The sequence below is a fragment of the Macrotis lagotis genome, chromosome 1 (assembly GCF_037893015.1).
Source record: "Macrotis lagotis isolate mMagLag1 chromosome 1, bilby.v1.9.chrom.fasta, whole genome shotgun sequence".
Lineage (NCBI taxonomy): Eukaryota > Metazoa > Chordata > Mammalia > Peramelemorphia > Peramelidae > Macrotis > Macrotis lagotis.
This window is the reverse complement of record NC_133658.1, coordinates 863,817,428-863,961,606: the sequence shown is the minus strand read 5'-3', so window position 1 is coordinate 863,961,606 and position 144,179 is coordinate 863,817,428. Positions and strand designations below refer to the sequence as shown.

General features: G+C 39.7%; 1 protein-coding gene across 4 annotated transcripts; it reads left to right on the top strand.

The window, feature by feature from the left end:
• The first annotated feature begins 69,304 nt into the window (after positions 1-69,304).
• Positions 69,305-135,682, top strand: WDTC1 (WD and tetratricopeptide repeats 1). 4 transcript variants are annotated; one of them, XM_074217996.1, is made up of 17 exons: positions 69,305-69,472; positions 72,638-72,697; positions 79,396-79,546; positions 87,852-87,935; positions 112,243-112,289; positions 113,212-113,323; positions 115,521-115,708; positions 118,843-119,025; positions 119,986-120,080; positions 121,075-121,190; positions 122,717-122,792; positions 123,317-123,413; positions 125,750-125,923; positions 130,537-130,772; positions 131,696-131,861; positions 132,635-132,827; positions 133,744-135,682. In XM_074217996.1, the coding sequence occupies exons 3-17, from the start codon at positions 79,439-79,441 to the stop codon at positions 133,939-133,941; spliced, it is 2,073 nt and encodes a 690-aa protein (XP_074074097.1). In that variant the 5' UTR covers positions 69,305-69,472; positions 72,638-72,697; positions 79,396-79,438; the 3' UTR covers positions 133,942-135,682. The 4 variants fall into 4 exon arrangements, with proteins under 4 accessions (XP_074074097.1, XP_074074095.1, XP_074074098.1 ...); XM_074217994.1 differs by having other exon boundaries at positions 72,638-72,699; positions 79,399-79,546; XM_074217997.1 differs by lacking the exon at positions 72,638-72,697 and having other exon boundaries at positions 79,399-79,546.
• The last annotated feature ends 8,497 nt before the right edge of the window (positions 135,683-144,179 follow it).

The window sequence follows — 144,179 nt, the reverse complement described above, 5'->3', positions numbered from 1 at the left end:
GTCCATACAAGAGTAAATTGCTACATTCTTCCCCTATCAGCCAACTGGAAAGCTATATCGATTCAGAATAATAAAATTATATAATTCACTTTGGTCTGGGATTCCTGTCCTGGCTATTCCTCTGCAGGATGGGTCGGATGTTGGAAGTTAGATCCTACTCTGGATCTAAGATCGAGCCACATCATTCCTGCTTCTGTGGCTACTGATGTCTGAACTTCCTCCTTTCTTAATATACTACCAGAACCTCCCTAGCCAAAATGCCACTTCTCTGCAGCTGATCCCTTCCCAGTCTTATCTGAATCTGTGTAACAGAACTGGGTAGTGGGCAACAAAGTTACCACTTTATACTTGTTCCTATTTCAGTGCCCAAGTAATGATGTGGGGTACCCAAGTTTGGGTCTGGGACCTCTTCTTGTCCTGGTGAACAGTCTCTTCCTGGGCTCCTCCCTACAAAGCAAGCTTCAGTCTGATCCAATCACTGGTGTCCACAGACCTATCTGTCTCCCTATGCTGACCTGAGCTGGACAAATGATTCAGTGTGACTTTTCTGGATTTTTCCCATCAAGATTTGATCTGGTTTGTTTTCTAGATCTGTTTGGAGAAATTTGTGGTTTGGAATTCACTACACTGTTTCCTATCATGCCACCATCTTGACTTCATCCTGTTCCCATCTTTTCTCCAAAGTGAAGATTGGTCATTATAATTACATAATATTCAACTTGATTTTATTTTTCTTTTAGTTTACATCCTTGTGGGCATTAGGTATATTGGTTTTCCTTACTTCACTGCATCAGTTCATATAAGTCTTCTAATGCTTTACTGAATTCCCTATATTTCATTCTTCAATAATTTTGCAATAATATTCCAATACAGTCCTGGGTCACCTTTTTTTTTTTAGGTTTTTGCAAGGCAAATGGGGTTAAGTGGCTTGCCCAAGGCCACACAACTAGGTAATTATTAAGTGTCTGAGGCTGGATTTGAACTCAGGTACTCCTGACTCCAGGGCCAGTGCTCTATCACCTGCACCACCTAGCCACCCCATCACCTTTTTTTAACCATTCTCCAATCAGTGATTTTTTTACAAAAGAGCAGTTATGACTAGGATCATAACTTGAGTTGAAAGGAACTCTTGAATCTATCAACCCCAACATCATTATTTTACAGATGAGGAAATAGAGGCACAGAGAAGAAACTTGCCCGATGTCTTATAAGAGTATAAGATGGAATATGTACACATATATTTCTGACTCTAACTCCAGCACCCTATCCACCATGTCTAATTTGGTCTACAACCCTCATCTCTCTTTTTGCATAAATTATCTTAAGAAAGCCTCAACTTATTCACCTACATCCAGGTTAAAGTCATAGACCTTACAATTGGAAGGGTTATTGGAGATCCATCTAATCCCATTTCCTCACTTTATAGAGAAGAAAAATGAGATCCAAAGAGGTGAAATACATGCATTCATAGGGAGTAAACAACAATCTTTTAGCCACACAGTTAACTGATTATCCTATTAAGGCTATGCTAATTCTCTGGTAGCAAAAAGAACAAAAAAAAACCTTCATGGGTTCCACCACCCCATTGTCCACTGAAAAAGTTCTATCTCTTCACTCTGGCCTTCAAAATCTCTACAACATGGATTCACCATAGTTTTCCAGCCTTACTTCACACTACTCCCCTTCAATACTCTATGATCTAGTCACACATTTTCATTCTCTGTCCTCATCCTACCCTCAAGGATCAAATTCTGACTCTGTTACTTTCTAATTATGTGACCTTGAAAAAGTCACTTAACTTTTTTTGGATTATAATTTCTTTATTTGTCAAATGAAGAGGTTCACCCAAAGGATCTTTAAAGTTATTTCTAGTTATGATTTTACATTTCTTTCTTAGAATCTAAATTCATATTGTTCCTGATGCTTGGAATCCATGCCTTACTGCACCATTGTCCCCAGATCTTGTCTATTTAAGTTCCCCCTCAACACTTTCTTCAAGGCCGAAGTGCTATCTTCTCCATGAAGCCTCCTCTAACCTCCTGCTAGGACTATGTTCCCAGGTGAAGGTGATTTCTCACTCAACTTTCCCATAGCACTGAACCTGTATCTTCTTTCTTGTATCACATTCTACCCTATATCAGAGTAGCTACTACTTCTACTTATTCTATTATAGGCAATTGGAGAGCTAAGATCAGGTCACTTAAAAAAAAAAAGTCGGTATCCTCAGCAAAAAACACAGTATTTTCTATGTATTGTAAATATTAACTAGTTGAACACCTTCCCCAAGTCCTTTGGATTTGGTTATATCCTATGATCTCTTGCTTGACCTGCTTGACCTCTGTTATTCTCTTAGAAAAAAACTTGGACCATCCTCCTTTCCTCTACACTCCAGACCCTCCCCACCCCCTGCAAGACCTGATTCTTTTTTTTCTAAAAAGATTTTATTTTTTTTATTTTTTTGAGTTCTACAATTTTTGCCCTATTCTTGCTTTCCCCCCCACTCATAGAAGGCAGTCTGTTAGTTTTTACATTGTTTCCATGGGTATGCATTGATCTAAGTTGAATGTGATGAGAGAGAAATCATATCCTTAAAGAAGAAAAACAAAGTATAAGAAATAGCAAAATTACATAATGAGATAACAATTTTCTGAAATTGAAGGTAATAGTCTTTGGCAAGACCTGCCTTATAGGGCCACTATGGTGGATAGAAAGCCAGCTGCATAACCAGGAGAACATGGCTTCAGACCCTGCCACTGCTATCAACTGATTTTGTGATGCTGGGTAAACCACTTAAATCTCTCAGAACCCTAGGCAGTTTTCCAAGATTATAAATTACAAAGAAGGTGTCAGCCTGCACTAGCTGAAGGAATTTCCTAACCAAGGAATTCCTTATACTAATGGAATCACAGTTCCACTGACTGTCCCTATTCTTCCCCATTTTAGCAGGAAAACCCTTGGGTCACATGCTAAGTATATGAGAGGAAAGGTCACCAGCCTTCCTTAGCAATATTAAGGTTGGTTCCAAAATGACCAGCAAAGGATACTAGAATGATTATAGTCCTGAGCTCTGAGGAAGTCCCAAAACAGACCAATATCATATATCTATGTAGGTTGGAAGTAACAAACATCATATTTCATTAAACTCCAATCAACCAGGATCCTTTCAGAAACTCTGAGAGCCCCAGAGTTGGAATGAATTCAGAGATCCATAACTGGAATCTCTTCTCTGACTTTCCCCATAAGAAGTCATCCAGACTCCACTTGGACATTTCCATTCATGTTCCCTTCAGAGGTGATCCTGTCCCCTTTGATCAATTGTTAAGAAGTCTCCCTTTCCCTGAGCCTAACATTGCTGCTTGCTGAGATTTTCATAACAATGAGACTGTATAAAAGACTCCTTTTTGCCGTGTATGTAATATTTTCAATGACATTCTCTTTTGGGGGTACTATTACTAATCCATTTCTAACCATCCTTCCTCCTCAAAGAGAAAGAACCATTTTGGATGAGCATTTGGATTCATACCATTTTGGAGAGCAATTTGAAATTATGTCCAAGGGGCTACAAAACCACACATATTCTTTCACCAAGCAATACCACTACTAGGTGTATATCCCAAAAAAGATAAAAAACAAAAAGCAAAAGGACTTATGGGTACAAAAATATTTATAGTAACTTTTAGTGGAGGCAAAGAATTGGAAATTGAGAGGATGTTCATCAGTTGAGGAATGGCTAACAAGCTGTTGTATATGATTGTGCTTTAAGAAATGATGAGCAGGATGATCTCAGAAAAAGCTAGAAAGACAAACTATTGCAAAGTGAAATGAGCAGAACTAGGAGAATAGCAATAGTATATGATGATCTGTTATGAATAATTTAGCTATTCTCAGCAAAACAATGATTCAAGACATTTCTACAGGATTTATGATGAAATGTGCTTTTCATCTCCAGAGAGAGTACTTACTGGTAGAGATTGAACACAGATCAAAGATATTTTTCTTGAATTTTTTTGGTCTTTGTTATCTTTCACAGAATCAATTACTAGGAAATGTCTTTTGCATGACTTCACAATGATAACCTATTTCAAATTGCTTGCCCTCTCAACAAGGAAGGGATGGGAACAAAGAGAATTTGGAACTCAAAATTTGGGGGAAAAAAAATGATGAAATTGTTTTTACAAGGAATTGGAAAAAATAAAATATTAAGATGAAAAAAGGAAAGGGGTGAAAATAATTTGTAATAAGTAAGTTTAATCATGTTTTTTAAAAAATCCACACAGCATCATGTTCAAAAATGTAATTTTCTGCTGCTTATGCTCATTACCACTCTACCAAGAGGTGAGTAAGATGTTTCATCAATCCTTCAGTCATAATTATAGCAATAATACTATTTAGCATTTGTTTGGCACTTTAAGCTTCACAAAGTCCCTTACAAAAGTTATCTCATTTCATCCTCACATCAACCCTGGGATAGAGGTGCCCCACTTTTACAGGTGGGAAAACTGAGGCAAACAGAGTTAAGAGATTTGCTGAAGAATCACACCACTGCTAAGAATCTGAGGCCAGTTTGGAACTCATGTGTTCCTGACACAAGGTCTAGCACTCAATCCACTGTGCCACCTAATGTCTCGGTAATGTGACTGATCATTATTTTGATCGGTGTTCTTAGTTTTTCAAAGTTGTTTTTCTTCTCTAACACAATTCTACCTTTGTATAAATTTTTCTCCTGGTTCTGCTCCCTTCTGTCAATTCATACAACCTAAGATTCTCATAATCATCTTACGCCACAATAATATTCCATTACATTCATAAGCCATACATTTTTCAACCATTCTCTAATTATCTAAGAGGCAATCTAAAGCACCCCCATAGATTTTAATTCACTTTCCAGTATTATCCATTCTTTTCACCCCACCCCTTAATAGTGTATTTCCTTGTTGAGTTTGATGTGTTTCTGTAACAAATTCTCTATGTGTGTGGTTTTGAAGCAGGACACAGGGAAATGTTCATGTTGGACTTGAAGGTTCATGTCCTTTGGGACAGGAAAGACTAGTACAAAGAACATCATCCATACACAATGAGTACTGTCTTAGCCACTCCTTGGGGAGCTGCCCCTGAGGCATAATATTGGAAAATACCTGGAGCCGGTTGCTAAACCACTTCCCAAACACCACACTTGTCCAATCCTCTATTGAAAAGGAATTAAGGTCTTCTGGAGTAGAGCTCTTTTTCTCTCTTTTTTTTTTCTTTGCAGCATGGCCATTTTTCTCTCTCTAAGCTAGAACCACATACTCCTGGGCTGTGCCAGTGCAGTAAATATGGCCCTTAGCTCCATGTGGCCAGATTTATGTTGAATTAAGCTTTTCTTCTGTCCTCTCCTTGGCTCCCTGTCATTTCCTTCTCTCTTCTTTCCTTTAAGTTCTTTCCTAAGTTGTTTCTGGGCTTGTAACTAAATTCTTTCCTAGGCTTATGTTGTTTCTGTGAACTTTTCAGACTTATAAAATAGAATAAATCCTGAGCTTTTCCAACTCTTGTGTTAGTTATAAGTTTTTCTCTTTCAAAGAACTCTCATCTTTACAGTGGCACCACCAATTTCCCCAACATCACTTTCAACTCTCCTTTGTCCAATTCAGTTAAGAGTGAAGTTCAGGGGGCAGCTAGGTGGCATAGTGGATAGAGCAACAGCCCTGAAGTCAGGTAGACTTGAGTTCAAATATGACCTCAAATACTTAAAAATTACCTAGCTGTGTGACCTTGGGCAAGTCATTTAATCCCATTGCCTTCCAAAAAAACCCCAAAAAAACAAAAGAGTGAAGTTCATTGGATGTCCATGCCCTTATCTCTTCCTACATATTTGTATGTTCTCACACACCCCAATTTGAGAAATGGCAAGCTCTACATCTTTGTTCCTCTTTTCTACATTTGTGTATTCCCCCCTTTACCCTTTCTTCTCTTTTTTTTTCTTCTCAGACACTCAGAACACAGTCAAGGACACGCTGGGTCATCTATTTTTCTTTTTGATCTTGCATTTATATCTCATAGTTCTTATTCAACTGATCTTTTCATAAGGAATTCTTGAAAGTCTTCTATTCATGCTTCTTGTCTTCAGTTTTGTTGATGAACTGGGGTCTTGGGGGTTGGTTTTTTTCCCCCAACTAATGAGCATTTATTTTCTCTCTCATTTTCTCTTCTCCCCTCAATAATTATACTGTGAAAAAGAAAAAAAGAAAGATATAGAAAAAAAGAAAGAGGACTTTCTGGGCAGACAAGAGCAGATCCTGTCTTAGGCGCTCTCTCATAAAATTTATAAGCTAAGGACTTTAACTAAATTTTCGAGAGACGGAACCCACAGAAGGACCCAGTGAGGCAGTTCTCCTAACCTGGAAAAGGGCAGAAAGGCTCTGCTCCCCGGGGTCAGAGGGGCGGCCCACCGGAGGGGTGGCCCACCAGAGTGAAAGAACTTCAGCCTCCCGGAGGCAGCACCAGGGCACTGGGAGCCACTGGGCTCACAGCAGCAGGGGAGTTTCCTGAGCTACGCCCCAGGGAGCACCGGGCACAACCTGGGGGAACAGCTGGGAGAGGACCTCTGCCAGAGCGAGCACTTGAAGCCCAGCCCTCAGGGCACACAGCTAGCAGTGTAGCCAAGGCAGTCCAGATCCAGGAAACATAAGCAGGTGGAGCTGGTAAGCAGGAGCCCACAGGGCATGAGCCCATTGAGCTGAGGGAGGGGAGTGAAGAGAGAGACTGCAGAGCTCTGTCCTCTGCTCCTGGAACAAGACTCTGGGGTTCTGACCACATTCAGATCCTGATTGCAGTCTAGGCCCCCCCAGAACAGCAGGGCCCCCAGTACCTCAGCCCCCTGGCAGAGTGGGGCGCATATGGTTATTCACAGACCAGGAGGGAGAACAGAGCCTCACACACCGAGACCCTTGTGGGAATGTCCCAAAAGCTCAGGAAGCACCCCCAAAACAGGCTTGGGCTGGGAAAATGAGCAAGCAGAGAAACAAAAGAGGAACACCATTGAGAAATATTTTGCATATGAGCCCAAGAAGGATCAAAACACTCAGTCTGAAGATGAGGAAGCACAAGCTCCTGCATCTAAAGACTCAAAGAAAAGCAGAAATTGGGATAAGGCTATGACAGAATTCAAAAAAGACTTTGAAAATCAAATGAGGGAGTTAGAAGGAAAAACTGGGAAAAGAAATGAGAGAGGTGCAGGAAAAACATGAAAATGAATTCAGTAGCCTAGTCAAGGAAATCCAAAAAAATGCTGAAGAAAAGAGCATGCTAAAAACCAGCTTAGGTCAAATGGATAAAACAGTTAAAAAAGTTATTGAGGAGAAGAATGCTTTAAAAAGCAAAACTAGCTAGATGGAAAAAGAGATAAGAAAATTCTCTGAGGAAAACAAATCCTTCAGACAAAGAATAGAACTCATGAAGATTGATGAATTTACGAGAAATCAGGACTCATTACTTCAAAACCAAAAAAATGAAAAATTAGAAGAAAATGTGAAACATCTCATTGCAAAAGCAACTGATATGGAAAACAGATTTAGGAAAGATAATTTAAAAATTATTGGAATACCTGAAAGTCATGATCAGGAAAAGAGCCTTGACATCATTTTCAAAGCATTACTACAGGAAAATTGCCCTGATTTCCTAGAAGCAGAGGGCAAAATAGAAATGGAGAGAATCCACTGATCCCCCTGAGAAAGAGATCCCAAAAAACCAACCTCTAGGAACATTATAGCCAAGTTCCAGAACTCCCAAGTCAAAGAGAAAATATTACAAACAGCCAGAAGGACACTTCAAATATCATGGAGTTGCAGTCAGGATCACACAGGATTTAGCAGCAACTACAATGGAAGCTCATAGGGCTTGGAATATAATATACCAGAAGGCAAAAGAGCTTAGAATGCCTCCAAGAATCAACTACCCAGCAAGGCTGAATGTCCTCTTCCAGGGAAAAAGATGGACTTTCAATGAACCAGGGGAATTTCAAATGTTCCTGTTGGAATGGCCAGAGCTGAACAGAAGGTTTGATCTTCAAATACAGGACTCAGGTGAAGCATAGAGATTGGAGGAGAAGGGGAAAATATGAGGCACTTAATGATGATGAACTGCATGTATTACTGCATAGAAAAATGACACTGATAATACTCATATGAACCTTCTCAGTTAATAGAGCAGGTAGAGGGAGCTTTTATAGTTGAAGCACAGGAGAAAGCTGAATTCGAAGATAAAATGTGATGTAAAAATGGAGTCAATAGAAAAAAAGGGAAATGTAATGGGAGAAAGAAAAAGGAAAGGGGGAATAGACCCAGATATTTCATATAATAAGATTTTTCTTCATTACAATGAGCTATTGCAATTATATGGAAGGGGGGAAGGCAAGGGGGAATGAGGGAATCTTTGTTCTCATCATAGGTGGTTAGGAGAGGAAACAGCATATATACTCAATGGGTTATAGGCATCTGGAGTAAGAAGGAGAGAGGGGGGACAGGGGGAAGGGGTGGGGATATGAATGAAGGAGGAGAGGATGGACCATGGGGGAAGAATGGTCAGAAATAACATATTTTCTTTTTTACTTCTTGCAAGGGGCTGGGATTGGATGGCCTGTCTGGGACCATAGGGCCAGGTGGATGCTGAACCTAAGGGGTGGTAGGGGGGCTTGGGGCCTCTTCGCCCCCAGGACCAGGGATCTGTCTGCTGCCCCACTCAGCTACCCTACAGCAGAGTCAGAATGAAAGAAGAGAGAAAATATTGTACATGGTAGTGGAAAAATATGAAAGGAGGGAGTTGTGATCAGCAACGGCAACAGCGGAAAAATATGGAAGTAACTTTTGTGATGGACTTATAATAAAGAATATGATCCACCCGGTGGTGTTGGAACACAGACTGAAGCACATTTTTATTATTATTATTTTTGGGGGGGTGCAGAGCAAATGGGGCTGGGTGGCCTGCCTGGGGTTGCATAACAGGGTGATTGTTGGGTGTCTGAGGCCAGATTTGGACCCGGGTGCTCCCAGCTCAAGGGCCAAATGCTCTGTCTGCCACCCAGCCACCCCTACTATTATTACTATTTTATTTTATTTTGGGTCTTTTTTTCTTTTTCTTTTTTTTTTTTGGTTTTTGCAGGGCAGTGGGGCTGGGGTGGCTTGCATGTCACATGGCTCAGTGATTGTTGGGTGTATGGGGCTGGATATGGGCTCAGGTACTCCTGGCTCCAGGGCTGGTGCTCCATCCATTGCACCACCTGGCCATACCTACAATTATTACTATTATTATTTTTTTAATTTTAATTTTTTTCTCTCCCCTTTACTTTATCACTCAAGTGAGTCTATATTTTGGGGGGGAGGGGGTATTTTGTTTACTTTTAAACAAGAATATTTTATTAATGTATAAAAAAATCATTTGTAAAAAAAATGTGCATACCCTTTGATCCAGCATACCACTCCTCGGTCTATACCCTGAAGAGATGATGAAAAAGGGTAAAAACATCACTTGTACAAAAATATTCATAGCAGCCCTGTTTGTGCTGGCAAAGAATTGGAAATCAAGTAAATGTCCTTCAATTAGGGAGTGGTTTAACAAACTGTGGTATATGTATGGAACACTATTGTTCTATTAGAAACCAGGGGAGATGGGAATTCAGGGAAGCCTGAAGGGATTTGCATGAACTGATGCTGAGTGAGATGAGCAGAACCAGAAAAACACTGTACACCCTAACAGCAACATGGGGGCTATGATCAACCTTGATGGACTTGCTCATTCCATCAGTGCAACAATCAGGGACAATTTGGGACTGTCTGCAATGGAGAATGCCATCTGTGTCCAGAGAAAGAACTGCTGAGTTTGAACAAGGACCAAGGACTATTAGCTTAAATTTAGAAAAAAAAACCCTGATATCTTATTGTCTGATCTTGCTATCTCTTATACTTTATGTTTCTTCCTTAAGGATATCATTTCTCTCTTATCACACTCAGTTTGGATCAATGTTTACCATGGAAACCATGTAAAGACTGACAAACTGCCTTCTGTGGGGATGGGGGGTGGGGGGAGGGAAGTACAATTAGGGGAAAAATTGTAAAACTCAAAATAAATAAAATCTTCAATAAAAAAAATTTAAAAAAAGGAAAGAAAGGAAGATATGAAAGGAGGAAGGGAAGAAGGAAGAAAACCTTTATAAGAAATATATAGTCAATCCAGGGAAAAAACCCACATTGACCATGTCCAAAAAATGAAGATGTCATTCTGCATTTTAAGTTCATCACCCCTCTGGCAGGAGGTGAGTGGGTGTGTTTCATTTTAAGTCTTTTTGTCAGGGTTTATAATTGCATTAATTAGAATTCTAAAATCTTTCAAAAGTTTTCTTTATAATGTTATCATCATATAAATTGTTCTCTTACTTTTCACTTCACTCTGCATCAGTTCATAAAAGTGTGCAACATTTCAGAATGTTTTAGTGGGCCTGTTTTCATAATAGTGAACCTGTTTCATATAGTCCTTTCAAAAGTCATCATTTGTTATCTTTGCCCATATGATGAGTATGTAGCAGAAACTCCAAATGGCTTTGATCTGCATTTCTATAATTGTTAGTGATTTTTTAACATTTTAAAATGACATGTCTGTGGATAGCTTGGGTTTCTTCCTTTAAAAACTATTCATATTCCACTGATCAATCTATTTTTTTTAACCAACCCCAAACTGTTTTCTGTTTTGAGGATTGTTGTTTCATAATATAGTTTAAGCCTAAAATGGGGTTTTGTCCAAGGGTCGATCCCTTGCAGTGCTCTTTTTTTTTTTAGGGGCAGTGATAAACTCTGCTTAGTCCTTCTCTAGGTGTTCTTGGAGTGGGCGGTTGCCCTGGGTGCTGACCTGTACCTCCCAGCATTCAATCCCTTCCTTGCCTCTGATCTTTGAGATTCAGAGGGCTGGATTTTTAGGACTTTCTTGATATCTCAAGACAGAGTATTAGGGAACCCAGAGCCCCTGGGCCTTGATTTCATCTCTGAACTGATGAATAATCAGCTTAGTGCTGGTTGCTGTACTGCTGCCCCCTGCCTAGTCCCTTCTCTGGCTCCCAAAGCCTCCACCTTGGGCCATTCATAAGGGAGTCTTCAACTCTTGCTTTGGGACCCAGAGCTTAGAAGGTCATATTCCTCATCTTTCCAGTACTTGCTTTACTAAAGGAATTTCCTTTCCTATTGCCCATGGACTTCTTTTCTAGAGATTGTCACTCTTTGGTTTCTCATTGGAGTCCTTTTTTTTTTTAAGGTTTTTTTTTTGCAAGGCAATGGGGTTAAGTGGCTTGCCCAAGGTCACACAGCTAGGTAATTATTAAGTGTCTGAGGCCCGATTTGAACCCAATTACTCCTGACTCCAGAGCCGGTGCTCTATCCACTGCACCACCTAGCCACCCCCTCATTGGAGTTCTTGATCTTTATATCATCCAGGGTGAACTGAAGGACTATGTGGGAGCCAGGTCTCTGGGACCTTCCAGACTGTCATCTTGGAAGACCCATCCCCTTAGGGGACCCATCTTCCTCTCACAGGTTACTTCTCAACTTTCTCAGAGTTTCAAACCCTTAATATGTTATGATCAAACAGATTTTTAATAACAATAAAAATGCAAAAGAAATATATGAACTTTTCTGCCACATCTTTCCAGGTCGTTTGGAGTAGTTGAGAAAACTCCCAAGTATACTTATCAGCAACTTATGGAAATAAAAAAGAAGAGGGCATTCTTTCCCTCAAATTACTTGGGGAAGAAATGGAAGATGCATTTATATTGTTCCTCTCATGTCCCAGGCACTGGGCTAAATGTCTTTTAAATGTTATATCATTTGACCCTCAAAAAAAATCCACATTTTACAGGAGAGGAAACTGAAGCAGAGGAGAAATGACTTGCTCAAGGACTCACAGTTAATCGATGTCTGAGACCAATTGAACTCTGACTTTCCTAACTTCAGGCCCCCAGGCTCTATCTACTGCATCACCCAGTTGCTTCTGGAAGGATGGAAGCTGGTGTTTCCCCAGTTTACCATGCTGCAGATGCACAGGAGGCACTATGAATGCCAGATGCTAAGCAGCATTGACCATAATTTTAGTGTCAGCTGACCAAGTTCAGTTGAGAACTTGGGGTCCTGCTGGCCCTCTCTGCATGTACCTCTGCTGTGTCTATCCCAACTTCCAAAGCAGTTTCAAAGACAGAGGGACAAAGAAGAAAGAGCCAAGCTCAGTCATTGTCTTTTTAATTCTAGTACATCAGCTCCTCCTGTCATAAGAGAGAACATCATCACAATAACAGAGAGGAACATGATTCTTTCTGTGTGCCAGGATAATAAAAAATTGCTCTGCCAATCACTGTCTCCATGTATTATCTCCTCAGGCTCTGAAGAAAAGGATTCAGAGATAACTGGCAAGGCAAGAATATCAGAAATGGGAGGGCCCTTAGAACACAGAATGTCAGAGCTAGGGAAGGCCTTAAAGATAATCTAGTCTAAGATCCTCACTTAATACATGAAAACAAACCGAAGAAGAAAGTAATTTTGCCCAAAGTCACATGTCAAGTTAACAGCAGAGCCAGAAAGAGAGTCCAGGTCCCTTAATTCCTAGCCCCTTAATGCTCTTTGGACTAAAGCTATTAGACTCTCCCCAGACACTGGGAGAGTGAAAAAGTCTTTCCTTCCTTCTTTGGAATCTGATATAAACATTCATGAAAGCTGCTACTTCCCCCAGTATCTGGACATTACGGCAAGCCTCCTGAAAAAATACCAAAAGGGAAAACCTCTACTAATACCTCATTTGAAGGATAGATGATACAATCAGAAGGTATCCATCAAGTATTTGAAGGAATTATGAAGTCCTGGTCAAGACAAGGAATACCTTGAGCCCAGGCCAGGTTTTCACTATTGCTTTCTCTTAAAGAAGTCAGAACCTGCAAAAGTGAAAGACAAGCTTGAAAAGCAACCAATTGTGTAAGCAGATCTTGGTTGATAGTGGGATTTGGTGATCAGAGCTCTACAGGCTCTTTGTTGAAACTGGAGCATATCTAAGGAGGAGTGGTAAAAATGTATTTGTCTAAAATCTTCTAAATCTGATCAAGGGAACTTTACACTAAAAATGGAGAGAGAGAGAAAGAGAGAGAGAGAGAGAGAGAGAGAGAGAGAGAGAGAGAGAGAGAGAGAAAGGAAACTGTCTCTGCATGTAAAATACAAGACTCCTTCCCACATAGGCCTGAAGTCACTGTCCTGGTGGTTCTGAGGCATTCTGTGGGTCAGCATCAACTCAATGGAGCTCATAAGCCCATCAAACAATTACTAGTGAGTTAAAGAATCTATAGTTTTTGGGAGCAGCTAGGTAACTCAGTGGATAGAGCAGTGAGCCCTGGAGTCAGGAGTACCTGAGTTCAAATCTGGCCTCAGACACTTAGTAATTATCCAGCAGTGTGGCCTTGGGCAAGCCACTTAACCCCATTTGCCTTGCAAAAAACAAACAAACAAAAAAGAATCTACAGTTATACCTTCCACATCATGATTTTCCTCATGATGGTTCCAATATATCATAAGTCAGCATAAGAAATTAAATGGGAATTTCTTTTATTTATTCATTTTTTAAAATGAGAATTTTTGAGGAATTTTGTAGAAGTCACAGATGACATGTGAAAGACAGCAGATTATACAGAAACAGGTTAGAAACTCAGAAATGCATACTATATAGAGAGTATTATATAATATCAACATATTTTATTTTTAATACCATAATAATTCAGACTTCTTCTCTGGTATGAAGGGAAGGCCAAAAAATTTTACGCAGATTTTTCAGATCAGTCTATGCTGCCTAGACATATCTATAATAGGCAAAGAGCCATTAACATCCTCAGGGGATGACATCTTGCTGCTTTACCTGAGAGTCCCAGTCATCTTTACTTAGATTTATGTCTTAAAAAACAAAATGGAAAAACAGGAAAATGTACTGGATTGGGAGTAAGAGGGCCTCAGTTCAAATCCCAGCTCTGCTGCTTAGTATCCATGTGGCTCCCAGTCCTTTAGTCTCCGGGCCTCTGGGTAGTGTTTTGGCTGATTTCTGCTGCCACCTGCTGGTCATTCACTGTTCAGACAGTTCAGGACTTGGTCTCGTCACCCAGTCCCTCTACTCCCTCCATCTAATTCTCCTCAGAGTTGCAATCAGAAGTTCCTGTTAATTTGTGTAAAACCTCCTGGTCCTGACAAACACTCCAAGATCACGCCTGAGCAAACTGCAAAGGCGCTGGATAAATCTGCGATGGGAAAATAGTTCTCAGCAACAGTCCTCTCCCGCATTGTGCCTCTCCAGTTCCTTGAAAATCAAAAGCAAGAGGGGTGGCTAGGTGGTGCAGCGGATAGAGCACTGGCCCTGGAGTCAGGAGTATCTGAGTTCAAATCCGGCCTCAGACACTTAATAATTGCCTAGCTGTGTGGCCTTGGGCAAGCCACTTAACCCCACTTCCTTGCCAAAAAAAAAAAGAGAGGAGGAGAAAGAAAAAGAAAGAAAGAAAGAAAGAAAGGAAGGAAGGAAGGAAGAAAGAAAGAAAGAAAGAAAGAAAGAAAGAAAGAAAGAAAGAAAGAAAGAAAGAAAGAAAGGAGGGAGGGAGGAAGAGAAGGAAGGAAGAAAGAAAGGAAGGAAGGAAGGAGGCAGGAAAGAAAGAAAAGAAAATCATATGGCGCTGGATTGAGCAAAGAAAAGAAGTAGACTTCAGCATTGCCTTCCCCAATAAAAATCACCACCTTTTATTACTCACTCATTGAATTTTTTGTGCAATTTTGGCTAGCACAATATTACTATTCTCTCTCTATCAAACATCTATCTAACTCTGTCAAACCAGATTAGCACATGGTAAGAAATCCTTAAAAAGGGCCAGTAGACAATTCTGAGCTACTAGCCTATACCTAATGGATTCACTAATAGGACAGAAAGAGAAAATGACAAATGTTGGAAGGGATGTAGGGAAATTGAAACATTAATATGCTGTTGGAGGAGTTGTGAAAGGATTCAAAAATTCTGTAGAGCAATTTGGAGCTGTGCCCAAAGGGCTATAAAACCATGCCTACCCTTTGACCCAATAGTGCCACTACTAGATTTAAACTCCAGAAGACATGACAAACAGGAAAGAAAAGGACCTATATGTATGAGGAAATTTAGCTGGTGGCAAGGGGCTGGAAACTGGGAGGGGGGCATCAGTTGGGGAATGACTAAACAAATTGTGGTATATGATTAAGATGAAGTTATTATAAGAAATGATGAACAGGGGGCAACTAGATGGTACAGTGGATAGAGCACTGGCCCAGAAGTCAGGAGAACCTGAGTTCAAATTCATCTTCAGACGCTTGATGCTGGCTAGGTGATCTTGGCCAAGTCACTTAACTCCACTGCCCCACCAAAAAAAACCCAAATTTAAAAAAATAATAAGAAATGATGAATTGAATTCTCTCAATAACATTTACATGAGCAAATGCAATGGTAAATGTATACAAAGTAATAGAAATATTATAGGATGATCAGCTGTGAATGACTTACTTTTTCTCAGCAACATTGTGACTCAAGATAACTCGGAAGGATTTAGGATTAAGAATACATCCATCTCAAAGACAGAACTGACAGTGTCTGAATACAGATTGAAGCATACTTTTTTTAACTTTATTTTTCTTGAGATTTCTCTTTGGGGGGTTGTTTACTTTTACAACATGACTTGTAGTAATGTTTTTCATGACTACACATTTTTAATCTATATCAAATAACTTGCTTTCTCAATGAGGGAAATTGGGATGGAAGGAAGAGAGAGAATTCAGAACTCAAGATTTTAAAAGTGAATGTTGAAATTTGATTTTTCATGTAACCAGGGAAAAAATAATATAATATATCAAAAAAAATTTTTAAAAGGTCAGTAATTTACTGATAGCTCTATTCAAGAAGAGAGTTGGCAATAACAACTGTTACCTTGAATGGTTATATACAAATGTCCAAAATAAACAAGATAAGTATAGATCCTAAAACAAAAAGGGAAATCCAAGAATTAGTTGGATGTTACAATGTAGTCATAAAAAGACATACTTTATTCAAAAGAAAACCATATATCAAAGAATCAACTGATTTTAGAAGAAATAACCAAATGTAGAAAATCTTGAAATGGATTGGGGACACATGGAGAGAGTATTTTAAAAAGGATCAGTGGTTCTCCACCTATAGAGGTAATACTTGGATATAGACTACAGACCTCCTGACAAAAGGAGGAAATAGATAATTTGGGGAGCAGATCCCAACACCCCTGCAAAGTGCATATGACTATTGCTTCCTGTTATGTCCTCATCTTTAAGATAATACCAATTTAATTCTTCAAAAATCAGAGGGGAAGGGGCGGCTAGGTGGCGCAGTGGATAAAGCACCAGCCTGGAGTCAGGAGTACCTGGGTTCAAATCTGATCTCAAATACTTAATAATTACCTAGCTGTGTGGCCTTGGGAAAGCCACTTAACCCCATTTGCCTTGCAAAAAAAAAAACCCTAAAAAAAAGTCAGAGGGGAAAAAGAGGCAGAGGAAATATTAAGAGGTATAGTCATGTGGCCTGAAATTTATAAATGAAGTTGGATCAAGGAGAATAGGAAATACTTAAGAAGGAAATCTGACTAAAAAATAAATACTGATCAAGAAGAAAAGGAAAGGTTGTCTTAACAGACTGATCCTCCAACTAAAGTGAAGAAAACATGTGCATGAATGGCAATGCAGAGCAAGTAATAAAGTTCAGCATTGATTCGAAATCTTAGCTTACAAGCCCTACACTAATATTTTCTCTTAATAGACCAACCAGAGGACACATAAGTTTAAAACAAAAAAAATCTAATCAAAAATGAAGAACAAAAATAAATGACAAAAAATTTTCTTCCATATAGAGGGATGTATTCCCTTAAATAGTAATAATAGTTAGGATGTATATAAGACCTACCATGTCAAACACTATGCAAAACACTTATCTCATTTGATCATTCAAACAACCTTGGAAGATAAATGCTATTATTTACCATTGAAGAAACAGGCAGACAACAGTGTAGTGGCTTGCTCAGTCAGAATCTAGCCATCTCAGAATTACAGAGTCACAGAATTTGAGATCTGGAAAATGTCCTCAGTTGTCAACCAGCTCAACCTATGCACAAATGAAATCCCCATTATAACATACCTGACAAATGGTCTATCTTCCAGTTTCTATTTAAAAGTTCTTAAATAAAGGGGACAATACACCCTAACAGCAACATGGGGGTGATGATCAACCTTGATGGACATGCTTATTTCATCAGTGCAACAATCAGGGACAATTTAAGGCTGTCTGCAATGAAGAATACCATCTGTATCCAGATAAAGAACCGTGGAGTTTGAACAAAGTTCAAGGACTATTCCCTTTAATTTAGAAAAAAAAAAAACAGATATCTTATTGTCTTATCTTGTTATCGCCTTATACTTTTTGTTTTTTCCTTAAGGATATGATTTCTCTCTCATCACACTCAGTTTGGATCAATGTACAACATGGAAACAAAGTGAAGATTGATTGCTTTCTGTTGGGGGGGGTGGGAGAGAGAAGTAAGATTGGGGGAAAAATTGTAAAACTCAAAATAAATAAAATCTTTAATCTTTAATAAAAAAAAGGGGGGGGACAGTTAGGTGGCAGATTGGATAGAGAACTAGTTTTGAAGTCAGGAGGACCTGAGTTCAAATTTAACCTCAGCCTCTTGATACAAGATGTGCAACTGTGGGCAAGTCACATAACTCTAACTGCCTTGTGAAAAAATAAAATAAATTAAGCTCTCAAAGAAGAGGGAAGCTTCCAACTCTTTTTTTATTGTGCAAATCTTCTCATTTCCATTTTTCCAGATGAGGGAGTGAAAGCCCAGAGTAAGGTGATTAAGTAGAGTCACACAGGAATTTTGTCTATTATTGATGAACTGGGAGATGATGAACCCAATAACAACAAACAAACAACAACAAACAAGCAACAACCAACAACAAACCCGACAATTCTCCCAAGGCTGTTCACTTATTAGGAAACTCATCCTGTAAGAGCTCAGGTCTCAATTCTCTTCCTTGTCCTGAATTCAGTCTTGAGCCTGCCCTGTAAGACCAAAAGGAACAATCCTAATCTCTCTTCAAATGTTTGAGCAAAGTTATTATGTCCCCTCCCTTCCCCATACTCCTTTTCTCCAGGCTATCTATACCCAGGTCCTTCCACTGATTCTCTTATGTTAGGAGCTGAAGTTCCCCTCACCATTCTGGATGTACTCATCTGGATATTCTCCAGTTCATGAGACTTCTTACACCTAGAACTGAATGCACTACTCCAAATGAGATGTGATTACAGTACAATGCCATGGGACTCTTAGCCAGACTTCCTGGAAACTCTGACCCTCCTAATGCAACTCAAGATTCCATTAATTTTTTTCCTAGCGGCTCCATCACTGCTTTCTTATATTGGACTTCCTAGCCATAAGATCTTCATATCCTTTTCTTTTTTTAATATTTAATATTTATTTATTCTCATTTTGTAAAAATAATGTTTTTTATACATTAATAAAATATATTTGTTTAAGAGTAAACAAAATACCCCCTCCCCCCAAAAAATATAGACTCGCTTGAGTGATAAAGGGGAGAGAAAAAATTAAAATTAAAAAAATAATAGTAATAATTGTAGGTATGGCCAGGTGGCACAATGGATGGAGCACCAGCCCTGGAGCCAGGAGTACTTGAGCCCATATCTGGCCCCGTACACCCAAACAATCACCCAGCTGTGTGATATGCAAGCTACTCCAACCCCACTGCCCTGCAAAAACCAAAAACAAGGGAAAAAAAGACTTAAAATAGTAATAATAGTAGGGGTGGCTGGGTGACAGACAGAGCATTGGCCCTTGAGCCAGGAGCACCTGGGTCCAAATCCGGCCTTAGACACCCAACGATCACCCTGCTATGCGGCCCCAGGCAGGCCACCCAGCTCCATTTGCCCTGCACCCCCCCCCCAAAAAATAATAATAATAAAAAATGTGCTTCAGTCTCTGTTCCAACACCAACAACTCTGTCATGGGTGGATCACATTCTTTATGATAAGTCCATCACAAAAGTTACTTCCATATTTTTTCACTGTTGCCATTGCTGATCGCAACTCCCTCCTTTCGTATTTCTCCACTACCATGTACTATATTTTCTCTCTCCTTTCATTCTGACTCTGCTGTAGGGAAGCTGAGTGGGGCAGCAGACAGATCCCTGGTCCTGGGGCCAAGAGGCCCTGAGCCACCATACCACCCCTTAGGCCCAGCATCCACCCAGCCCTATGGTCCCGGACAGGCCATCCAATCCCAGCCCCTTGCAAGAAGTAAAAAAGAAAATGTGTTATATATGACTACTCTCCCACCAAGGTCCATCCTCTCCTCCATCACTCACATCCCCCCTTCCCTCTGTCCCCCCCTCTTTTCTTCTTACTCCAGATGTCTATATCCCATTGAGTATATATGCTGTTTCCTCTCCTAGCCACCTCTGATGAGGGTGAAGATTCCCTCATTCCTCCTTGCCTTCCCCCCCTTCCATATCATTGCAATAGCTCATTGTAATAAAGAAAAATCTTATATGAAATGTCTTGGCCTATTCCCCATCTCCTTTTTCTTTCTCCCATTACATTTCCCTTTTTCCTATTGACTCCATTTTTACACCATATTTTATCTTCAAATTCAGCTTTCTCCTGTGCTTCAACTATAAAAGCTCCTTTTACCTGCTCTATTGACTGAGAAGGTTCATATGAGTATTATCAGTGTCATTTTTCTATGCAGGAATACATGCAGTTCATCATCATTAAGTCCCTCATATTTTCCCCTTCTCCTCCAATCTCTATGCTTCACCTAAGTCCTGTATTTGAAGATCAAACCTTCTGTTCAGTTCTGGCCATTCCAACAGGAACATTTGAAATTCCCCTGGTTCATTGAAAATCTGTCTTTTTCCCTGGAAGAGGACATTCAGCCTTGCTGGGTAGTTGATTCTCGGTTGCATTCTAAGCTCTTTTGCCTTCTGGTATATTATATTCCAAGCCCTACAAGCTTTTAATGTAGTTGCTTCTAAGTCCTGTGTGATCCTGACTGCTGCTCCACGATATTTGAATTGAGTCCTTCTGGCTGCTTGTAATATTTTCTCTTTGACTTGGGAGTTCTGGAACTTGGCTATAATGTTCCTAGAGGTTGGTTTTTTTGGGATCTCTTTCTCAGGGGGATCAGTGGATTCTCTCCATTTCTATTTTGCCCTCTGCTTCTAGGATATCAGGGCAATTTTCCTGTAGTAATTCTTTGAAAATGATGTCAAGGCTCTTTTCCTGATCATGACTTTCAGGTATTCTAATAATTTTTAAATTATCTTTCCTAAATCTGTTTTCCACATCAGTTGTTTTTTTAATGAGATGTTTCACATTTTCTTCTAATTTTTTATTTTTTTGGTTTTGAAGTAATGAGTCCTGATTTCCCGTAAATTCATCAATCTCCCTGAGTTCTGTTCTTTGTCTGAAGGATTTATTTTCCGCAGAGCACTTTCTTATCTCTTTTTCCATCTGGCTAATTTTGCCTTTTAAAGCATTCTTCTCCTGAATAACTTTTTTTTAGGTGTTTTTTTTTTTGTAAGGCAAATGGGGTTAAGTGGCTTGCCAAAGGCCACACAGCTAGGTAATTATTAAGTATCTGAGACTGGATTTGAACCCATGTACTCCTGACTCCAAGGCCAGTGCTTTATCCACTACACCACCTAGCCGCCCCTCCTCAATAACTTTTTGAATTGTTTTATCCATTTGACCTAAGCTGCTTTTTAGCATGCTATTTTCTTCAGCATTTTTTTGGATTTCCTTTACTAGGCTGCTGACTTCATTTTCATGTTTTTCCTGCATCTCTCTCATTTCTTTTCCCAGTTTTTCTTCTAACTCCCTCATTTGATTTTCAAAGTCTTTTTTGAGCTCTGTCATAGCCTGATCCCAATTTCTGTTTTTTCTTGGAGGCTTTAGATGCAGGAGCTTGTGTTTCCTCATCTTCAGACTCAGTATATTGATCCTTCTTGGGATCATAGATAATGCATTTCTCAATGTTGTTCCTCTTTTTTCTCTGCTTGCTCATTTTCCCAGCCTAAGCCTGTTTTTTGGGGTGCTTCCTGAGCTTTTGGGACACTCCCACAAGGGTCTCAGTGTGTGAGGCTGTGTACTCCCTCCTGATCTGTGAATGATGATATATATGCTCCCCCCTCTGCCACGGGGCTGAGGTGGGGGGGCGCTGCTGTTCTATGGGGGGGCCTAGACTGCAATCAGGATCTGAATGTGGTCAGAGCCCCAGAGTCCTGTTCCAGGGGCAGAGCTTGGCAGTCTCTCTCTTCACTCCCCTCCCTAGGTTCATTAGGCTCATGCCCTGGGGGCTCCTGCTTACTGGCTCCACCTGCTTATGTTTCCTGGATCTGGAATGTAGTGGCCATACTGCTAGCTGTGTTCCCTGAGGGCTGGGCTTCAGGTGCTCACTCTGGCAGAGGTCCCCCACTGTTCCCCCAATTTGTGCCCGGTGCTCCCTGGGGGGTAGCTCAGGAAACTCCCTGGGCTGAGCAGCGCTCCCAGAGCCCTGGGGCTGCCTCCCGGAGGCTGAAGTTCTTTCGCTCTGGTGGGTCACCCCTCCGGCGGGCTGCCCCTCTGACCCCGGGGAGCAGAGCCTTTCTGCCCTTTTCCAGGTTACCTTGAGTAGGAGAACTGCCTCACTGGGTCCCTCTGTGGGTTCCGTCTCTTGAAAATTTAGTTAGAGTCCTTAGTTTCAAAGATTTATGAGAGAGCACCTAAGACAAGGTCCACTCTTGTCACCATCTTGGCTCCGCCCCTCCTTTATAGCCTTTTCAAAACAATTCAAAACCATACCTCCTCCGTTGTGGAGTTGATTTTTTTAAGTCCAAGAGTCTTTACATTTATCTCTACTGAATTCATCTTATGAAATCGAACCCAGGGACAACTACATGACACAGTGGATATAGCACTGGCCCTGGAGCTACAATGGATGTGAGTTCAAATTTGACCTCAGACATGTATTGGCTATGTGACCCTGGGCAACTCAATCTCAATTGCATAGGGAAAAAAAATCCACCCAATGCTACAGAGTGACACCTTCCCTTTGGATCCCAATTTTCTCATTCTCTGTATTAGCAATCACTGTGGCCTCTGCACATTCAGTGAGTATTCCTTCTATGTCTTTAGATAAGAATATTAAATCAGGGATGGGGCAGCTAGGTGGCCCAGTGGATAAGCACAGGCCCTGGAGTCAGAATTACCTGGGTTCAAATCCGGCCTCAGATACTTAATAATTACCTAGCTGTGTGGCCTTGGGCAAGCCACTTAACCCCAATGCCTTGCAAAAAAAAAACAACTAAAAAATATTAAATAAGGTCATATACAAATCCCTGGGGCATTCCCCTGGAAATCTTTTGCCACATTGACATGAACCCATCACAATTACTCCTTGAATCTCACTATCCAACTAGTTCCTAATCCATCTGATTATATTATCAACTAATCCATATCTTTTCCATCTTCTTTACAAGAATAGTAAAAACTACTTTACAAAACATTTGCTAAAATCTAGGGAAACTATATCTGCAACATTACCCTCACTTACTATTCTATTATTTCTGACAAAAAAAAAGTAATGAGTACAGTTTGACATGACTTATCTTCAGTGAAGCCATACTGGCCCTTTGCAATCACTGCTTCCTTTTTGTAGAGATTTTCTGTCCATCTCTTTCTTTGTTTCTTTGTTTCTTTGTTTCTTTGTTTCTTTCTTTCAATCTTTCTTTCTTTCTTTCTTTCTTTCTTTCTTTCTTTCTTTCTTTCTTTCTTTCTTTCCTTCTCATTCATTCATTTATTTTTGCCAAGGCAATTGGGTTTAAGTAACTCGCATAGGGTTAAACTGCTAGTAAGTATCAAGTGTCAGAGGTCTAATTTGAGCTCAAGTCCTTCTGACTCTAGGGCTGGTACAATATTCAATACATCATCTAAGTCACTTAACCCATTGTTTTGAACCTCCCAAAATATGTCACCTAATTACCCCTCCCAATTTCTTTTTGAGAATTTTTCCAGTAATCAAACTTGAGTTTGCTGACCTATAGTTGACAGGCTCTCTTTTTTTTTTTTCCTCTTTTCTTTAAATTTTGCTCTTCTCCAATCCTGTGGTTTGTGTCCCATTTTCCATGATCTTTCAAATATCATTGACAGTGACTCAGCAATCCTATTTGCTAGTTCTTTTGGGACTAAAGAAAGTGTTTCATCTAGGCCCAATAATTTGAATTTGTCAAGGACAGTCAAGTCCTCTCTTACTTTCTCCTTGCTTATCTGTAAAATTAATTCCCTTTCAGTCATTTTTGTTTTGTCATTTCCCTTTTGCAGGGAAAACAAACCACATCAGAATTGAGCAGCCTGGTCTTCTCTCTGGTGTCAGCCTTGCTCTAGTCATTCCAAGTATCTCTTTTCTCTCAATGGGGTTTTAAAAGCCCTTCTTATCATCCTTAACTTCCCTTAGCAGCCTCGGATCATTCTTAAAGTGTCTGATACAGAGTAGCCTTTTAATTAATATTGAAAATGAATTCTGAGCTTTACTCTTTTTAAAGAGTGATGTTACCTTCGTGTTCATATTCTGAAACTTGGTCTTGCTTCCATAATTTATTTTTGTTTGTTGTTCATTTTCAGTCATATCTGCCTCTTTATGACTCCATTTTCTGTCTTCTTGACAGATACTAGAATAATTGCCATTTCCTTCTTCAACTCATTTTACAGATGAGGAAAATTGAGGCAAAAAAGGGTTAAGTGGCTTTCCCATGATCACATAGCTAGAAACACTCTGAGGCTGAATTTGAATCCTGGTCTTCTGGATTCCAAGTCCTGGAACTCTATCCATTGTGCCATCTAGCTGCCATATTCTATCCATTTCTTCTTCAAATCTAAGTTTCTTGGTGAGTTTGCAATACAGGCAAGTCTATCTACTTAGATAACCTCTAATTTCCTCATCATAGGAATGTTTTCCCTTTGTGTCTTCAGATTATCTTTCTTGGGTATCTCCAATCCCTCTTGAGCTGGCTTCTAAAACAAGCTACTCCATGAGTGTCCTTTGTATATGTCCTTCTACAGATCTCCAGTGCATGTCAGACAAAGCCCAACTTCCCTCTCCTCCTTTTATCACAGATTCCAGAAGGGAGTCCTCATTTACCCCCAAGCTTCCCATCATTTCCCCCCAATATCCAGTTTCTCTTTCTTAGTAGATGAAATATAGAATTTTTCCTTTGTTGGTTCATTTACCTTTTGATGGATGAGATTATCACTAATACAAATAAAGAAATTAGCTATTCTGATTTTGAGAAACAAAAAGGCAGACAGAGAGAGATAAAGAGATGGAGGGAAGCGGGGGGGGGGAGAGAGAGAGAGAGAGTGTGTGTTTCTGTGGCAAATTTAAGATTTCTTTCCCAAACATCTTATCTCTTGCTTCTTACCACAACTGCAAAATGGACCTATGCAGGCAACATATATTATAAGGCAACATATGTAGTAGACATGTTTGCAGGGAATATTTGTGGCTTGCCCATGGAGGACCAGAGATGTAAGGAACACATGTGATCATGTTCACATATGGACAGAACCACTCAGAACTCCAACACTGCAGAGTCTCTGGGAATACCACGGAGTGGCCCCCTGCTGTTCTTTTTGTTAATGTAGTTCACTTCTTGTAGCCATAACCCCATTTGGGATGTCTTGGCAAAGATAATCAGGTAGCTAGCTAGCAGGTGTCTTAACCAAGCGACTGCTCTCTCTTCTGCCATCTGCTGGTCATCGTCACCTAGGACAAAGCACCTTCTCAGGAGGGAGTGAGGTCAAGTTCCCCTAATTCTTTAACCAAAAATCCCAGGGATTACTTTATCTTTTGGGGTTTAGTCAATATAGACAGAGTGCTTAAATGTCTATAAGCCTTTTGGGTATGTTTTTTAAACTACTTAGGACCCTTTTCAGTCTGAACTCCTATATGATATAAAATGTGAACAGTCCTTTCAACTCTTTTCTCCTCTTAGGAGTTCAGTCACAGTCTTTGGAAAATCAAAGGAGCTGGATAAAGAAGACTGAAGGAGAGTGATGACATTCATTTTGCTTACTAATTTTTCCTAGCAAAATATATATGGACATAGACACAGACAGGCACAGCTACAGACACAGACACTGACATAGGTATAGATGTTTGTTGTCCTCACTCTATCAAAATCTAGATAAACCGAATTTATAGCATTCTCCCAATTGATCCAATACCCTGTCACAAAAGGAAATAAAATTACTCTAGCATAGCTAAGCCTTGATGAAATCGTGCTTGAGATCTATGTTGACCACTCCTTCTCTAGATGTTTCCTAGCCTTTGCATTAATAATGCACTTTCATAAGTTTTCCAGGATCCAAAGAAAGAATAAACTGACCTGCAGCATGGAGCTTCTACCCTCTTTCCCCTTTCTGAAATCAGGATAGTTGGCCTTCTCCAATGCTGTAGCACCTCTTTTGTCCTCCATGATCTTTCTTTTTTTTTTTTACAAGGCAATGGCATTAAGTGGCTTGCCCAAGGCCACACAGCTACGTAATTATTAAGTGTCTGAGGTCAGATTTGAACTCAGGTCCTCCTGACTCCAGGGCCTGTGCTCTATCCACTGTGCCACCTAGCTGCCTCATGATCTTTTTTTAATTAAAATTTATTATTTTATTTTCCTCTAATTATATGTAAAAGCAATTTTTTTAAACCCTCCACAATCTTTTAAAGACTACTGACTATACTTCTGCAGTTATGTCTATCAGCTTTTTTTCCAGTACCCCAGAATGTCTCGGCATAGTTACTTGAGCCCATCAAGGGCATGTATATATAGATTCTCTGGGGTTAATGGGGCCCAGGTGCTACATTATTATGGAATCACAAACTTAGAGGTAGAAGGGACCTTAGGGATCATTTTAAAGATGAGAAAAATGAGGGGAAGTGATTTACCCCAGGTCCCACAGGTGACAGAGTTGGGATTTGAACCCTGACCCTCTTATTCCAATCACCAGAACTCTTTGCACAATACTAGACTGCTTCTCACAAGATCTTAATGCACTACATGCTCATTTCCTCTTTTTTTTTAAGAAGTAATTGGTATTGAATGACTTTGCCAGGGTCACCGAGCTTGTGTTGGAATTTGAACTTAAGTCCATACTGATTTCAGGGTCAGTGCTCTACTGAATCACCTAGATGTCCACAGCATTTTCTCTTGTCTTGTTTTCTTTTTAAGAGCTCAACATGGGAATCAACTCCTTATTTGCCATTTTTGTTCTGACCTTTCCAGGCCAAAGACTCTGGTCTGGAAGGTCATTCTCCTTAGAATGAGAAAACAGAAATAAAATAAAAGTTGAGAAACTCTACCTACTAATTATCTTTTACAGTTATTTTATGTATATCAAGTGGTGCTATTATCTCTTCTTGATTCTGTCTCTTAATTTAAGGTTTTTTTTTTTTAATATGCCAACCTTCTTGTTTCATTTTCTCACCAGCTTCAGCTCATTCGAAGATTTAACAATCTGGATACTTATCTTGCGGAATTCTAACATGATCATTTGGCAAACAGCACATACCTTAGGCAGATTCAGAAGTCTAAAGGGCTATGACGAGCATTTTCCCAGTAGCTTTCATAATTTTTTCCTAGGAAAAGAGCAGCATGATATCCTGGAGCAACATCTAGAATCATCAGTCAAAGAGAAACTGAAATAATAATAGCAATAAACTCACATTTCTGTAATACTTTAAAATGAACAAAGAACTTGCCTTACAAGGACATAGTGAGGTTGGTGGTACAAAAATTATTCCCATTTTGCAGATGAATGGAGAAAAAACACAACGAGATTGTCAGAGGCCATTAATGGTGTTATATATGTAAGTGTGTCCTGTCCTAATGTCTCTAAGTAATATCCTCCACAAACCTGACCAGGTCACTCATATTCCCTTAGAACATACCCTTTCATATATGTTCCCTGACCACTTGTGTGGTTTCTGCTTCAGGGTGCTCACTCACTGAATGTATGGTAATCTATGAAAGAGTATACATTCCTTAGGTATAAAAGGATCTTTTAGTCACCTAATCTGTGATGCTGTTTGATCAAATACTTTTTGCTTGAAAATAATGTGGTTTTTCACCAGGTGGCTAAGCGGTGCAGTAGATAGAGCAGCTGCCCTGGAATCAGGAGGACCTGAGTTCAATTCTGGCTTCAGACTTAATAATTGCCTAACTGTGTGGCCTTGGACAAGCCACTTAACCCCATTGCCTTACAAAAACCTAAAAAATAAAATAAAATAATGTGGTTTTTGGCTGAATAAGTAACAGTAAAGGCATCAATGGGGGCTTATCAAGCACAGTTTTTATTGAGTACTAATTCACAAAATGCTTGGAAAATTGGGGTATATTTCCCTGAAACTCACTTATGAGAGGAGTCCAAAAGTTGCATTTCTATAAGATCATAAAAAACCTATATTACTATAAGATCATAAAAATAGAAATTATGGATTTAAATTCCTTTTTGCATTCCTCAAAAATTAATTTCCAGGTCCTTATGGAAAAAAGCAGGGTGTGGCAGCCTCAGTTTCCCCATCTGTAAAATGGGGATCATAATACCTATAGTCTTTGTCTAATAGGGTCATCGTGAGAACAGAAGTAAAGTGATTTGAACTATTAAACTTAAAAGTCCCTGGAACTTATAGTAAAGAATACTATCCATCCCAAAGAAAAAATGGATGGTGTCTGAATACAGATCGATATATAATTGCGGGGGGGGGGGGGGGGGAAGGTTTCGAACTGTTTTTTCTTGTTCTTTCTTCTTTCTTTTTTTTTTTTTTTAGGTTTTTTTGCAAGGCAAGTGGGGTTAAGTGGCTTGCTCAAGGCCACACAGCTAAGTAACTATTAAGTGTCTGAGACCAGATTTGAACCCAGGTACTCCTGACTCCAGGGCTGGTGCTTTATACACTGCACCACCTAGGCACCCCTAAACTGTTTTTTCTTGAGGCTTCTCTTTTCTTGGGGGGGGTATGTTTACTCTTATAACATGATTATTGTGGTAATGTTTTTCATGATTACAGATACTAACTTATATCAAATAACTTGTTTTCTCAATGAGGGGGTTTGAGGTGGGAGGAAGGGAGAGAATTCAGAGCTCAAGATTTTAAAAGTGAATGTTGAAACTTGTTTCAGCATGTAACCAGGGAAAATAAAATTAAATTAAAAAGAAAAAGTGCTCTGAGAATTTCAGACATCTGTGTAAAGGCCAGTAACTTGATGTTACTATCTACTTTGTCTTTTCCCGGAGTCTTCTTTACCTTCTCCACATCCTTCTTAAAATGCATCTTGATCTCTCATGCTACTGGATATATTATCTCTACCTGGATATTGACCTTTCTCTAGACTTAGTTCTCCTTTGCTGATTCAAATATATCACATCCCAAACCCTAAGAGTTCTCCAAGGCTGGGGGCTGAACCTTCTTTTCTCTGTATATTCTAAGATTTCAGTGACCATCTCTATGTAGATAACTCCCACATCCATATTACTAGCCCCAGTCTTTTTCCCCAGACTCCAGGGGTTGTATTTTAATTACATAATTGACATTTCAAACTGGATGTCTAGAAAGTATCTCCAATCCAAAATGTCCAATCCTATACTTGTCTCTTTTCCAAATTTCCCTACTACAGTTCTTCTAGTCATCTGGGGCTCCCAACCTTGGTGTCAACCCCAACTCCTCATTCTCACTCAGTCCATGTCTCTAATCCATTGCCAAATTTCCTCTATCTCTAGGTCTCTCCTATGTTTTTTTCTTTCCTCTTACATCCCACCCTAGTTCAGATACTTCTTGTTTGTACACTGCAATAATCTCTTAATCTCCTTTCTACCCTCTCTCCAATCCATCCTCTACTTAGTTTCTTTCTTTCTTTTTTTTTGGGGGGCAAGGCAATGGGGTTAAGTGGCTTGCCCAAGGCCACACAGCTAGGTAAAGTGTCTGAGACTGGATTTGAACCCAGGTACTCCTGACTCCAGGACTGGTGCTTTATCCACTGCACCACCTAGCTGCTCCTCTACTTAGTTTCAAAAGTAGTTTTTCTAAAGCACAGGTCTGACCCCTACTCACTACTTGGAAAACTCCAGTGGCTCTCTCAGAGGCAGACACAGATTAAGTGACTGGCCCAGAGCTAATCAGTGTCTGAGAACAGATTTGAACTCAGCTCTTCCTGATTCTAGTATTCTAACTATTGCATCACCATCATCTGGCACAAAATGGACACATAATAAAATGATATCTTCATGATGATTGCAGAGACAATGCGTTTGCTATTGTGGAAAGAGCACTGAATTTGAATTCAAAGGACTCAGATTCAAATTCTGCTTCTTTTGTTTTCTACTCGTTTAACATGGATCTAGTCATTCAAACTTGGTGAGCCTTGGTTTCCTCATCTGTAAGGGAGGCAGTTATGCTAAAAAGATCTTGAAAATCCCTTCTACTTCTCAAACTCACTGAGTCCTGGGTTTGAATTCTGACTCTGCTATGTTACTGTGGAGATTTTAGGCAAATCAGTTTCCATCGTTGGGACTTCGTTTACTCATCTGTGAAATAAGGGAACTTTAAATCAGTGGTATCAAACTCAAATAGAAATTTATTGTTGTGGTTCAGGTGTGTCTGACTCTACCTGACCCTATTTGGGGGTTACCTTGGCAAAGATATCATAGTGGTTAGTCCTTTCCTTCTCCAACTCATTTTACAGTTAAAGAAAATGAGGCAAACAGGGGATTTGCCCAGGGTCACACAGCTAGTGTTTGAGGTCAGATTTGAACCCAGGTCTTTCTGCCCCCAGGTCCAGTGCCCTATTCACTATACCAACTAACTTCACCCCTCCTCTTTTTGTATACTCTAAAGTTTTTAATTGTATTAGTTGAAAATTAGTAAATTTTGCATAGTTTTGAGAGATTTTCCATCAAAACTATTCAATGAATTGTCTTAAATTTAATTTTTCAAGTATGAAGTACCCATTTTTCTTCCTCCCACCTGCCCCCATACCATCCACCACTCACTAAAAATGAATAAATAAATGAACAAATAAAAAATAAGCATAGTCTGCATACCCTTTGAACAGCAATATCATTACTAGGTCTGTATCCTAAAGAGATTGTGAGAAGGGGTTTAAAAAAAACCCTACATGGACAAAAATATTTTAGTAGCTCTTTTCATAGTAGCAAAGAATTAGAAATTGAAGGGATGCCCATCATTTAGGGAATGTCTGAATAAATTGTGGTATATAAGTGTGATGAAGTATTGTTGTTCTATAAGAAACTATGGTGAGGGGGCAGCTTGGTGGCACAGAGGATGGAGTACAAGCCCTGGAGTCAGGAGGAACTGAGTTCAAATCCAGCCTCAGACAGCCTCACACACCTAGCTGTGTGACCTTAGACAAGTCACTCAACACCATTGCCTTGCAAAAACAAAAAAGAAAAAAGAAACTATGAGGGACATCAATTCAGAATAGTATGGAAAGACTTTCACCAACTGATGCTGAGTAAAGTGAGCAGAACTAGAAGAACATTACCAGCAACATGGGGTGATGATCAACTATGATGGACTTGATCACTTCTGCAGTACAATAATCAAAGATATTTCAAAAATACTTGTGATGGAGAAAAACATACAAATCCAGAGAAGGAATTGTGGAGTTTAAAAGCTGACCAAAGTTTACTATCTTCAAATTTTTTTAAAAAATTGTCTTATGAACTGATATTTTTCTCTCTAATTTTTTTTTCTTCTGTTCAGATGCAATCCTTCTTTCACAACATGATTAATATGGACCTATGTATGGTATGGTCATAGATATAGAACCGATTTTTCATTGCTTTCTGTTAGGGGGAGGGAGGAAAGAAGGAATGGAGAGAGAAAAATGTAAAAAAAGGAAAATGATCATTAAAACTACTGATACATGTAGTTGGAAAAATAAAACTTAAAAAAAAACATAAGCATAGTCAACTAAAACAAATTTCTACCCTGTACAACTATTAATTCTTTTTCCAGATATCTCTTACATAACTGTCATTTCTTTCCTACTTCTTTATTGCTTTAATTTAATTTAAGAACATTTTAACTATTTTAAAAAAACATCAATTCTTCTAAGTAATAAACTTATATGTTTCTTTGAGGTTTTGTTTGTAGATATTTGAAAGTTATTCTCTCTCCTCTTCTGGGTTTGTGTTTGGAGTGTCACTAGAATCCAAATAGCACCTTCTGTTTTTGTGGCTTCCCCCTTCTTCCAAGGATCTGCTCTAAGCAAACCTGTGTTGCTGAACTGACTAGCTGAGATATCTGGGGGTTGAATCTTCAATTCAAACTTCTCTGGAAGTTTATCCTTCCACCCTCTCCATGCTTGTGGGCTGGGCAAAGGACTAAGTCTAGGATTTACTCAGGGCAGGTCAGCCACAGGCGCTAGGTATTTGAATCCATTCTTCTAGTCCCTCGGAAAGAGAGTCAAGCTTCTGTTCTGGGTCCAGGTCTGAGCCTCTGATCAGCATTAGGTATCCTTAGTTGATGGCCTAGATTAAAGATCTGATTATTTAGTTCATAACCCTGACCTCTAACTTTTTCCTGTACTTCCTGTCTTAGTTACTTGCTGTATTCAAATATGTGATTTTTGGCTTAAAAAGACGACCTACTATAGTTTGGCCTTGAATTTCCCTAACACAAAAATTCTTAGATTTTTGTTGGTGTAGTCATGGAAGGGAGCTAGACTGTATTGCTTCCACAATCTTGACTCAGTCTCCCCTAAGTGACCTTCCCAAGGATGCATATAGATAGGAAGTCCATGGCAAAGCCAGGATTCCAACCCTCTAATCTCAAGTCTACCATTTATTCAATTAAGCTATGCTGCCATTTTGGACTTTAGTGTTTTCATCCATAAATGTGAGAGTGGGGCTAGGTGATCCCCTAAGGCCCCCTTCAACTATAAACCTATGATCCTAAGATCAGAGCATCTGGGTAAACCAGTTTGGAATGTTTGGATGATAAGGATGCCATTCTCATTTGGAAGCTGAGAAGGAACAGTGTTAGTGTACTAGGGGCACCACACCAAGAGAGTATCATGAAAACCAAGCCAGCCTCAAGAGCCTGTAGATGGTGGTTCTTCATTTTTTAAGAGAATCAATGACATCATAGGGTAATGTCTTGAGTTGCTTGTGAACTGGATGTAAAAGAAGCAGAGTTGCCAAAAGTCATTGTCTACTCTCTCTTCCAGAGTCATCAAAGTTCCAGTAGTACACAAACTACTTTAGTGGTTTATCAAATCCAATAGACACTGGATAGAATCATTCATACATACTTCTTATTTCCATTCCTGGTGCATTATTTTTTTATTTTTATTTTTTTTAGGTTTTTGCAAGGCAAATGGGGTTAAGTGGCTTGCCCAAGGCCACACAGCTAGGTAATTATTAAGTGTCTGAGACCAGATTTGAACCCAGGTACTCCTGACTCCAAGGCCAGTGCTTTATCCACTACGCCACCTAGCCACACCATGGTGTATTATTTTTGAAGTGATAGAGAGTTCTGAATTGATAGAAAATGCCAGTCACAAAACCCGGACAAGCTACAGTTCAGGAAACTCAAAGGCCTTGTGGATTTTATTGTTGAACCACAGAGATCTTTAAAAAGAGAATATAGCTTCTGATTCTCAAAGGGAAAAGATGGATTCCTTCAATTTTGTGGGTTTGTCTTTTATTCCTGACAAATTAGGAAAAGGATGATCTCATTCTCCAATTGATAGTCAAAGGATATGAATAGACAGTTTTCAGATGAAGAAATTAATACTATCCATAATCATATTGAAAAAAATGTTCTAAATCATTATTGATTAGAGAAATGCAAATTAAAACAACTCTGAGGTACCACGTCACACCAATTAGATTGGCCAATATTACAAAGAAGGAAAATATTGGAGAGGATGTGGGAAAACTGGGACACTAGTGTATTGTTGCTAGAGTAATGAACTGATCCAACCATTCTGGAGAGCAATTTGTTACTACATCCAAAAGACAATAAAACTGTGTTCCTTTCCTTTTGACCAGCAATACTACTACTAGGTTTGTATCCCAAAGAGATCATTAAATAGGGAAAAAGACACAAATGTACAAAAATATTTATAGCAGCTGTCTTTCTAGTGGCAAAGAATTAGAAATTGAGGGGATGCTCATCAACTGGGGAATGTTTGAACAAATTGTGGCATGTGAATGTGATAGAATACTAAGAAATCATGATAGGGAGGGGCAGCTAGGCAGCACAATGGATAAAGCACTGGAGTCAGGATGACCTGAGTTCAAATCCGGTCTCAGACACTTAATAATTACCTAGCTGTATGAAATTGGGCAAGTCACTTAACCCCATTGCCTTGGCAAAAAAAAAAAAAAAAGAAAACAGAAATCATGAGTGGGTGGAGTTCAGAAAAGCCTGGAAAGACTTAAATGAATTGATGCTGAGTGAAATGGACTGAACCAGAAGAACATTGTACACATTAACAGTAACATGTGATAATCAAATATGGTGGATTTAGCTCTCTTCAGCAATATAATAACCAAAGACAATTCTAAAGGATTTGTGATGGAAAATACTTTATTTTCATTTAAAATTTTTGTTTTATCCTTTTTGTTTCTTCTTTTTATTCTCTCATGGTTTTCTTTTTGTTCCCTTTTGTTCTGATTTGTCTTTCACAACATGACTAATGAAAATATTTTTAACATAGTTATACATACATAACCTATATCAGATCATTCACTGCCAAGGGGTGAGAAGAGAGAGAAAAATGTAAAACTCAAAATCTTACCAAAAAAATAAATGTTAAAACTATTTTTGCATGAAGTAGGAATAATAAATTAAAAAAAAGGAAAAGGATGATCTGGGAGCACTTAGGAAAGAGATAATCAACAAGGGGTGCCAATAGGCATAAAACAAACATCAATTTACAAATCAGGAACAATCAATAGGATCCTCATTGCTTTTTTTAAAAATAGGGTTACAAAAATAGTAGGAAAGGAGCTTTTTTAGTAAGGCATTTTCCATAGTCTCTCATAGATTTGAGATAGGTGACAGCATATCTAATTGGCATCAGAGCTAGTTGAAACCATGAAGCCAAGGACTGAATGTGCCAGTGTCATCCAGGAGGGAGTGAACCAGGGATCTATCAAAGACCTTGTTCTTTCAACATTTTTATCAGTGATTTAGATGAGGGGTCTGCAAGCTACATCTTAAGATGTAAAAAAAAAAACAATCTTAGCGTGCAGGCTGTCCAAAAGCAGATAGTATGCTGAATTTGGCCCATAGGCCATCATTTGATGATCCCTGGCATAGATGAAGCAAAGATGATATACTTATATACTTCAAAATCAATAACTTTTTCCTGAGTAGTGGAAGGATAGAACCTTCCTTGCCTGGGAGGCAGAACAGTAGCTTTAGCACTGCTACTAACTCATTGTGAGACATTGGCATTATTTCCCCTTCTCTGGGCCCAAATCTCCTCATCTGTAAAATGAGATGAGTATTTTAAGTGGATTCCAAAAGAAGACAGCATGATATAGTGGAAAGAAAAGAAAAGAGGATTTAAAATCAGAAGACCTGTGCTTGAATCTCAGTTCTGCTGCTTATTGGCTGTATGACCTCAAGCAAAATCCCTCTAAGACCCAGTTTGCACATCAGTCAAATGAGGGAGTGTGATATAGTAAAAAGAACACTGAAGAAGTCAGAGGTCCTGAATTTGAAACTTATTGTTCTACTTCATGTTTGCATAATCTTGGGCAAGTTTCTTTACTTCCTTAGGCTACATAGTCAAAAAAAAACACTTGTTGGCTAAAAAAATTTCCATCATAGTAAAATTAGATAATTATGTTTGATATGATCCAAAGACCCTTTCAGACTATGACTAAAATGTTGAGAAATACTTATATTTGAGAACACTTTGAGATAACTTTTTTTAAAAATTAAAGGTAATAGGGGCAGCTAGGTGGCACTAGCCCTGAAGTCAGGAGTACCTGAGTTCAAATCCAGCCTCAGACACTTAATTACCTAGCTTTGTGGACTTGGGCAAGCCACTTAACCCCATTGCCTTGCAAAAATCTAAAAATAAAATAAAATAAAATAAAATAAAATAAAAAAATAAATTAAAGGTAATAGTCTTTGGTCTTTGTTCAAGCTCCACAGTTTGAGGTTTGAACATCTCCATTGCAGATACCCCAAAACTGTCCCTGATTGTTGTACTAATGGAATGAGCAAGTCCATTAAGGTTGACCATCACCCTCATGTGGCTGTTAGGGTGTACAATGTTTTTCTGGTTCTGCTCATCTCGCTCAGCATCGGTTCATGCAAGTCCTTCCAGGCTTCCCTGAATTTCCTATATTTGAGAACACTTTGATTATTAAAATCAAGTGAGACATATATCAGGGTTTGCTCATCAAAGGGGTTTGTTCATTTTCATGGAGCAGATATAGCATAGAATCCAAATAAAACAGGGATAGATGCCATCCCCATGCCCCTGGGTACAGATGACATTTCACTGATTGCCTCAAGCCCCAGATCATGGAAGCATTTTTTATTTCATTTGATTGTTGCAACAATCCTGGGAAGCAGTTGCTATCATTATCCACCTTTTACAAATGAGGAAAATGAGGTAAACTGAGGTTAAGTGGCTTGATCATTACAGACTAGTGGGCATCTGTGGCTGGATTGAACTCCCATCTTTCTAACTCTTGGCCCAGTACCCTATCCACTTTTCCACCTAATGACTTCAATGAACATTGCAAATGGACAAGGTATTGGGTCCAGAATTGACTAGAAGAAGTTTGGCAAAGCTGGATGGCCTTTCAGAAACTTTGGTGTCACATTAATGACCCCAAACTTCTCACTGAAACAAAGGTCCATTTCTTTCACCTTAAGACTAAATGATGCTATAAGACTCTAAGTCATGGCATTCTGCACTATTTGAAGAACTGAAGATGAAGATCCTCCAAAGGGCAGTAGTAGGTGGAAGCAGGATACAAACTAGTACAAATGACTAATCAGGCAGTAGAGGTGGGATAAAGGATAAATGATGGGGGGGAGGGAAAAAGATATTTGATTACTGATATTGAAAGACACATGCTTTTGACTGTATCCTGATTTACCTAATCAAAATAATAACTAATATTTATTTGTTTGCAAACTGTTTAACATATCCAGAGTTAGCTCTGTACATAAATAGTATTATTAACTTTAGTCTACACTAAGCCTTTTGGGACCTCTTGTATTTTCTCATCAAAACTTGGGGACATAGGCACTATGTTTATTCCCATTTTACAAAGAGAAAAATTGAGAATAAGAATAAGTGACTTGCCCAGGATCACATAACTAATAAATGTCTGAGGTCAGATTTGAACACAGGTTCCACTCTGCTCCACTCATTAAGCCACTTAGCTGCCCACATTAAAATATAGATTGGGGGTGTCTAGGTGGTGCAGTGGCCCTGCAGTCAGGAGTACCTGAGTTCAAATCTAGCCTCAGATACTTAATTACCAGCTTTGTGGACTTGGGCAAGCCACTTAACCCCACTGCCTTGCAAAAACCTAAAACAAAAAAGTATAGCTTGATTAAAGTCGGCAGTTCTATTCAACCTCTTAGAATTTCTCTATGCCCTGATCCTCTGCAACAGATCATTAGCACACAAGCTGCCATTATTTTTGTCATGGTCCATTTACAAATAATATAGAGAGCTTTGACATTTAAAATGATGAAATGTCCCCTGAAATGGTGTTTTTTTCTTGCTTTGGGACATAAGAGAAAAATAGCTCTGCCAACTCCTTATTTATTTGCCTCTCACAGAAGACAATCTGGGAGCCTGCCAATGAAGCCACAACTAAACTCATGTTTTTTCCACTGTAGCCCTGAACTTCAACTTATTCGCTTTAAAATAGAAATTGGTTTAGTTAATAGACACAAATAATATTCCTAATATCCTGCTTAAATGCCTTCCCTCTGAAATTATTTTACATTTATCCTGTATATAGCTTGTTGGTCTATAATTGTTTTCACATTGTTGTTAAAAGGAAAATTCTGTTTGGGCCTTCACCTTGTCAAAAGAGGCAAAAAGAGACACTTAAAAAGAGTTAATTTGGGGGCAGCTAGGTGGCCCAGTGGATAGAGCACCAACCCTGGAGTCAGGAGGACCTCAGTTCAAATCTGGCCTCAGACAATTAATAATTACCTAGCTGTGTGACCTTGGGCAAGTCACTTAACCCCATTGCCTTGCCAAAAAAACCCCAAAAAGAGTTAATTTTAAAAATACCAAGGCAATGAATTGGAAATTGAGGGGATGTCCAACAATTAGGAATGATTGAACAAGAGTTAGTATATGAATGTTATGGAGTACTCTTGTTCTATAATAAACCTTGAGTAGTCAGACTCTAGAGAAGCATGGAAAGAATTACATGAACTGTGCCGAGCAAAGGGACCACAACCAAGAGAGAATTACAACATTGTGAGATGATCAACTATGCAGTTCAAAGAGCAAACACAATCCTAAGGGACTTTTTAAAGATAATGTCATCCACATTAAGAGGAGGAAAAAACATACCACAGAATTTGAATGTATACCATGTTCACTTTTTAAAAATCTCTTGTTTTTTCTTCCTATTTCATGGTTTTCTTTCTTTTCCCTTAGTCCTAATTTCTCTTATATAAAATGACTAATATGAAAATATGCTAAATACAAATGTACATGCACAACTTTTTACCAGACTGTTTGCCACCAAGGGCAGGAGGAAGGGAAAAGAGAATGGTAGAAAATTGTGTAACATATAAATTCACAAATGGATAAAAGTTGAAAAACTACCATAGCATGAAATTGGAAAAATAAAATAAAATATTAATTTTTTTAAATATCAAGGCTGAAGAGTTTGGTGGGATGACTGAGAGGGAATCAGCTAGGGCCTCAACCCTCCAGCTACTTTTAAAGACAAGTTTTAATAATGTGAGTGACAAAGTCCTGAGAGGCACACAGCTGCAAAAGGAAGTGGGTCATTATGTCTCAGCTCCTCCCTGATTATTGAAATTGGGCAATCAAGGAGGACTAGTACCTCTGGTTTGAGAACTACTGAGCTTTTCTTAGGATTGCTTCTCCATCTTTGGTGTCTGCCTGCCATTCAACTCTTACCTAGGACTATGAGAAGCTGGAGCATGGACATTAGTCACATTCTGGTAAAATCCACCTCAACAAACAGGATAAACCAGATTGGGGGAGATTGACAGGTCTCAAATCTGTCTATGAGTTAGGGGGATGTCTACCTCAAGCGTGTAAAGACTTCCCTCCCAACAGAATGAGTGGATGAGAACAATTTGTTCCAATGGCCATAAAGGTGATTGAAGCAAGGCACTGTGGAGCTCTTAGAGTTTGCTCAGATCTCAAAGATGCCAAGGTCATACACTGCATCACTGCATTGCCAGTCCTCTTAACTTTAGTCTTGCCACTAGTCTTTAAAGAGCTTTAAATTTTTTTCAATTTTATTTAAGGCAATGGGGTTAAATGACTTGCCCAAGGTCACACAGCTAGGCAATTATAAAGTGCAGAATTTGAACTTAAATCCTCCTGACTACAGGGCCAGTGTTCTATCCACTGTACCACCTAGCTGCCCCCAAAGAGCTTTAAAAGAAAGAGTGAAACTAATGACTGTGCAACTCTGCCTCACTGAAATTCAATTCAAACAAGTCAAGACATCACCCTGTGATCATTAATCCTCCTCAAAAATGAAAGACAAACCACAATCAATCAGTTCACATTTCAAATAAAAAGACAGGTTAGTGAACATGCCTGGTAAATTAGCTGCTATTCTATACTCATATGAGGAGATAGGATTAGGACTAAGGAAACGCAAGCATCCTGTAGAACCGCCCTCCTCTGAGTCCTTCCTGCAGACTGGCCACATATTAGCCCAATCAAGCAAGGTTAAAAAAATGAAGTCAATTCCAAATGATTCTGCATTGACTCATTTCACACATTGCCTACCCCATTAGATAGTAAGTTTCTTGAGAGCAGGGCCAATCTTTGCCCTTTTTTTATTCCCCAGTGCTTGGCAAAGAAACCGGTACATAGTAGGTGCTTTATAGGTTTTTATTGATTTTACTGTTCCAGGAAACATTCTCCAATCACCAAACCTGAAATGATCTTTTCCTCTTCTGCAAAACCATAATTATGGATGGTTTACCCAAATATTGAAGTTTAGAGGGGGCTGATAGCATTTGTACTCCATGAGCAAGTTTGGACTTATTTCTTTTCCTAGTCCACACAAAGGATACATTTGTTCAAAGCAAAAGATATTTAATGTGAGAGCAGAGAAATATAAGTGACAAGAATTATTTCCCAATAACACAGTAGCACCTCTAGTCTAAGAATATCTTACCAATCAAGTCTTTATCCCTTTCCAGGATGAATTGCTGACTAATCTCCACAGCACTTTCTCTACAATTCCCCTTCAAAGAGGGTGTTCTTTTTCTGTCCCATCCCCTTTTATGTGTTATCTTTAGCCCATTTGAATGGAACCTCCTTAAAGGCAGAGGTTGTCTTCTTTTCTGCCAGAATTTGTAATCTCAGGATTTATCAGAGTGCCTGGCCCATAGGAGGTGCTTTTAAAATTCTTGTTTGCTAACATAGTAGGTGCTTTTTAAATGTTTGCTGACTTGACATAGGGACACATTTCCATGATTTATTTCTCTGTTGAGAAGAGGGAAATAGATTTATGCAGACAATACTATGTGATCAGAAAATATGCAGATGGGACAGCTAAGTTGCCCAGTGGATAGAGCACCAGCCCTGGAGTCAGGAGTACCTGAGTTCAAATCCAGCTTCAGACACTTAATAATTACCTAGCTGTATGGCCTTGGGCAAGCCACTTAAGCCCATTCCCTTGCAGGAAAAAAAAGAAAAAAAAGAAAATATGCAGAAGTTTGCAGAAAATAATATGAGAACCCATGTGGAGGGGCACATTTAAAAGAAGCACATGTGCCCAAGGAACATGGATAGATCAGGAATCTCTTGTCTCTAATGCTGCAGAGCTGCTGGTGTCCTCTGCGAGGTTCTCAGCTAGGTTGCTCCACTGAGAAGTTTGAGAAGTTCTCTACAATTTTCCAATTCCCCCTAAAGGTTCTACTGAGTTGCTGCTCTCTGCTGCCACCTGCTGGGTACGCAGTGAAAATGAAGCTTCTTTCTACTGAAGCTACTCTCTGCTGCCACCTGCTGGTATTTTGCTACAATGTAGTTTCTTCACCATGGAGGGAGGAGTTTCCCAGTTCTTTGGAATCCATCCCCCAAGGCTATCTCACTTCTGTGTCGCTGACTTCGGTGAGCTTTACCAATCCAATTAAAGATCTGCCCTTTCTGGTTCTTTTCTCTATTTCCTTATTCTTTCATTCTTAAATTGCACTTGACTTAGAGGAAGAAAATGCCTGTCAACCTTATTCCCCTCCCTTGAAATCAATTGTGGAGAGGGATTATTGTTGATGTCCATCACATCTGACACTTGGTGACCACATTTGGTATTTTCTTGGCAGAGATACTGATGCAATTTGACATTTCCTTCTCCAGCTCTTTTTATAGATAAGGAATTCAGGCAAACAGGTTAAATGACTTGCATAGGATCACTCAGGTAAGTCTCAGATTTGACATGAAAAAGATGAGATTTGACATGAAAAAGTCTTTTGGTTCTTAGTCCAGTGTTCTATTGACTGTACCACCTAGGTCCCCCATTTAACATATAGGAAATGCTTAATATATGATTGCTGATTGACTGCTATAAAATCTTTGCTACCCTTTGAAAAGCTGAAAGAACTCATAAACTTTGTCAATTAGCAAGACTTGAACTCCTTGTCAAGAGAAGGTGATCTGATGCAGTTTATCAGACTTGAAAATGACACAAAACTAGGAGGTGTAGACAACAAAATAGATGATACAGAGAGGATCCAAAAAATCCCTTGAAGTCAACTCTAGTAAGATGAAATTTAACATGGAAAAATGTAAAGTCTAACTTTTGAGTTCAAAGAATCATTTCCACAGTAGAAGATGAGATAGCTGATGATGACTATCTTCAACTTGCAGTGCTTAGTTTTAGTTTCCTTTTTATTTTATTCTATGTACAATAAACAATATGATCATAGCATAGCCTTTGAATCTATGGATGCTTTGGGAAGTAACCTGAGAAAGTATAATATTACATGGGGTAAGGATTCTTTCATCTGTAAATAGCAAATTTTATGTGTTTAATATATAGATTACTATTTCATTCTATCCCTTAAATTTAATACTAACCCAGGTAAAAATAGAGGACATGGTGATGGAGGGAATCATTTAGATGTTTAAAGAACTTGAGAACTTTTTATTGACCTGAGAAATATTGTAGCTCAAGGGTATCAGACTCATTGTTCATAGGTTTCATACTGCTGAATCAGATTAAAATGTAACTGGAAAATCCTTAAAATAAATAAAAATTCAGTACAACATAGATAATGTTAATTTGTGATTTTCTAAGTCATTGTGTAGCCTAGGATTTGTTTCTATTTGAGTTTGACACCACTACTATAGCCTCTGAAAAAGAGCTACCCTTGTGCCCATGTATCAAAGAGGGATTGGAAAATCTCAGTTAGTAATTCAAATACATTATGATTTGTGGCAGATTCAAAGATTTTGCTCATCAAATTGATGTAGGGGATTATGGGCATAGAGAAATACTGTAAATGGAAACAAATTTTGTAATCTCTTTTTGCATTTGAACTTTACTTTGACCCTGGCCTTGTGCTCACCAGTAGGTCAAGTTCAATGCTAGATTGCCACCCCCATAAATGTCACTTTAAACAAAGTAGGGCTCATCCTACAGCCATACCTCCTACAGCCCAAAATGCCACTCTCCCATGGATCCTGAAGGGTTCTTTAAGGAGGAACTGGAGTATTTCTCATTTCCTCTTAGTGCCTTACCTCTCTGACTTCTAATTGGCCTGCCTGGTGATGCTGCTGAGCTCAAAACCTCGTGGCCTTTAAAGTATTTTATTTCATAATCCTATGTATTTTAATATGATGAACTTTAACTCTCTCTTAATTTTATGGTCTCCATGAGCCCTGGAGTCAGAAGGACCTGAGTTCAAATCCAGCCTCAGACACTTAATAATTGCCTAGCTGTGTGACCTTGGGCAAGTCACTTAACCCCATTGTCTTAAATAAGTAAAAATGTTAAAAAAAAGTATGGTCTATAAACTCCTAATGCTCAAGTTAAATCAGTTGGCCTGCCTCGTTGAATTGCTATGCTCAAAACCATGTGGAACTCTTAATTATCTCTCACTTTCTTTTGTGTTGTAATGACTTTTTAATAAATCTGTGTTTTCTTTTGCAACTCCACTCTGGGGTAGGAGTCCTAAATTCTTCATAGAAAGCGAACAAATTCTCCTTTAACAAAATGAAACTCCCTAGTTGGATACTTAAAATGGCAATATAATGTCTTTCTTTGGGCCTAAAAAAGACAAAAATAACAAAGGCTCACAACAAAAAGTTCATACAAACAAAGCTGAATGACCATTTGGTATATTGTTAAAGGGGATTCCTATTTAAAGCCAGAGGACTAGGGAGACTTTGCATCTCTTCTAACACTGTGAACAATATTGATTTAGAATATAACATCATTTGGGGAAGCTAGGTGGCGCAATGGATAGAGCACCATCCCTGGAGTCAGGAGTACCTGGATTCAAATCCAGCCTCAGACACTTAGTAATGACCTAGCTGTGTGGCCTTGGGCAAGCCACTTAACCCGTTTGCCTTGCAAAATCCTAAAAAAAAATGTCATTTTCAAAGCATTATGGAGGAGGATCAGTGGTTATGTCACCCACAAAAAAGCGTGAATGAGAGGTGAAACACTCTTGGAAATAGCTTATATTGACCTTGATGCCATACCCAATCAAGCAGGGTCATCTTACTTGCAAGATCTTGGAAACTATAATGTCCACATTTTCAGGTTTTAAAGGTGAGCATTTATAGGTTAGTATGAAAGGAGGACAATAGAACAGATCTACCATTTTTTCTATAGTGATGCAGGCTTATTTATGTTGAAAATAGAGAAACAAAGGGGCAGCTAGGTGGATAAAGCACCAGCCCTGGAGTCAGGAGTACCTGGGTTCAAATCCGATCTCAGACACTTAATAATGACCTAGCTGTGTGGCCTTGGGCAAGCCACTTAACCCACGTTTGCCTTGCAAAAACCTAAAAAAAAAAATTAAGGAAAAAATCAGGTCAGAAATCAAATAGAAGAAATCAGTATTTCAGGCAAAACAATTTTGAAAGCACTCAAGAATTGATTTTTCAATATGACTGTAAAAGAGGGAAAGATTTCAAAAAAGTGGAAAAGATGATTGATGATGCATTTTTTAAATAACTAAAATAAGATATGACAAAAGGAACAGTTTCAAAGAGTCCTGGGCAGTCTTATATGAACTGGTACAAAGGGAAGCAAGCAGAACCAGGAAAACAATTTATGTAGTGATAACAACATGAAGAAAAACAACTCTTATTTTTAATTATTTAAAAACTTTGATCAATGCAATAACCAACAATTTGAGGACTGATAATGAAGCATGATATCTAATTAATGACTAAAATCATAGCCTCAAAGTGAAATAGAGGAAATGTTAAGAGAAATATTTCTATATTTTTATAGAATTGTATAATTAATTCTATAATTATCTATAATTAATTATATTCTATACAGTATATCTGTCCTATAATTAATCTGTTCCTTCTGAATTGACCATGTTCCCCAACCCTCCCTGCCCCATTCCATTGTTCAAGCTATCAGATTGATATGGAAGAAACTGGTGGTGCAATCATAAAGATGAAAGTCCTTGAAGTGAAAAACTCATGGGTAGCTCAAGATTTTTATTTCATAAGCCTACAAAATTCACAGATTAAAACTTTTTCTTGGAGAGATAGAAAATTGCTGGCAGACAGGGCAAGTAACAACATCTAGATGAGAGTTCCGAAGGGTAAGAGAGAAAGGAAAGCAGCCATAAGAGATGATTGGGCCGAAACTCCAGAGAGTCCAGCCACATGCAACAGAGGCCATAGTGCTCCAGCAGCATAAGTTAGAAGCACAGGGTTCTAGTTTAGAGAGAGAAAGTGGCCATCTTTCATTAAGGAGAGAGGAAAGAGAGAAGGGAGACAAAGAGAAACCTTGCTTAAATACATTTCCATAGAAGGTTGGACAACGGTAGTCCTTGGGGAGTAGTTTAGCACCTAGTTTCAGGTATTCTCCAATAGTATACTACAGGGGCAGCCCCTTAAGGAATGACCTTAAGGCAGTACTCATTGTATATGGGTGGCATTAGATGTACTAGTCTTTCCAGTCCCAAAGGGTGTGACCTTCAAGTCCAACATAGTCTTTTCCTATGCTAGGCTTCAAGATGAGGCCAATGAATTTTACTAAAGTACCTTGCCCTTCCCTGGCAAGGTCTCCAGGTAAATCCCTGCCCCCTGGCACAAAACAATCCCCTATCACAAAACAGTGGATCCTTGCTTTAGCCCTAAAGGAATTATATCTTTGACCTATCACCCCTCATCTACATATCTCTAATTACTTCATCTCTGTCTCTGAGTTACTGCCTTAATCCACTTGTACCTAATGACCTCATCTTCCTGCCCTTTTAAAAGTTCACTCATTCTAAAGTTGATTTGTTTAGCTTCCTTTGGAAGGCTAGTCTCTATGGGGGAGTGTGATTTCTCAGATAGCCTCTCATGCCCCCATGCCCCTCTTTACTACTTATTCCCTGAGGGCTTGTTTTTCTGGAGAAACTAGTCCACTCTTAGGAAGTGTGATCTCCCAGGTAACCTCACATGCTACTACGTCTTTTCTTAGTACTCACACTTTCATGGCAGCTTCTGTCTTTGATGTGACTGCTGCTACAGCAAATCCACATTAGGAGGATCTGTGATTTCCAACTGCTTTTACTCTTTCTCTCACTTTATTATCTTCTTAACTCACTTTCTTTACCCTATTGCCTTCCTAAAGAACTTTGTATCTTGTCACTTGTAACTTTTTATAGTAACTTGTGATTTAAAATGTAAGCCTTTTCCTACCCTCCTGAGTCAGACAGCCTTGTTATTTTTTTTTGAGGGTTTTTTTTTTTGCAAGGCAAATAGGGTTAAGTGGCTTGTCCAAGGCCACAGGGCTAGGTAATTATTAAGTATCTGAGGTCACATTTGAACTCGGGTACTCCTGACTCCAGGGCTCTTTCCTCTTCGCCACCTAGTGGCCCCCAGCCTTGTTATTTTTTTCACTGATAAAAAGAACCTCCATCAATTCTAGCAAGCCTCTCTCTGAGCCATTCTGATTTCAAAAGTACAAGAAGAAATTTGCACATTTTTTGACATGACTAAAGTGAAGATTTTTTTTTTGCATGATTCCCTTTGTTTGTTACAAGGGATATTTTTAATTCTGCAATAGAAACTTTTTGCAAAGGAATATTTACTTGAAAAAGTAAAATAAACAAATTAACTCCTCCCTTATACCTGGGAGGCATAATGCTTTTCTCCACATCCAGACCACCAACACTTTAGTGTCTGAGTAAGAGAAAAGAATTAATTCATATTTTACTTTATTTCTTGTAGAGCACAGTTGAAGTTCTAGGTCTAAAAATGCCCCCTGGGAGTTTATCATTCAGATTGCAATCCCAGCTCCAAGGTTGGCTTGGCCCATCAAGATCAACACCTGAACAGAAAACTTAAACAACACTCTCCACTCCCCAGGCCCAAGCCTTGAAATTTGGTAAAAGAGTCAAGTCTCGGGGCGACTAGGTGGTGCAGTGGATAAAGCACCAGCCCTGAAGTTAGGAGTACCTGGGTTCAAATCTGACCTCAGACACTTAATAATTACCTAGCTGTGTGGCCTTGGGCAAGCCACTTAACCCCATTGCCTTCTAAAAACCTAAAAAAAAGGTCAAGTCTCTAGTAGATGGGAGTCACTGGAGAGAACTCAGCAAGTTCCAGGTTGAACAGTCCTGGTGAAGTAGGGAAATATTGGACAGAGATATATATTTTGTAGTTATTAATCTGTACCCTATATACTGACCATGTAACTTCCCATCCCCACCCCCATCCATAGTCCAAACTATGAGAGAGGTCAAAGAACTTTTAGTAAAGTACCTTGCCCTTCCCAAGCAAAAGACAGGCCTCTATCAATAAAACAATAGATATCTGTCTTAGCCAGAAGGGATTAAATCTTTGAGTTACCATTCCTCATTAGCAGAATCTCTGCTCTTTTAGCTATTGCCCCTCATCAACATATCTCCCCCGCCTATCCTATGACCTCCTTAAAAGCTCAGCTCACTCCTCAGTTGAGTTGCTCCCCTTTCTTTGGAAAGCAATTTACATCTCCACACCCAGGGGAGCTTCATCCCCTAAACTCTCCTACCTCTTCACCCTTCTCTACTGCTTATCTTGTTCACTATTTATGGTGTTTTTCTTGCTATGAAGCTAGCACAATCTGGGGAAACATGATTCCCCAAACTCCCACACTCTCTTATTACTTCTATTGAAACTCATTACCTTGGGGTGTCTAGGTGGTGCAGTGGATAGAGCACCAGCCCTGGAGTCAGGAGTACCTGGGTTCAACTGCGACCTCAGACACTTAATAATTACCTAGCCTTGTGGCCTTGAGCAAACTACTTAACCCTATTGCCTTGAAAAATCTAAAAAAAACCTCATTACCTTGCTGCTTCTCCAAAAACCTGACCAGAGAACTTCCTATAGTAATTTGTAAACCATTTGAGCAACTTGTGAATGAAAATCTAAGCCTTTCTTACCATCCTGAGTCATTTTGGTGAATTCTTCACAAAATGATCTGATCATTGAGCCCCCTTTCCCAAAATTGCATTTTCTCCCATCTTCAGTGGTGGTGGAAGAGAAGGAAGAAGAGAGGACAGCTTTACACATACATATGTAATTTTTTTTTAGGTTTTTATAAGGCAAATGGGGTTAAGTGGCTTGCCCAAGGCCACACAGCTGGGTAATTATTAAGTGTCTGAGGTCGCATTTGAACCCAAGGTACTCCTGACTCCAGGGCCGGTGCTTTATCCACTATGCCACCTAGCTGCCCCTTTACATGTGTAATTTTTAAAAAATAAAATGAAGGTAAGAGATTTATAACCTCATAGATACCTCTTTTTCTTTTCTACTTTGTGGAAATGCTCTCTTTTTTGTAGCTGATGAAATTCAGAATTCAAAAATTCTCATTTAAAAAATGCAACTGAAGGGGCAGCTAGGTGGCATAGTGGATAAAGCACTGGCCCTGGAGTCAGGAGTACCTGGGTTCAAATCCAGTCTCACACACTTAATAATTGCCCAGCTGTGTGGCCTTGGGCAAGCCACTTAACCCCATTTGCCTTGCAAAAACCTAAAAAAATAAAAATAAAAATAAAAAATGCAACTGAGAAAGCATAAGCAACTACTGATTCAAATGTTACGTTTCCTATCTATGTAAAAGATTTATGAGAATGATTTTTGTACCCATTGAGGTTAAGTTTGATTGAAATATGAAAAGGAATCAGGTAGCTTTCAGTTTCTATAGCAGATCACAACTTCACAATGTGTAAACAGTTTTTAAAAAAATAACTTTTTAATAAAACAGTGTATATTAAGAAATAATATAGTACTTTTTTCAGATTACCAGGAAATGTTCCTTAAAAAGTTGTCAAAGACAAAAGGGCTTTCCTAAGGAAATTGGTTTAAAGTGATATAAAACCTTTTAACAAAAGTAACTTTCATCTTGTTTCCATTATTTCCTCCCTAAGTTAGCTGCTATAGTGGATAAGAGCACTGGCTTTGGAGTCAAGAGTTCAGGAGTTCTAATCTACTCAGACATTTGACACTTAATAGTTGTGTGACCTTGGGCAAATGTTTTTAATGGGAATGGAAGTTGTATTTTCAGGATTCATTGAGATTATCATATGATTCCTGTTAGTTTTTCTATTGGTATGGTCCATTAATGTTGATTGTTTTCCTCCCTATTTACCTGGTTTAAATCCTACCTGATCATGGTGTATTCTCCTATGCAGGGAGATGGTGTAGAGTATTATGAATGTAGCTTTAATGCTCTTAAATCTTGTTGAATGGGAGGAGGTTCCCCACTCTTGAGATGAAAACTGACCCCCTGTTGATTGTGTCCTGCCTATCTTGTCCCCATTTTCCCCTTCAATTGACTTTGACTTGGAAGCAGGCACAACAGGAAATGACATGTTGAACTTGGGGGGTTGAGCTCCTTGGGACAGGAAGGAAGGATCACTATGTAAAATAACTGGTCCAAGGTAAGACCATTCCCCAAGGGCCACCCTCCATCCAGCCTGCCATAGAGAGTGGTATTTAACAGGAAGCACTTTCTGTTGGCCTGGGTAATCCTAGCCTCATGGTTGCTTGCCCTTTCTCTCTCTCTCTCTCTCTCTCTCTCTCTCTCTCTCTCTCTCTCTCTCTCTCTCTCTCCTCTCCTTTTACTGAGACTTCACCTGGCCCGTCCTCAGGGTGCTTACTGCTTTTCGTACTAATTTTGGCCAGTGTATTTTATAACAATATTTTGCCATAATGAAATCTTTTTTTTTAGATTTTTTTTTTACAAGGCAAATGGGGTTAAGTGGCTTGCCCAAGGCCACACAGCTAGATAATTATTAAGTGTTGGAGGCCGAATTTGAACTCAGGTATTTCTGACTTCAGGGCCAGTGCTCTATCCATTGTGGCACCTAGCTGCCCCTCATAATAAAATCTTGAGCAGTTTTAACATCCTAGAGAGCTGGGAATTCCTTCACTTTTTCAGTGGCCTTAAATCTTCTATCTAAGATCTCTAAATCTTTAATAACTGGCAACAGTAATAACTTGTTATAATCTCTTTGCTAAAGTTTTATTTAAGACTTTTGCTTCAATGTTCATTAGGGAGATTGGTCTAAAATTTTATTTGCCAGTTTTGGCTCTTCCTGGTTTAGGTATCAGCACCATCTTGGTGCCATAAAAGGAATTTGGCAGAATTCCCTCTGATATTTTTTAAAAATAGTTCATATAGAATTGGAATTAATTGTTCCTTAAATGTTTGGTAGAATTCACTTGTAAAGTCATCTAGGCCTAGAGATCTTTTTTTCTTAGGAAGTTTATTGATGATTTCTTCAATTTCTTTTTCTGAAATGGGGATATTTAAGTATTTTATTTTCTCTTCTGTTAATCTGGGTAGCTTATATATTTTAAAAAATTTATTTATTTGTTTTTTCAAATACATGCAATGGTAATTTTACCAATCTTTTTTTTTACAAGCTTTTGAATTTTATATTTTTCTCCCTCTCTGTCTTCTCTTCTCTCTCCCCCCTAACAGAAAACAATCTGATATTTGCTCTACATTTGTAACCATGCTAACCTAGATCCATTTATCATGTTATGGGAGAGGAATCAAATCCAAATGGATTTACCCTGTTTTGTGGTCTCTTTGGGATAGAGACCTAGTAGTGGTATTGCTGAGACAAAAATGACATAATACATAAGACAACTTTTAAAAATTGAAGATAATAAACTTTGGTCTTTATTTAAACTCTACAGTTCCTTCCCTGGATATAGATGTATTTTCCATCACAAGTCTAAAATGATCAAGTCCAACATGGTTGATCATCACCCCATGTTGTTGTTACTATCATGTTGTTAGTATGTATGATGCTCTTCTGATTCTGCTCATTTTCATCTGCATAAATTTCTGCAATTCTTTCCAGGCTTTTCTGAAATCCTGCCCCTCATGATTTCTTTTTTCTTTTTCTTTTTTTTTTAGGTTTTCGCAAGGCAAATGGGGTTAAGTGGCTTGCCCAAGGCCACACAGCTAGGTAATTATTTAATGTCTGAGACTGGGTTTGAATCCAGGTACTCCTGACTCTAGGGCCAGTGCTCTATCCACTGTGCCACCTAGCCGCCCCCCCCTCATGATTTCTTATAGAACAATAGTGCTCCTTCACATACATATACCACAGTTTGTTCAGCCATTCCTCAATTGATAGGCATCTCCTCAATGTCCAATTCTTTGTACCACAGAAAGAGCTGCTTACTAGATTTTTACCCTTTTTCATGGTCTTTTCTAGATACAGATCCTGTAGTGCTATTGTTCAATTAAAGGATATGCACTTTTTAAATTGCTCTTTGGACATAATTCCAAATTGGGGAGCTTATGTTTTTATAAATATTCATCCCTTTTATTTAGATTATCAAATTTATTGGCATACAGTTGGACAAAATAGTTCTAAATTATCACTTTAATTTCCTCCTAATCAGTGATGAGTTTACCCTTTTCAATTTTTGATACTGGTAATTTGGTTTGCTTCTTTTTTTTTAAAATCAGATTAACTAAACTAAGTGATTGTATTTTACCAGTAAAATAAATAATATATTCACTTTTAAAAACTTCTCTTATGTTTTTCCTTCCTTTCTCCTAGTTTTGTTCTATCCCCTTAGTTCCAATTCCTCTTTCACAAAATGACTAATATGTAAATATGTTAAACAGGAATGTATATGTACAAATATTATCAGACTTTTTACCACCAAGGGGAGGGGGGGAGGGAAAGATGGACAGATAGAAAAATATGGAACTCATAAATTTGTAAATGTATGAATGTTGAAAAACTGACACTGCATGTAACTGGAAAATAAAATAAAAATTCCATTAAAAAAAGAATCTATCAAACAAAATTAAAAAACTGGAAAAATATTAGGAAATACATAATATCTCATAGGAATAGCAACCAACCTAGATTATAGATCCAGAAGAGATAATTTAAGAATAATTGGACTGGGGGTGGCTAGATAGCACAGTGGATAGAGCACCAGCCCTGGAGTCAGGAGTACCTGGGTTCAAATCCGGCCTCATACACTTAATAATTACTTAGTCCTGTGGCCTTGGGCAAACCACTTAACCCCATTTGTCTTGCGAAAAACCTAAAAAAAAATGAATAATTGAACTACCTGAAAGTCATGATCAAAACAAGAGTCTGAACAATATCTTTCAGGAAATTATCAAAGAAAACTGCCCTATTATCCTAGAATGAAAGGATAAAATAGTTTTTTAAAGAATCCACCAAGAGGAGCTGTGAACTGATTCAATTTTTCTGGAAAGCAATTTGGAATTATGCCCAAAGGGCAATAAAACTATGTATACCCTTTGACCCAGCAATACCACTACTAAGTCTCTATCCCAAAGAGATCACAAAATGGTAAAAAACCCCACATGTATAAAAATATTTATAACAGCTCTTTTCAAAGTAGCAAAGAATTGGAAATTGAAGATGTCCATCAATTGAGGAATGACTGAACAAATTGTGGCATATGAATGTGATGGAACACTATTGTTTTATAAAAAAACATGAGGAACAGAACTTCAGAATAGCATGGAAAGATGTGCTGAGTGAAGTGAGCAGAACCATATGAACATGCAGCAACATGGAGTGGTGATCAACTATGATGGACTTGATCATTTCTGCAGCACAATAGACGAAGACAATACTAAAAAAAGCTAAGCTAAAAAAAGACTTGTGATGGAGACTACCATCCATATCCAGAGAAGGAACTGTGGAATTTAAATTCAAACCAAAATTGACTATCCTCAATTTTTTAAAAAATTGTCTTATGAATTATGTACTTTTTTCTCTCTAATTTTTTCTTCCATTTGAATATGATTCTTCTTTCACAATATGATTAATATGGATCTATGCTTAGTTTGGTCATAGATATGGAACCAAAATGCATTGCTTTCTGTCAGGGGAAGGGAGGGGGAAGGAAGGTAGAGAGAAAAATATAAAAAAAATTTTGAAAACTACTATTATATGTAGTTGGGAAAATGGATAAATAAAGAAAAAATAAACTTAAAAAAAAGAATCCAAAATCACCTCCTGAAAGAGATCCCAAAATAAAAACTCCAAAGAATATTGTAGTCAAATTCCAGTCTTGTTAGCTCAAGAAGAAAATATTGCAAGAATCCAGAAAGAAATTATTAATATGTCAAGGAATCACAGCCAGGTGAACCTGAAAAGATTGCAGGGCTTGGAATATAATATTCAGGAGGTAAAGGATCTTGTTTACAACCAAGAATCAACATCCCTGCAAAATTGAACATAGTATTTCAGGGGAAAAGATGAGCATTTCATGAAACTGGGAACTTTCAAACTCCCCCCTCCAAAAAATACCAGAGTTGAACAGAAAATTCTATCTTCAAATATAAGATTGAAGAGATACATAGAAAGGTAAATGGAATATATTATTTCAAAAGATTAAACTGTTTACATCCCTACATGAGAAAATAATATGTGTAACTCTTGAGAACTGTATTTTTATTAGGACAATTAGGAGTGTACTTAGATAGAGGGTATGGGTATAAAATATTATTATATTAAAATGATTATACTGGAGGAAGAAGGGAGAAGCAACATAGGGTAAAGCAGATCACATCTAGAGGTACAAAGGACCTATTTATAAAAGATAAAAAGAAGGGAGAGAGTGAGCACTGATTGAATCTTACTCTCAACAGATAAAGAGGGAATAACAAAGACTCCCAATTGAATTTATGGGAAAGCAGGAGGGGTAAAGGCAAAGAAAAGAAAAAGAAGAACTGATAGAAGGTCAGAAATAGGAGGGGAAAGGGGGGAAAAAAGATGGGGGAATTGATAGAAGGGAGGACTGAGAGGAAAGTGCTGGTTAAAAGCAAAATACTGGTAAGGAACAAGAGGATAAAAGGTGAGAGAGAAAAATATAAATCGAGGAAAATAGGATGGAGGGAAATACAGAGTTAGTAATCATAGCCTGTGGATGTGAATGGGATGAACTTTTCCATAAAATGCAAGCAGATAGCAGAGTAGATTAAAAACCAGAATCCTATAAGGTGTTGTTTACAACAAACACATTTGAAACAGAGATACACACAAAATAAAGGTAAAAGTTTGGAGCTGAATATATTATGCTTCAGCTGAAGTAAAAAAAGGGTAGCAATTTTGATCTCAGACAAAACAAAAGCAAAAATAGATTTAATGAAAAGTGATAAGGAAGGAAACTACATCTTGCTAAAAAAAAATACTATAGAATGAATTACTATCAATACTAAACATATATGTACCAAGTGATACAGCATCCAGGTTCCTAGAGAAAAAGTTAAGTGAGCTACAGGAACAAATAGACAGCAAAATTATACTTGGGGGGACCTGAACTTCTATTTCTCAGAATTGGATAAATCTAACCACCAAATAAACAAGAAAGAAGTTGAGAAGAATTTTAGAAAAGATAGATATGATAGCCCTCTAGAGAAAATAGAATGGGGATAGCAAGTAATATATGGTACCTACACAAAAATTAATCATGTATTAGGGCATAAAAACCTCACAATAAAATGTAGAAAGGCAGAAATATTCAATGGATCTTTCTCAGACCATGATGCAATAATAAACCACAGAAAGTTAAGCTAAAAATTAATTGAAAGCTAAATAACCTAAACCTAAAGTATAAGTGGGTCAAACAACAAATTATAGAAACAACCAATAATTTCAACCAAGAAATGACAATAATGATAAAACAATTCAAAATTTATGGGATGTAGTCAAAGCAGTTCTTAGATGAAATTTTCTCTCTCTAAATGCTTATGTGAATAAAATAGGGAATTAGGGGATTGATTGAGCATTTTAACTAGAAAAATAAAAAAAACATTAAAAATCATCAATTAAATACCAAATTAGAAATCCTAAAAAATCAAAGGCAAAATTAATAAAACTGAATGTAAGAAAATTATTGAACTAGTAAATAGAACTAATATTTGTTTTTATAAAAATAATAAAATAAATGAATTTTTTTTTAGAAAGAAAACCAAATTTCTAGAATCAAAAATGAAAAGAATAAGTTCACCACCAATGAAGAAGAAATTAAAGTATTAATTTGGAGTTATTTGGCCCAACTGTATGCCAATAAATCTGACAAATCTAGTTCTTCTCAGCAATGCAGTGAGTCTAAGACAATTCTAAGACTTGTGATGGAAAATTCCATCCACATTCACAGTAAGAACTATTGAGTCTGAATACAAATTAAAGCATATTTCACTCTTTTATGCATTTTTTTGTTTTTTTTTCTCCTTGTGGTTTTTCCTTTTTGTTCTGATTCTTCCTTTACAGCATTATATGGATATATGTTTGACATGATTGTGCATGTATCAGCTATATCACATTACTTGCTGTTATCAATGGCTCATAAATACTTTGTCAAGAGTAATTAAAATGACTTTTATTAAGACATCTTAACAAAAGGACCACCTCTATCAAGGAAAGAGGGGTGCTGAATCATGGCAAGGCTGGGTCTTATATATAATTTGAAAGGCTTGTTCCTCCTTTTGCCAGTCATTGGCCAGGGTCACAATCTAATTGATACAATCACCACCTTATGTTTTCTCCACCCTGCTCATTATATTGAACATAGTGGGATAAACAGCAACCTCCTTGAGGAGGTGCAAAGAATAATAACACAGACCCTCATTCAACCTCTGCAAAGTTATTTGTTTTTATTTTTTAGGTTTTTGCAAGGCAAATGGGGTTAAGTCATAGCTAGGTAATTATTAAGTGTCTGAGATCTGATTTGAACCCAGGTACTCCTGACTCCAAGGCCAGTGCTTTCTACACTATGCCACCTAGCCGCCCCTAAAGTTATTTCTTTAATCACCTTTCCTTTTGTCTAACTTTCCCCTTCCTGTAATCAGGCTGGCACACAAAGATCAGACATCCTGTTTTTTGTGATGTATTATCCTCACAGACATCTGTGAGATTCTGGCAATACCCTCTCTCATTCTTGTGGAAACAAAACACTTGATTCTTTCCCACACTTGCTATCTTAGAACAGGGTAAGGAAAGGATGGAAGGTAGAAAACTTTACAAAGATGAATAAATTATCTTTACATATAACTGGGAAATTTCATTAATTAACTAAGATTTTGAAAAGAAAAAAGCTAGATGGGAAAGGTATAGGATTGCCTCCCAGTAAGATTTCAGCAAGAAATCTTGTGGTTTTCCTTTTTGTTCTGATTCTTCCTTTACAGCATGATATGGATACATGTTAACATGACTGTGCATGTATCAGCTATATCACATTACTTGCTGAATTAGACATTGAAAAGAAAAAGGTCTTCCGAATTCAAATAGATACTCCTCATCCTAGAAAGTGTAGGAGCCAGGAATACCTTAATTACCTTTGAAGAGGCCAGCTGGAAATGAAGTGCCTCCTGGGCACAGACTGAATTCACACCTTATCCCCAGATGCTCAACTGAATGGGATTCCCTAAGGAGTGGTGGTTCTGATCCTTCCATTTCAAAGAGGACTAGTGAATGAAATCATGAGATAATGTTCTAACTTGTGTGAAAATTTGATTGAAGTGAGGTAGAGTGTCACAGTCTTCAGCCTCACTCTTTCAAAGTCAATCAAAGTCCAGTTGCAAGCCTAAAGTCAGGAATGACCTAGGATGCAATGGGTGACCTTAGGGTCTTCAATGTCTGGCTAAGCTTTAAGTGCTCCATAGCACCTGCTTCAGTCACCTTCATGTCTGTTGGAACAAATGGTTCTTATATATCCATTCCGCTGGTTTAGTTCATTTGCCAAGCTAAGTTTGACTAGTTTTACTAGTTTTACTAGGGTGTGGCCCTGCTCCTGTCATAGCTTCAGGGAGTCACAGGTAAGAATCCAATGATTAGTTGAATACCAAAGGTGGATGAGCAGCCCTGAAAAGAGCTTGGCAAGCCCTCTATACCATAGGTACTACTCCTCTTGGAACACCTTATACACACCTCCCAAGGAATAGTAGAAGTTGAAAGGACTGAACAGAACAGAAACCACCTTCTTAAGGTGACATAGAGTACTTTATGAAGGGGAAGGGATTTGGAGCTAGAATGAGTGTGTCAAAAGAGACAAGCCTTCTCTCTTTTCTTCTTCTTCATCCTTGAGTGTCACCAAAAAGAATCTTTCAACCAAGTGGTCTGCTTGGTCCTGTCTGGCAACTGCTATTGAACAGCCACCTGATGGAGCACTATGGGCCAAGTAAAGTCAATTAAGTACTTATTATGTGCCAGGAACTATACTCAATGCTGGATATTGATGACCTTCATAAGCTTGGTCTTAATAAAAGATTGAACTAAACATGGTGTTAACTTCCAGAGTTTCTTCTAAGGGACAAATGTTAGCTTCCAGAGTTTGATTTCAAGAAAGAACCAAGGTTCTTAGGTTAACATTTATGTTCATTAGATTTCTCTAAGTTCATAGATTATACATGCATGTGTGGGGATCCAGTTAGAAAACTAGATCCAAAAATGGAGTTTTGTGGAGGAATTCTTAAACAATTTCACTATCAGAAGGTGGGATCTGATAAAACCACTTTCATGCTTGTTCACCAAGGGAACTACCCTCAATTTAGGATAAAGCTGGATCTCAGACATTCTATTAGCTTAGGAATGCTAGTTAGTAGTCCCCCCTATCAATTCAGGATCTTTGTGACTTAAAGGTTATGCTAAAGATCTTAGCAAAGCACAGGAATCTTTTCCTATCCAGTGACTTCAATACAATGGAGATATTCATATTCAATATAAAAGAGAGAAATGCAGACAAAATTTATATTTGTTTTTAGGTGACCATCAATATTTAACAGAGAACTCCCCCCCCCAAAAAAAAAATCCCCGATCTCAAGGATATCTTAGTGTAATGAGGGACACAACATCCAAATAGTTGTATAAACACGATATGTACAGGATAAATTTGAGATCATCTAAAAGAGAAATTGTTAAAGTTAAAGACTCCCAGTAGGGGCTTCTTACAGAAGGTAGACCTTAATTCAATGACAGTATGAATTATCCCTGAAAGATATAACATTTATCTCTCAAAGAACAGATTGAACTTTGAGTGCAGATTGAAGCATACGTTTTTCACTCATTTTATTTTACTTGCTTTTTTTTGGCAACATGGCTAATATGGATATATGTGTTGCACAACTTCACATGTAAACTGATATATTGCTTGTCTTCTCAATGGGCTAAAGAAAGGAAGAGAAATGAAAAGAGAAAAAATTTAAATAAATAGTAAAATAAAGTTTTAAAAAAACAGGAAAAAACGCATTTATTTCTCAAGCTGAATATGATAGATTATAGCTATAATGAAGGGAAAACAACAGATGAGACACCCAGTAGTTCATAGGAAATAAAATCCAAGAAAAGAGTCAGTAGTCTCTAAGATAGTGATGCTGGGAGAAAATGTAGCCAGCTAAAAGTTCAAGTAGTACATGAAAAAAAATTTTGTAAAAGATTGACTCTGATCTAAAAGAAAATTTAAGAACAAAAGGATTTATTTGAGTATTTGTATGGTTAGCAGAAGCTAAGGAAAAGAAAGAGTAAAGCAGTTGGAGGCCACTTATGTCCAAAGGGGTTAGCAGCAGCAGCTGTGTTAACAACATAAATTGCTGTGAGAGGATGAGCAAGAAGGAAAGGTATAGGAGTGAAGTAGGGAAAATATTGGACAGAGAAATATGTTTTATAGTTATTAATCTGTAGCCTCTATACTAATCATCTATCCCCCCACCCCAATCCTTCTATCCCATTGTCCAAGCTATGATATGGGGTCAATGAATTATTTTTGGCATGGGAATAGAGTTAAGTGACTTGTCTAAGGTCACATGGCTAGGTAATTATTAAGTGTCTGAGGTCAAATTTGAAGTCAAGTCCTCCTGACTCCAGGACCAGTGCTCCATCCATTGTGCCACCTAGCTTCCCCCTCAATGAATTTTTAATAAAGTATCCCTGGCTAGGACTCAGTAAATGCCTGTCCCCCCAGGTACAAAATAAGCCCCTATCAATAAAATAATAGATTCTTTTCTCAACCTGAAAATATTAAGCCTTTGACCTACCACCCCTCATCTACATAATTCTCATTACCTCTTCTGACTCTCTCTACTTACTGACCCTACTATACCTAAATTACCTCATCTCTGATCTACCCCCCCACCTCTTCCTAAGTCCTCCCTAAAAGGACTCCTTAGAAGTTCAGCTCACTCTGTTGAGTAGCTCCTCTGCCTTTGGAGGGTAGCCTGCTCTGGAGGAGGTCTTCTTTATTACTTATCCATACCCTGGTGGCTCCTCTTCCTGTGAAGGCAGCCTGCTCAGAGGAAATAACCTCTCACTTTTTCCTCCCTCTTAGCTGTCTTTGATGTTTTCACCAATTCAGCTTGTACCTGGTTTCTTCTTACTTAATTCCTCTACTTCTGTTGAAACTCACCATCTTGCTGCTTCTCCAAAGAACTTAACCTATGAACATTTTTGTAGCAAACTTTAATTTTTTGTAGTAATTTGTGGACTTTTGGAACAACTTGTGAATTAAAATTTAAACTTTCTCTTACCTCCCTGAAAAAAAATTAACTTGTAATCTTTTTCTACAACCTTTGAATTAAAGTCCAAGTCTTTCTTATCTCCCTGTGTCAGAAAGTTAGTGAATTCTTTACAAAATGAATCCACATAGATTGATCTTTAAGCCCCTTTTCCCCAAAGTCCATTTTGTCCCATATTCAAAAGCATGGGAGGTTACCTGGGGATCACACTCACCAAGAGCAGGTTAGCTTTACCTAAAGACAAGAAATCAGGGTACAAGCAGAAAGGAAGGGTATGGGGCAGGAGTTTATTCTGGGATTGATGATCCCCAAAAGCAGCTAGTTTTCCAAAGGAAGACCAGTAACTCAACTGAGGAGTGAATGAGCATTTAAAGGGGCAGGAAGATGAAGCAATTAGGTATATTGATGAGGCAATAACTCAGAGCAGAAATGAAGTAATTAGGGATTTTTAGATGAAGGGTGATAGCATAAAGACTTTCAGGCAAGGACAGGAATTCATTGTTTTGTTGATTAGGGCCTCTATTATGCTGGGAGGGATAAGGTATTTTAATAAAAGTTCAGAGACCTCATCTCAATAGTTTGGACAATGAGATGGGGGGGCAGTGTTAATGTAAGGTATATAGTGCAGAGGGACAGATTAATTATAGACTATATTTCTCTTAACATTTCTTCTACTTCAAAATGAGACATGATTGAAAATATGTATTCACAAATACCCAAAGTTTTGGTAATAAGACAAACCTGAAATCCAAATACCAGGAAAGTCAGGAAATCATACAGGAAAATTTCATAGAACTATTGCAAGCAGATAGCAAAGAAAGATGAAAGGAAACCACAAAACACCATTCACCCCAAACAGAAGAAAAGAACAAGTTTTATTCACCAAGAAATGATCTAGTCAAACTTCAAATTTGCAGCATCAAATAAATTACAGAAAAAAAGAACTTTCCAAGGATACAGGATTGCTCTTTGTTTATAAGAAATTAAAGGAGAAATTAAAATGTGATCATCTGAAAAGCATGATTAATTAGTATCCCCAAAATAACAGATTCTACAGACCTGAGGGTTCAGTATCAATGAAAATAATTGAATAATCAATCAAAGGGAAGAATTTCAGTTATTCTTTCTTAAGAAATGAAAAATAGGGCAGCTAGGTGGTGCAGTGGATAGAGCACTGGCCCTAGAGTCAGGAGGACCTGAGTTAAAATACAGCCTCAGACACTTAATAATTACATAGCTGTGTGGCCTTGGGCAGGCCACTTAACCTCATTGCCTTGCAAAAAAAATGAAAAATAAGCTGGATATTTGGTATATGATTTGACCCAACAAAACAAAGTTAAATATTTTTAGATAGCAATGAAAGACTAAGAAATGAAATGATTCTTTTTCTATGACATAGCTATGGATGGAGAGAAATTTTTAAACAAAATTTATCTAGACATCTTTCCCTCCCACCCCCATCCCCCCATCCCCTATGAGCAGGACCATTTAATATAGAATCAGAATTTTTTTCAATGTTTTGCTGATTTTTTTTCTTATAAAATTCCTTGTTATAACAGATGACTCTCTGTGGACCAGGGAGGAATTAAGATAATGTAAAAAGAAAACACATCAATGAGAATTTTGAAAATTTTTTCTTTAAAAAAACCATCTCACTTTATATGGGAGACATTGAGAAGGCAAAGAAAGCTCTAACTGATTAAAAAATCAAAGAAACAGGGTGGCTGGGTGGTACAGTGGATAGAACACCCACCCTGGAGTCAGGAGTACCTGAGTTCCAATCCAGCCTCAGACACTTAATAATTACCTAGCTGTGTGGCCTTGGGCAAGTCACTTAACCCCATTGCCTTGCAAAAAGACTAAAAAAAATAAAGAAAAGAAGAATCAAAGAAGCTAAAGATCTGTAGTAAAATCAGGAGGAAGAATGAAAGATCAATGGATTTGGAACTAGAGAGTTGGGTTCAAATCCCAGTCAGGTATAGTACTTACTGCTTATGTGACTTTGATCAAGTTCCTTTTCTTCTCCAGAACTCAGTTCCTTCATCTGAAAAAGGGAAAAGATTGGAAAGGATTCTAATCTCTTGATACAATTCTAAATCAACCTTGAGACCTGAAATGATAAGAAATTTAACAGTCAGTAAGCTTCATTGCCTACTTATACAAAGCTACCAAAAAAAAAGGTAAAAGACAGTTTCTGTTGTCAAGGAGCTCAGAATCTAATGGTTTTAAGGAATCTCTGCTACCCATGGGGGTAGGGACACTATATCCACTCACTCTCCCTAGAGGTCTCTTCTGCAGAATGAGGTACAACCAGATTTCAGTCCTAGGGATTCTTACTTCTTTTTTTTTTTAGTTTTTTTCAAGGCAAATAGGGTTAAGTGGCTTGCCCAAGGCCACACAGCTAGGTAATTAGTAAGTGTCTGAGGTTGAATTTGAACTCAGGTCTTCCTGACTCCAGGGTCGGTGCTCTATCCACTGTGCCACCCAGCCGCCCCTGGGAGTCTTACTTCTAATGAGAAGATTCAATTTCTTAAACTCCCATCCTAGTGTAAGTTTTAGTTCACATAAGCTCTCAAAGAGGAAGGGGAGTAAAAATGTCTTCAGGTATAGACTGGCATTTATTTCCTATGCAGAAAAGAAATGATACATAGAATTATGTTGAAACAATTTGAATAAGGTTTCAGTAACTCTATTGTTGCAATCTCTTGAGAGGCTGATAATTTAATCTCATCAGAACACAAAGCAATTTGTAGACCTAGCTAAAAGGAATTTCTCATTTCACCTTGGTTTTACATTGTATAAATAACTCTTGGTCCATGTCTTCTTCAAGTGTTCATTTTCTTAGATGTAAAATAAACCTCACTGATCTTTTAAACATTTATGTCCAAGTTTAGCTATATCCATTTGGACTGAAAAATAATGTTCAGTACTTAGAACAGAAAAAACAAGACAGAAAAGACAGTCAGGGGCCCTGACACAAGTTCAACCCATTTGGGAGTAGCCATGGGTTCTGGGAAAAGGACATAATTCATTCTCCCACTCCCCACCTTCTCATGGGAAGTCTATTGACATAGGACAGTAGTAAACAATCATCACTAAAAGTACTGACAGGGTTTGTTCTTGAAAGTTATTCACTCTAGAAATTTGTAAATATTATGTATGGGGCAATTATCTATTTCTTCTATCAAAAAAGAAATGCTTAATACCCTGGATACTCAAAATTTCTCAATAAAAAATGCTTAAAACATGAACCAGTAGCCTACCACCTTTATTATCCTTTCCCTAGGATATAAAAACTCCCAGAAGTCTTGTGGAAAATTCACTATAGGATTTTACTATCTGAATGACTGACAAATTCCTTAATTTTTTTTTGTCTTAGTGATATGTTTTTTTTCTAATTACATGTAAACATAGTAAATTCCTTCTATTTTAGCTTTTCAGGCATGACTTGGACTTTCTTAGTCCTTTCAACTGCAATACCCTCCTGGAAGAGGTCATCCTCTCCTCTGAGAAGGGCAAAGCTGCAGGAGGCAACTCTCTCTGAGCAGTTGAATCTGGATCAGTAAGCCTAGTTCTCTCAACCAAGTATAGGTACATTTCCCAGAACCCCATTTTAGTGATTTGTACTGAAAACAAGCAACACCAAGCAGAAGAGGTAGTCAGGGGCTTAGGGTCTTATCTCAGGTTCACCTTGGAACACACCTGTTGATTGCCATTGTAACTCACTGCAAGCTGTCCTTGGTGGGGTGCTCTTGGTGGAGATCAGTGAGAGGAAGAAAGGGAGAGAAATAATTTTTTCCCTTTGCTGGAATTCTAAAATTGAAGTGGTCTAAATGTGCCCCACAGGAACATCAGCTCATTCAGAGAGAAAGGCCAAGTTTCTTTTTTTATTATGTCATTTCCTTTTCTTTATTCCAATTACATGCAAAGATAGTTTTCAACATTCATCTTTTTGTTATCTTTTGAGTTTCACATTTTTCTATCACTTTCCCTTACTTCCCCCCACCCCATGGCAGTGAGTAATCTGATAGGTTGCACATGTACAATTGTGTTTATCATATTTCCATATTAGCTGTGTTGTATAAGAATTAGAAGGGGGAAAATGAGAAATATAAAACAAGTTTTAAAAAGTGAACATAGTATGTTTTGATCTGCATTCAGACTCCATAGTTTTGCTCTGAAGATGGATGGTATTTTCCATCACATCTTTTTAGGATTGTCCTTTATCACTGAACAGCTAAAAGGAACTCAGCCATCTACTGTTATTGTGTACAATGTTCTGGTTCTGCTTACTTCACTCAGCTTCAATTCATGTAATTTTCCAGGTCTTTCTGAAGTCCTCCTGCTCATGATTTCTTATAGAATAATAGTACTCCAATGCAATGCCTTCACATACCATAATTTGTTCAGCCATTCCCCAATTGATGGGCATCCTCTCAATTTCCAATTCTTTGCCATCACAATAAGGATGGCCATAAATATTTTTGTACATGTGAGTCTTTTTCCCTTTTTAGTGATCTCTTTGGAATATAGATCTAGCAGTGGTATTGTTGAATCAAAGGGCATGTCCAGTTTTATTGTCCTTTGGGCATAATTCCAAACTGTCCTCCAGAATGGTTAGGTCAGTTTACTACTCCTCCAGCAATGCATTAGTGTCTCAGTTTTCCCACATTCTCTCTAATATTGATAATTTTTTCTCATTTTAGTCAATCTTACAGAAATGAGGTGATATCTCAGAGTTGTTCTAACTTGTATTTCTCTAATCAATGATGATTTAGAGCATTTTTCATATGACCATAGATAATTTTAATATCTTCATCTGAAAACTGAAAGGCAGAATTTTTTTCTGGGAAATGTATTTTTACATTTTTTAAAACCTCTGTAAGCATAACTCCTCTCCCTTCACCCCCCGCCCCCCCCACATCTCAAGGTCCTAGAGGGCCTTGTGGGGGGGGGGAGAGGAGGAAAAAGCTAAAAGGTAGAATTTTTTCATAGCTCCTCTCTCTTTCTGGGATTTTAGCTCCTGAATCAGCTGCCAAACATCTTCAATGTAATCCATTCAGTCACAGGGACTCATGATATATATGAGGATCAATTGGAAGAAAATGGACAATCATGTCTGTCTTTTAGTAAAGGGGCCAGAGCACAGGTGCATCCACATACATGATGATGATCCACATATGATCTGATCAGGTGGGGAAATTGGAGCCCAGTAACTTGCCCAAGATCATACAGCTCCTTATTGTCAGAGGCAGGATTTGAACCTATATGCTCAGACTCTGGAGTCAATTTCTTTCATTCAACCAACCTGCCTTTTTCTTGTTTCCGTGGGTCTGTGGGTTCACTACTGTAGGCATTCACTTCAGTGTCTGACTCTATGTGACCACCATTAAGATTTTCTTTGCAGATACTGGAGTGGTTTGCTATTTTCTTCTCCAGTTCACTTTTTTTTTTAGGTTTTTGCAAGGCAAATAGGGTTAAGTGGCTTGCCCAAGGCCACACAGCTAGGTAATTTTTAAGTGTCTGAGATCCGATTTGAACTCAGGTACTCCTGACTCCAGGGCCAGTGCTTTATCCACTTCGTCACCTAGCCCCCCCCAGTTCAATTTTACAGATGGGGATACTAAGGACAAACAGGCTTAAGTGACTTGCCAAGAGACACACAGCTAATAAGAGTCTAAAGTCATATTTAAACTCAGATCTTTCTGACTCCAAGCCTGGTGCTCTTTCCACCTAGCTGCCCCTACTGTCTTCAAAAGCATAATCCCAAGATCCTCAGTAGAAAAAAATACATAAATTATTTTTTATAGAAGGAGAAACAAATAATAAGTTATAACTATACAAAAGAATGCAAATCCTAGGTTTCTGAGATACCCTGAAAAAAAGAGGCATAAAAATAAGAGAATTATTGAATAATCATTTTTTAAAAATGTATTAATATTTTTGTTTTTAATATCACCTAATTTAATATTTTCATTCCCCCTTACTGTTCCTTATAACAGAATAAAAAATAGGGGGAAAATCCAGTTCAGCAAAATTAACACATCAAAAAGTCCAGTATCTTTGCAAAGAAAACCTCAATGGGGGTCATATAGAGTCAGGCACTGAACAACAAGAAGTGAGTACCTACAGAAGTGAACTTACAGACCCACAGAAACAGGAAAAAAGCAGGTTGTTAAGAGTGAAAGAAATTGACTTCAGAGTCTGAGGATATGGGTTCAAATCTTGCCTCTGACAATAAGATGCTGTATGATCTTACAATCTATCTATATCATAGCTGCAAAGCCTGCTAAGAAGGGAGGTACTTTTTAGCTCCTTGCTTGTAGGAAACTTTTTATTTATTTATTATATTTGTCTGACAATTGCCTAGACAGTAACAATCAATCAATCAGTCAATCAACAAGCATTTATTAAGTGTCCACTATAAGCCAGATGCTAAGATCATTGTGAAAGATGTCTGTTCATTGAGTTGTTTCAGTCATCTTCAATTCTTTGGAACCCATTTAGGGTTTTCTTGGCAAAGCCACAGGAGCAGTTTGCCATTTCCTTTTGGATTAAAGTTATTTTAAAAAAAGGCAAAATTGTGGTACCTACCCTAAGGGAGCTCATAGTCTAAGGAAGAAAAGTAAACACGTGTTATTTTAGGAATTTTAATTTCAAAGCATTTAGTTTCTTTTTTTTTTTTAGATTTTTGCAAGGCAAATGGAGTTACATGGCTTGCCCAAGGCCACACAGCTAGGTAATTATTAAGTGTCTGAGACCGGATTTGAACCCAGGTACTCCTGACTCCAGGGCCGGTGCTCTATCCACTAAGCCACCTAGCTGCGGTCAAAGCATTCAGTTTCAATTGTTTCCTTGTTGTTCTATTTAGTAGTTATTTTCTTTTTTTTTTAGTCAGGTTATTTTTCTAGTCTGCTTATTTCACTTTCTATCAAGTTATATGACTTCCCAGCATTCTATGTATTTCCCATATTTGTCATTTCTTAAAGATAGTAGCATCTCATTATACTCATGTGCTACCTCTTAAACCATTCAACAACCTGAGCATAACTACTTTGTTTCCAAGTCTTTGTTACTACTAAGAATGCTATATAAGTATTTTGGAATCAATGAACATACATTTGGACAGACTTCAAGAGAAAGTGGAGAAATGAAGGACCTGGGGGGCTATGATGATCCATGAAGTCATGAAGAATCACACAACTGAACCACAACAATGACAAATGTTTATTGACTGATTGAAGAAATGTTGCCTATATTGAAGGACTTGGATTGAGTTTCCCCCAAATTCAAGGAACAAGTCTTCCCAACATCTCTGAATCTCTCTCAAGGAAGGGGTAGTCTCATAGGATCACAATTTAAGTAACTGAAAGGGACTTTAACAGTCATCTAGTCCATTTTCTTATTTCATAATGAACCAATCACAATCATTTATTTATTCTTGCTATGTTCCAGGTGACAGGGATACAAAGAAAAAACACTGGCAATCCCTGTTTTCAAGTGGTTTACATTCTATCAGAACAAGCAGACCAGAACCCAGAGAATTTTAAGTATCTTGTAATTAAGTTACACAAGTAAGAATTACTTGGTAATTAAGTTACAGATGTAAGAATTAAACCTATTACACTGACTCCAGATTCAGTATTTACCTCCTATAGGTGCTACCTGATTCTATTTCCCTCTCTATCATTCACTACAATGGCTTAAAGCTCAAATGAGATTATAGATGTACATTTCCCAAACTTTAAAGGATGATATATATATATATATATATATACACATATATATATATATAAGCTTTTATTATTATAATCATCATTAGGGATGGAGGGGCCTTATCTTTTTTTTAAGATTTTATTTATTTTGAGTTTTACAATTTTCCCCCTAATTTTACTTCCCTCTCCCCCACCCCTCACAGAAGGCGCTTTGCCAGTCCTTATATTGTTTCCATGGTACACACTGATACAAATTGAATGTGATGAGAGAGAAATCATATCCTTAAGGAAGAAACATACAGTATAGGAGATAGTAATATCATACAATATCAGTTTTTTTTCTGAATTAAAGGTAATAGCCCTTGGTTTTTGTTCAAACTCCACAGTTCTTTCTCTGGATACAGATGGTATTCTCCATTGCTGACAGTCCCAAATTGTCCCTGATTGTTGCACTGATGGAATGAGTGAGTCCATCAAGGTTGAACATTGGCCCCATGTTGCTGTTAGGATCTAAGGTGTTTTTCTGGTTCTGCTCATCTCACTCAGCATCAGTTCACTGCAAATCCTGGAGGGGCCTTATCTAATCCTGTCAATTTCCATTCTTTGTCACCACAAAAAAGAGCTGCTATATTTTTGTACATGTGGTTCTTTTTCTCCTTTTTTTAATGATCTCTTTGGGATACAGACCTAGTAGAGACATTGCTGGATCAAAGAGTATGTATAGTTTTATAGCCCTTTGGGAATAGTTCCAAATTGCTCTCCAGAATGTTTGGATCAGTTCACAATTCCACTAATAGTTCATTAGTGTCTCAGTTTTCCCACATTGCTTCCAACATTTATCATTTCCCTTTTCTGTCAAATTAGTCAATCTGATAATGTGAGGTGGTACCTTATTTAAATTTGCATTTCTCTAATCAATAGTGATTTAGAACTTTTTTTCTTGACTATAGTCAATTGAGGAATGGCTGAACAAGTTGTGGTATATGAATGTAAAGGAATACTATTATCCTACAAGAAATGATAAGTAGGTAGATTTCAGAAAGACCTGGCTTACATGAACCAGTTCTGAATGAAGTGAGCAGAACCAGCAGAACATTTTACACAGTGACAGCAGTACTGTGCAAAAGATCAACCATGACAGACTTAGCTGTTCTTAGAAATACAGTGATCCAGGACAATTTTAAAATTCTTGTGATGGGAAACACCATCCTCATTCAGAGACAGAACTATGGAGTCTGGATGCAAATCAAAGCAAACCATATTCACTTTTTAATTTTTTTCTTTCTTGTGGTTTTCTCTTTTGTTCTGATTCTTCTTTCACAGCATGAGTAACATGGAATTAACATGATTGAGCATGTATAACCGATATCAGATTACGTGCTGTTTTGGGGAAGGGGGAGGGAAAGGAGGGAGAGAGACAATTTTACAAAAATGAATGTTACAAACGATGTATACATGTAATCGAAAAAACTAATGGCTTAAAATTTGGGGAGTATTCTTTTCTTCTTCTTCTTCTCCTTCTTCTCCTTCTTCTTCTTCTTTCTTTTCCCTCTCTTTTCACTGTCCTTGTTAAAAGGGTGAGGAAAATTGTCTCAGCAGTCACCTGAAAAGCTGGAAGGGAATCCCGGATCTCCGGATCTCTCACCGATGGCTTTTAATCAATCCAATCCCTTTCTGAAAGATGATTCCTTCTACTTTGTTGTGGGTCACAATCGGTCATTGGAAACTTCATTGGAAACTTGCTTTGAGACCCTCCGGGAGCGGGAAATGCCTAGTCTTTCCCAAGACAGCCCAATCCTCATTCTTGTAGGTGCGATTTCCACCCATTACTCCCAATTCTGGCCAAGCAGGGCGAGTCTCCTTACTTTTTCCTTGAGTCCTTCAAGTTCAAAGTCCTGGGTTTGGCTTTTAAAGTCGCTTTCTACCTTTGCAGTCCACGTTGTCTGCCACCCGGTCTCTCCTCCGCCTTCCGACTCCAGGCGTTTTCAGCGACTGTCCTCCATGCTGGGAAGCCTCTCTCCCCGGGTCCGCCTCCTACCGTCTCTGGCTTCCCGGTTAACATTCCACCTTCTGCAGGAAGCCTTTGCCGCCCTCCTCTAGTTCCAGTGCCTCCCCTCCGTGGATCTCCCGTTTCTCTCGTTTGTTCTTCGTTTTCAGCACGTTGTACCCCGCATTAGACCGAGCTCCCCGAGAGCAGAGGCTGCTTAGTTTGATCTCCCCGCCAGAGTTTAGCACAGTGCTAGAAAGTGGCGCTTAATGAATGCACGCTGAAGCCGGTTTTCCTGCGGGCTCGGGGCGGCCCGGGCCCCCCCGGTAGTGAGAGGGCGGCACCCCGGCCGGGCGAGCCCTGGGCAGACACCCGGGAGGGAAGCGGGCCATGGGGAGAGCTCTGCTGGACACTTTGTATCTCTTGCAGCGCGCAGGGGCGCGCTGCGGCGCTCTAGAGACGCCGCTAGAGGCGCTAAGCCGAGCGCGTTGGCCCGTCCCTCGGGAGGCTCGGAGGGGGCGGACCCCTAGGTGTCGCTGTCACGCACGCGGAGGTGGCCCCCGAGCGCCGGGGAGGCGGGAGAACTACGAGTCCCGGCATGCCCTTCGGGCGCCCCCCGCTCCCCTCCCCTCCGCCCATGCCCATTGGCCGCGGCCCGGCCCGGCCGCTCCCTCCCACTGGCGGGTTCGGAGGCGCCCCCGGCGGACGTTGACCGGGGCGGGGGGCCTCCGCCATTCCGCGAGCGGCCGCCCGCTCCCCGCGTCGCGCAGACGCCGGTGAGGAAGCGCAGGGCGGGGGCCGGACGGCGTGGCGCAGGCGCGCTGCGCGGCTTCGCCCGGGTCCCCAGACAGCTGGCGGAGATAAACAGAGGAGGAGGGCAGGGGCGGGAGGCGGCGAGGAGCGGGGGGAGCGCGTGTGTGTGCGTGAGTGCGGGGCGGCCGGCCCGGCCCGCGCGTGTGCCCGCGCCCGTGTGTGAGGGCCACGGCCGCTGCGAGCGGGCGCTGGGCCGGGGCCCGCAGCCCCAGCCGGGCGGCCGCGGGGAGCATGGGGAGCGCCTGAGGCGGCGCGGCCACCGGGCGGGCGCACGCACGGGACACGGGCGGCCCGCTGCCGCCGGACCGGACCGGGCCGGCCCGGCCGCTGCCCCCGGCCCCGACATGGGCTCCTGAAGTTGCGCCGGCCGCTCGCTGCTGCGCCCCGGGACCAGGCCTGACAGGTGAGCCCGGCCCGGGCGGGACGGAGGCCTGGGGGCCGAGAGGACCCCGGCAGCCGGAGGCGGGGGTTTGGGGGGCCCAGAGGACCCCGGCAGCCGGAGGCGGGGGTTTGGGGGGCCAGAGAGCGCGCGCCTGCTCACCGGAGGGAGAACTTCGGGGAGCGCTCGGGGACCCTGGCAACTGGGACACTTTGGGGGAGCAGAGAGAGAGAGCACCTAGTAGCCAGAGGGAGAACTTTGGGGGAGATCCAGGGAACCTGAGAAAATGGAAGGGAGACTCTGAGGGAGCAGAGGAGGCCCTGGCAACCAGAGAGGGAACTTTGGGGGAACAGGGAGTGCCTGGACACCAGAGGAGGGGGGAGCTCCAGGGGACCTTAGTAACTAGGAGCAGAGAGGGCCCTGGCAACCAGAGGGGGGATTTGGGGGAAGCAGAGAGAGAGAGCGAGCACGCGTACCTGGCATTCAGAGGAAAACTTTGGGGGAACTGAGAGGGAACCTTAGCAACTAGAAGGGGCACTTTGGAGAGTACAGGGGAGACTTCGGGGGAGCAGAGGGGACCCTGGCAATCAGATGGAGGACTTTGGGAGAAGTGAGGGGTCATTGGGACCCAAAGTGGGAATTTGGGAAAGAAAAAAGACTTCTTGGAACCCAGAAAGAGGAGGGGTCACTGGGACCCAGATGGGAACTATAGGAAAGAAAGGGGATATTTGGGGGAAGGAAGAAATGAACTTGGTGGGTGAAAAAGGGAATGCTAGAACTGGGGGGAAGGGAGGACACTGGCTCCAAGAAGGGCACTTTTGAATGGAGAGCAGGCCTTAACCATGCTAGGCACCTAATAAAAGTTTATTGACCCTAGAAGGTTGAAGGGGAAATAGTAATTTTTAAAAAATTACTGTTCCCCCTGGTTTGACTGAACACAGACTTGCACAGAACCTGGGGGAACCATGGCTATGGCGTTTTGGAGACTCCCTTTGGGAGATTGGAGGAGACAGAACTGAGAATGGTGGAAATCCCTCTATCACGAGACTTTGGGCAGAGTTTCTGTTTGACATCTGATCTGGCGGAGAGCTCAGGAAGAGGGGGCAGGTGGAAATGCTGGGAGGGCTGCCACACTGACCTGACCCCTTCTGTTTCCTTTCTGTTCCGTGTGCATGTGTGTGTGTGTGCTCCCTCAAGTTCAACATAAGTTTCCCTTAGTTGTACTTCTGTGACCCTGAACTACATTCTGTCCAGGTATTCCCCCAGCTGATGCTGGCCAGTGACAAAGTCACCTTTTATGTGTGAATACATTATTTAGCCGTCAGTTAAAACAGTATGAGGGACAGTTACTTTCAGAGGGAGAGAGTCAGCCAGTTACAGTTCTTTTTATTGAAGCACCCTAATAGGATTCTCTTGCCTAACGCCCTGAATGGACTTGGGACGTTGCTGATACAGCCCTTGGCCTAGCTTACAGTTTTGCTTATCAAATCTGCACTTGTCTTCAACAACTTATAACTTACAATTTTACTCACCAAATCTGCACTTGTCTTCTAACAAGTTATAAGTACCTATGCCTGAGAGGTTTGGAGCTTGACTTGGAGGACTCTGTTTTCTTCAGAATATCTTTTACTTTGACCTACTGTACAGTGATTGGGATGGAGTTAAACTTGTTAAAACAAAAAGATGCTTTTTCAGTGTTAGAAGTTTGAAATGGTCTTGCCTGTTGGGAGTGGTAAATGTCTGCACCCAGTGAGATAGTCTGACAGGGTGGAACTAGAGAGATAGATTGGTCTCCTATGTCTACAAGGTCTGAAATCTAAAGCAAAGGAAAACATTGGTCAATGATTTCCACCTTGATCTGTAAAACTTTATAAAATTCTCTTGGGGATCTAGACATTCAAACAGGTAGAAAGAACCCTGTAACCCTAATCTAGTCACACCTTTCTTTCCTCTTTTGTTAACCTCTCTCTGCTGGCTAATCCAGTTAAGTCATTAAGATGATAGGGGAAGAATCTTTGTGATTACAAGTTCAACTATGTTGCCTCATTATCTGTGTGATTCCTAAAAATCACCCTATTTGAAGCCATCACAATTTTGGAGATCATCTAATCTCAACTCCTTAATTTTACCAAGGAGTGAAATACAAAGGGGGCAGTGGAGGGGGGGAGTAAGTTAGAAAAATCAAGATTAGATCCCAGGGCTCCTGATTTCTAATCAGTGCTAGTTCCATGACAACAGACTGTCTCTCATGTTGGACAGAGTTAAGATATAATTTTTGTATTTAATAGTAGATACTTTTTAATCAACCATGAATTAACTGTTTCATTTTAGACCCTTATTAATGTTAAATAGTGTAGAAGATTTGTAAGGAAAACAAGTCACCTTTTTTAGTGTTGTACACTTTGATCCTGGGGTTCTTTAAGAGTAAGCAATTTCATTTGACTTCTAAGAGCAGTAAGTTTAACCTGAGTTCATCTTATATAGAGCCGAACCTATAAAAACTTTAATAACTAAATCACTACATTTTTAGCATTGCTGTTTATCCTGTTGTCTAATAGCTTAGAATTGATTTGAGGTGATCCAGAAAGCCGAGCATATTGTATTTTAGCAATATGGTTTATTGAATAGGGTGGTGGACCTGGATTCAAATTCTGTCTCAAGTCCTTGTGATAGCGGGCAATTCATTTGTCACCTCTCAGCTCCAGTTTCTTCATCTATAAACTTAGGGAGCAGTTACTTGAATTACCTATTCCCTAAGATTATTTTGAAGAAAGTGGTTTTCAAACATTAAAGCAAAACATTCCATGAACTCTAGTTAGAGGTAATCTTATTATTGTGTTGATTATAAATGACTTTTAGCACCTCTGTTCCTAAACTTTACCATTTGACTGAATATAGTTCTAGAACTTGTGAGGTAAGTGAGAGTATCCCAAATGTATATAGTAGGGCCTAGGCAAAAAAAAAAACCCAACCATTTTTATTGCTAGTGGAAACTATTAGCAGGGTTCATTAAAAGTTGGACTGCTTTTGTGTAGAGGCCTTTCATGTAGAGGCAACTGGTAGTCATGTTTGAATCCCTCTGGGTCATACATACTTTGGGTATCCATTGACAAAAGCAAGTCCAAACTCAGAATTGGTGTTTAAATTCTAAATTATTGTTTTTCCTTTTCTTCTTTATAAACTTAAAAGTGACTCTATTGTTGAATAGAACATTGGAGAACAGAAACATCGTGCATCATCCGTGGGGCCAGGTAGGAAGAGTCTTAATGTCTAACTTTCCTCAAATATTGACCAATTGAATAGTTTGTCCCCATTCCTCTTGACTTCATTGCTTTCTCAAATCACCCCTGCTCCTTTAGGCTATTGCTTTTGATCACTTGAGAACTCTCAATTAGAATGTATTCTTATCTATTACCAATTTCTTCTGTATAATGTAGCCGCTCTGTTGCTACAAGATATCCAGCTACTGAATTTTAAAACTATTAAAAGAACATTTGCTACCTTTTAACTGAGTTACGAGTTTACTGATGTTTTGAGGGATGCTAGGTATAAAATGGAGACCCATTTAAGACAGGCAGGCTTGGCTAGAGAAGATTACTTATTGTTTTCATTCTCAATATTGCTTGGTTGGGGGAGGAGTGGGGGGGGCCACTCCTGATTTGTTCCATGTTTCAGAGTCCATTTTGTGCTATTAGTAATAGCTGTAAACTCTACTTTGGGCTTTGTGGCATTAGTGACTAATAGCTTAAAAACTTTAGGGCTGAATATAGTCCTAGAACATGTCAAGTAATAGGGAGTGTCCCCAATGAGTGTAGGAGGGCCTTTGCAAAGGAAATCCTTATTCTACTACTGTCTTGGAAGGACATATGTGAGGGGTTCCCTCCTGATCTTATCTCTTTATGTTTCTTTTAAAATAAAGAGCATAACTTTAACAGATTGATACAGTTTTCCTCAAAAGGGAAGTCAGAGATGATCTGAAGTGAATTCTACCTGGGGCAACTTCTTGTCCCAAGACCAAGAGAATCTCTTCTGAAGTACTGACAAAAAAAGCACCAGTGCAAAGAATAGTAGTGAACCAGGAATAAATCCACCTGGGAGATGGATTATCCCATTCTTCTATGGGGAGTGGGAGAGGAAACCTGAGGGCAGGGTTAGGCTGGATAAGGACTTTGCTGAGGTATTTGTCTTCCTTTGCTACTCTGTACTTCATCTTCTGATTCCATTTAAATACAGCTTTCTGCTAGGCTGCCAAGGAATGTAGCAAAGAGAAAACGCAGGCTTGTGAATGAACTGCTTTTCTGGTTGATACTGAGGTATTTAGGTGACCATTCTCTTTTGTCAGGGCTGCATTTGAAACCTACCCCTGTATAAAAGAAGGGTTTTCTGTTTGGTCTGCTTGATTTTCCCAAATCTTTCTGTCATCATGACTATATTTAGAGGATGAAACTTCAACTCTGGAACTTCCCAGGCACTTGTTTCAAAAGCTTCTATGAGTAGCACTTTAACCAGGATCATTCTAAATCCTTCCACAATGTAAGGCAAAATCCTAGAGCAGACAGTCTTAAATGTGAGGGGAAAAGATAAACATTATTAAATAAAAAATTTACTTCTCTCTATCACTTCCTCTTACCTCATGGTGAATAAGAGGTGAAGGAAATGGGGAAGACAGAGAAACTGCATGATAATTCAAAATCAAAATGCTGGGAAACTCAAGGAAAAATTCTTACAACAGGAAAGCACTATAAAAATCAAATAATTACAAAGAAAAATTTCAGGGCTAAGAACAACATTGATCAATTTTCATCAAAAATTCTTATGGAAGATAAAGTATCTCTTAGAATAGATGATTCCAAACAAGGAGAAAACTTGTCTAACTTATCATTGACTGAGATGGATTGATTGGTGGCCTTAAAGGTAGTGTGAAACCTCTTTCTCTGCAAATAGGATAGTCTCATGTAAAATGACAATCTCAAAATTGGAAGCAATATTCCAGGTCATTTAGCTTAACCTGTACCTGAACAAGAATAGTCCCTAAAATAATTCTTCTCCTCTCAATGATTATCAAGCCTCTTCTTGAAATAATCCATTATATTACACTTTTGCAAAGCCCCAATTATTGAAAATTTCTTCCTTTTATCAAGCCCAAATCTATGACATTCCATCTAGAATACTTTGTAAGGGAACTCTCTCATATCACCTTTGCATATTTTCTTCTCCAGGCTAGACATAACCAATTCCTTCTACCAACTCTCCTATGGCATGATTTGTAGGCATCTGACCTCCTGATTACTTCATCCAGAGGCCTCCTATTTTGTTAGTCATTCCCAAAATGGGACCTTCAGAGCACTGTATTACAGATATGGAATACCATTGTGCAAGGACTATTATCTGTTTTATCTTGGAAACAGTGCCTATAAATACAGCTTAAAATTGCGTTCGTATATCTGTACTTGGAATCTATCACAAATCTGTCATCTTTTACTTAGTTATCCATCTATGCTTCCTCTGTAGTTTGCCCAGAACTTGCTGGAACTTGATTCCTAGCCTATAAGTTCAGTTACCTTAGTAGCTATGTGCCACTTTCTTAAGCATGCCTTAAAACTAGATTACAGAATCTTAGTGCTAGAAGGGAACTTGGAGATCATATAGGCTATCTCCTTCATTTTGTTGATAGAAAAACTGAAAACTATAGAAGGAAGGTAACAAAATAAGGAGAATATTGTAGAAGTCAGAGATGCTTAGATTAACCTTGTGTATCTAGGCAGAGGATGGCCTTGTTTTGTACTTGTCTGTCACCATTGAGATAAAAGTTTGCCATTGATTACCTATTAAATGTGTTAATTATGCTTATTTTCAAGTAGTTGTAGACTGTCCCAAATTTCTCATTATAAATTCATTTCTTTGAGATTTTTAAACTAACAAATTAGCCACTCAGATTCTTCTTGTATGTACAAAGTTTTTTGTGTATATGAAAACAGATGTTAATCTTTAATAATTAATAAGAATTGACTTAACTCTTGATTTATTGATCTGTAATATCTGAGTTTGAGAAACTTAGAAAAAAAGAAACTAGTTATGTTACTTGGTAGATTTGGTATTCTCCCTCCTTACAGAGATTAAATGTGAACTGTGAGTCTCTAGATAGAAATATATCTAGATGTATTTTGTTTGCAGAACTTCAGGACTCATGAAAGCTTCTCTGTGATTGAACTCAAAGAATCCCAGCTCTGCTATTACTGAAGTAGTGACCTTGGGAAAGTCATTTACTCTTTCTGGGCTTCTTAACTGTGAAATGGAGATTGGATCAGATGGTTTTTGATTTGTTTTTGTAAGGCAGTGGGATTAAATGACTTGCCCAAGATCATACAGCTAGGTAAATATTAAGTATCTGAGACTGGATTTGAACTCCGATCCTCCTGACTCCATGGCTGGTACTCTTATCCACTGCACCACCTAGCTGCCCCCAGATGATTTTTTTTCCCAAGCTGATCTTTGTCTTGAGGAAAGTTGCCTAGTAAGTTGGAAGGTCTGGAGCATCTTGAAAAGATTATGAACAAATAAGCATTTATGAAGCTCCTACTATGAATAAGGCCTTAGGCTGGTGGAGGATTGGGTCAGTGAGTGAGCAGAGATAAAAGATTCATTGAATGAGATATGATTCTGAGTTGAGTTAGGTCTTGAAACATGCTTAGGAGGACAACAGGAGACATCATGGGGTTTGGCAACGAGCATTCTAGGCATAGAGAGTGGTATGAGAAAAGACATGAAATGTAAAGGTAAATTAGGAATGGCAGCTTCACTTGGAATCATAGACTAGGTGGGGAAAATAGGTGGGAAGGCAGAGGCTCTGTTCTAAGGTCTCCTGCCCCAGCTGGCTGTGGCCAGATCTTCTTATGTTTGACTTCAAGACTTCTCTCCTTTCTAGGCATACAACCACCACCCTAGTTCAGACCCCTCTCACCTAGAACACTTCTCATGAATCTCTTTATTTCAGATTTCTCCTCATTTCAGGTCAATCTCTATTGGTCTGCCACAAGAGCTCCAGTGGCTCTGTTATTTCAAAGATCAAATAAAAAAAATCTTGTTTTGCACTTAACATTCTTCACAGCCAGACCCCTTTCTACCTTTCCATTCTCCTTGAACTTGACTCTTCTCCATGTACATTATGATGCAGCTACACTGGCCTCCTCACTGATCTCAGAATATGATGCTCCTGACTCCATCCCTCTTCATCTCTCTGCCTTTTGGCTTACTTGCCTTTCTTTCTGTTTTTTTTTTTAGGTTTTTGCAAGGCAAATGGGGTTAAGTGGCTTGCCCAAGGCCACACAGCTAGGTAATTATTGTCTGAGATCGGATTCAAACCCAGGTACTCCTGACTCCAAGGCCTGTGCTCTCCTTCCATAGCATAGAGATCTGAGGTAGTTTGTTAGTGCCAAACCTCAGCAAATATTGCTGAAAACTGAACATTTACCTTGTTCCTGAAACAGTTTCTCCATTGAGTTTGGGTGATATTATAGATTTTTTGGGCTAATCATTTGAGTTGCCATTTTATTTTGAAATTTACACTCCAATCCTAGGAAGTTGGAAGCCTTGGAGCATCATTTTTTTTTTGTTCCTTCAGAGTTTGTGTTTGTAGATGGAGGGGAGGGCCATGAGAGACATGTTAGTGACTTTTTTAAAATCTTCATTGCACAGTGCCTGGCACATTGTGCATGTTGATGAATTCATGACAATGAAACTAGGGAAGAGACCTGAAGGGAACAGAGAATCCAACTCCTGAGCCCAGAGGGAAGGGCAGCAGCTGGCTCAAGGTTAGTTCTTCAGGGGCAGGAGGATGAAGGTGCAAGTATTTCAACTGCCATCCTCATGCTTTTTCTCTTACACCTCAGATTTCTTATTGGCTAACAGGTTATCCCTTCTGTGGCTTCCCAGGGTGCTTTACATAGGATAACGTGAGAACTATGTAGCACATGGAAAGGCAAAGGCCTCCTATGTGCATAAAATTGAGAAGAAATCTAGACTGTAGATGTAGAATTCATAACAAGTTTGGGGCCTAATGGCTACATACATACACTCTCTCTCTCTCTCTCTCTCTCTACTCAGTACACAAAAACTAGTAGGATGTAGAATCTGTCCACCTGTCCACCTTCCCACTGCCCTTCTTGAATAGTGATTGTCCCCTGGCATTATGTAGACCATCTTGGATCAACTCATAATTTAATTGTGAAAAATACATGTGACCTATACGCAAACACACATACTCACAGATTTCTGATTATATGACCCATAATTTGGGGGGGGGGAGTAGATATTTCTGCTCTCCAGGGGAAAAGAGCTAGAAAAATCTTTGTTTAGGCAGGGTTTGTTGATGCTGAGGAGTGGTATGGGAGTATGTTAATATGGCCTCCTGGTGTCTCAGAAGTGGCTATAGAGGGGGCAGCTAGGTGGCACAGTGGATAGAGCACTGGCCCTGGAGTCAGGAGTACCTGAGTTCAAATCCAGACTCAGACACTTAATAATTACCTAGCTGTGTGGCCTTGGGCAAGCCACTTAATGCCATTTTCTTGCAAAAAACCCCAAACAAACAAAAAAACCTTAAAAAAAAGTGGCTATGGAGCTAATTTGACTGGAGATAGAGAACCTTAGAGGACATGAGCTCAGGGGCAAATATTGGAGCTAACCATTGACTAGAATTCATTTATTTATTTAAAAGAATTTATTTATTTTGAGTTTTACAATTTTTCCCTTGATCTTACTTCCCTCCCCCCACCCCCCCCAGAAGGCAATTTGTCAGTCTTTGCATTGTTTCCATGGTATACATTGATCTCAATTGAATGTGATGAGAGGGAAATCATATCCTTAAGGAAGAAACATAAAGTATAAGAGATAGCAAGATCAGACAATAAGATATCAGGTTTTTTTTCTAAAATAAAGGTAATAGTACTTGGTCTTTGTTCAAACTCCACAATTCTTTCTCTGGATACAGATGGTATTCTCCATCTGCAGACAGCCCCAAATTGTCCCTGATTGTTGCACTGATGGGGAATGAGCAAGTCCATCAAGGTTGATCATCACCCCCATGTTGCTATTAGGGTGCACAGTGTTCTTCTGGTTCAGCTTATCTCACTCAGCATCAGTTCATGCAAATCCCTCCAGGCTTCTCTGAATTTCCATCCCTCCTAGTTTCTAATAGAACAATAGCGTTCCATGACATACATATACCACAGTTTGCTAAGCCATTCCCCAGTTGAAGGACATTTACTTGATTTCCAATTCTTTGCCACCACAAACAGGGCTGCTATGAATATTTTTGTACAAGTAATGTTTTTACCCTTTTTCATCTTTTCAGGGTATAGACCCAGTAGTGGTATTGCTGGATCAAAGTGTATGCACATTTTTGTTGCCCTTTGGGCATAGTTCCAAATTTCTCTCCAGAAAGGTTGGATGAGTTCACAGCTCCACCAACAGTGTAACAGTTCAACTAGAATTTATTAAGCATCCACTATGGACCAGGTATTATGCTAAGTACTAGAAATATGCTAAAAGCCACTCCCCCCCCCCGATTAAAAATAAAAACAACCCAGAACTAGAACCAGAGTTAGAAATTCAAGTTTAATAGCTTAAAACTACACTAAGACTTTTAGAATATCCTGTGAAATATTTTTTTTGTTGAAATGCATACAGCCCCTTTAGCATTTATCCTCTTTTCTAATAGAGTTAATTAGTCATTGCTTTCCACCCCCTACTCCTGAAGTTTTTCAGTAAACCTGGAATGGAACTCCTCCAACATATGAAGAGCAAAGCTCTACTTGGACAACCGGTCATTAGCTAAAGTGTGCTGTTTAAGGAAGAGAGAAGGATGCTGACACCCACACACAAGAACTCACTCCACAACAATATCCACATGCTTCTCCCCTGGCCAATATTTGATGATGTTTTTTTCTTTACAGGTAATTACATGTGTACCCCCTGGTTCTGGGCTTGGCTGGAATGCTTGGGGGGACAGAAGATCCTTCTAGAGCCTCCCTTTTCCTACCCCATTTTGAGAAGATGGCAAAAGTCAACATAACGAGAGACCTCATTCACAGGCAGATAAAGGTAAGCACCATAGGATCACTGGGTCTCAGGTGTGCGGCAATGCATCCAGTTCCCATAGAATATGGAATATTAGGGATAGATGACCCTTAGCAATCTTTTAGTTCAATCCTCTTTCAGAGATGAATAAATTGAAGCCTAGAGTAGTGACTCTTTGTTTAGTTTTTGCAAGACAATGGGGATAAGTGGTTTGTCCAAGGCCACACAGCTAGGTAATTATTAAGTGTCTGAGGCTGGATTTGAACTCAGGTACTCCTGACTCCAGGGCCCTTGCTCCATCTACTGCGCCACCTAGCCGCCCCTGTAGTGACTCTAACAGTGAGTTAGTATCAAAGCCAATTCTATCCCAAGACCCCAGATTTTTAGTGTTCCTTCCTCTGTGCTACACCCTCTCCCCTTCCCTTGAGGGTTTGATTTTATGGAACCCTTCACTGCTTGTGACTTTGCTGCTAAATAAAGGTACCAGCTGTTTGGTGAGATGGGGTCTCTGGGAGGCATGTGTGAAACTTAGCAGTGCCGGGATGCAGTAGATGATGTGACTGCCTCACCAAGCAGTCATGCAGGTGGAGGCTTCAGTCCTACTTCAGCCTCAGGAGGGTATATCTTATTTTTTCTTATTTTGGGGTTTTTTGGAGGAGGTATATCTTGATTGAATGGTTTTGTTCTCTTCAGAGCCTACCCTCAAAGAAATAGCTGAGAGGATAGGACAGAACCCATTATTCAGGTGACTTCCACTAAGTCTCTTGATATTACCTCTCTGGTACTTATTTTCCACATCTATAAAATTAAAAAGTAAATCTGATGACCTTTAGCTTTAAATCAGTGATCTTAAGGGGCTTCTTCAGTATTTGTACTGGGCGAGGCAGTATAGTGTTGTAAATCATGAACTGGGATTGAGGGACACCAGCTCTAGCGATTGACCCTTACTTCATTTCTCTGGCTCAAGTTTTACTTGAATGTAAAATGGGGTGCTTAATACCTATATTTAGAGACAGTGAGGTGGCTAGCTTGGAGAGTCAGGGAAACCTCAGTTCAAATCCATACTTCCTATCTGGATGACCCTGGGCAAGTCACTTGACTTATGTCTGCCTCAGTTTTCTCATTTGTAAAATGGAGATCATAAGGGGCAGCTAGGTGGTGCAGTGGATAGAGCACTGGTCCTAGAGTCAGGAGGACCTGAGTTCAAATCTGGCCTCAGACACTTAATAATTACCTAGCTGTGTGGCATTGGGCAAGCCACTTAACCCCATTGCCTTGTAAAAAAAATGAAGATCATAGTAGTGCCTACCTCTCAGGGTTTTAAGGAATTTAAAATGAAAAGATATTCATAAAATGCTTAGGTCAGTGCCTGAAGGTAGGACCTTAATAAATGCTTTTGTCCTTCCCTTTTTTTCTTTCTTTCTTTCCCCTCTAATACATCACAAGCTGTTTAAGACCCAAATGAAAGTGTATTGTAAAATTCTTTACAAAACTTTAAAAAACTGATTATTTTGATGTCTCAGATATCCAGTGATAGAGCAGCATTTAATTGTTGAACAGCCCTGCAAGACACCCTTTGGTCACTGATCCTGGAGGTGCCAAAGAGAACCTTGGCTAGAGGCAAGGGAGCCTGGGACTGGAAATTGTCTCCTGTTCTGATCCCAATCCTGCCACTAATTAGCTTTTTGACTTAGGTGACAGGAGGGACTAGTGTGGCATAGTAGAAACCCCAGTGCACTCACTGTCAAGAACTAGAACCAAATTCTGGTCTAGAACTTAGAACAGTCCTTCTGATGATGACCTCTTGGGATCTCAGTTTCCATATCTATAAATTGAGACAAAGGATAGGGTGTGGGATATATAGATTAAATGGCCTCTGAGCTCCCTTTCTAACTCTAAAACTATGATCCTCTAATTCAGGTCTGTCCAACCTTACTTTTCAAACCAACTCAACTTTTCAAAGTTTTTATTGAAACAATAGACAATATATTTTGATTTGCCATGTTAGTGAGAGTTCTGTGGTAGCTCAGCTTCATTTACTAAAGCATTTAGTAAATCCACAGGGGGGCCACAAAAATCTCAGTATGGGCAGCATGTGGCCTGCAGGCTGCATTTTTGACAGCCCTGCTCTAATATAATCTGAGTCGAAATCCCCTTTAAAGTGGCCATCTAGCTTTCACTTTTTGTTTTTGTACTTATAGCTTTATTTCTTCACTCCAGTGATGTGTTCTTATTTCACTTTTAGTTCAGTCATAATTTTTGGAAAACTTCTCTTAACCAGAATCTTCTCTAATGGCTCCATGTGGCCCTGGCTCTGCTCTCTGGCTCTAGCACTTTCTTCTACATGTTAATCTACTAGATCTCTGAAGAGAACTGCCCCCAAACACATCTTGACCATGTTCTCACAGCATCACTCAGCCCCTCAGAACCTCATCTGTTTGCTTCTCAGTCAAGTTGGGATCATTATTGTTAAGTTACTGTCTAGAATGAAAAGAGAAAGCATTTAAAAAATGGTAATGTGTCACATACATGCAATATGGGGGCATGCCTTTACCTTTGAGAGCTTCAGCTTCCTCATCTGTCAAGTGAGGACAATTCTCTGTTCTTACCACCTGACATCATTGTTAGAAATGAAATGTTGAAATATAAATTTAATATTTAGGATATGCCTTTTCCCCCCCTTGGCATGGGCCTCCTTAGGCTGTCTGGAATGGGCTGCGACAGGGAGGTAGTGAGGGAGCTCTCTCATTGATGACTAGAGGCTTTGGGATGGAGGCTGGCCGGCCACTTGTGGGTGAGGTGGTGGATGATGTCCTTCCCTGCCCTAAGATTCTGTGATTCCCTTGTCATAGTCACAGCCTTAGCATCTCAGGGTCAGAAAGGTACCTGAGAGGCTGAAACCCAGAGAGATGACTCAGGTACTTGGCCTGCAACTCTTTCCTGGTAGCTTTCAAGTAGGGTTGTTTTCCCATAAGTTCCTCAGAGGTTAGAATCTATCTTCTCATTCCCACAGTACTTATTACAGTGGCCCGAAAACAGTGGATTTAACTAGTCTCAAGTAGAAACTTTAAACTTATAAGTAAATATGCATTAGAATTACTTGTATTTTGCTATAAAGGAGTCAGTCTCTGCTGTAGGATTGTTTTATAACAAAGTAATTAAAAGCTAAGATATAGGTCCATATCACATGGAGTTCTGTGTTGTTATCAAATTATAGTGAGGCTCTGGTGTATTTGTATCACATATGGGGCAGAGATTTGTGAGGGTGTATTAGAGAATGGGAGAGAGTCTCCATAGGAGTTTTATGCCCAGACAGCTTGAATTGATAGGAATTCATTACATCTCCAGTGAATTAGTCTAAGGAAGACTGTATGGAAGAGACAAGATTTCAGGAGTGCTTTTAATGAAGGAGATGAGAGCTTAAGATGGATTAGCTAGGTATACTGAGGGCACAGGAGCTCCTTTGGAAAAGTCTCCAAGTAGGAGTGGTGCCTCCGGAGCAAGGGTGAGAGCAGCCATGTGCTGCTAGGGAAGTAGTCACGCTCGTAAATGTTCATTGATTTGAACAAGTTTGGCATCATTAAAAGATTCTGGAAACCTGAGTTCTGTAGTCCCAGAGGTGTGAAGTTGATGTACATGGTAGAGAGGCCCTTCCTGCTCTTCTCTACCCATCAGAAACCTTCATAGCCCAGCCTAGCCTCTTTTCTTCCTTTTCTAATACACTAGCCCACAGTGAGGAGGGTTATTTTTTATTTTAGGTGTTTTTTTTTTGCAAGGCAAATGGGGTTAAGTGGCTTGCCCAAGGCCACACAGCTAGGTAATTATTAAGTGTTTGAGACTGGATTTGAACCCAGGTACTCCTGACTCCAGGGCCCTTGTTCTATCCACTGTGCCACCTAGCCACCCCTTTTTTTTCATTTTAAAAAAGGTCTTTTTATGCTAGTCATTGTGCTTGTTGCTGAAAGAAGGAAAAAAGTATTTATGAAGCACATACTATGTGCAAAGCACAATACTAAGGACTGGGGAGACATCCATAAAAGTCAGCCATCCCCTCCTCAACCCCACAGACAGCAGGTGTCAGCTGCAGGTCAGATGGAAAGGGTCTATGTCGCAGGGTACAGAGGTAAAGCAGATGGCAAGATTTCTTCTTTAACCACAGCTTCTACTGATTAAGATCCTTTCCATTTCTGATGTTGAGCCATGTGACAGGCAAAAGGAAATGTGAAAATCTTTTCCATGTCGCTGTACCATAGGGCTTGTACCTTACTCCCTCTCCCTAAGCAGTTGCTAGGCTTTAGGGTTGTGTGGCCTTGCTTCCAAGGATGACAGTTCTGGGGACTGACTGGAAGCAGGATGTGGGGAAATGCACTCCAGTGGGGGGGATTTTATTCTTCCTAGCATTCTTGGAGATGCAAAGACGAAAAATGATAGTATCTTTGCTGTCATGGATATTCAAGTCATGTAGGGAAGTGAGACATATACACAAACAGGCTACCACAAATGAGAAAGCATTGGAAGACAATGTCAGGAAAGCACCTGACAACAGTGTCAATCACACAGTAAGCCGAAACTGACCCAGCACAGACCCACAGAATTAAGAGAGTGCACCTCCTTCTCTTCGTGGCAAAATGGGGATGAGGGGTTGAAGTGGGCATGAGATGTTTTGTTTGGCATTAGAGATAGTGTTGCTGGTGTCTGGTTTTGCTAAACCAATTCTTTTCTATTTCCTTGGAAAAAACAAAAAAAATACATTGCTGTCAATTCCCAATAATCAAGTGTCCCTCAATAGAAATCTCCCTTGTAATAAAGAAATTTGTTTAGTCATTTTCAGTCATGTCCAGCTCTTTACAATCTCCATTTGGGCTTTTCTTGACAAAGATCTTGAAATGGTTTGCCATTTTCCTTCTCTCAGCTCATTTTACAGATGAAAAAACAGGTAAATAAGGATGAAGTGACTTCTCTAAGGTCACATATCTTTTTTTTTATCTTTTATTTATATGTTTTTTATTTTTTTTATTTTTTTAATTTAAATTTATTTTTATTAAAGATATTATTTGAGTTTTACATTTTTCCCCAATCTTGCTTCCCCCCCGACAGAATGCACTCTGTCAGTCTTTACTTTGTTTCCTTGTTGTACCATGATTCAAATTGGGTGTGATGAGAGAGAAATCATATCCTTAAAGAGAAGTCTAAGAGGTAACAAGATCAGACAATAAGCTATCTGTTTTTTTTCTGAATTAAAGGGAATAGTCCTTGTACTTTGTTCAAACTCCACAGCTCCTTATCTGGATACAGATGGTACTCTCCTTTGCAGACAGCCCAAAATTGTTCCTGATTGTTGCATTGATAGAATGAGCAAGTCCTTCAAGGTTGAACATCACTCCCATGTTGCTGTTAGGGTGTACAGTGTTTTTCTGGTTCTGCTCATCTCACTCAGCATCAGTTCATGCAAGTCCCTCCAGGTTTCCCTGAAATCCTGTCCCTCCTGGTTTCTAATAGAACAATAGTGTTCCATGACATACATATACCACAGTTTGCTAAGCCATTCCCCAATTGAAGGACATTTACTTGATTTCTAATTCTTTGCCACCACAAACAGGGCTGCTATAAATATTTTTGTACAAGTGATGTTTTTACCCTTTTTCATCATCTCTTCAGGATATAGACCCAGTAGTGGTATTGCTGGGTCAAAGGGTATGTATATTTTTGTTGCCCTTTGGGCATAGTTCCAAATAGCTCTCCAGAAGGGTTGGATGAGTTCACAGCTCCACCAACAGTGTAATAGTGTCCCAGATTTCCCACGTCCCTTCCAACAATGATCATTATCTTTCCTGGTCACACTGGCCAATCTGAGAGGTATGAGGTGGTACCTCAGGGAAGCTTTAATTTGCATTTCTCTAATAATTAATGATTTAGAGCATTTTTTCATAGGGCTATGGATTACTTTGATCTCCTTATCTGTAAATTGCCTTTGCATATCCTTTGACCATTTGTCAATTGGGGAATGGCTTTTTGTTTTAAAAATATGACTCAGTTCTCTGTATATTTTAGAAATGAGTCCTTTGTCAGAATCATTAGTTGTAAAGATCATTTCCCAATTTACTACATTTCTTTTGATCTTGGTTACATTGGTTTTATCTGTGCAAAAGCTTTTTAATTTAATGTAATCGAAATCATCTAATTGGTTTTTGGTGATGTTCTCCAACTCTTCCTTAGTCATAAACTGTTCCCCTTTCCATAAATCTGACAGATAGACTAGTCCTTGGTCTTCTAATTTGCTTATAGTATTGTTTTTTATGTCTATGTCCTGTAACCATTTGGATCTTATCTTGGTAAAGGGTGTGAGGTGTTGGTCTAATTTAAGTTTCTTCCATACTAACTTCCAATTTTCCCAGCAATTTTTATCAAAGAGGGAGTTTTTATCCCAATGGCCAGACTCTTTGGGTTTAAGGTTACATATCTAATAAATGTTTGAGGCCAGATTTGCACTTAGGTCTTCCTGACTCCAGGCCTGGGAATCTATTCACTGCTCTATTTAGCTTTCCAATAAAGAAATATAGTTAAATGATCAATATGGATCTAGATTTAGCATGGTTATAAATGTGGAACCTATATCAGATTGCTTTCTCTCAGGGGGAGGGAGAAGAGAAGGGAGGGAGGGAGAAAAATGTAAACCTTAAAAGAAAAAGATTGGTTAAAAACTATTCTTTGCATGTATTTGGAAAAACAAAATATTTTTTAAAAAAGCAATGCCACACAGCTAGGTAATTATTAAGTGTCTGAGACCAGATTTGAACCCAGGTACTCCTGACTCTAGGCCTGGTGCTTTATCCACTGCGCCACCTAGCCACCCCCTATTCATCAGTTCTTTAGAGTCAAGAATGTTCATTGCAGCAATTTGATTTCCTTTTTCTTCTTTGTAACAGGGATAACTTGCTAGGTGATGGCAGGAGTAAAGAATCTATTTGGAAATGAACAGGATATAGCAGCAAAAGCTATCAATAAAACCATAATTTGTAAAAATAAAATTGTTTAAATGCAGATAAGAGGTTGGAAAAAATGGGAGGAATGATTTCTATCTGGGGGAAAAAGAGAGGAATCAGGAAAGGCTTAGTGGAAGACATGGAACCTGGACCTATTTCAGGCATAGGAGACAGAAAGTGAAACTGGAGAGACAGTATCATGAAGTAGTGATGAATTTTGGTTGGAGTTCTATGAACTAAAGCTAGAAAAATAATTTGAAAAGATTTTGGGGACCTTGATTATGAAGCTAAGATATGTGCATTTTATTTTGTCTCAGTAGAAAGTAACCATTGAAACTTTTTGGCAAGGGGAATAACTTGGTCAAAACATTTAAGGAAAATATACAAAGGATGAAGGAGATGATGGAAGAGATAGGAGACAGGGCTGCTGATTAGGAGGCTACGACAGTAGTTCCAGTGAGAGATGATGAGGTTCCCTAGAAGAGTGATATCCATGAAAGTGGAAGGAGGAAATGGATTAGAGAGAGTCTGTGAAAGTAGGAATGAAAACTACTTCTGAAGAAGAAAGAAGAGTCAGGAATGACTCTGGTAGTGTTATACTCAGAAAACTGGATGGGGGAGGGGTCAGGAGGAAGAATTGATTTGGGAATAAATGTGTTATTTTGGCCACTTTTATTCTCTTCTCCAGATACCAATAAAACTTATACTCAGTATCTGTTTCTGACCCTCAGTTTCTGTACATCCCAGTTTCCTAATTTGTAAACTGGGATATACAACCTTACCCCAGAGGTGCTATAGATAGAAATGTGAGCAGTTTTTTGTTTTGTTTTTATGATCACTTGAGTATATTATTTGACCTTTTTGTTTAAATTGATGTCTTTTGTTGTTGCATCATGTTGTTTCCAAATATATCCATTCCCTAATCCTTGGACAGCAGCATAAAAAGAAAGAGGGGGAGAAAAACAGCAAAACTAGCCAATGTTAGTTCATTCTGACCCTTTGATGCTGAAGCAGATAGCATTCCATACATGTAGTCTTCCTCTCTGCAAAGAAAAGAGGGAAATACATGATATTTTTTTAAAGCCTCTGAAAATCATTTTAAGAGGGAAATACATGAAATTTTTTTAAAGCTACTTAAAGTTCTTTTAAGCTTTTTTCTATTACTACTTGTAGCCTCTTAACAACCCTCTTCCCCTGTAGATTTTTTGAGATCCTTAGGGGCAATTCATTGTCTTCTTTTGTATATCTTGTTACTATTTAGCACCCTGCTGGATATTTAATAGATGCTCCAGGAAAGACTTGTTAAACTGAATTGATAAAACCTTAAATTTGTTTCTATTTTCTAGGAGCGGGGTGCATTGAGCTTTGAGCGGCATTACCATGTCACAGACCCTTTCATCCGGCGGCTAGGCCTAGAAGCTGAGCTGCAGGTAAGAGTTCAAACCAGTAACCTAATTGATAGATGGTCTACTCTTAGGGGATGGGAGGGAACCTATTTTGACTTCTTTACAACACCTTTTCATAACTGGACTCATTTTCCTTTTAATGTCAGTAACACTTCTACCTCACTCCTCCCCCACCCCAAATTAAACTAAAAAGACAAAGCTTTTACAAAATTCAAATGATTGCAGAAATCAAATAGAAATTATTTCTGCATTATCTGTGTTCCATATTCTTTTCAGTTAGCTGAGTGAAGGTCTTTTGACCACAGAACTCTTCTCTATTCTCTACCTAATCTTGAATTTGCCTGTTTTGTGGCTTTACATGACTCGACATATTTAGAATCACAGACCATTCAAGTTGATGAGCTAAGAATTCAGAATGTCAGGGTTAGGAGAGCTTTAGAAAGCATCCAATTCAATTCCTTAATTTCACAGAGATTTTAAATTTGATCCTAGAGGTAATAGTGAGCCACTGGAGTTTATTGAATGACATGAGGGTGAGCAGTGACATGATCAGACTTGTGCTTTGAAGGTTAGTTCAGCAGCTAAGTGGAGGGCAGATAGGAGTGGGGAAAGGCTTTAGGTAGGCAGAACCACCAGCAGGCTGGTTGACCTTCGGTGATGAGGACCTGTGCTAGGTGAATACCAATGTCAAGGGAAGTAGAATCGACCCAAGGAGCATAAACTGATTGAATCAAATTTATTATTTCAAGGCCAGAAAGAATACTGGACAAGGGACCAGTTAACTTTTCTGACTTCACTACCTATAAAACACAGTCATATACTTCCTTGTCTTGTATCTCAGGGTTTGTTGTGAGGCTCAGATGAGGTCATGGATATGAAAATGATGATGTAATGCATGGTTTCAAGGTATTCTTTCAAAAGCTGGTTGTTGTCCGGTAAAGTGAAAAAAATCTTTTGGGCACTGTATTTCTCTTCCTGTCCCCCTCCCCTTTTGCTGAGGCTTTAGAGACTTCTGCCATCCACAATCTTTTAAATCTTGAGCAGTGACTTATCATCAGGCTTTGATGTTTTATGTCTAACTCTTCAGATATTCTGTAGTCACTTTTATCCCTATTTTACTTTGGCCTTCCCACTTCTCACTTCTGTTTCTCATCTTAGTGATCCAATCACATTGATCTTTTTGCCTAAAAACAAGAAGATTGTGAAGAATATTCAAAGCACCCACCTTTTTTCCAGTTAGCTCTCCTCAGTTTCCTTTCCTTAGGGTCTGATGAAAATTTTTACTGGGTGAGAAGCAGTTTGTATATTATCAAAAAAGAGGTCTTTTAGGCAGAAGACCTGACTTCTTCCTCTTCACTGTTTCCCTGCCTTCTCCCCAGGGACACCCTCCCATGCCCCCCAGTCAATCTCAATGAATTTGGAAAGACAGTAGAAGCTCACTAGCTGGTAAATTCCATTGTTGCTCAGCACACAGCTTTGTTTGCTTTTTTTTCCTACCTAGGCCTTTCCATATGCAACCTAGAAGCCTTCCTTGTTGTGTCCCCCCGCCCCCACTCCCTACCCCAGTGGGCTCCACATATTAAGGCAATTTTAGTGCTGATAATCTGGTCAATTCTGACCCTCCTGGAGCTTGAGAGATGTGCCATCCTTAGCCTCCTTCTGCTTGTACCCCCTGGCCTGACCAAGAGACCTGATTTCTAATGGCAGCTCTTCTAGTCACATGACCTGGGCTAGGGTCAAGTTTGCTTCTCTCTGAGTTTGTGTCCCTTTTGTAAAATGGAAAATGGGAGACAGTCATGGTTTTACCAATTTTACAAGGTAGTTGTTTTTAAAATTTTACAGAAAATGAATGGTTTTTTTAAGAAAGATTTTATTTATTTTGAGTTTTACGATTTCCCCCCATTCTTGTTCCCTCCCCCTACCCCCCACAGAAGACATTCTGTTAGTCTTTACATTGGTTCCATGTTTTACATTGATCTCAGTTGAATGTGTGTGATGACAGAGAAATCATATCCTTAAGCAAAATAGAGTATGAGATAATTAAAATTACATAATAATATAACTTTTTTTTTCTAATTTGATGGTAATAGTCTTTGGTCTTTGTTCAAAGTCCATAATTCTTTCTCTGGTTACAGATGGTATTCTGCATTACAGATAGCCCAGAATTGTCCCTAGTTGTTGCACTGATGGAATGACTAGGTCCATCAAGGTTGATCATTGCCCCCATGTTGCTGTTAGGGTGTACAATGTTTTTCTGGTTCCTCTCATCTCACTCAGCATCACTTCATGCAAATCCTTCCAGGCTTCCCTGAATTCCCATCTCTCCTGGTTTCTAATAGAACTGTAGTGTTCCATGACATACAGATAGTACAATTTGCTAAGCCGTTCCCCAAATTCCCCACTTAATTTTCAATTCTTTACCACCACAAACAGGGCTGCTATAAATATTTTTGTACAAGTGATGTTTTACCCTTTTTCATCATCTCTTCAGAGTATAGACCCAGTAGTGGTATTGCTGGGTCAAAGGGTATGCACATTTTTGTTGCCCTTTGGGCTCAATTCCAAACTGCTCTCCAGAAAGGTTGGATGAGTTCACAGCTCCACCAACAATGCATTAGTGTCCCAGATTTCCCACATCCTTTTCAAGATTGATCATTGTCCTTTCTGGTCCTATTTGGCCAGTTTGAGAGGTGTGAGATGGTACCTCAGAGATGCTTTAATTTGCATTTCTCTAATAAGTAGTGATTTAGAGCAATTTTTCATATGACTATGTATCACCAAGCAAAGACTTTTGAAAGCCAGTGGATAACCATTTGTAGGACTGGGTTTGAGATAATTTCTGTTCAGTAAATTTGGGCTGGTTAGCCTCTGAAATCCCTTCTAAATTGATATGTGCTGGGCATTTGGTGGGACCATATCAGGTTGTGTGATATGTTAGTCTCCCTTCTGGCTTTTAATTTCATCTCCAAACAACTAGTACAAAACACCTAGTATAATTGTAATTTAACCATTTGCCTTCAGGTTTCTGTGTTCAGGGTTTGGGCAGTTGACTTTTTGTTACTCTACCAACATACCACTAGTTTATGCCTATGTCCATAACATTCCCCCCACCCCCATGTTCTGCCCTAAGGCCCTGAGTTGATCATCACACAGTGTTGCTATTAGTGTATACAATGTTCTTCTGGTTCTGCTCACTTCACTTAGCATCAGTTCACACAAGTCTTTCCAAGGCTTTTCTGAAGTCCTGTCCCTCATGATTTTGTAAAGAGAATTTTTAACATTTGTTGGTTTTATTTTAAATTGAATTCCAAATTCTCACCTGCCTTATTGAAAATGTGTAGGCATGTAAAATATATTTACATATTAGTCATGTTGTGAAAGAAACCCAGACCAAAAAAGAAAGTTAAAAAATTTATGCTTCAGTCTGCATTCAGACACCATCATTTCTTTGGAGGTGGATAATATTTTTCATCTTAAGTCCTTAGAAATTGTCTTCAGGGGTGACTAGGTGGCACAGTGGATAGAGCACTGACCCTAGAGTCAGGAGTACTTGAGTTCAAATCTGGCCTCAGACACTTAATAATTACCTAGTTGTAATATGGCCTTGGGCAAGCTACTTAACCCCATTGCCTTGCAAAAAACCTTTTTTTTAAAAAAAAGAAAGAAATTGTCTTGCTCATTGAGAATAATTGAGTCATTCACAGATATACATCCTTACACTATTGCTGTTACTATGTACTATGGTCTCCTGGTTCTTCTCACTTTACCTTTCATCTGTCTATTCATAAAAGTTTCCTGATTTTTCTGAAATCATCCTGCTGATCATTTATTTTTTAATTTTTTAAATTTTTTTCCAATTAGATGCAAGGATAGTTTTCAACATTCACCCATTTTTAAATTAATGTTCCACATTTTTCTACCACACTTCCTTCCCTCCCACCTCCCCATGGCAGTGAGCAATTTGGTAAAAATTGTGCATGTGCAATCGTGTTTAATATATTTTCCATATTAATTTTGTTGTGTAAGGGGGGAGGGGGAACAAAAAAGATATTTGAAAAAATAAACATAGTATGCTTTGCTCTGCATTGCTGTACATAGTTTTTACTCTTGATGTGGATGGTATTTTCCATGACAAGTCTCACAGGACTGTCCCTGTTCACTGAACTGAAAGGAGCTCCGTGCATCAAATTTGATCATCTCATGGTGTTGTTGTTAATGTGTACAATGTTCTTTTGGTTCTGCTAACTTCATTCAGCATCATTTCACGGAAGTCTTTCCAGGCTTTTCTGAAGACCAGCCACTCATGATTTCTTATCATGAAATTTTGGAAGTCTTCTATTTCATTGAACATCCTCTTTTCTCCTAACAAAATATGCTGAATTTTGTAGGGTAGTACATTCTTGATTCTAATCCAAGGTCCCTTGCCCTCCAATATGTGGTATTCCAGGTCCTCCAGTCCTTCAGTGTTGAAGTTGTTAAGTGCTATGTAAGTCTGATTGTGTTTTCTTTGTATTTAAATTGCTTCTTTTTTGCTGCTTGCAGTATTTTCTACTTTATATAAGATTTCTGGAATTTGACTATGGTAGCTCTTGGAGTTTTTATCCTGGGAGTTCTTGCTGGAGGAGCTCTATGTATTCTTTCAATGGCTATTTTGTTTTCTTACTCTAGTAGATTTGGACAGTTTTCTCTGATAATTTCCAGATTCTTTTTTTGATCTAGGTGTTTTGGAAGTCTAATAATTTGTAAATTATCCCTCCTGGATCTATTTTCCAGGTCATTTGTTTTTCCTAAAAAGTACTTTGTGGGGCAGCTAGGTGGCACAGTAGATAGAGCACCAGCCCTGGAGTCAGGAGTACTTGGGTTCAAATCTGGCCTAAGACTCTTGATGATTGCCTGGCTGTATGGCCTTGGGCAATCCACTTAACCCCATTTGCCTTGCAAAAACCTAACCCCCCCCAAAAAAAACTAAAAAGTACTTTATGTTTTTTTCAGTTTTTTTTTCAGCCTTTTACTTTGTTTGATGGAATCTTAGTCTTTTTGATTCATTTGTTTCTATTTGTCCAATTCTAATTTTAAAGGTTTTCTTTAATTCTTCAATTAATTTTTGTGTTTCCTTTTTCTACTTAGTCAGTTTTATTTTTTAAAGAGTTACATTCTTTTTCCAGTTGGTTATTTTTACTTTTAAAGGAATTGATTTCTTTGGTCAATTTTTCATATTTTTCCTGCATGACTCTCATTTCTTTTTTTCATTTTTCTCCTTTCTCTCTTCTTTGGTTTTTGAATTCTTTTTTAAGCCCTTCTGTGAGCTTTTGGATTTGAGTCCATTTCATAGACTCTTTTGAGTGTTCTGCTATGAGTAATTTTTCACTGTTTTCTTCTTCTGAGATGACATTGTTACATCTTTATCTTCATAGTAGCTTTCTTTAGTGAGCATTCTTTTTTCTTTTGAATATAATATTTATTTGGTGAATTTACATGTATGTTCATTTACAAAAGAAAAATACAGACAAATGAAACTTTCAGTGCAGTTTCAAATATTTTAAGACTAGGCAACAGCCCATGAAGATTTGGAATGATAATATTGAATGGCACATACATCATTTTCCTTTGCATGTTTTTTTTCCTACCCTTCTAGGGGTGGGGAGGAAGGGAGAAGAGTAGAAGAAAATGTCAGTGTCAATGAAAATAAGGCCATGTGAATAAATCTCCTTTAGAATGAGAGGGATTGATTTGGGGATAATAAATAACCTTCCTAAAGTCAGCAATGGTTGGTGTATACACCTGGAAGGTATATAGTTTAAAGAGTAAAAACGGAGAGAGTCCTTAGATATGAATTATCATTACCCTGGCTATCAAAACATTTCATTTTTCAATTTGTTACCTTTAGACCCATAATCTCCCTAAAGTCTGGAGTTACCCCTACTGTGAAAGAGGGATCATCTTCTAGGTACTTAAAAAGGTAATGTTTGCACTGACAAAGTTTATTTGGTTTCAGAAGTATAAGCACCCAGTAAATGCTGGCCCTTTGGATAAGCAGAGTCCCCTCATCTCAGACCCTGTACACTAACAAGATTTTAGTTTCCCAGAAGGCATGGCACAAGGCCCTAATATATTATGGTATGTATTTACTAAGGTTCAAGCTAGGCTCAGGCTTAGTGAGACACTATCTGATGGCCCACTGCTTAAAACAAAACAAAACAAAAAACCCAAGCAACAAAATGAGAACACTCTGCTAGAAAATTAGGATTATAACCAAAAAAGGAAAGTCTGAAATATTGACTAGGAATAAATAACGGAACTGAAATAGGGGGTTGCAGGTTGAATGAGGATAAAAATGTAAATAGATGGTCAGGTTTCCTAAATAATCAACATATTTCCTAGATTTTGGCACCCAAGACTTCACAAAAAGGACTAACTGAATTAAAAGTAAATGTAGGGGTGGCTAGGTGGTACAGTGGATAGAGCACTGGCCTTGGAGTCAGGAGTACTTGAGTTCAAATCCAGTCTCAGACACTTTATAATTACCAAACTGGGTGGCCTTGGGCAAGCCGCTTAACCCCACTGCCTTGCAAAAACCTTAAAAAAAAAGTAAATATATTTGCCACACATTTTTACATAAAAATTAGTGCCTCAGAAAAGGTACTTTTTCTAGTTCTGTTATATACTGAGCATTCTTTTAGCTCTTTTGCTCATCTTGATTGTCTGAGTGCTAATCCTGGGATATAGGTAGTAAAGACCAAAACTTTTTATGCTGTAACTGGCATCTGATCCCTGGCTTGTCATTGACCAAGGTCAGGTGGTACCTTTACAGAGGTTTGTTTCATCCTTTATGTACAGGTTCTGCCTATGCATTGTTTATTCCCAGCCCAGTCCTGTCTTTTGCCCCAGTGTTCCCAGGGTTCAGACTTTGTTTGGGGTTGGGACCCTCCCTGCTCACTTGTTATGCTACCAGGACCTATACTGTTGTCAAGTTGTTGGGACCTGGACTGAACTGTGGCTAAAAGCCTCCTACTGGCTTTCCCACTCTCCCACCTAGGTGGGATCTACATCCCCTTTCCCCCCTGAGAGACAGACCTTCATTGAAGATCCTCCACAATGTCTACTATTGAAAACTTCTTTGGATCTTGTCTTTTTTGTTGTTGTTGTTGGATCTGTAGCTTTAATGTCTGTGTAGAGGCTTCATTTAGTGTTGTGTAGGAAAAGCTCCAGGAGCATGCTTCACACTGCAATCTTGGCCCTGTCCTGCAAGTCTCACTCATGATTTCTTACAAAACAATAGTACTCCATAACTTCATATACCATAATTTGTTCAGCCATTCCCCAATTGATGGACATCCTTTCAATTTCCAGTTCTTTATCACTTCCAAAATTGCTGCAAATATTTTTATACATATAGAATTTTTGCTATTATTGTGGTTTTATGATCTCTTTGGAATAGAGACTAGTAGTGGCAATCCTGGATTAATAAAGGGTATGTATGGTTTTATTCCCCTTTGGACATTGTTCCAAATTGCTCTCCAGAATAGTTGGATTAGTTCCCAACTCCATTAACAGTTGTTTAGTGTCTCAATTTTCTTAGTGTCTCAATTTTCCTACTTCCTTTCCCATATTTATCATTTTTCTTTTCTTTTCTGTCATATTTCTGTCATATTGATAGGTGTGAGATAATAGCTCAAAGGTTTTAATTTGCATTTCTCTAATAGTGATTTAGAGCATTTTTCATATAACTATAGCTATGATTTCTTCTGAAAACAATTTGTTCATATTCTATCAGCCAATGATTTTTCACCAACAGATTGAATTTCCTGCCTCTCACTAATTCCTGTGCTTAAAATATCTGCACCTCCATCTCCCTTCACCTAGTGAACTCCTCCCTATTTTTTAAAGCCCAGTTTAAATCTTGCAACCACCTGGAACTTTTCCTAATTTCCCTTATTTAAACTCACATATCACTTTGTATCTCTTGTGTGCTTTTGTATCATAGGTACTTTGTATCATAGGTAATTGTATTATATGTATCTCATCTCCCCCGCTAGACTATAAGCTTTGTGAAGTTAAGGACTGTGTCTCATCCAAACTTTGTATCTGCCCAAACAGGGAACTCAGTGCCCTGCCCCACTACAACTTAATAAATGTTTGATATTTGTTAAACATTTACTAATGTAAATATAACTGAGTGACTTTAGTTTACCTTCTAATCCCTAAATAGTCCAGCTATAATATTGGTTTAATGAACTAACCTGATTTCTAATAATAAAAATAATAATTAGTCTTTTCTAGCACTTAAAAGTTTTCTCAGTGCTTTATAAATATTGCCTTATTTTATCCTCACAAAAATCCTTGGAAGGTAACTGCTATTATCTCCCATTTTACAAATGAGGAAACTGAAGCAAAGAGAGGTTCTATAGCTAGTAAGTGTCTGAGACTGGATTTGAACTCAGATCTTTCTGACTCTAGGTCTACTTCTATCTGCTGTGTCACCCAGCTACTTTAATAATTTTTTCATTTCCTTTCTAGATCTTTTTGTATAGTTTCAGTTATTAGAGAAGAATATGGTGATCTTTTGACACTAATATGAATTCATTAAGAAAAACTACCTTAAATTAATCTCATTTTTTTAAGGGTACTGGATTAGTAAGAAGTATGACTTAGTGGAAATTATAGACACTTGCATTATTTGGTAAAGGAAATCCCTTCATTCCCCAAAATCCCTGGTTCTCTCTAGATGATAGATCAAAAGAATGCTTGATAATCATAAATGATTTTTAACAACTTCCCTTGGTATCTCTAAGAAATAGATGGTGAGCAGATGTAAGTTTGGATCTGATTGAACAGTCATTCCAAAAGTGCTTTTGTCTTATTTCCCCATCAGAATGGAAGGTCATGGAGTCTCGTTCTTGATTCTCAATATTTTTGTCAATGGAAGATGTGATTATTAGATCTATAGATAAAGCAAAACTCAGAATGGTCACTAATCAGAAAGATGACAGTATCAAGATTTAAAGTATGAAGATTTAAAACCTCATCAGAGTGATATGATATGTTGGGTCCAAAGCAATTTGAGATTGAGCAAGAGTTAATGTAATGTGGTGTATCTTAAAAGTTATACAAATGCAGAATGGAGCATTTATTTTATTTTATCTTATTTTTTATTGTTCCTTTTTTCCTTTAAATATAAATTCATTTATTTTTCCAAAAAGAATGTATGTATAAAAATATTTATAGCAGCTCTTTTTGTAGTGGCAAAGAATTGGAAATTGAAGGGATGTCCATCAGCTGGGGAATGGGTGAAGAAATTGTGATATATGATAGTGATGTAAGAAATGATGAGGATGTTTTCATAAAAATGTAGAATGATTAGGTGAACTGATGCATAATGAAGTAAGTAGAATCAGGAGAATGTTGTACACAGTAACAGCAATATTATCAAGATAGTCACCTGTGAAAAGCTTAGCTACTCTGATCAAGACACTAATCCAAGAATTCTAAAGGACCCATGATGAAAGAAAGAACTCTTAAGTGTACAATGAAGTATATTTTTTACCTTATTTTTGTTTTTATTTTGTATTTTCTTTTGCAACATGGCTAATATTGGAATATATTTTGTATGACTTTACATATATAATCATTATTAAATTACCTTCTCGAGGTATATAAACTATAATTATGGATATAGTTGAGGCAGCTTGGTGGTGCAGTGGAAAGAGCACTGGCCTTGCAGTCAGGAGGACAGGAATTCGAATCCAGCATCAGATACTTGACACTTATTAGCTGTTGTAATCTTGGACAAGTCTCTTAACCCTGATTGCCTCACATGAGGGCCAGATCCAGTCATCCTAATCTATATCTGGCCATTGGATCCAGATGACTCTTGGAGGAGAAATTGATACTAGTAACTTAGCATAGCAACCCCTCACTCAGATCCTATTCACATACTTGTCATTGCATCACCTCTCTGATGTCATGATCTTCTTTGAGGATGAAGGACAAACATCATCATCACCTTCTTAAGGAGGGGGGAGGAGGAGAGGGAGATTTGGAACTCAAAATTTTAAAAGTGGTGGTTAAAAATTTTTTACATGTAATTAGGAAATATTTAATGAAACAAAAATTTTTAAAGATATTCATGACATCACAAAGACTATATACTCTGATCAGGCTGAGTTTATACAGGGAATTCAAGGCAGGTCCAGTATTAGAAAACTATAATATAATTGATCATATTAATAACAAAAACAATCAAAATCATATGATTGACAAAAAAGAGAAAATACCATTGGTGGAGCTATGAATTGGTTTAATCATTTTGAAGAGCCCTTTAGAACTGTTCCCCCCAAACTATTAAACTGTCACCTTTTGACATAGCAACACCATGACTAAGTCTATGCCTCAAAGAAATCAAGGAAAGAAGTAATGAACCCATAGGTACAAAAATATTTACAGCAGCTCTTTTTGTAGTAGTAAAGAATTAGAAATTGATGGAATGCCTATCAATTGTAGAATGACTGAACCAAATTAGTTTGTGTCAGTGATGGAAACCTATTATGCTATAAGAAATAATGAGGGAAGTGGTTTCAAAAAATTCTGGGAAGATTCAAATGAACTGAAGTAAAGTAAAGTGAAGTAAAAAGAACCAAGAAAAAAAATCTACCCAGTAACAGCAATATTGTAAGGACAGTCAGTTCTGAAAGACCTAGAAACTCTAATCAAATCAGTGACCTACTCCAATTCCAAAAGACTCATGGTTTGAAAGGGCTGTTATGTGAAAAAAGAATTTGTTTTGTTTGGTTGTAAAGGTCAGAAATAGGAACATCAGATGAAAGGTGCAAAGAGAAGAATTACTGTTTTTCAGGAAATTCTAGTGACTAAAACTCCCCAGAAGAGTCATGTCCTATCTTGGGAGAAAAGTAGATTTCCCCTTGGGAATACCATCAGGCTCAGGCTCAGGCTAGATGACCTGGTAATTGTCAGGATTGTTGTTGAGGGGATTTTTTTTTCAGTTATGGACTGGATTGTGTGGCCCTTGAGACCCTTCTGACACAGAAGTTCTGTGTGTTGTTTTTTCTTTTGAGAAATTAGAGAGGTATTGACCAGGTTCTTTAAGTGTAGTCTTTTAATTTCCATTAATCTTAGTGTTCTTTGTGTTCTAGATACCACTCAGGCCCTGTGTTCTTCCTTCTCGAAGCTTAAAATTTTGAGGAAAGAACTATGTAAAAGCAGTTTTGTTTATACTTGGGGGGAGGTTGACGAAAGTTGACATTAAATATCCACTTATCCATAGTCCTACCCTTTTGCCTGTTGACTCCCTGGAAGAGGCAGACTCTATTTTGAGCTGCCTCTGGACACAGGAATGGGTGGGTAGTTTTTGGCAAATAGGTTCTATAGCTAGTAAGTGTCTGAGACTGGATTTGAACTCAGATCTTTCTGACTCTAGGTCTACTTCTATCTGCTGTGTCACCCAGCTACTTTAATAATTTTTTTACATTTCCTTTCTAGATCTTTTTGTATAGTTTCAGTTATTAGAGAAGAATATGGTGATCTTTTGACACTAATATGAATTCATTAAGAAAAGCTACCTTAAATTAATCTAATTAATTAATTAAATTAAATGGCACTAGTAAATGTTATACAGGTCACATTTATAGTGCCTTATAATATTGAGTTAACCTTACAGGGTTACAAGATCACAAAATAGAGAACATTTCTGAGTTCTCACACCTCAATTCATGAAGTCCAAATAGCTGGATTATAATGAGATTGTTATATGAGCATCAATAGGTGATTATGTAGCATTTAATCTGTATTCTGTAATACTCTCAACAATAAGCCAAGCATAGCAATTACAAAGAGTCAGGAAATCCTCCTAACAATTAAATTAGAGCTGACCAAAAAATAGTGGGCTGCCTTAGATTTTTAAGCAGAGGTTAAATGTTCATTTGTCTGGTATGTTGTAGTAGAGATTTCTTTTGTGTTTAGGTTTAACTAAATGGAGTCATGTCCTTCTAACACTTAAGATTCTGGCCCTTAAAACATCCTTTTGTCTCTGGTTCTAAAGGAAGAAACCCCACTTCTCTGGGTGTGGACCTTCCTCTATACAAATGGGCTCAGCCTTGTTCACTTGTCTACTTTCACTCTTGTTCACTTCCAATGAGAAGAGTATTAAAATTTCCCTGTAAATTTAGTCTTTCCAATTATGCAGAGCTTGGGGTAGATAACTATTTTAAGGCCATTGAACCAAAGGAAGAAATCTGGCTCAACTTTTTCTGTGCCTCATGAAATTCACTTTAAGAGAGGCAGGCTGACACACTGGCCAGACAGCATCTGGCTTAGGACACATCTAGTGCCTAAGCTAAGTTGCTGAAATACTGTATGACCTTGGACAAATCATTTTTTTCCCTGTTTCCCTGTTTTTTTTGTTGCCCTTCCATTTCTGATATTCAGACTTTTGTGGTATATATATATTTTTTTAATTTTGTGAATTATCCAAGCTTTTCCTTTTTCACAGAGTATGTGTGTGTGCACAACAGAAAGTACATTAAACTTGGTGTTAAGTGACCTCTATTTACTAACTGGTCAAATAGCTTCTTTCCTCATGTCTAAAATGGAGATAGTGATGACAAGTAATTAAGAGGAAAGCCCTTTATAAACCTGGAAAACCTATTGAAATGAAAGCTGAGTACTTAGGGAAAGGGTAGTATTCTTTTGATTGTCAGCACATGATAATAGTACCTTCTGGAAGAGACTGAAGCAAGACTTAAGAACTTTGGGTTTTAATAGGAGTCTTATTTAGCAGATCCAGCCTGAAGATGCCCCAGCTCATTCCTCAGCAGCTACCACTTCAAACCCCCCCCCCCCCACCCTGAAAAGGTCCCAAAGTGGATTGCTTCTTACGTTATTTTACTGGCTTATTTGTACCCCTATTTGTAGAGAACACATTTTCTTCTCTTGTATTTTAAAAAGATAATTACATAGCTATACCAGAACCAACCCTGTTTATCAAGTCCAGAATGATTTGTATCAGACGCACTGTTCTCTCATAAAGCAGATTCTTGGCCATGTGCTCAAAGACATAAAACCCTTTATTGGCATTCTTCAGCAGAGTGATTCTGTGTGTAGTGAAGCTAGTCTGAACTTTTTGTACTCTTCCCATCCAAGCACCCTCTCCTTTCCAGCACTCCCTCCGCCTCTGCTTCTTGCTCCCTGTTTTCTAGGCCAGAATAAACTCTGATTTGAATGTCTACTGTAGTTTCTAGCTAGAGTTGTTCTTGTTCAAGTACAAAGACTGGAGTCCCAATAAAGGGGATCTTGGTAGTTTTACTCTTTGATAGGGGGACCCAGAAGGCAAATGCATTCATCTGACTTTTGTTGCTCATGTATTATATAGCTTAAGCAGGACATATGAGAATACAGATTTTCTAGGAAAGACATGAGCTCATGAATAAGGTCCTGTGCCAAGAGGAGAGCCAGCCCTGGAGAAAAGGTTTTTTTCTGGTGACCTCTTAGGGCTTGCCTTTAGTAGATGCTACTGTGGGAGAAAGAGTACTTGGTTTTGGAATCTATAGACATAGGTTTAAGTCAGGTTATGATGTTAGCTATGTGGTCCTGGACAAGTTGTTTAATCTCTTAGGTTCCTTGTCTATAAATTGGATGTTTTTATACCCACCTCTGAGCTAAACGTTGATTCAAACCTTAAAACAAAATAGAATTCAGTCATAGATAGTTGGAAAACCTTTAAACATAATTAGAAGGGTGAGGGTGAGAAAAGAATTTATTTTGATTTCATACATGGGATTTTGCTGCCAGTGATTAGTTTTCCCTTAGCCTGCTAATCTCTTTCAGTCATTGATTACTTACACACACACACACACAATATGAGACATTGTTTTAAGGGAAATGATAAAATATGCCAAACATAATTATTATAAAAAAGTCTTTACCAAGATTTGAAATAAATATAGTTGTCTCTCTCATAGCAGAAAAGTGTCAAGGAGGCAGAGGAATAAGTTGGGACCCTGAGTGAGACTTTAGCCTCAGTTTCCTCCAAGAAGCTTTCTGGCCATGCTAGAAGAGCAGTTAGATTCACATCTCTTGTATCTTTCCTATTGCAGAGCATGCCCTGAGTTGCATGTTTATCAATAATTTGACGCTATGTTTAAATCATCTTTAGCTTAGTTGCTCACTATGGAGTACAGCCAGGCTTAAATGCACAACTGGGTGGAGTGGGAAGGAAGGATCCTATTAGCAGAAATTAAGAGCCCACAGGGACTTTACCCATCAGCTGGACCATCCTCCTCCTTTTACATCTGAAGAAGCTGAAGCATAGAAGTCTGGAGTGACTTTTCCAAGAAAATTGGAACCCAGGTCTTCAGATCCTAAATCCAAATGGTTTTTTCATGCTGTCTCCAAAAGTGGCAGGAGTTGGAGTGTGTTTATGTTTGATTATGCTTTGATAGGTCCATGATGTGACAGATACTCTCTGGCCCTGTTGAAGAATTTAACTCACCCAGACCTTCTTAGCATTAGTGCTTCATTCTTGTTAATTAGAGAGTGATTCTTGACTTTTCTTTTTCTTGGATATTTATGTCATCTGCTGTTTCAAGGAGCATTGTGAAATCCTCTGACAAAATTAAGTCATAAAAAAAGTACCATATGAATTAGAAAAATATATTTGTCTCTACTACACAGCAGAGAAGTATCTTTCCATAAGTCTTCCATGGGAATTCTAATGAATTAATCTTCCTCAGAAACTTTTGTATAGGAAGGTGAATGTAATGTCCTAAAAGAATTTTTTTTCTGATCTGATATGTAGTCTTTGCCTCTTTTCCTCTTCTCTATTAGTGTAAACAGTGCAGCACTATTATTATGACCATGATGAGGAAGTAAGAATAAAAATAGCATAATGGCCTTAAGTAATGGAGTCTTCAAAACAACCTTTGGGGTAGGCAGGGCAAATAATGTCATCCTTTACAGTTGAAAGAACTAAGATTCCTAGACATTCCACACAGTAGTTGACTGATCACAAAAATCTAGTTGTCATTTGAGCCACAGGTCTTATGACCTCAGGTTCAGTGTTTTTTCTAATTTGAATCAATAAACTTTTATTAAAGTGTCTTCTATGTGCCAGGCCCTGAAAAATAGAGAAATATAAATAAAAAGTTTCTGCCCTCAAGGAGCTTGAGGGTGGGGGTATTTTATATACAGTCACCTAAGTAAAGACAGATTTTTTAAATGTGATTTCTTTGTCCTTCAATTGGGGAATGGCTTAACAAACTGTGGTATATGTATGTCATGGAACACTATTGTTCTATTAGAAACCAGGAGGGATGGGAATTCAAGGAAGCCTGGAAGGACTTGCATGAACTGATGCTGAGTGAGATGAGCAGAACCAGAAAAACATTGAACACCCTAACAGCAACATGGGGGTTGTGATCAACCTTAATGGACTTGCTCATTCCATCAGTGCAACAATCAGGCACAATTTTGGGATATCTGTGATGGAGAATACCATCTGTATCCAGAGAAAGAACTGTGGAGTTTGAACAAAGACCAAAGACTATTACCTTTAATTTAAAAAAAGCAAACACCATTTTCTTATGTAATTCTGCTATCTCTTTATTTTTTTTCCTTAAGGATATGATTTCTCTCTTATCACATTCAACTTAGATCAAAGTATACCATGGAAACAATGTAAAGACTAACAGACTGTCTTCTGTGAGGGGTGGGGGGAGGGAAGCAAGAGTAGGGGGAGAATTGTAAAACTTAAAAAAATGTGATTTCTTTAAAAAATGTTTTTATTTATTATATTAAATATTTCCCATTTACATGTAATCTTTTTTTTTAAGTTTTTGCAAGGCAGTGGGGTCAAGTGGTTTGCCCAAGGCCACACAGCTAGGTAATTAAGTATCTGAGGCTGGATTTGAACTCAGGTACTCCTGACTCCAGGACTGGTGCTCTGTCCATTGTGCCACCTAGCCATCCCATGTAATCATTTTAAAAAGCCAAGTTCTAAATTTGTTGTCCCTACCCTTACCCCCTCCTTGTGAAGGTATTGATTTTTATTTGATATTGATTATATATGGGAAAACATTTTTATATTAGCCATGTTGCAAAAGAAAATAATAAAAAGAAAGAAAAAAGTATGTTTCAATCTACATTTTAGAGTTCATCATTCTATATCTGAAAGTGAATAGCATCTTTCACCATGGCTTCTTTGGAATTGTCCTGCATCTTTGAACAGAGTAGCTGCCTTTCACTGTTGATCATCCTTTCAATATTGTTGTTGTTGTTGTGTATAATGTTCTCCTAATTCTGCTCACTTCACTTTACATGAGTTCATATGTCTTCCCAAGTCTTTTTCTGAAATTATTCTCCTCATCATTTTTTATAGCACAACAGTATTTCATCACAACTTGCTCAACTATTCCTCAATTGATGAGGTCCCCTCAATTTTCAGTTCTTTACAAAAAGAACTATTAATTTTTTTGTATATGTAGGGCCTTTTCCCTTTTCTTTGACTTTTTTGGGCTATAGACCTAATAGCTATATTGCTGGATAAAAGCTTTGCATAGTTTTATAATAGCCTTTTGGGCATGGTTCCAAATTGTTCTCCAGAATGATTAGACTAGTTCAAAATTTCGCCAACAGTGCATTAGGGTCCCCATTTTTTTCCATATTTGAGAAATGAGGTGTTTTTCAGAAAAATTTGCTATTAACACTTTTTTTCTCCCATTCCTTTTCCTTCTAATTTTGGTTGCATTTGTTTTGTTTATGGAAAAACTTAATTTCATGTAATCAAAGTTATCTTTTATTTCCCCAAATCCTTTCTAACTCATGTTTGGTTATAAACCTATCCATAGATCTGATAGGTATATTTTTCCATGAACCCCTAATTTTACCCATAATTATCATCCTATATGTCTAAATCATTTGTCTATTTTGACCTTACCTTGGGTAGAGATGTTGGTCTTTGTCTAGTTTCTAAGAACTATTTTCCAGATTTCCCAGTAATTCTTTTCCCCAAATATTGAATTCTTATCCTCAAAACTTGAATCTTTTGAGTTTATCAAAACTGAATTACTCTGGTGATTTATTACTATATATTGTGTACCTAATAAATTAGTTCCACTCATTTACCACTTTATTTCTTAGCCAGTATCGGATTCTTCTGATGTTTGCCACTTTGTAATATAGCTTAAAATCTGACTGTTAGGGTTCTTTCCTTAACTTTTTTTTCATTGAGTCCTTTGATATACTTGACCTTTTGTTTTTCCAAATGAATTTCATTTTTTCTAGTTCTATAAAATAATCTGTTGGTAGTTTGATTAATATGGCAGTAAATTAAAAAAATTAACTTCAATAGTATTGCATTTTTATTATACTGACTGGGCCTGCCCATGAGTAGTTAATATTACTCCAGTTATTTAGGTCTGTCTTTATTTGTGTGAAAAGTGTTTTATATTGAAATGCTGGGGGGTTTATGTGGGTTTATTTTGTGTCCTGCTGCTTTCTTGAAGTTCTGAACTGTTTCAACTAGCTTTTTAGTTGATTTTTTCTAGAGTTCTCTATGTATAGCATCATATCATCTCCAGTGTTATTCCTCATTGCCTATTTTTGTTCCTTCAATTCCTTGTTCTTGTCTTATTACTATAGCTAGCTTTTCTAAGAAGTGTAGTATTGAGTAAAAGTGGTGATATTGGACATCCTTGCTTCTTCTTGATAATATTGGAAATAGGTTTATTCTCCTTGCAGATAATGCTTATTCTTCATTTTGGTTAAATACTAATCATTTTAAGAAGGGCTACAAAGATTCCTATGAGTTTTAGTTTTATAAGTAGGAATGACTATTTCTCAAAGGTTTTTTCAGCATCTAATTGATGTGGTTGATTATACTGATAGTTTTCCTAGTATTAAATCTGTCTGGTATAACTAAATTTTGACATATTGCTGTAATCTCCTTGTTAAAATTTTATTTAAAAATTTTGCATTAATATTAATTAAGGAAATTTGTCTATAGTTTTCTTTCCCTGTTTTTGCTCTTCCTGGGTATCAAAACCATATTGATGTCATAAAAGGAATTTGGTAGGACTCCTTCTTTACCTGTTTTTTTTCCAGATAGTTTATATAGTGATGGAATTGATTGTTCTTTAAATGTTTGGTAGAATTATATGATGGAACTGATTGTTCTTTAGATGTTTGGTAGAATTCCCTTCTAAATTCATCTGATCCTAGGGTTTTTTCTTAGGGAGCTCATTGATGGCTTATTCAATTTCTTTTTTCTGAGTTAGAGTTATTTAAGTATTTTATTTCCTCTTCTGTTAAACTGGACAGTTTATATATTTTTGTAAATATTCATCCATTTCACTTAGAGTGTCCATTTTACTAGCATATATTTGGGCAAAATAAATTCTAATGATTCATCTTCATTGGTAGTGCATTCCCCCTTTTCATTTTTGAAATTAGTAATTTAATTATCTTTCTTTTGATTCCAATTAGCTAATGTTTTATCTCTTTTTTTTAAAAAAATAAAACTAACTCCTAGTTCAATGATTTGACTTGTTGTTGTTGTTTTTTTTAGTTACAATTTTATTCTTCTCCCCTTTGCTTTTTCAGGATTTCTATTTGGTTGTTTAATTAGGGATTTTTAAAATTTGTTCTTCTAGGTTTTTTAGTTGTATATCTAATCCATTGAGCTATTCTTTTTCTCTTTTATTGATGTATGCATTTAGAAATATAAATTTTTCCCTAAATTGTGCTTTGGCAGCATCCCATACATTTTGGAATGTTGTCTCATTGTTGTCTTTGACTTTAATGAACTTATCATTTCTATGATTTGTTCTTGGACTCACTTTTTCATCAGGATTGGATTGTTTAGTTTCCAATTAAGTTCTAATCTATGCTTCCATAGCTCTTTATCACATGTAATTTTTTTATTGCATTATTGTCTGAAAAGTGCATTTAATATTTCTGCGTTTCTGCATTTGGCTGTGAGTTTTTATGCCCTAAAATATGGTCAATTTTTGTGAAGGTGCCAAGTTTTTTTTAGAGATTTCTAAATTTCTATTCAGCTCCTGAACTTCTTTCTTAATTTATTTTATAGTTACATTTATCTAGCTCTGAGAGGGGAAACTTGAGGTCTCCTACTAGTACAATTTTACTATTACCTTCTGTAACTCATTTAACTTTTCTTCAAGAATTTGGATTCTATGCTATTTGGTGCATATATGTTTAGTATTTAGTAATTTCGGTATCTGTTGTGCCTTTTAGCAAGATGTAATTTCCCCTGCATATTACTTTTTTTTTTTTAGTTTTTGCAAGGCAATGGGGTTAAGTGGCTTGCCCAAGGCCACATGGCTAGGTAATTATTAAGTGTCTGAGACCAGATTTGAACTCAGGTGCTCCTGACTCCAAGGCCAGTGCTCTATCCACTGCACCACCTAGCCGCCCCGCATATCACTTTTTTTAGGTTTTTTTTTATTTTTGCAAGGCAAATGGGGTTAAGTGGCTTGCCCAAGGCCACACAGCTAGGTAATTATTAAGTGTCTGAGACTGGATTTGAACCCAGGTACTCCTGACTCCAAGGCCAGTGCTTTATCCACTACGCCACCTAGCCGCCCTTGCATATCACTTTTAATCAGTTCTATTTCTGTTTGTGCTTTGTCTGAGATCATTATTGCTGTGAACATGATTGCAACACCCCCTTTTTCTTTTTACTTCATCTGAATATAATAGATTCTACTCCAACCTCTTATTTTAATTTTGTGTGTTTCTCTGTGTCAAGTGTGTTTTTTGTAAACAACATGTTGTTGGATTCTGGTTTTTAATCCACTCTGCTAACACAACTTGCTCAGCCATTCCCCAATTAATAAATATCCCCTCAATTTCCAAATCTTTGCTGTCACATCTGTGTCCTTTTCCCTTTTTTTTTATGATTTCTTTGGTATACAGATCTAGTATCAAAGGGTATGGGTATGCACAGTGTCATAACCCTTTGGGCATAATTCCAAAATGCTCTCCAGAATAATTAGATGAGTTTACAACTCTACCAACAGTCTGAGCTTTACTTTGTAGGAAACTAGGGATTCTAAGAGTCAGATACAGAGGGAAATTAGAAAATTCAGAAAATTGGCAGATAGCTTGTAATTTCAAGGGAATAATAACTAGTAGATCAATTTGACAAGAATGGGAAATGTGTTTGAGAGAATAATGTGAAAAAAGGACCAGAAAGGAGGTAAGAATGCAAAAAAGCATTACATACCCAGCTTATTTTATTTATAGGGGCAGCCAGGGGGTGGAGTGGAGAGAGCACAGGGTTTCTTGTCAGAAAGGCTTATGTTCAAAACTATCCTTAAATACTTACTAGCTAGGTAACCTGGGCAAGACACTTTTGTTTGCCTCAGTTTTTCTCATCTGTAAAATAGGGAAAATAAAAGTACTTCCTCCAGGATTGTTTTGAAGATCAGATAATATAATAATTGTAGGATGCTTAACACAGTGCCTGACACATAATAAATGCTATTTAACGTTCATAAATGTTAGCTTTTTAAAAAAATTATCCTAGGCATTATTATTATTTTTTAAACCTTCTTCCACCTTGCCCTGTGGAATTCATTTGCTATAATAAGCAAATCCCTAGACTTCTTTCTGTCACATTTTTCCTACCCATTAGACCTTCCCCAAACCTGGGTTTTCTCAGACAAATCTGCATCCCCAGCTTTCCTGGCAGAGTCCAATACAGTGATTTTGCAGAGGAGTCATTACTATGGGTAGCATCATTGTTCCTCATCTTCTCTTTACCTCCTCATTTGCAAACTTTTTTTCTTTTAAATTCCACTCAAAATTTCCCATCTAATTTAATTTATATTCCACTCAAATTTAATCCCAGCTATAGTATTGATCCTCAAAGTCATTCTTCTTTTTCTCAGTAATTCAGTACCTGGCCAGCTATCTTCCTGTCCTCCCTAATTTCTGCTCTTCTAAGAAACTTTAATTTTTACTTAGATGCTCCTTAAATTCCTTAAACTACTAGTTCATCAACCTCTTTAAATTTTATGACATATTCTAACACTTCACCTTATGCACCTTAGAGTTGCTACCTGGTAGTTTTCAATTTTGCTATAAATGTTCCAATTCCTTAATTAGAAACTGCCATTGTCCTTTCTGATATTCCTTTCACATGTACAGCTTTTACCCTCAATAAGACCTCCAGTCCCTCTCAGACTATACCTTGCTCTGTTGTAATGTTTACCTATCTAAACCAAATAGTCAGTGTCCTTTGCTCTTGAACCCCTTAGTCCTTTGTATTATCACTTATCTGTTGTCAAATCTCAGCTCTATATCCCCTCTCATCCACCACCTCTGCTCCTAGCCATGCATCATTGCATTGAAATAGACTTAATCCCCTTTAATTCCCTCTAATTCCCTCCAGAAACTTTCTCTTCCCCCAAGCTTTCTGTACCTCTGCCTCATCTTTTATTCAGCTGAAGACTCTTGCTTTTTATTTATCTCAGAAAATTGAGACCATTTTGTATGAGCTTCCTTTTCTCCTATTCTCTTTTATCTCAACATACTTTAATATCATCTCCCTTTACACATGTGTTCATGAGCCCATTTTCTTACTTTCTCCATGCCTCCCCATCTTCTCCAGAAGATTTCATCCTCAATCATCCTGTGTCTTTGTTCTTGAATTTTCTTTCTTTTCCTTTCTTCTTATTTTAAACAAGCCTGAGCTTCCTCTGTCCTTTTATGTATGTGTATATATGTTTTGAATGTTATTTTTTATTTTTTCAATTACATGAAAAGATAGTTTTCAACACTGCTCTTTTGAGTTCCACATTTTTCTACCTCCCTCCTTTCCCTTCCACTCCTCATAACAACATCTGATATAGGCTTTACATGTACAAGCATGTTTAACATATTTCCTTATTAGTTAATGTTTTGAAAGAAAAATCAGAACTAAAGGGAAAATAGAACATGAGAATAAGGAAAACAAAATAAGTTTTAAAAAATGAAAATAGTTAGAAACCAGAAGGGATGGGAATTCAGGGAATCCTGGAAAGCTTTGCATGAACTGATGCTGAGTGAGATGAGCAGAACCAGAAAAACATTGTACACCCTAACAGCAACATGGGAATGATGATCAACCTTAATGGATTTGCTCATTCTATCAGTGCAACAATCAGGGACAATTTTGGGCTATCTGCAATGGGGAATACCATCTGTATCCAGAGAAAGATTTATGCACTTTGAACAAAGACCAAAGACTATTACCTTCAAATTAGAAAAAAAGTTATCTTATTATGTAATTTCACTATCTTCCTTAAGGATATGATTCTCTGTCATCACATTCAACTGAGATCAATGTATACCATAGAATCAATGTAAAGACTAATAGAATGCCTTCTGTGGGGGTGGGGGAAGGGAAGCAAGAATGGGGGGGAATTGTAAAACAAACTAAATAAAATCTTTCCAAAAAAATGAAAATAGTATACTTTGGCCTACATTCAGACTCATGGGTTTTTCCTCTGAATGTAGATGACATTTTCCTGCACAAGTCTTTTAGAATTGTCTTTAATCACTGAACTGCTGAGAGGAGCTAAGGCAATCATAGTTGATCATAACACAATGTTGCTGTAAATGTATAGTGTTCTCCTGGTTCTGTTCATTTAACTCAACATCAGTTCATCCAAGTCTTTCCATTCCTCCCACTCATTATTTCCTATAGAACAATAGTATTCCAACACATTTATATACCATAATTTGTTCAGCCATTCTCTTGTTGATAGGCATTCCCTCATTCTTCAATTCTTCCTCTGTCCTTAAGAAACCTTCATTACAAAGGGAAAAGGAGGGCTTAGGACTATGGTCCTTACTTCTTTCTTCCCTTTTTCAGCCAAACTCTTTCAAAGCTATCTTCATTTCCTCTTGATCATTCCTAAGTCCCTGGTTGCTTCATTCAGCTGTTCTCAGAATTACTGATGGTCTCCTAATAGCTAAATCTCATGGTCTTTTGGGCATCTTAATCTTTCTTGATCCCTGCAACATTTGACACTGTTGGCCAGCCTCTTCCCTAGGATTCACCCAGTTTCTTTTTCAGACTCATCCTTATCATGCCCCCTACCTGTGAGTGTTCTTTAAGATTCTGTCCCAGCCCCTCCTTCCCTAAACATTCTCTCTCCCATAGGTTTAACTCTCATTTCCTTGGTGTCTGTCTATATCTCCAACTCCAGTTTCTCCCTGTAACTGCAGCCCCTCACTACCAAGTGCTTAATGAGTTTTTCAAACTGTATATCTCCAAGACCACTTAAACTCAACATGGCAAAAGCTGAACTCATCATCTTTCTTCCCAAACCCTACTCTCTTCTAAACTTGCATATTTTTGCTGACAGCACCACCATCCTCTTAATTTCCCATATTCACAGCCTTGGCAATAGCCTGAACAGCTTATGCTCCTTTACCACATGGATTCAATCAGTTTTGATGTCTTGCCATTTCTTTCTTCACAGCACCTCTCACTTCTACTCACCCAGCCACCACTTCAGTTTAAGCCTTCATCACCTGTTTTCTGGCTATTGTAGCATATTCTCCTAACTCTAGTCCATCTTAGACACTGCCTACCAGAGTAACCTTTCTTAAATGTAAATCTACCTTTGTGATTCCTCTAGTCAATCTACTCCAGTGGCTTCTTACTATTTCTAGAATCAAATATTAAATTACTCTGTTTAGCTTTTACAGCCCTATACATCTTGTCCCAGCCTATCCTTCTGGCTTCATTGAACATTATTCCCCATCTCACTCTCAGCTATCCAGCCAAACAGACTTTCTCTGTCTTCTTCACATGATACTATCACTATTCTCCATGCCTTTCTATTGACTATCTCCAATGCCTGAAATCCCATTCCTCCTTAATTTCAACTTCTTCCTTTGATGTGGTGTTCTTCTGCATGAAGTCTTTCCCACTCCTCCCAATAGCTATTGTCATTTTCCTAAACCACTTTGTATTTTACTAATTTGTACATATTTGTATTTATTCATTTTATTTATTCCATATACATATTTATAGATGTATGTACCTTCCTACAAGAATGTCAACTCTGTGTAAATAAGAATTATTTCATTCTTCATGTTAGTATCCTTTTTGTCTAGCACAGTGCCCTGGACTAAAGGAGGCACTGGATAAGTCCCTTGGGGACCACTCTTAGTCAGAAGCCATCTCTGGGCTGCATCCTCCTTGGCCCACACTACCTCTAACAGTTTCTGTGTGTGAGAGCATTCCACAAGAACTGTGTCACTGACTCTTCTTCCCTTTTCCTTCCTCTTTGCCTCCCTCCATCAGGGTCACTCAGGATGTGTAAACTGCCTGGAATGGAATGAGAAAGGAGAGTGAGTATCAGCCCTTGGGTTACCCAGGAGATGGCACTGAGGCTGGCCAGAGTTGCAGAGGCTTCTTTCTAGAGACCTCTTAAAATTGTCCCTTAGAGGACCAAAGAGGCAGTGGGGATTGGAGCCAGAGCTCTTTCTCTATTCCCTACCCTTACTTGAAAGCATTATTTTTCCCTTCTTGTTTCCTGGCCACCTGTCAAATAGTGCCCTTTAGTTCCTTAGTCCCTTAAGTCAGTGATTCCCTTACCCAGGTTTTTTGACAGTCTGTCACATTTCTTTTTCTTTTTAAAATGTTTTTGATACATTTTTTTTTCATTACATTAGTCATTTCTGAGGGGAAAAAAACCCAAATGAACAAATTTTCCCCCTTTCAAGATTGAGCCTTCCTTTTTATCGAAGTATTTCAAATACTAACATGAAATTCCCAAAATTAAACTTCATGGTTTAAAAAAATTATCACCTAGTACCAAGTGTCTCTAAGAATAAAGATAGTTCTTGAAGCTTTTCTAGCTTATTGTAGGTCCTTTGCTCTGCTAGCAAAGTAAAAAACTTATGGTCCTTTTAATGTAACAATAAAGCATTGAAAGAGGACTTTTGTGGAGCAAATACACAAGCTAATTTTTAAAAAGTTTATAGCATGTTTGATATTTATATGGGGTGTCATGATATTAGATGAACAATAACCCTTTTAAAAGGATGAGCATTTCCAATATGGCCTTATTTCTAGACCAAGGAAAGCCAGGAAGTCATGAGAAAAGAAAACTTACCCAGAAGCTGGGAATATTGGGAAAATCAAAGTACCAAAGTATTTTCAAATTCAGGCCCTAGACTCAGCTCTCAATCTCTGGGAGATGACAAGATTCATTGCTTTCTGGGGCTAAGTAGTATAGGGACTCAGAACATCTCCTGCTCTGATCTCCAGCTTGCTAGCATCTGGCTCCGATGACCAACACACCATCGTGTGGGATCCCTTGCATCACAAGAAGCTGCTATCCATGCACACGGGACACACGGCCAACATCTTCTCTGTCAAGGTGAGTGGAGGCTAGAGAGGCATTGAGACAAGGGGAAGGAAGGTGGTTAAGGAGTGAACACAATCCAGTCTTTTGTTTGAGGCCACTGTAGTCCTAGTTTTCTTGTTTAAAAAGTTGATTTTTCAAGCCCCCAAATTATGTTTTGTCAGTAACAAGAAGCAACCGGATCCATCCAGATTGGAGAGCTCCAAACTCACTTTAGGGCAGATCAGATATGAGGATCCTAGAATGTCAGAGCCTAAAGGGACCTTTAAACCTATCTCCTTCAGCCCCCTTGATTTACAGCAAAGGAGAGTGCAGCACAGTGAGGTTAAGAGATTTGCCAACATGATTGGTTACCAGATATTCAAGCTGGGAGTCAAACCCAGATATTCTGACTTCAATTTGAGTACGCTCCTCACTCTGCTATGCTGCCTTGTATATAAACTTAGAACCACAGACATGTAGTCTAACCTCTTCATTTTGCATATGAGCAACTGAGATCCAGAGAAAGTCAGTGACTTGTCCAAATGCAACCCTGGATGCATCCATATCTGTTTTCCTGGGTCTTGGTCAGCCGACATGGGACTTAATTTCTCCAGTGTCTCTTGACCCCAAACTCCTTTTTCAAAACAAGCAAAATAGTTTCACAGTGAGCTTTTATTTTTGCAACTTGCTTTGAGTTAAACAGCGTTCTCCAAGAGACATTAGCTTGCTGAATTGACTTAATGACTTAAAGATTGGATGACAGGGGTGGCTAGGTGGTGTAGTGGATAAAGCACCGGCCTTGGAGTCAGCAGTACCTGAGTTCAAATCTGGTCTCAGACACTTAATAATTACCTAGTTGTGTGGCCTTGGGCAAGCCACTTAACCCCATTTGCCTTGCAAAAACTTAAAAAAAAAAAGAGATTGGATGACAGTGGGTAAATCCTGTACCCAGGCAGATTGAAAGCCATTTCTTTGGCTCTGCAGTCTGAAAATAAGTTCTAGACAAGCTCTGATAGAAGTCTATTGTAGAGCTGGCAAGACCACATCTGTGGTCTTGTGGTGCCAGGACTCACCTCTGCTTATCTCAACCATGGATCTGTATTTCCCAGCCCAGACCATGCTGAATCCTTTCTACTAAAGCTGCTGATAATCCCTAAATACCATTAAATTGGTTTTGGATGGCTGTCATACAATCAACAAACATTTATTAAGTGCCTACTTTGGGAAGGGCAGATGGAGAGAGGGAAGGATCATTAGTGCAGGAATGACTTCTTTTCAGTTATGTGACTTTGTTTGTGTGAGAGCAGAACCATGTACAGAAAAAATCCCTGAACATAATTCTTGTTTCCAGCTAGCTCCTATTTCTTTTTCATCATTTCAATCTGAATTTATTTAATATTTCATCCAGTTGAATTTAAATAGTACATTGACTGTCAAGACACTGTGCTAATACTGAAATTAATAATACCAGTCACTCCAGCTCATATTTCTCTAGCACTTCTGTGGTTGGCTAATCAAGAGTGTTGCTCACCACAACCCCATGGGGAAGACACAGCTCACATGCCTGCAGTCCCCCACAGTTTATCAAGGGCTTCCCTCACAGCCCTAGGAGGAATACTCACAATTATTAGCTCTATTTTACAAATGAGAAAACTGAACCTCAGAAAGGTTATGAAGGCCTTCCTTGTCTTAGCAGTGCTGCCAGCAAATGGCTGAGCCCTTTTGATTCAGGTGCTTTCTGCCATAGCATGAAGACTTTAGGTTAGTTCTTGTACAGATGTCTACAGAGCTCTTACTTGGGGAAGAGGATCTGTCTGAGCAAAGGAATTAGGGACATAGGCACCACCTTAGGAATACTTTCCTGACTCACAGATTCAGAATTATTCCCACACAGCCAGTGAGGGAAGTCAAACTGACAGATGAACAAAGAGAGAAGAATCCTATATTCTAGCTCCTGTTTCTGATGAAGGCTCCAGGGTTGGTATCTGGGGAATGTAAGTTCCTTGAAGGCAGAGACTGTTTTGTTTGGTTTTTGTCTTTGTACTTCCCAACACTTAGCACACTTGGCTGTCATACAGCAGGTGCTTGATAAATGCTTTTGGATTGATTGATTGAGAAAAAGAATCCTTTTGTCTAAAGAAGAAAAGCTGAGAAGTCAAGTGACAGCCAGAGTCGGAACTGACTTTTCCCCTTCTCCACCACCACCCACAACAATATTTACCCACACTAGTTTCTGCCTCATGCTGGGGATCGGATCTTGATCACGGGAGCAGCTGATTCTAAAGTGCACGTGCATGACCTGACTGTGAAAGAGACTATCCACATGTTTGGAGACCACACAAACCGGGTGAAGCGCATCGCCACGGCCCCGATGTGGCCCAACACCTTCTGGAGCGCTGCAGAGGATGGGCTCATCCGGTAAGCGCCCCAGCCCAGTCTTTACACCAGGCTCCATCTCCGACCTGGCTAGCCCTTCCTTCGGGCACCTATTCAGGTCCCATTTTACTGCCCATTGCAGAAATCTGTTTCTTTTAAAAAATAGAATTATCTAAATGTGTTTGGAGCAGCAAGATGAACCAGTAAGGATTTCTTAAAAGGGCCAATCAATTGCTAATATTTATTCTGTGCCTAGCCCTATCCTAGGGCCAATGGCCAAGGGAGGGAGGAAAGGTTGTACAAGAGGAATGTAAGACTTTTACCCTTAATCAAAAAGAAGAAAAGACATGAAGACATGTGAACCATATATGTATCCCTGATACAGGTTCTTGTTGTGGTTCACTTGAACTTGTATACTCTCCCAATAGGTTTCCTCCCTTTTCCAATCCATCCTTCACACCAATGCCAGAATAATCTTCTATTTTTATAGAACTGGCCATGCTACTCCTGCTCAGAAATCTTCAGTTGATCCAAGCTTCCTATTGAATGAAGTTCAAATTCTTGAGCTTGGTATTCAAAGACCTCTCATGATCTGGTGTTATGTTTTCTTTCTGTCATCTTTACTCCCTCTCATGTGCTCTGTCCTTCAGCCAATTTGAATACTTGTCATCCCCTGTGTGTACATACCACACTAACACCCATCCTCAGCCCTCTGAATTTCCTTACGTTGTTTGTTCCCTTTGCCAAGAATACCTTTCTCTCTTCCTCATGCCACATCTGTTGAATTCTTACCCATCCTTTAAAATTGAAGTCAGATACTTCCTCTCTGAAGCCTTTCCTGACTATGACCTTTTTCCTCCCATGGTGCTTGTTTCTCTTTTGTGCACTTATATATGTAACATTTTGTATTTTAATTATTTACATACATCTTAATACTAAACTGCAGATTCCATAAGGTTAGGGACTAGTTTCTGTGCTTTTCATCTCTCCCAGCACAAAGCCCAGACCTTTTAATGACAGCCCAGACCTGTTAATGTAATAGGCACTTAATAAATGTCTGATTGAATTAATTTGAATCATAAATCAATCATTCAACAAATGTTAATTGATTATGAAGCACAGAGCAAATCAGAAAATATAATAACAAAGAATACTGACATCACACTTAAAGAACTTGATAGTAACTACAAATGTAAGGCAAAGTAGAAGTGAATAAGCACAAAGGGAGAACAGAAAGGGGTTTGTAAGTCGAGAGGAGGAAAGGGAGAATGAGGACAAGGCAACTAGAAACTTGTGAAGGGGAATGGTGGGAGAACCCTGTAGAGCTAGGCTGGAAACAAGTCAAAGAGGGCCTCAAATACCAAGCAAATAAATTTCTACTTTGTTCTATTGCCAGCAGGTGATAATCGGCAGTTTGGAGGAAAGGGACTTACATGAGGATTATAGAACAGAACTGAAAGGATCTGAGCCATCAAGATTATTAATACATTAGAAGAATTTATCTGTCAATCTATATTGGAGGGATTAGCACAAAAAAAGTTTGGGAGCAGGAAGACAAATTTAGAGTTTGTTGTAATCCAGAGAAAGGTAACAAGGTCCCAGACTTCAGTAGGAACAATGGAAGTTTAAAGGAAGGGTAAGAAAAAATTTATAGAGATTGAATTGGCAAGACTTAGAGATGTGGAGAAAAAGGAAGTCAGAAATTTGGAGTCAAAAATGACTCCAAAGATTTTTAAGAATGTTAGTGTATATTATTGATAGATCTGGGAAAGTCAGGAACAAGAACCCTTTTTAAAGGATAAAAATAGTTCAGTCTTGAAGATATTGAGTTTGAAATATTGATGTGATATCCAGTTAGATATATTCAGTAGGCAAATAGAATATTGATTCTTAAGCTTTGTTGAGAAATTGCCATGGAAATACGGATTTAGGAATAGCTGCCTAGATGAAGCCACATAAATGAATTAGATTAGAGAGAGAGAGACCAGTAGTGTAGAAATCCTTAGAGGAAAGTTTGCATAAGGTTAACTACAGGGGTCATAGTTAACAAGGACTAAGCAGAGTTCAGTGGATTTGATGATTGAAAGTCATTGGTGACCTTGTAAACGACCTGTTTCAGTAGAGTGATGGGAGGGAAGCCAGATTACAAGTAGTGAAATAAAGACAACAATATCTTAAAATTTAGTGATAATGTTTGTCCTTCATCTTTGAAGAAGATCACAGCATCGTGAAAGTATTGCTGTGACGAGCACATGAATTGTATTTGAGTGGGGGGGGCAGTGCTAAGTCACACCCCCTCCCCACTTTCTCCCCCAGAGCCATCTGGGTCCAGTGGCCAGTTATGAACCAGAACAACTGGAGATGGTCCTGGATGCAAGGCAGTCAGGGTGAAGTGATTTGCCCAAGGTCACACAGCTAAGAGTCAAGTGTCTGAAGCCAGATTCAAACTCCCATCCTTCTGCCTCCAAGGCCAGTGCTGTAGCCACTGTTCCACCTATTGGCCCTAAAATTTAATAATGAAAAAAGGAAGGGGAAAAGATGGTTTGAGACATTGTGGCAAAGGAGATTACAGATGTGTGTATGTGGAGAAATGAATTACTAAAGCAGGTAAATGTAAAGATGTGTGTGTAGAAGAGAAGAAAGATAAGTGAAGTACAAAATTCTAGATTGGTTAAAGAGGATGGATCTAGAACACAAGTGTAAGGTCAGTTTTGGTGAGAAGGCACAGGATGCTGGCCTCAGACGCATAATAATTACCTAGCTGTATGGCCTTTGGGCAAGCCACTTAACCCCATTGCAAAGGCACAGGATGCCTCTCTTTTTGTGAGACAGGAGAAGGAAAAATGACAAGGAAAAAATGCAGAAGACTTGGAAGGGATGGAATAGAAGAATTGAAAGAAACTTACATTGGAGGCTCTGACGTGAGGATGGGGCTTTGTGGAAAATGAAAAAGATTTGAAATAATCAACATTTCACATTGAATTTATTTACTTTCATGTGAAAATTGCCACTTATTCCAATTTCTGGTACAGTGAGGCCTCCTCCAACTCTACCTTCTTTGAACTCTCATGTTGTTAACTTCTACCCCCATGGTAATACCGAGAGGCTACAGAAGGCTTAATCTCTCCACTTCTCTCTACAGTGGCTTACATCTTCCCAACCCTTCTGTCTTACAGTCAATATGACCTTCGGGAGAATAGTAAACACTCGGAGGTGCTGATCGACCTGACTGAGTATTGTGGCCAGCTGGTGGAGGCCAAATGCCTCACAGTCAACCCCCAAGACAACAACTGCCTCGCAGTGGGTGCCAGTGGACCCTTTGTGCGACTCTATGATATCCGAATGATCCACAATCACAGGTAAAGCCCCCTGGTTCTGCGACCTCCAACCCCAGCAGATTCAAGTTCCTGCCACCAGCATCTTCCTCCCCTTACTGTCCTATCCTTTCTTAGCTCACAGTGAAGGGAACAGCCTTCCATTCAATCCTCCAAAGCTCCTGGAGACCTCCATAGGGCTCCCTGGTGAGACTTGGATTCCTTCAGGGGATGCTCACCTCCGGGTTCTAGGCTTTCCAGGTTCACTCTTGAGATAGTTGGTGAAAGAGCATAGAAAGATAGTCAGTGAAAGAGCATAGAAAGAGTACTGACACCCATGCTCTCCTGGTGTGCTTACATAGGTGGAGCCAGGCTCTCCGGCTGTTTACCCATCTGCCCCTTTCTGCCCTGGACCACCCTCCTCTCAGTTGTTCCATCACTCCTCCACAAGGGCCCTTTGGATTCTTTTCATACCTTGGGGGTGCTCCCCTTGGTTCACTTCACATATGTGACCTGCTCCCGTCCTGTCCTTTTCCAGCTCTTTGCACATATCACTTCAAGAATGCCAGTCATTGGCAGCATATTGCAGCCTGCCCATAGGCACCATTATCAGTCTTTCCAGTACCCTTTGAGTCATCTGCAGTTTTGATTTTCCTTATTTTGAGGTTATCAGTGATTCACAGCATCAATGAAAATTCCCTAGGCTTGCTTGAAAGGAGGGAGGAGTTTGACTCAATATAGTGCAGTCTCTCCCAGAGGAGACAGGAATACTTTGCTAACACAGAGGTAAAATAGAGAAGACCTGGTGAGGAAGGATGCCTACTGCTGTACCATTCAATTCATCAAGTAATTATTAAGATCTACCATAACCAAGGCACTGCACTTGGGGCTGGGAACACAGAGACAAGGTGAAAGGCCAACTTTTGATGCCAGGGACTATCTGATTTTGTAATACTGCCCTTAGGTGGCAATTCTTAAGGATTTTATGGTTCCCTCTCCTGCCAGAAAAAGCATGAAGCAGGGCCCTTCAGCCGGTGTGCACACGTTCTGTGACCGACGGAAGCCCCTCCCCGATGGCGCTGCCCAGTACTATGTTGCAGGTAGGACTGTGGAGAACTCATTAGGTTGAGGCTGACTTTTCCAGAAGGGTGGGAAGTATGACTAACCTAGGGAAATACCATTGTCATCCAAGGACAGAAGACTATTGGTCCTTTGGCACCCTTTCTGTAGGGTGGAATGAACAGGTAACTTCAGCCTCAGGTCTTCTGTGCCTCAGCTCTGCTCCTCAGCAGTCACCTCCATGGGACTTGTCATATCCTGACATTACCTCATCTCTGGGCACAGCTTCCTAAATTCAGTTGACTGAAGAGGCAAATCATTTCACTCTAGGTTAAAGTAATCTAGGTAATCACTAAGATCCCTTTCAATGTTAACAAACAGTGATCTATAGAATTACTTACTCATCTTTCTATACCATTATGGATAAATGGGTACCATGGACCCTGTTGCCAGAAAAGCCACCTAGTCTGGTGGTAAAGCAGCTAGCTATAGGGTGGACTAATAAGTAAGGAGTAGCAATTAGGTGGCTCAGGGTGAGAACTCTGCCATTAACTAATTGAGTGACTTTAAAGAAATAAATTCTAGAGATAAGGTGCTTATATTGGTTAATGATGGACTGTGAGATCATAATCCCCCTTTTTTCTTAACCCATAAGTGTGTTGTTAGGATCAAATAAGATGCTGTATGTCAGAGTGCTTGGAAAAGCAGTTCATATTAAAGCATTAGGAGTGTGTGAGCACAGAAATGGTATCTAGATTGTCTAGTCTTGGAGGGACAATCCCTAGCACCTGCAGGAAAGAGAATTAGGCAGAGGAATTTCCCTCTTTCCTTCATTTCTCTAACCAGTCTTCATTATCTAAAAAAGAATGACTGCCATAGGCTCGAGTGTGATGCATCTCTAATGCTGAGTATGATCTCTGCTTCTTCATTCACAAGATCTGTTTTTTAGCTCTGGTGGGTGTGAAAAGAGGTTGATGGGTAAGTGAGCATGAATTGGAGACCTTAACATCCCAGTGGTTGTACTGTTCCCCACAGGGCACCTACCAGTGAAGCTGCCAGACTACAATAACCGCCTCCGGGTGCTGGTTGCTACCTACGTCACTTTCAGTCCCAATGGCACCGAGCTGTTGGTCAACATGGGAGGGGAACAGGTAGGCATATTGGTGGGAAATACCTGAGCCTTTCAGGTAGCCTTATATCCAGCTAGTTGAAGTTGTGTGTGGTTACTACAAAGGAAATTAAGAGAAAATAGAGAAAGCAGTCTGGAGGGCCCCAGGGAATGGTGGGAACATTCCTCATTCAGTTTGTTTAAAAAACAAAAATTCAAAGTAGACCTGCAGAGGTAAGTGAAAAACAGACTTACTCACTGTACCAAATAAAAGGACCAGAAGTGTGGGTATGGTGCCATAGTGTTGGGGCCAGGCCTTGCTCAGGTGGTATAGCAGTCCTGTGCCTTTTCTCTGGGTTAGGGAAATCAGAAGGAAAAGAAGAGGACTCCCCCTGCCCAAAGTGAGCAGATGGTAACTTTCTGTCATCTCTTTATATGGGTAATAGAAGGAATGAGTCTTCAAAAAGGTGTTGCTCCTCAGTCCCCCATGTTATCCTAAGAATGCTATGATGGCAAGGATCTGGTTTTGTATATCTTTATGTGTCCTCTAGAATCAAACACACAGGGTTTTAATAAAGAAGTACTTGAATAAATGTACTAAGTCATGAACTTCAGACCCCTTATTGAGCATTCATTTCCTATTAGAACTATTTTAATCTAATTGTAAAATGGGGATAACAGTTCTTGTACTGCCCACTATAGAGGAGCAGTATAATATCAGGTTATTTAGTCTATTGGCAAGCGCTTTATAACCCTTAAATAGGCATGAAGAATTTCATTATTCATTGCCATAAAATATTTAATTCCTAACTCTGTCCTTTAGTGACTGTGTGATTGGGTACACTTTCCCACTCTAGGTCTAATTGCATCTTTTCTAAGATGATGGAGCTGGACTTGATGGTCTCAAAGGTTCCATCCAGTCCAAAGATGCTATGATCCTGAATGAAACAATATATAAAGGGTTCAGACCCTCAAATAAAGAGGGCAAGGAGGTCATTGTAGGCTGGAGCTGCTGGGGAGAATTTTCTAGGTGTAGTAAGCCTTCTCCTTCAGAGAATAAGGGGTAAGACATGTTCTATTTGGGAGGCAGGAAACTGTATTAGGAAGATGGCAGACATAAGGTCCCTGAAGCTTTGTCCCACAAACTCCAGGCCTCATTTTCCTCAGCTGTGAAATGAGGGGAAAGAGTATCTGTAATGGTAACCTTTTTATCAGAGATGTGTCTTATTATAAAGATCACATGGAAGAATTATTTGAAGCCCTTTGTAAACTTTAAGGAGATGTGTACATTTCAGCTGTTAATAGCTCTTATGTCTTTTAATATGAATTGGCTGAATATTCCTCAGAGAGCTCTTGCTCTGGAACTGCCTGATGCCAGATAGATTCTCAGCTGGCAAGGCACCAAGTACCATTGGTTGTGTCTCCTTCCTGGAATCCCTTTGGCTCTTAACAAATCCTGGCTTTTTAGAATACATTGCTGAAGAGGGTGGAGGTTCAGCTTCCCACTAATGACTAGGAGGCTGCTTCATGGCCTTTGTGTCTGTCTGTCTGTCTGTCTTCTGTCTCTAGGTCTATCTGTTTGACCTGACATACAAACAACGACCATACACTTTTCTCCTGCCAAGGAAATGTCATTCATCAGGAGGTAAGTGGGAATGGGAGGGTCCAGGTTCCTGCCCCATCAAGTCAAAATGTAGGCATCAAGACTGATGACCTTTACAGTCAAGCTGATCCCCGGGGGTCCACATCTCAGATGAGTTGTCCCTGTTTTCCTCACCTCTGATTCAGCCACATGTTCTTTTTATCACCACTATTCCCCCTGCCCAACTATTAGGCCAGGCTTGTGCCCCCTGGACAACTAGCATAGGTCATGATGAGTTTTCTCAGGTATTGATAGGATGGCTTGTCGTTGTAGTCTTTTCCTCCGCCCTTCCCACTATGGAACCTCTCCTTTGAAATAATGCTCTGTGATTCTCCTCCCTTTTTCTGGGAGAAACTCTAAACCTACTTGTCCACTTGGGTCCATTTTTACCCAGTAAACTTTTCCGTTAGGCACTCAGTGCCCATCATCAGCTGGTCTTTCCTGTGTTCAGATGGGAACAGAAGCCTCATTATCCATACTTTAATGTGTTCCTCTCTCCTTCTTCCTTCTTCCTTCAAACTCCTCAGAGGTCCAGAATGGCAAGATGTCCACCAATGGCATGTCCAATGGACTACACCTGCACAGCAATGGCTTTCGGTTGTCAGAGGGCAGAGCACATGTAAGGTAATGTCAGCTTTGCTTCCCTTCCCTTTGTAGTCTTCCCAGAGAGGGATAAGAAGGATATGGATCTGCCCATATAGGCTGGAGAGGGCCTGCAAACCTGGGGGGGAGTAGGGGAGAAGAGGGGGGGAGAAGCTGCTTTGTTCCTTCTGCCTGTCGGGCCTCTGGAAATAGAGAATGTGCTGAGTTTTGCTATCCCAAGAAGGCAGCAGTGAGGGCTTTAGCCTAGGAGTGTGTCTTGCCCTCACTCTATTCTGTCTGAACTGTCTCCCCTGGAGTCTTCCAAGTTTCCAGAAAGGACAGGAGGAATAGGAACCATTTTCAACACATGGGAAGTAGGGAGGAGAGATAATAAGTAGAGGAGAGAAAGGGTCATTTGGGAATTCTCTTGGGAGATTGATCCTTGAGATCTAGAAGCAAAGGAATCTTGGCCATAAAAAAGTTGTTATGAGTCTATGACTCTCCTCTGCATAGCTTTGATAAACATGACTAGATATCTTTCTATTATAAAGGCAGGGATATGGCTCAAGAGACTCCCCTCACCTCCATCAAATTATGGTCAAGAAATTCAGTTTAGTTCAACAGATATTCTTAGGTACCAGCTATTATGAGAAGGTCCCCAAAGATCTTGACAGGCACTGGACTGAATCTAACAAGATGAAATTCAGTAGTGATAAATGGGAAGTCTTACACTTGGGTTCCAAAAGTTAGCTTCAAGGACAAGTTAGAGAAAACAGGATTAGAACAGTTTGTCTAAAAGAGAGTTGGTAGACTGCAGGCTTCATAATAATCAGCAGTATGATGTGACACCAACCTGTCTGATACAATTTGGCCCTATATGAAAAGAAGCATTTATTTCAGAGACAGCTGTGATAATTCCTGTGTCCCCTGCCCCAGTGTTTATTTTCAACTTAAAAAGATTTAGCATCTGGGGAATGTCCACAAGACCAGGTAAAGGAGTTGGGAAGATTTAGCTGGGGAAAAGACTCAGGAGGAAAGACAACCATCTTTTATGTAGAAGGAGGAATTAGATGTGTTCTGTTTGTTCTCAGAGCAATGTGGAGGAGAAACAGGGTTAGGCTGGATATTGGTAAGCTCTTTCTAACCAAAAGTAGAATAAACAGATTATCCTGAGAAATGGTGACTTCTTCTGCATTTGGAGGGTTCAATGACCACTTTCATCTGTTAGAATGAAAATTCTGTTTAGATTTAAATTGAACTAGATTGCTACTAAGGCACTTTTCAATCCTAAAATAGGATTTTTTCAATGAAGGTCAACACATATGCCTTCAAGGAGCTTATTATCTAGTTGAAGGATGAGGTATATGCAATTCCAAAAATGGAATATGCACATGGGAAAAGTCAAAGAGTCTGACCAGACAGAATCAAGTTGATCAGTATCATTTTAATATAGATACATCATCTAAGGCTTCTTGAAGGCGATGTTCTCATGCTGGTGGAGGATATCAGTGAGCAGAGGCCAAAGGGTAGGGGACAGGAGGGTTCAGGATAAAGTGAGCAACATAGTGGGGAAGGATGGAAGAAGAAAAAAGCTACAATGACAAGTCATCTCATCAATATCCAATATAATACAAATTTACATTAGAGCAATTTCAGAGTATGTAAAGGAGAAATTTGGAAAGGAAGGCCATGGAAAATCTTAAATTCCAAGCCAAGTAGTCTGGAATCTTTATTCCAGACAACAGAAAACCTTAAAAGAGGTGACATGATGAAACTTCTGCATTAGGAGAATTAAAGTGGAAAAATGGAAGGATTGATGATTGGAGACAAGAAGGTGATTTAGGAAGCCATTGCAATGGTGTGAGCAAAAGCTAAGGAGGGCAGGAGCTTGGGACGGGTGGGGGGAGTATTGGGAGTAGAGAAGAGGACTTGGCAACTAACTGGATATGAAAGGTGGCAGACAAAAAAGAGGGAGGTTTTGAGCCTGGGTGATCTGAGGATGGTGACATCTCCACAGATGGACTAGCCAGGGCAAGAGGTGAGTTTTGGAGAGGAAGATGCTGAGTGTGAGTTTTTGTTCATCTAAATGTAGACAATTAGCCAGAATTCACAGGAAGGAGTTAATCTGAAGCTTTCCTGTCACAACCTATCTGTTCTTTTATCTGCCCTTATCTAGCAAAGGAAATGGAGGACTGCCCTTCTCAAAGAGGTTCAAGGAAGGGCCAGCCTGGTCTGCCCAACTCCAGCTCCACATATCTGGCAGGGCCAGCCTGGTCTGCTCTGTTGCAGCATTCAAGGTTGCTCCTTTTTTGTGACCCAGGTGCTTTGTTCTTTGCTCACCTACCTTGGTTTTCTCCTGTTTGACCTCTTTTCTGTAGTCCCCAAGCAGAGCTGCCTCCATCCCTAGAACGAGTGAAGCAGCAGGCCAACGAGGCTTTTGCCTGCCAGCAGTGGACTCAGGCCATTCAGCTTTACAGCAAAGCCGTGCAGAAGGCCCCCCATAATGCCATGCTCTATGGGAATCGTGCGGCTGCCTACATGAAGCGCAAGTGGTGAGTGAGTCTCCCTAGTGGCTTTAGGCAGCAGGACAGCTTGCCTGGGCATCCTAAGGTTTGGAGGTAGTGTCTCACCAGCCTGGCTCCTCCTCCCAAAAGCAGTGCAGCCAGAACCAAACTGAACTCTGGCCTGGAAAGGAACCAGCTGAGCAATCAGTCCTTCCCAATTTGACTTCAAGGATGAATTTCTCAGGAACTCAGGAAACCCTGTTAAATCACAGAGGGATTATAGTCTACATGAGTGGGAACCAGAGATGTCTGAGGCATCCAAGTCTGTGCTAGAGGTTGTGCCCTGTCCCTGGGGACCCTGACTTTTCCCAGGAAGGACTGAAAGAATTCCCCATCCATGACAGAGCCCATGGCCATATCACCTAAGTTCCACATTACTTCCGAACCCCACCTCTAGTCCAGGTGCACCACCTGTCACTGATTCTGCAGAAGAGCTCAGGGACTTTCCTGAATTCAAGTGTGGGCAAGGGGTCATACAGATACTATCAAGGAAATTTGGTGAAATCCATGAGTTCCCATTGAGAGATTGTTCAACTCTTTTGAACCCAGATGCTTTTCATTCAGACATGGAGTCTTAGAGATATATAGGGCCGATTATGAACCCAGGCTGCTCCTGAAGGGCCAGCAGTTGAACTTTGAAAAGATCTCACTCTCTCTCTTTTTTTTTTAAGTTTTTGCAAGGCAATGGGGTTAAGTGGCTTGCCCAAGGCCACACAGCTAGGTAATTATTATGTGTCTGAGGTCGGATTTGAACTCAGGTACTCCTGACTCCAGGACCAATGCTCTATCCACTGCGCCACCTAGCTGCCCTGACCTCTCTATCTCTTTGCCCTTTGCTACAGACATAGGAAAGAGAGGTAATGAGTCAGGAAGGGGACTATGCACCCATAGAGGCACACAGTTGAAGGAAATGTGGGGGTCAAGGAAAGCCATGTGGGGGCCTGGCTGAAACTGAGAGAATTAATACATGCGGGCAGATAGGAGAGGACGAGGACAGGTGGAGGCTGAACAAGCAGACGGGTGGTGCAGGGCAAAGTTCTCCGCTTACTGGAGGTCTTCCTGATCCAGTGGTGGTAATGCAGTCTCTCTCTTTGTCTCATTTCTTTCACTTAAACTTGGAACAGTTATTTTGGTGGGAGCTGGGGGGGGGGGAGCTGAAAAGAAGAAAAAGAGGGAGACATGTAGTAGTGTACAATAAAGTTAACATAGTTGGGATTTTAGGAATTTCCAGAATTCTTTGTGTAAAATTGAATTTACATACTGCAAATTTACATAAAACAACTGTATCATATTTTATATGATATAATTTCAAATAGTCTGATTGCAAATCCATGTATACCACTTCAGGGTATACATTATTTCCACTAATTACAAGTAAGCCTCATTGTATTCTTGGTGAATGCACATTCATCCTACTCATATGCCAGACATGAATGGTAAGCAGTATCTGTCCTCAAGGAGCTCTCTTTCCATTGGGGAAGAAGGGATTAGCTTTTGAAGTTCTTAAAATTCCAACCAGAGGACTTTGTATTTGATATGAAGGAAGGGAGATGACTTGGTCAGGCCTGCTTTGGAGGAGATTTTTGGCGTTCTTGTGGAGGATGAATCGGAGTGGGGAGAGATGTGGCAGAGAGGCTAGGGAGATGGCAATTTCAGGAGAACAAGCAAAAGCTGATGACTGACAGATACTAGGGTGGTAGCTGTGACTAAAGAGTGACTAGAAGAATGGATACAGATGGAGCCTTGATTAATGACTCAAAGGAGGATGAGAAGTGGTCAGACAGGTAAGAATCAGGAGAGGCCAGTGTCATAAATATTTTGAGAAAAAAGGGTGTCCAAGGGGAGAAATGGTGATCAGTGATGTCAAGGATTGGAAAAATCAAGGATAAGAATTTTGAGGAAATATCATAAGATTTGACAGTTTAAAGAGATCATTGATCCTTTTGGAGCCTAAGGGAGATTCAATTGAGTGATAAAGTCAGAAGCCAGATTGCAAAGGCACCAAGTGAAACTGGTGTTTTTAAGTTTAACTAAGAGAGATGAAATATGTTGAATGATCCAAAATTAGGGTAATCGGATCAGATCAAGTCAGTGCTTTTTACAAATGGAGAAAGATTCAGATTGACAAAGGTGGTGGGGGGAAGAAAAATGACAAATGCCAGAGGAGTATGTGAAAACAGACACATTCATACACTGTGGGTGGAGCTACATACTTAAAGCAATTTATAACTGCTCAAAGTTAGCTGTTAAACTTTGCATACCTGTTGTTGACCTAGTCATACTATTAGTTCCATCTCAAAGAGACCAAGAATGAGAGGAAAGGGTTCATATATACAGAAATTCTTCTAACAGCTCTTTTTGTGTAGCAAAGAATTGGAAACTGAGGGAATAACCATCAGTCAGAGAATGGCTGAACAAGTTAAGGCATTAGTATGATGGATTACTGTTGTGCTGTAAGAAATGATAAAGTAGATGGTCTGCGAGAAACCTCAAAAGACTTGCATGAATTGATACCGAGTGAGCTTAACTAGAACAATTTATACAATGACTTTAAAGACAAAGAAAATTTAACTACAATTCCAGAAGATGAATAAGGAAACAAGCTACCCACCTTTCTGACAGAATTGATGAATTGCAGATTAAAACTTTTTTGGGGGCACAACTAATGAGGGAATTTGTTTTGCTCTATTATGTATGTTTTAATAAAGATTTTGTTTTAGTTTTAGGTTTTTTGCTTTCTCAGTAAAAGGACAGAGGAGGTAGGAAGGAGGCAGATTTGTTGATGGAATAGAAATTTTAAAAAGCAATGGGGGTTGGGTGGGGCAAGGCAGAGATTTGTTTGCTGGCATCAGAGAAGGAACCAGTAGATAAAAGAGAGACTGAAGATTAGCAAGATAGTGGGGGTAATGAGCTGTTATCAGATTAATGCCACTGGCTTTTCAAGAGTCTTTCCTAAAATAGATCCAGTTGCCTGGAGCCAGGTGACCAGGGCATAGCCTTTATTCCTCAGTGATAGTGATGGAGTCAGCAGATTTTACCCGGGCCTGGTGCTGGAGGCTGGGCTTGCATTATCTTGCAGGCTGGAGAAGAGGGCTGCTGTAGTTTTCCAGGAAGATAACAATGTTACTAGGAATAATTTGCCTTGGCCTTCATGACCTCTTGCTGGTCTCATTCCCTCCTTCCCTAATTGCGAAGTCAGATTTTTCCAAGTGTATGGATATGGCCAGACTGAGGGAGAAGTCTTGGCTGAGAGATTGTACCCTTGGGATTTATATATATATAAATATATCCCCTTTACCCTCCTTCTCTTCTGAGGATTCCATCTAAGATATGGGACAAAGAAGGTGTTTGACGGATGGCAGTGTGCAGCTAGCTGCCCACCAGGGGGCAGTCTTGCCTTGTACTTGCTGGCATAGTATGTGATTACTTGAAAATCAGGAGTACTTTGGTTTTTTTTTTAATTTTATTTATTTAAGGCAATGGGGTTAAGTCACTTGCCCAAGGTCACACAGCCAGGCAATTATTAAGATTCTGAGGTCAGATTTGAATTCAGGTCCTCCTGACTTCAGGGCCAGTACTCTTATCTACTGTACCACCTACCACTTGACTCTTCTGGCATATTAGTAACATCCAGATTCTTGTTACCCCTTCTGGGTTTTTTTGGGCAGAAATACTGAAATAGTATTGCCATTTCCTTCTCTAGCTTATTTTTCAGATGAGAAAACTGAGGTAAATGGGGGTGAAGTGACTTGCCCAGGGTTACACAACTAGTAAGTGTCTGAGACTGAATTGGAACTCAGAAAGATGAGTCTTCCTGACTCCAGGTCAGCACTGTATCTGCTTGGCTCTGTCCTATGTTTCTTGGATATGTTTGACTCATTGGAGAGGAAAATGGGAATAGAGAAATCTTGAACCAAGCAAAACTGGCTTTAGAACCCAAAGGCTGCTCTTTAGATGGTGTGTGCAGAACCCCGGACTTGGGTTTGCACGTTCCATCCTCCCAATCACCCAATGAGGGAGGTCCTATAGTCAAGAAGAGCAGGTGTCCTAGAAGTTGTGACTTGCCCAAGGTTACCAGCTGGTGGCAGAACCAGAATTCAAGTGGGGGGCTCTTCTGACTCCAAGTTGAATGTTCCTCTTTATCATGCTCTTGCTAAGCCAGCTTCGTCATTTCACAAAAGAGGAAGCTGAGACCTAAGAGTCCAAATGAGTTGTTCAAGGTCCCATAGAGCTAGTAGCAGAGGCACTCCCAAAGCCTGAATCCCTTAGCATCTATTGTCCCTTGTTGCTCCTCTCCATTAATATGATTTCTCACCTGTCTGTGCATACATAATAGAGCAAAACAAATTCCCTCTTTTGCTGAGCTCTGATTTGTTTCTCTTCCAAAATCTTCCACCCCCTCCCTAGAAGCTGTGCTGCCTTAATGGGATCCAAAAATTAGATGGGGGGCCATAGAGAGGAAGAAAGGCAGCCTGTTAAGGGGTCCTCTCTTGGTCACATTTGCTTGCCCATGGCCCACTGCCAGCCCACCTTGTTCCCAGCTGGTCCATTCTGAGTTTGGAGTGCTCCTGGGGTGCCAACACTGCTGTCTATCTCCTTAGGGATGGGGACCACTACGATGCCCTGCGGGACTGCCTCCGGGCCATCTCACTCAACCCCTGCCATTTGAAGGCCCATTTCCGGCTGGCCCGATGCCTCTTCGAGCTCAAGTATGTGGCTGAGGCACTGGAGTGTCTGGATGACTTTAAAGGGAAGTTCCCTGAGCAGGCGCACAGCAGTGCCTGTGATGCTCTGGGCCGGGACATCACTGCAGCTCTCTTCTCAAAGAGTGATAGTGGTGAGTGAGGCAGGCACTGGAAGTGACCAGAGTGGCTACAGTGCAGATTCTGTATGTGTGTGTGTGGGGGGTAAGCCTCCCTCCCTCTGCCAGAGTGCAGTAAGTCCCTAACCCACCCCCACCCCCATTCTTCTGCTTTAGCTGCTTGAGCCAGGTATCACTCCAACAGCAATTCCTCCCCTGGAAACCAAATAAGTGCAGAATCAAGGTGGGCCTTGAGGCCCTTGGGATGACTTTCCCAAGATCACAGTCTACTGGCAAAGTCAGAATCCAAACTTCTCTGGGTGCTCCATTCTATACATCTTATTTGTGATGGTCCTAGTCTTATTTCAGCCATGCTGTGGAGGCCTCTCAGTCAATGGTGGCCTTAGCAAAGTATTCAGCCTCTCTGGAACTTACTTGCCTCATGTGTAAAATGGGATTGACTATGGAGTTTGGGTTAAAAAACACCTACTATATACTATGTGCAAGACCCTCTAATCAGGGTACCTGCATTCTCCAGAGTCACAGGTTTGGATATATCTGGGTCCCAGGTAGCAAGAACTCTTCTAACTCTAATGTCTAAAATTCATGATTGATTTTAAAAAACTACCTCTCATGCTTTTTGTCCTTTCTGTCATCCCTGGAATATACACATAATTTCTGAGACCACCAGAGTATTGATGTGTCTATTGAATATCCAAGCCCTTATGGCAGCCTCGTGGAAGAAGGTGGCTTCTCTGTCCTCTCCACTCTGAGTCTCTGTGGCCGTCTCCTGTGAATCTGAGTCAGGTCTGGCATGAACCTGTTCTTGTCCTCTATGTTGGCCCCATCCAGAAATGATCCTGCTCTCACTGAGGCCAAGTCTTATTTAGAACCCCCAAGCTGAAGGCAGGAGCGGGGGGAACAGGCTGCTCACTGGCTCTGGTCCCTTCTCCCCACAGAGGAGAAGAAGGGTGGAGGTCCTGTGAGATTGAGGAGCACCAGCCGAAAGGACTCCATCTCAGAAGATGAGATGGTGCTACGCGAGCGGAGCTATGACTACCAATTCCGGTACTGTGGGCACTGCAATACCACCACAGACATCAAAGAAGCAAACTTCTTCGGCAGGTCTGTGAGTTGGGGTTGTCCTTCCCCTCCCCGTGCCAAGGCCATAACACCCTGAGCTGGCTCTCTATGGGCTGATTCCTCACCCTGAAAGGCAGCCAGGCAGGACTCATGAGAGGCCCACATCACTGCTGGGCCAGACCCCTGGGCTCCTTCTGGTAGAAAGAAAATCTGGTAGTGAGGGAAGACTCCAGAAGAGCTGTCACATGGGATTCTATTGTGGTACTCTTCCAGGGGTACAAATAAAGTCTAGTTGAGGGCAGAGTAGTGGGAAGCTGCAGTAATAATGACTACCACTAGCATTTATGTAATCCTTGAACATTTGCAAAACAGTTTGCTCTCTTGTTTGGTCATATTTGTCTTTTGGGGAGGACGTGGCATTTGAATGGACTTTTTTTTAAAAGGGATAGGATTTCATCAGACGAAGAGATAGGGAGGAACCTGAGTAAGGGACAGAGGTGGACAGATGAGAAAGCATATTATTAATGGAGAGGAACAACAAGGGACAATAGAAAGCATATCAAAATGAAAAATGTGGGCTATCCTTATCACTCATTACAAAAAAAAGTAGTTTAGAGTAAGTTAGAGTGCTCAGTGTCTTTTTTCCCTTAGCCCTCTCCTCTATAACAGGGTACATTTTTCTTCCTGCTCCTCCAAGCCAAGATCTTAACAACTTCTAGAATGAAACACAAGGCTGGGGATGTGGGATGTATTGAGAATGCTGGCAGCAATTCTTCCCCCATGGTAACTAATCTCCTCCTCCTCTCCCTCCCCAGCAATGCACAGTATATTGTCAGCGGCTCAGACGATGGCTCCTTCTTCATCTGGGAGAAGGAGACCACCAACCTGGTGCGGGTACTACAAGGGGATGAGTCCATAGTCAACTGCCTGCAGCCCCACCCCAGCTACTGCTTCTTAGCCACCAGCGGCATTGACCCCGTCGTGAGGCTCTGGAATCCTCGGCCTGAGGTGAGAGGCAGGCTGGAGTGGAAACCTGTGTCTGCCTCCCAACTTTTGGCCCCTCCTAACTCTGCCATCCTAAGCATTCTCAACCATTGTCCTCCATGAGTCACAGTAGCACCATGACATGAATCAGTGGCCATGGATGACTTTTTGTCCTTGATTTTGCTATCTTCTGGATAGAGCCTTGGGGCTTTTGATCAGACCCCTGTGATGTGCAGTGTTACCACTGCCCAACCCTGTGGAGGTCAGCAAGGAGGCTGAGATAGAAGGCCTTCCCTAGGAGAGCCTCCAGTCCAGAAGGGCAGAGACTGATGCATGCAGAACAGCTCCTTAGAAGGGGGCTGAAGGAAGACAGGGAGGAAGGAATCATGGAGACTAGAAGAGAAGGAAGCCTAATAGTTCATCTTCCTTGGGTACTGTACAATCTTGTGAAATATAATAATATTGTGAGTGATGTACTATCACCTTGAGTGATATCACAGTTAAGAGGAAGTTACCATGAAGTTACCATGCATAGTCACACACCTGGGAAGTCAGGGATATTTTCCCTAGAGAAAGTAGTATTTACTCCAGCTCTGAAAAAGGCTAGTGTTTGGAGTCTGAGCCCATGGGAGACTTTCCTTTTTAACCTGGCCTCTCTACTTCTCCTCTGGAATCAGAAAACTGTTTGGTTTCCAAATAGAATTTGTCCCTGTTTTACAGGGAAATCCAACAGTGGGCTCCATAAGACAGTCAGGACAATGTGTGCTGGGTCTTTGAGACTAAAAATGGCAGCCTAGCAGCAGGGGAGGTCATGCCGTCAACAAGCCTGAGCCCAGGCCTTTGTCCCTTGGGGCTCAGATCACTCACGGGGAACAGATGAGACTTACTTTCCTCTCAACTCATATTCTTCCTTTTCCCATCCTTCCTTGCCCCCACTCAGAGTGAAGACCTCACAGGACGAGTGGTCGAGGACATGGAGGGGGCTTCTCAGGCCAATCAGCGCCGGATGAATGCTGATCCCCTAGAGGTGATGCTGCTCAACATGGGCTATAGGATCACAGGCCTAAGCAGTGGAGGCGCAGGGGCTTCTGATGATGAGGACAGCTCTGAGGGGCAGGTCCAGTGCCGGCCCAGCTAAGACCCAGCCTAGGCCTCCCATCTCCTCACAGAAGAAGAGGAGGAGGAAGAGGAAGAGGAGGGGTTTAGTTTTGGTTTTTCTTTTTGTTTTTGGGTTTTTTATCCCCCTCCAAGCACCCCCGCCCCGTTTTGTTTGTTTGTTTGGGGGTGAAAGGTAGGGGGCGATACAGCTCATTGGCTTCCAGACTCTTGGGGGTGACTGTCCAAGGCCCAGAGCAGAAGCCTCTTCAGCAGTCTCCCTCCTCCTGACCCTAGCAGCAAGTCCTCTGACATCAGGCTGCTGGGAAAGGGGGTTAGGCATGTCTGAGGGCAAGAATATAACCCCAGTTACTGGAGCCCTTCTGTGACTACAGAGGGGGTTGTGGGGTATGAAAGAGGAATTTGGGCTACACAGGCCCTTGGCTGTGATTGGTTCTTGTTCTTGCATTCCTGGAGAACTGGGTTGTCTCCCTATGTCCTCCAGGGTGGTCAGGGATGAAGCCTTGGCCAAGTCTGGCATCTGCTCAACATTCCCATTCCCTTCCTCCATGGAAGGAGTGTCCGAAAGTGGTGGGAGCAGATTGAGGAAAAGCAAACCTCACCCTTCCCTGGCTAGACTGGAGAGTCCAAGCTAACCCAGCCTTGTAGGAGGAGAGCTCCTTGGTCTTCACTGCTGTCCTGGCCCTCAGCTCGCTTTCTCTCAGTTAGCAGCCTCAATTAACTCATTCCCTTTATCTTCCTGGGAAAGTGGTTGGGGCCAAGAGCCACTGGTCCTGGCAGAGAATAGCCTTTCACTTGCGCTAATGCCCCCTCTCCAACTCTGCTTGGCCTCACTGTGACCTCTGCCCCAGAGCCTATTGGCACCCTCCCTTCCACTGCCCCTCATCTCTTCCAGCGTCAAGACTGAACATAATGCTAAGAAGTAAGGGCTCCTTTCTACCATCCCTCCCCTGACCATGAAGTTCTCCCCTCTCACCTTTCCTATCCATTTTACGTTCTCTGTTGTGCTGAGCCTCTGGACATCAAGGAAGTGACAGCTTTTCTGTCTGTCTCCTGCTCTGTAGGCGCCACACTATCCCACATGTACATCTGCACATGCTGATGGAGAAGGGGGTCTCCTCCATCCTCCCCCATGTCGTCCTCTACCTGTAGAGTGCTGCACCAGCCCAGGCTTCCCCCTTCCCCCCTCCAAGCCAAGGACACTTGGGAAAGGTAGATGCCATTCTTCCCACCTCCTAGTCAGAAAGAGGATGCCTCTGCTGGGTAGCCAGGCTGGGGATCATTTTAAAATCCATTTCATTGTTTTTAAAATAAAATTGAGGGTGAGTTTAGAGGGAAGATGAACAGTGAAGGTGTCAGGGAGGCTTCTCCCTGCCTTCTTTCCCTCAACTCCCCCCTTTCCTCCTTCCTGTCCTCGCTTGGTAATGAAGTATATTTATTGGTGAAGGAGACAGCTGCTGCTGGGACTTGCTCTCCCCTCTCATCCTGGACTTCTCTAGCCTGGAGGGGGGAGGGCAGGCAGGGCTCCCTGGGGAGGAGGGGGAGGCCTGACATTACCCCTTAGCTTTCCTGCCTCTTAAGCCGACACTCACTCTGCTTCAGCCCAGGGCCCCCCCCTACCCCCAAGTGTGGAAGAAACACAAAAGCCTTACTGTCCACTTGGGCAGGAGCAGAATATTTTTGTTCCTCTGCCCCCCCCTTCCCTCCCCACCCCCAGCAGAGTGAGGGTGATGATGCAATTGATTAAAAAACATTTTGTTCTAGGTGTTGATGTGGAATTTGTGGAAGGAGGGGGGGCTTCTTAGGACATGAGTGACCCCAAAAGCTTTGGACCCCTGCAGGCTTATTGTGAACCTGCTCCTTGTGAAACTCCCTGCTGTTGCCCCAGCCATCCAAGCTACTCTCTGACTCAGCCCTCCACACGCAGGATGGTCATGGAACACCAACAATTCTGTATCCAAAGTCGAGTCCCTTGAACCTCATTAATTCTCTTGGAACCTCATCGATGGATATCTGTCCCCATCTGTCATTTTACAGACACCAACAGGAATGGCCGGAGCCAGGGCAGGGTTGGAGAGAGGCTGGCCAGGATTAGGGACTGACCCGTCCCCACAGTCCTTGCCCTCTAGGAACAGAGTGCTCTAAAGGGAATTTCTGGGGCTATCTGGGCCAGCCCCAGGTCACATATAAGGCGTAAGTGAAGAAAACTGAGATTCTAGGTCGTATGTGGAGCATCTAGGACATTTTCTACCTACTGGAGAGAGGAGAGGAGGCCAGCTTGAAACAATAACAAGGGCCCCCTAGAACATGGAACATCATGGAGGGACCTGAAAATTCAGTTGGTATTTTTACAATAAGGGAAACAGGACAGAAAGGGAAAATACCAGACACACACCCCCCCCGCCCCCAAGGCTCCCCTCCAAGAATCTGTGGCCGAGGCAAGAGTAGAGCTCTAGTTCCCAATTCCCAAGCCAGTGGTCTCTTGTCAGGAGAGAACCTGAGCCTTTCTAAGTATGCCCGCAATGAAGGGGCTTGCTTGTTCCTCATGGCAGGCACCACTGCCCCATGATTTACAGATGAAGAGACTGGAAAAACCCTGGATTATTAGATCTTTGGGCTGGAGCCCAGCACAGAGGCCACTGATTAACAGATAAACAGACTCACAGATCTTTTTGATACAACGTTTCTATGTTATCTATATTCTACATTGTCAATAGATGAGATTTTGCTCTTCTGCTCGGGTAGCAACAGCGAAAATCCATACGATCACTCCTACCAGCTTGGGTACTAGCCTTGATTGAAATTTAATATTCCAAAGCCTTCCTTTTTCTCCAGGTCAGAGGGTCTGGAACTGCCTTAGGACTTCCAAAGACCAGTCATTTCCTTAGCATGAGTTCTTCTGTAGAGGTGAGCAGCTGGGAACAAACAAAAATCAGCACAAAAAGATGTTTTCAGATTCCGAATCTCTTCCCTGACTTCAGTCTTACAGTCTTGCCCATCGCCCAGGGCCAGTCTTCTCTTTCTAGGGCTCAATGGGTAGTTAGGTCTGTTCTAAGAAAGAAGAAAAAGTATAAATTACTGAGAAGAGTGCTGAGAGGAGCCACTGTACCTAAGATGTGGAAATTGTGTCATCACCTCTCTGCTGTTTTTGCGTCTGGTGATGGAAATCGGACTAGCTTAAGCACACAGAGAACCCTTCCAGTCCCACCATCATTATATGCCTCCAAAAATATATTGCAAACAAAAATCCCATTTAGATTCAATGATGTTGCCTGTTCAGTATTTGACTATGCTAGCCCTTGAGATGAACGTGGCAAACACAAAACAGTACCCACCCTCAAGGAGCTTAGGTTGTGTTTGTGGAAAGATAGACAAGAAAACAGAAAGTGGGGACCCCAGGGAAGGCTCTGTGACTTCCTTGAAGAAAATCTAGAGTACCAGAATGCAGAGAGAGTACCTTCATCTATGTAGAACTGGAAGATCTTTGGTCAAGGTCAAGTACCTTCAGCATGTGAATAGAAAAATGTGCAGTACAAATGGGAAAGCAACTTTCAGACTTGAAATGTCACCAGCCTGGGCAATTAGCATTTTGTCAGGTCCCCCAGACCTACCCTGAGAGTGAGTAGGCTTTTTCTCTCAGATCATACAGGCCAGGCCTGGAGTGAAGCACTAGCTACTGTAAGTCTAGACCCACACAGCCCCCACATAAATGAGATAGTCATTGAACAAATAACCAAATGCCAGTTGTCTAATATATACAAGCCATACATACACAAATGAAAGTCCCAGCCATCAAGTATTTTGCATTCTATTGGGGTGTTACATAAATGTTAGTCCAAACTAATTTTAGAAAGGGGAAAGTGTGCTAATATTTGAGTGGATTGGGAGAAAATGACCCAAGCTATGCCTTGAAAAAGGCCAGTGAGTCAGAAGAGGGGACCAGCTATGCAAAAAATATGAAGGCAGGAGTGGGATGTTCATAGTATTGGACCTCTTCTGGGACTATTCCTTTTTTTTTTTTAGATTTTGCTAGGCAATGGGTCTAAATGGCTTGCCCAAGGCCACACAGCTAAGTAATTATTAAGTGTCTGAAGCCGGACTTGAACTCCAGGGCTGGTGCTCTATCCACTGTGCCACTGTGCCACCTAGCCGCCTCATATTCAATTCCTTCTTGAACTAGGATGACCCCTGTCAGAGTTCCGGGGAAGGTTTATAATACTATCATGAGCTCCCACTGGTGTGTTTGCTCCCTGTTGATTATTCAGTTGAAATCAATCAGCCAACCAAAGTTAACTAGCTTATTGAACCACTAAGGGTATGATTTACTAAGAAAATTTGGAACATCAATCAAAACTACAATTGGAGTCCAAGCCAAATGGGGCTCAAGCTCGGCTCTTGATTGGATGGATATCCTTTACTCCCTCCCTGGAGCCCTTGGGAAGTTCCCCTAAGGTGTGTATAGCCCTGGGCCAAGAAGTGAGGACTTGTAAAAACCTGATGCTTCACTTCTCTCCAAGCTGCCTTAAAGAAGTGATCTGCCCCCCCCCCCCAAATGCCCTTGTCCCAGCACCGTCCAGCTTCAAACTGAAAGCTTCCCTTGTTGCTAGTGATGAAGTGGAAGGAGTGTCACAACCCTCCTGGGGCTCACACCTCCTTTCTCTGTGGTTATAGCACAAGTATTCAACTCATCAAAATGCTCCCAAAGATTCACTTGTGAATCAGTTGCTGGAATGGCTCCTACCCAAATTTTTTCTGATATTCTAGACTCAGGGGTATCTAATTCAGCCAATTGTAGTTCATGTATGTCATCATCTTACTTAAGCATTTTGCTCCTCAAACCTGGTTCACATCTTTGATTCTGAATATCAAAAAGGCTGTCTCATCTGACAAAGGGATTTTAAAAGTGCTGAGAATTTTTCCTGAACCAGTCTAACTTGGGCAAAATTGAGCAGGTCAGAGACAGTGCCAGTAATCAAGTGGTGGATTAATTATTTTCATTGCAAGGAACAGATTTGCAAATTAGGATTGCTTCATCATTTTGTATTGTACAGAGATTATATACATAAGTGTGAAGTGAGGGGGAAGGTGTATAATAAAATCATTTTTGGAACTTGAGTGATTTTTCTCAGGATAAGTCCACTAGTGCAGGACAATACAAGTTGAGCAAGTTTTTGTGAGCCATACACATCCAAATAGGACTTCAGTCCTGTAGGAATGGTTAAGTTGATTGTATAGTCTTGGGTACTTTAATATTTTGCTTAGGTACAGAGCAAGTTACATAATTTTCTGATTGACTTCACTTAACACAGGCTGATCAATATGAAAATCATAATTCTCTTTTAATAGAAACCACTAAACCCAACCATTTCACTTTCCAAATGAAAAAGTTAAGGGACATGTGGTCAATTAAATATCACAGGATTTGAACTCAATTCTTGACTCTAAACTCAGCATTCTATACTCCAACCACTAGGCTGTTTACTTCTCATGATGTGGACCATTTGTTAATTATATTCACATTCCTATTTGTAGTTGGATTATACTGTCTAGAGCTAGAAGGGACCTCAGATGTTACATAGTCTGATCCCCCTTATCTTACAGAAAGCCTGAAGGGGACTTTATATATTCCCATTTGCCCAAGTGAGAGAAGCCACTTTTCCCACAAATATACTTTTCACTTTAGTGTTAATGTCTTGGCATCATAAATTTGTTGCTGAAAGGTATCTTGGATTGATGTTATGTAGTCCATCACCCTTGGGTTGTTTTGTTTTACAGATGAGGTGGTGGCTTGTCTTAGGTCACAGAGATAGGCAGCTATGGAGGTAGGACATGGTGCCAGGACCTTTGATGCTTTTTCTTTTGATCCACATTGTCTCTTCAGCATCAGAAATATAGCCTTCTTGTTCCCACAATGTTTTTCTCCATTGACCTTAGGTTCACCTTTTTAAAAATTTTTTTTTGCAAGGCAATGGGGTTAAGTGCCTTGGCCAAGGTCACACAGCTAGGTAATTAAGTGTCTGAGTCAGATTTGAATTCAGGGTCCTCCTGACTCCAGAGCTGGTGTTCTATTCACTGTGCCACTTAGCTGCCCCCCTTGTGTTTACTTTTAACTTTGACTCTTCTGGATATGGAAGATCTGTAAGTACATAGCACTTAGTAGCTTTGTGACCCTGGGCAAGTCACATAACCTTATTTGCCTCAGTTTCCTCATCTGTAAAATGAGTTGGAGAAGGAAATGACAAACCAGTATCTTTGTCAAGAAAACCCCAGGGGCAGCTAGGTGGTGTAGTGGATAAAGCACCGGCCTTGGAGTCAGGAGTACCTGGGTTCAAATCCTGTCTCAGACACTTAATAATTACCTAGCTGTGTGGCCTTGGGCAAGCCACTTAACCCCATTTGCCTTGCAAAAACCTAAAAAAAAAACCCAAATGGGGTCACAGATCAGACACATCATTTCTAGGAGGATATTTTATTTTAAAATGGGTCTGGGAGCTAAGGATCACATTGGGGTTCATTAAAAGCATTGTGCAGTCATTCCTGTTTTTTTCCCCTAATCAATTCTAGTCCTGACTGAAAGAAAATTAAGAGTTGAAAGACCTCAGTCTATCCCGACCCACATTTAAACAAGAATCTCCTTTGCTACTTAACAAAAATGTAGCTAAGGATTCTATTGGACTGAAAACTAACTGTGATATGGCAACAGAGCAAGCTAATTTGAATTTCTTTCAGAGCATAGTATTCAGGAATGGGGGGGAGGCTAGGGTTGGTTGATAGTCCTTTGCTAATCTGTGCTAGGCAGGCCGCATCTATAATAAGTATAAAATAGTGCCCATGTATCCACATGGGTTGTCTAACTGCAGTCATAAGAGTTAATGATAGCTATTTCCACCTCTCTCCAAGAGAGTTATTCCTACCTTATAAAGAGTAGGTAAAGGGTACAAGACTAGGACCTCTTTTATCTGGCATCCAAGAGGGGTACTGGTCTAGAGTGAAACATCTCCCTAAATATTGTTTGTCTAGATGTACAAAATCAAAACTGTCTTCCTAGTCACAAACCCTGAAGGGAGGAAGGTAGCCCTAAGATTACAACTTCTGGCTTGGCCCTTTCCCATCATTTTATTACACAAGAGATCTTTGCACAAATGTCAAATAATGAATAAACCATTTATCCAAATAAAGAAACTTTGGAATAGAATTTACCAATGTATTTAAGAACTCAGGCTGGGAATAAAATGAGGTCTCAGTTCCAACTGAAAGATGTCAACCCAAGGGGAAATTCCCTGAAGTCTTTGGGGAGACAGGCTGGAAACTAGAAATATGTTGAGGGGTTGGTCCATGTGTCTTCATGTTCCAAAGTCTTCTCCCTGTTAGCCAGTCTTGAAGAAACTGTGAAACCACATGTTTTTCAAATAATCTCCAAGGATCCCCACCTCATATAAGTCTGCAAAGCTGTATCAGGTAAATCTCCACTCTTTAGGAGTTGTATATCACATACAATTATAATCTGCTCCAGGATTGTCTGGAAATGCAGTTTATGGAAATTCTAGTTGTTGCATATTAATATCACTCATGATCCATGTTCCCCCCACCCTGACAAGAGGCTTACATGAACCGAGTCTGATTCTATAGGGCAATCAGTTTCTCTTTTAGGATCCTTGCCCATACCTGGGCATAACTTCAACTCAAACAGATCTGTGATCTCATTCTCAGCACATCATTTTCTATCACACATTTCCTTGTTAACTTCTACTAACTCCTGTTCTTCAGAGTTATGCTGCTGCATCCCTACACTCACACCTACCTCTTCATGACCCTGTTTTTTAATTCTTTGAAGAGTCGTATTCCATGTCTCACTGCCTTATAGCAGTAGAATGTTGCTATTCAAAAGATGTGCTTTTGTTTTGATGGAAAGTTTAGAGTTACTAAAGAAGTTTTGCAACTCCCCCAAAGCACCTAACTTCTCTTCTCCTGTTCAACTCAAGGCTAGTATGTGTATTGCCTGTCCCAGATATACATACTGACGTCTTAATCCGAGCAGCAGATAGTTGACCTCCACTTGGTCTTTCCTGTGTGAACAGGTCAGGTTTGTCGAGTGGTTACAAATCTCTTTTAGGAGGTTCAGCAGTGTTCTGAGAAATTGTACTTTTCTTGAACTCTTTCTGATATATATTGCTTCCAATCTGGAGGTCCAGGAAAAACTTCACAAAAATGTTGACATGTAACACATTTTTAGAATCTTCCCAATAGAAAATCCTAGAAAAGACACTCAATATATAAAATAGATATCAGGCATAGGGCATCTATTTATTTCCTTCTTCACCACCACCACCACCACCACCACCACCACCACCACCAACACACACACACACACACACACACACATACACACCACTTCTCAAAACACAAAAGGTTATGAAGTAGGCATTAAGTTTAAAACATAACCTAATAGCAAAGAAAACTATCTGTATGCTCTTTTAGGCACAAGTCCATCAGAAACAAATTTATTATATCTTGGTATTATGCAAAATCCTAGCATTTCTAACCTAGAGAGGAAAATACATAAATTCACATGGCCTCTTTTCCACCCCCACTTGCCCTTAATCATGTCCCAAGACAATTTGAGGTACATTTATAGGAATCTTAAATAAGTAAAAAGATTATACATTATATAAAATATATGTATATATTACAGAAATAGATTTAAAAGATTATGTATTAATTTTGGGTTAACACTCCAGAACAATAGTAACTTCCCTTGATCATTCTCTTTAAAAATTGAAAGGACTGGGTGGCTAGGTGGTGCAGTGGATAGAGCACCAGTCCTGGAGTCAGGAGTACCTGGGTTCAAATCTGATCTCAGACACTTAATAATATCTAGTTGTGTGGCCTTGGGCAAGCCAATTAACCCCATTTGCCTTGCAAAAAAAAAAACCATTCATTTTAAGGGGGCAGCTAGGTGGCATAGTGGATAAAGCACTGGCCTTGGAGTCAGGAGTACCTGGGTTCAAATCCGGTCTCAGACACTTAATAATTACTTAGCTGTGTGGCTTTGGGCAAGCCACTTAACTCCATTTGCCTTGCAAAAAAAAAAGTAAAAAAAAGATCTAAACAAGACAAGAGCTAAATCTGGTTATCAGAAATATATTGAAGGTCTTCATGTTTGTTCTATCTGTTTTCCTAAAGCGAAAAGTCTGAAAATATTTTTTAGAGTAGAGAAAATATTTTCAATATTTTCAGTTGAAGTCAAAAAGACTTAATACATTCTCATAGCAGATTATTATGATCTTGCCAAAACGTACAGGTGCTTTATAGAGCTGCTAGACAGACTTCACCTCCAACCTTGACCTTAGACCTGCTCTAAGAAATTCCCATAAATAACATTTAAAAATTAAAAATAAAAGCAATTCCCAAAGTCTAGATCTCTGGGCCAGGCAAGATATACATTTCCCCTGGCCTCTTCTTCTCTGAGAACTGGTATAATTGTTGGAAACATCTCCCCCTGGGCAGTCAGCGCCTGCTCCAGGACTTCTTCAGCTCATGAGGTGGCCCACAAAATCCCAGATATCCACCTCTCTGGATTGTTGATTACTGCTTGGAGACACACTCTTAGAGAAGAAAAATAAGCCGCTTCCTAGGCAAGCACATATTCTTACTAGCATGTGTTTGTAGCTACCAATGCTGCTATCTTTTCTCCTCTTTCACATAAAGTCAAAAGGGGAGTTGGTATCACTTCAGAGAAACACTTCAAATAGCTGAGAGAATGTTTCCTTCCCTTGTTCACTATTAAGTCACTAAACGGAAAGAAGGCAGGGGAATGAACATTTACATTTACATAGTGCCTACTCTATACCAAACACTTTATCCCATTTGCTGCTCACAGCAACACTAGGAGATAGATCCTGTAATTATTGACATTTAATATTTTACAGTTGGGGAAACTGAGGCAAAGAGGTTAAGTGACTTGACTAAGGCCACACAACTAAAGCATCTGAGGCCAGAATTGAACTCGGATAAGAGGTCTAACAATCTATATGCACATTATATGTGCCACAAAAAATCTATAGAGAGAGTTCAAGGGGCAGCTAGGTGGCGTAGTGGATAAAGCACCAATCTTGGAGTCAGGAGTACCTGGGTTCAAATCTGGTCTCAGACACTTAATAATTACCTAGCTGTGTGGCCTTGGGCAAGCCACTTAACCCCATTTGCCTTGCAAAAACCTAAAAAAAAAACCAGAGAGAGTTCAGGAGGAATGTGAACTTG

Excerpts from the sequence above, each read along its gene's own strand:
- WDTC1 (XM_074217997.1), top strand. The coding sequence starts at position 79,439 with ATGCTTGGGGGGACAGAAGATCCTTCTAGAGCCTCCCTTTTCCTACCC. Across the intron at positions 87,936-112,242 it reads GCCTAGAAGCTGAGCTGCAG|GGTCACTCAGGATGTGTAAA; the intron begins GTAAGAGTTCAA and ends TCCCTCCATCAG. Across the intron at positions 131,862-132,634 it reads GAAGCAAACTTCTTCGGCAG|CAATGCACAGTATATTGTCA; the intron begins GTCTGTGAGTTG and ends CTCCCTCCCCAG.